This window comes from Rosa chinensis, chromosome 4, assembly GCF_002994745.2.
Source record: "Rosa chinensis cultivar Old Blush chromosome 4, RchiOBHm-V2, whole genome shotgun sequence".
NCBI classification, from domain to species: domain Eukaryota; kingdom Viridiplantae; phylum Streptophyta; class Magnoliopsida; order Rosales; family Rosaceae; genus Rosa; species Rosa chinensis.
In genome coordinates, this window is record NC_037091.1 from 14,686,304 (window position 1) to 14,829,164 (window position 142,861).

Here is a 142,861-nt window from a genome sequence, read left to right on the forward strand (position 1 = left end):
CGTTCTCAGGGATAGGTTCTGACATTGAGGCGTCCCCCAATGATGTCTCTTAGACATAACCATAATTCGTAACATTCTCATGGGATGGATTTTGAGTATCGATGATCAAATGATTTATTTGTGCCTCATTCGCTCTCTTTCTAAGGCGAATATCCTTCGAACCAATCGGTCTACCGCGCTTCCTTGCAAGACCTACGGCCATAGACGCCACATCATTGCCATACTAGGCAATAGTGCCATCTCCTGGTGTCACAGGAGTAGCGCGATGTCTAGTATTCGAGACATCGATCTTTGCAGGCACGTTTGCAGCAGGTATGTGTAATCTCGTCACTTTGGCAACATCAGAAAACGCATCAGGCAGAGTATCTGCTACTTTCTGGAGCTCGATTATTCATCGCACTTCAAGTTCAGACTGTGTGGTACGGGGATCGAGATGAGACATAGTGGGGACAGACAACGACAATTCCTGTCATTCCTGTTGAACATCTGTGTTCTTATCTCCCCCAAACGACGGGAAGACTGTCTCATCAAAGTGACAATCCGCAAATCTAGCGGTAAAGAGATCGCCTGTCAAGGGTTCAAGGTAGAGGACGATAGTTGGAGGTTCATAGCCAACATAGATGCTCATTCGTCGTTGTGGACCCATCTTGGTACACTGTGGCGGCATAATAGGCACATAAATAGCACACCCAAAAATGCGTAAGTACGAGATATCAGGCTCGTACCCAGTCACTAGCTGTAACATAGAGTAAAATTGGGTTGCAGTGGGTCGTAGACGAATTAGCGTCGCTGCATGCAATATTGCATATCCCCACGCAGAAACAGGGAGATTGGTGTGCATAACCAATGTCCTTGCTATCATCTGTAGTCGTTTGATAGCAGCTTCTGCAAGACCATTTTGGGTATGAACATGGGGAATTAGATGCTCTACATCAATCCCCAGCGACATGCAATAGTCGTCGAACGTTTTCGAAATAAACTCCCCAGCATTATCAAGTCAAATTGACTTAATATGATCGTCAGGGTAGTGAGCCCGTAGACGGATAATCTGGGCAAGGAGTTTAGCATAAGCAGCATTTCGAGTAGACAACAGCACGACATGTGACCAGAGTGTCGACGCATCAACCAATACCATAAAGTATTTAAAAGGTCTGCATGATGGTTGAATCGGTCCACAGATATCCCCTTGGATTCTCTGTAAGAACGGAATGAGTATTTTAGGATCCTTTGCATAGGACGGTCTCGATCCTAATTTCCCGAAGGAACAGGCTTTGGAAAATGAGCGAGAGGCCTTAGAAATAACTAATGAGGATTTTGATTGGGTCTAAGCGTCTATAGCGCTATTAGAAGCAAAGTGTGTGACTACATCTCCCATCATGGTGTTGGAACCATGGGAATTAGGATATATGGCGTCATGGCTATTGGGAAGAACAACCATGGCGTCATGCTCATGGTTGGCGCCATTTATGGAGTCATCACAAAAGACTTGGGCGGCCCTATGGCGTCCCAAGACCGGTGCAGCTCCAGATGCTACGGTGGCTGCTGTCCTACTGAGTCCTAGAATCAATTTTCGATTCTTGCTCCTTCTCACTCTGAAGAATGGACGTCCATGTAAAGTCTTTAGTATACGGAGCATCATATCATTATGCGTTAGGAGCGTAGAGAAGATCTCTTCGATTCTTGCTTCTTCTCACTCTAAAGAATAGATGTCCATGTGAAGTCTTTAGTATACGGAGCATCATATCACGACCAGGATGTCCTAGTTGGTCATGCCAAAGCTAGTATGTGTCAGAATCAAAGAGATCTTCTCTTATTACATTATTGGATTCAATTGGTCGAATTGTAGTGACATAAAGTCCACTAGATTGACACATAAGTTTCTCTAAGATGCGCTTTTGTCGGCAATCATTAGAGGTAATGCAAAGGAACTCTTTTCCGTTTTCATTATGCGTTTCCGCATAGAATTCGTTGGCTCTTATATCTTTAAAGCTCAATAAGGTTTGATTTGCCTTAGGAGCGTAGAGAGCTTCTACGACTTTGATCAAGGTGCCATTTGGCGATAGGAATTGGGCCATTCCATGTCCTTGAACTAAACCTGATGGCCCAACCATCGTAGTCACAGAGGAATATGTAGGCAACATCTCCAAGAATAATTGCCTATGTCGTAGAATGGTATGCGTAGTCGCACTATCGGCGAGACATTGTAGTTCATCCATTCCTAAAAGAAAAGCTCGTAATTAAAAGGAGTCATAAAGAAAAGAACTCGACTTTTATTAATAAGCCAAACGGAATTACATCATTGTTTCTTTTGACCAAAGAAAATCTAATCCAAGAAACGAGCTAATGCGAAACAATGGTAGTCTTCTAACTCCTTTCAGTAATTCTAATGCAAATGTGACCAGGTGAGTAGAGAGAAGTCGGTGGAGCAAGGCTCGCTCAAGTACCACTTATCTCAAAACCTTCCTAGACATCACACTTACATTGAGTACGCCTACTTTGAAGAAAGACTAATACCATTGGCATCTACTACAAAAATAATATGGTAATTGCCTACATCTCTTGGAAAATAAAAAGACTTAATCAAAATCGACAGTTTCTGGGTCTTGATTCTTGAAGTCTTCCATCCTTAGATCGAGCTCGCCATCTTGATCTTCTTGTTCCATGTAGTTTGCCTCCCTTCATTTGCGATACCTCTTGTATGCGTCTGCAACATTCTAGGATGCTTTACATGCTTTGGCCCAATGTCCAGTTGATCCACATCTGAGACAAGCATCATTATAGTCAGGTTCCCTTGATCGAGGCGCTTTGGGAGCGCTTTAAGGACTGTTATTGCCTTTGGTGGAGTCACCACCGTAACTGGAGGCTTGGCCTCTCTCTCTCTTCACACGTTTTCCTCCACGGTTCCGTGTACTCCTATCTTGGTGGTTTCCTTCCTCTTTGGGGCGAGAATATGGAGCAGAACATCCAGAATTATCCCTATGTTTAGGGTTTCGCTCCTTGCGTCCTCCCTTGGAGGCGCGACTATAATTAGACTCCGGAATTGACTTGGCTCCCACGGGTCTAGAGTTATAGTTCTTCACAAGTATATTATCGTAATTTTCAGCTACGTTCATGGCACCAATTAGCTCATGAAATCTTGTGATGTGTTTAGCATTGACATCAATCCGATAGTTTTGGGCTACCATCAATGCAGAGACGGGGAAGGTGGAGAAATTTTTCTCGATCAACATCATATCAGTGATTTTCTGTCCACAGAATTCCATCAAAGACTTGATACGAAGTGCTTCTAAATTGTAGTAAAGTACAAACTTGAAATCACAGAAGCGAAGGCTATGCCATCTCACTTCTAAGTCTGGAAGCAAGGAATCACGGACATTGCCAAAACGCTGCTCGAGTTCTACCCATAGTTTTCTTGGGTCTTCCTCATTGAGGTACTCATTTTGGAGTGCGTCATTCATGTGCCTTGTCATGAGAATGATAGATTTAGCTTCATTAGCCTCTCTCGTAGCTCTATTTGCTTCAAAAGCAGCAGCTTGTTGAGGAGTAAGCATGTCCTGACTTGGCTCTTGGATCGTATTCAGGATCCCATCAAACTTAAGATGCTGGCGCATATCACAGACCCACTTGTGGTATCCTGCGCCTTTTGTCTCTAGTGCAACGAAGCTCAACTTGTTCAGGTTACTCAACCTGAAAAACAACAAGAAAATAGGGTTAGTTTCGGAGCGAAAAGGGTTATCACGAAAAACTATTAAATTTCTGAGCGTAGTCGCTTCCAAGAAACTAGGGATTTTGTGAGCGTAGTCGCTTCCAAGAGAATCCATTTCCAAGAGAGGTTTTGGATTAGATCGAAACAATGACGTACGTGGTCGATCTTTTTTCTTCTCAACAAACTCTAAGTTTGGAGGACTCTACAAGCTCTAAGCTTGGAGTGAGCCTGAACCCCCACAGTTCAGCTTTTGGTCTCCCCTATAAAGAAGAAAGAAGGGGGAGGGGTAGAAGAAGGGAGGTTGCAAGTCCCCGAGAAAAGAAGAAAAAGAATGAAAATCTTCAAAGACAAGAACTTTTAGAAAAGTTTACCTTGAAAGTTGCCGGAATCTGGTGGCCAAAGGTGGTGACTGGGCTGTGCGGGGATGCTGCTAGGTTGCTGCAGGAGCCGTTGCGAGATCAATGCAAGGATGTCGCGAGGCAGCGAGAACGCTACAGGGAAAACGAGCCAGCGCAGGGCTGCGGAGGTAGATGCAGGACGCGCTCACGGGGTCAAAGTGTCACGGGGTGGTGTGGTCAAAGTGTCGCGGTGTCGCGGGGTCGTGAGGTCACGAGCGTGAAAGCAGGAGAGCATTAGCGGGCGCTGCAGGGGCAGCGAGGCTAACCAGGTAGGGTTAGCGTTGAGTTGCGACGTGGGGGCTGCTGCAGGGTTTTGAATTCTATGAATTTAGGGTTTCAGGGTTAGAGCTTCGTGCTGATAACGTGTTTTAGAGAAACGAGAATTAAGGGAAAATCGCTGTGTATTCTCATTGATAATAGGAGCCTCTTTATATAGAGGATTACAAGGCATAGAGTCTGAATCATACAAGGAAAGATAATCTATAGATTCTTCTAAATTAAACCCTATTACCACTAGGTCAAGTAATCTAGAGTTTAGGCCAAACACAAATTAGGGTTTTACTAGAACATATAGAACAATATTAAATAAATAGTTTCGGTTTTGGTGAAGTTATCCAAGCTAAGCTTGGTGTACCTTTCCTTGTTTGCAGCTTGTTTAGGCCACCTTCAATCCTCGTTGAGGAATATTTGCAATTGCAGCCCCCAAATTCAAGTTTCCCCTCCCAATTGAAGGCTCTGTTAAACCGAAAATGTTTTTGACAAGCTTAAAGGCTAAGAGCTGGGTTACTTATAGCCCTTTGTATAGCCCCCAAGTAATTTAGTGGAGTCCACAAATGTTTTGGGCACCAAAACAAATTTGATTAAATGAAATTAGATAAAAGGGTGAGATTAAACAACCAACAACTAGCTGATGTCTGGTGTCTGATGTTATCTAACTGCTTTCTGCCGCTGTTTGAGACTTTGAGTTTGGTTATTATTATTATTTTTAAATGTAAACGGTTTATCTGGAAAAAAAAAAAAGGAAAAAAAAAACGGCATTCCTATGAATGACCATATCGCCTCATTTTCTCATATATATAAATATATATATTTTTTCTATCTCCTCACTCTTATATTTGGTACTTTTTTTTTTTTTTGAAACAAAGGTTCATTGCATTAGATGACCAGCTAAAAAGCAAGAGTCTAACATACACTTAAAGACAGAAAGATGGCGGTGCAACAACCATGCTCCTATCTTTAAGTCAATTTTGAGCCCGCTTTGGAAGCGAACTCATAAACAAAGAACAATTCCATGTCTTCTAGGGCAAAATCATTAACTAGCATCCCCATTAGCCAGGCGCGCAATTGTGGTATCAACAGAGAGCCACTTCCTAGCAAACAAATAGAAGCAATTCCTTATCCATAAGCCGCTCGAACACCAATCTTATTCCAGATAAATACCAACTCCCGCAGCAGTCTTGATCCGAAACGATTGGTTCTGGACCATAAGTTGACCTGAAAACCCAAGAAGGTCCACATCTCAGGTTAAGCCCACCTTCATCACTAAGTGACAAATGAGGGTGGTAAAACACCCTCCCTACTGGCCCATAACAGAAAGCCCAACAACTCAAACTTGAGCCCAGGCCCAATGACCCAAACCAAACTCTGAGTAAAGTGAGCAGCAACCCAATTCTGCTGCCGCCCCATCACCGCCGTCTCCAATCTCTCCAGCGGCAGGCCTCTCCAGCACTGCATCACCATTCCTAGGTCCGCTGCATCTCTGCTACGCATGAATCCAAGCCAGCAATCAGACCCAGTCGAAGAGGATCCGATCCCCTGCAATACCCACTGGAATCTGGTACCCCGACCTATCTCGCCGATCAACTCCCGCTCTGGAAACATCACTGCCGCAGTTCTCCCACTCAGGAATTTTCCTTCACAGTGCTATGTTCAAACCACAGCCCTACACCAGACCCACCATGATCGACTACAGATCTTGATCTATACCAACCCAGAAACTAATCCGCCATCGCCGAACCCACCACGATCCAGACCAAAGTCCGCACCGCCGCCACACCATCGTCGCACCCAAGAACGCGCTGCAGTCTTGCCTGGTCTGGGGAGCGAAGCTACACCGCCGCCAGCAACACGAAACCTAGGTTTCGTACTCCGAGATCGCTCCAAGAAAATCGGAGGCCTGTGAAAAACTTCTTATATTTGGTACTTGCTTGTCATTAATGTGTAATATTTAATTTTATCATCTCTTAAAAAAAAAAAAGAAAAAAAAAAGAATAGGCTCCAGCGCTCCACCAGAAAAAAAAGCTAGGAAATTGGATGCCAAATATTCATGCGAAGAAGATTTCCACACCTACTTCTTATGATTGGAGTAGGAGTGAAAGCTTTGCTATCAAGAAATTCATTTGTTGTCTTTAAAATTGAATCTTGTGTTTGACGAATCAAGCTTCCGAAAGAAAATGAGGGGTACCTACATAAGGTACTACGATCCTAAGTTAGTAATAACTTGAGTTATAAGTGTGTATGATGGTTGATTGCTTACCTCGAAAGTTCACTTCACCAAGTATTTATAGCAGAGCTCGAACGGATATTTCGACTAGTGCGCATAATGGTGTGATTGGTCTGCAAATCATGTGTGAGTGGATCCATGACACCACTCTTAAGACAACGTGGGAAAGTGTTTCCGCTTACAACAAATTTAAATGAGAGGCTAAGCTGGTTGACCGATTAGGCCACATTAGGATTTACCTCGAGAGGATTCTTCTCTGAAGGGATTGCGCCTTGAAGAGATTGCGCCTTACTCGAATCTTTCCTAGAGCAAATCTCTCCTCACTCAAAACTTCCTTCAAAGGTTTTGCCCTAACAAGATCCTCCTTGACAAGATTTTGCCACCTAGACAAGATATATACTCATTGATAAAACAAAATATTTTTTCCTCGACAAGATATCTCTTCCTAGACTAGATAGCTCCTCCTCAACCAAATACTCACTCGTTGTATTTCAAAAATTATTTTCAAAATTTTACGCCCGCAGCGTCCTTTTTTTTTTTTTTCCCCGCATGAGCCTCGAGTGGGGAAAGAAAAAACTTTTAAATTCTCGCCAACGATCTTCGCAACTTCAGTTATTTTAACTTTTTAAGGCATTATACGAGTAGAATTTTTTTTAACCGTGATCTGATCCTCCTACCACAATCTGAGGATTCAATGAATTCTTTTCTTTTCACAGCATCAACAAGTCTCCTCTTGAATGTAGACTTCAACGCGTACAACCTCGTTGACCAAGAACATTTTAAAAAAGAAGAGGGCAAGAAAAGAAGTGTCTCCACGTAGAGTACTTTAAAATGACTGAAGTTGATCTTCGGCGAGACTTCAAAAGTTTTTCCTTTCCCCATTGAAAGCTCTTGCGGAAAGAGAAAACTAAAAATGAGAGCATTGTAGGGTAAAATTATGAGAATGATTTTAGAAATACAATCAGGGGTATTTTGTTGAGGTGGACATATCTTGTCGAGGAGCAGATATCTTGTCGATGAGAAAATATCTTCTCGATGAGCTTATATATTGTCTAGGAGGAAATATCTCGTCAAGGAGGATCTTATTAGTGTGAAACCTTTTGAGGAATATTTAAGTGAGGAGAGATTTACTCAAGGAGATATTCGATTGAGGTGCAACCTCTGGAGGTGCAATCCCTTCGGATAAGAATCCTCTAGAGGTGGATTCAGATGAGATGGAATCGGTCCAATGGGCTTAAACAGCTCATCTGAATCCGTTGTAAGTGGAAACACTTTCTCACGTTATCATAAGAGTGGCGTTATGGATCCATTCACACGACTTGCGAACCAAGCACCCAGTTACGCGCACTAGTCAAAATATTCATTTGAGCTCGCCTATAAATACTGGGCAAAGTGAACTTTTCGAGGTAAGCAATCAACTCTCATACACACTTACTACAACTCAAATACACACTTACTACAACTCAAGCTATTACTAACTTAGACATTGGATTACCTTTTGCAGATGCCTCATTTTCTTTCGGAAGCTTGGTTCATCAAACATAAGACCCAATTTCGAATACCATAAATCAATTCTTTGATCGTGAAGCCTTCACTCCCGCTCCAGTAAGATGAAGTAGGTGAGGAAATCTTCTATTGAATTTTTCCGCACCAAGACCAAAAGAAGATAAAGTTCTTACCATTTTTTATGTCAAAGTCTCAGAAAATATGGTGAAGGGTAACAACCAATCAAAGGAAGGGCTTTGGGCACAAATTCAACATACATGCTTAGATTATTACGATGGCACTACACTTCCGAAGGGAAGATCAAACTAGAGTTGTAACTTTTGATGAAAAGAACATATATTTCCAAACATGAAGAAATGACACCAATATCTCAAGCGTTTCCTAAATGAGGGATCAAAGCAGAGCAAATCTGTAAGACATAATGAGTTTTTATTGCAGAATTTAATTAAAATCTCTATGAAAGAAATTGATTGAAGAGGAAGTAGATGAGATGGTGAAGATTAGAACCCAAAACACATTTTATTGAGGGAGAGTGAAATCTACACTTCCCAAATTACATTCTACACCCTCTATTTTTCAGTCACACTAGTTCAGTCCCAAGAGTAGATACATGATCATAAATTAACCTTTAATCCCAAACTCTCAGGTCAATAATAGACCCCTACCTTTAACTTGGTGAGGGGAGTAAGGCGAAGAGAATGGAACAAGTAGCACTCCGATTGGTGACCGGAGAAGGAAGATATCACCACCGAAATTTGGCTGCTCAATTCTACCGCGAAGAGAGAGAGAAAGGAGCTCGGGTTTCCGTTTTTGGAAACCTAAATATTTTCTGATTTTTCTTCCAATTTTTCCTATATATATATATATATATATCCCAAAATAGAAGCCTTTTCCAATGACCATAACTTCTTCATACGAACTTCGATCTTCGCGTTCCGCATATGCATGTACTCGTATCGACGTGCTCTACAACTTTTGTGAAGGAGGTTTTCACAGAGTCTTAACGTATAAAAAGTCAACCCTTGAATCGAAGCATTTCGAGAGAATAATTGTCTGAATACTTCCACCTCATCCTCGAACTACATACTCATACCAACAACTTCGGAAAATCCTCAGAAAATAATAACGAATTTTCGGGGTATTACAATTATTGTGTCAAGGATGTGAGAATATCTGTGTGATGACCGGTAAAATTAGTGTGATGATTGCTCTGTAAAGGAGATTGAATCGTTATTAAGTTAACAACGATCGACAGGGTTGCTGTGATGAATTCTCTATGAAGGAGGTATGTTTGTTATTAAGTTAACAACTTTTTTTTTTTTTTTGGAGAATTATTAAGTTAACAACTAATGAGATGGTAACTGTGAAGATTGGAGCTACCTACATATGTGAGAGTATGGAGTTTGTGATGATTACTATGATTTGAATTGATTGTCTTAATGTGATCTCCTGAACTAAAACTATATGCAGGGATTAATATGATTTGAATTAATTATTTTCATGTAACCTCCTGAACTAAACTATACGCAGGGGCTACTATGAATTGATTTACCTTTGTTTTCGATTGGGATTGCCTTGTTTTCTTCTTGGAATTACTGTTGAGGGTTTAAATAATTTGAAGGATCATAGTGGTGACGATTGTTCTCTGTGGAGAGGATCGGAAAGTGATTCATTGATTTTCACCTTTGATGTCACGTGGATGACAAAGGCTTCCGATCGAGAGCAAATAAGTGTGATTTTGTAATTCGCCATTGTGCGTTAAAATGATTTCCAAACATTATTTGAGGTGGTTTTGTTTAACTGAAATTTGTGTAATTGGATGTTAGGTTGAGAATCAGAGCATTTAGTTTTAGTCACGAGTTGACTTATATAAGCATGATGTGGAAGGTTATGAAACCAAAGGTTGTAGCTGTGATATATGCTTACCGTTTGTTTAGGTTGAGATGACTTAAGCAAGTGTTTTCATTTTCTTGTTTCAAGTTTATTCATACAAGCTTTCTTAAGCTTACTCGGTCTGTCTGTTGCAACCCGGTGCACTATTCAATGGTGTAGGGGTTAATCCTGCAAGTCAGAGTCATCGTGACTGAAGTTGAAGTCTTGCGGTCGCAATGGTAGGAGTTGGAAGCTAATTTTGTGTACTTTGATTTTATTAGACTTCGATTTTGTGGTAAGCTCATAAGGAGCGTTTACTTATTATTTTGTTAACTCAACTTAATTCATAAACTTTGTGTAATGTGATATGTGACTCTAAAGAACGAATTTGTATTTACATTGGGGGTTCAGGACATCGTTGGTTGCCTTGTTTAAAGAAAAATTTTATGATATTTAGTGTTGATGTCCGGACCATTCACGCCCAAAGTACTTGTGATTGATTGATATTGTATTATTATTTGTGACCGAAAATCGGGGCGTGATAATTTTAGCTTTTAATTCCTTCCACTTGATGAGAAACTAAAAGTAAGGCATGAGCATCTCCTCTGTTTTTGCATAGCTTGCACTCTCTTTATTCGCCAATGAGCAGAATCTGCCCCATAAATAAATAAAGAAAGAGTGGAAAAAAAAAAGTGAACAACAAAGAGAGCTGCCACAAACACCTATGTTGAGAGAAATGATCGGAAAATGCCACCAACTCTCAAAATGACCACTCAATAGAAGAGAAAATTCTATAATTTCCCTCTCCAGAATCTGTCTTTTATTTTTCATTTTTAGAACTAGGCATTTGAATATTGTACAAAAACTTAAGGATGGTTAACCTGCGCTTAATATAGAGAGATTCTTAGATAGGGCATATGTGTCACGTGGCGGTACACCCAGCCAATCAGTGTCTATATAAGAGGTGTTTTGAATATTTCATTTTAATTAACATAAATAGTTTCGGAATACAATTAAAAAACAAAGAAACATGATTCATCAGACTAATATCTATTAAGTCTATCAAATTGATTGAAAAAAGAACGCGCTCCACGCGCCCTAACCCTAGAAAACTTTGTCTAGGTTTTTCCTTGTTCTCGTCCGGCTGCGCAGCGACATGGGTGTAGGCTACTGGCCTCGCCGGCGTGCGTCGAGTGCGGCCGGATGGGATGATGATGTAGTTGAGTGGTACTGTATGAAGCCCAGTCAGATTGAAGGCGGTGCGGTGGTGGCTTTGCTGTTCCGAGTGCTTGCAGGCCTTGTCGGGGTAAGACAGCAGCGGCTTGAGGGATGGATGGTGACGTCGGGATCGCTCCGCCTTAGATCGAAGCTTGGTCGGCGAGTAGGGTGGTCATCTGATGGTAAGGAGTGGTTGACGGCAAGATTTGGATTGGTTGTGAGCAGATCAGATCTGATTTTTCTGATCCGATTTGGTTTGTTTGACGCCTTTCTGAGGAGGGGGAGGGTCTGGAGGGGTTGCGTTACTTGTTGCGGTAACAGGGATGATGGAGGGCAGGAGAGATGGTCGGCGATCGAAATAGGGGGCGACGGAGCTGTAGTTGGTGGTAGGACGGCAAGAGTCAGGCTTGCTCGACGGTGGAGGTGCTGCATCTGCAGCTTTCAATTGCGGGCTGGGTTTGGTGTTTATTGGGCCGGGCCTTTGGCCTTGGACCCATATTATGTTATTTTTATGGTTTTTAGGTTATTTTGTTAGTTGGGGTAATAAGTTTCTACCTTTAGGGCTTGGTTGTTACTAGTGCTTTAGGGTTTGGTTTTATTTTAAGGCTTTGTTAGAAATAAGCCACTGCAGGTTGTGGCAGAGACAATCTTCTCTTCGGCCTCCTAGTGGGACATTCTTGTTCTGGAGTTGGGTCAGCAGCGATGGCGAAAATGTCTGGCTATGGCATAGACAATCATCCTTGGCCTTCTAGTGGGTCCTTCCTATCTGGGATCGGGTCGAAGGCAATGGCGATTTGGAGCAGTGGTGGATGGATGGTGTTGATGATAGGGTGGTGATGGTGCTTTCGTTAGTCCCAGGTCTGAATATCCGGCAATCCTTTTGGTCAAGTTTAGGTCACAATGAGTGTTGGCTTGGTCGATCCAAAGCTGGTTAGGAGGACTCTGGTTGGTGAGTTTAGTGTCGACACGAGTGAGTTATCTAGTTTTAGAAGTTCTTACCGGCTGGACGAGAGATGATATGTCAAGGATTCACTGCTCCTGCGCTTTTGTCTTTGTCATACAGTTGTAGTGCAAGTTTAGAGTCAGTCAGTATAGAGTTCCAGTGTGAAGTCTAGAGGCAATTTCTGATTCAAAGATGTCGCTTAAAACTCGTTGTAAGCAGTTCATTATTAATGAAGTTCTTCTTTAATAAAAAAAAGAAAAAAAGAAACATGATTCACTAGATTTATCAGCTACGTGGCAAGCGTATGCTACCTAATAATTTCTCCCTAAGATAAAGCAAGATCAAGGCATGAAGCATGAATTAAATGCCGTTGGTTTTCGATTCCAAATGTACGGTGGGTTTTGGTGTGAGGGCCGAAAACCGTCGGAGTCCCAGTCATGAAATTGTTTAAAACGGTAAACAGACACCTGCGGGACCCACCAGATATTGCGATTCGCGAACGAAAATGCAGCTGAGGACCGAGATTTAACTGATCAAAATCCAAAAACATGGCTCCAAAATCTCTCAACCATTTCCAACAAGAATTCCCACACTCTTCTCTTTCCAGATGATGAGATAGAATCACTCCCACTCTCTCTCTCTCTCTTCTCCAGAATCCTCCATTCATGAACCAATGGAGCACCTAACCACTTGGTCCAGTGCTCCCAGACTCCACTCTCACCACCACCGCCTCTTTGCTTCCAATGCAAGGCTCCGGAGCCGAAGCCCCAACCGTCTCAATTGGCGAATGCTAGGGCTTCGGAGAGGCGGTGCTCCGTCGGCGGTGAAGGCAAGCGACGGAGGCGCGGCGGTGGATACCGCGGTGGCCGAGAGGCCGAAACTGCGTCGTTTTCAGGTCTCCGAAGGTCATCCGACTCCCTTTGGCGCCACGCTCCGCGACGGTGGGGTTAACTTCGCTGTCTACGCCGGCAATGCCGTTTCCGCCACTCTCTGTTTGATCACTCTCGCCGATTTAGAGCAGGTCTGTCATTTTCGCTCCCTCAATAGTCTCAATTTTCTCTGTAGCAGTTTGTGTTATAGAAACCTACTGCTAACACTGAGAGTTGGAGTGTGGCTGTATTTTTTTTTTTTGAATTTATCAAATTGCCTTGCTAGTCTTGAATCTTGCACTTAAAATTGAACATTGCACTTGGCTTTTGATTCTTGAGTTTCTTTAACGTGATTAGTCAATGGTATTCATTTGAGATGCAGGATAAAGTTACTGAGCAGATCCCTCTTGATCCTGTGAACAATAAGACTGGTAATGTGTGGCATGTATTTCTAACTGGAGATGTCAAAGATATCCTGTATGGATACAAATTCGACGGCAAGTTTTCTCCGCAAGAGGGACACTACTATGATTCGTCAAAGATTGTATTGGATCCTTATGCAAAGGTGATTGATCTCAATCACTGAATCTTTTATTTACTATTTCATTTTTCTTGACTGGTTTTTTCTTCTGTTATACTTCATGAGTACGAATTTTTTTTGCTTTTTATGAATTAGTCGTATGATTCATGCATGGAACTTATTAACTTGTGTGGAAGTACTCATTTGTTATTGTTTTTCTAAATTTTGTCTAGGCAGTTATACGCCGAGGTGAATTTGGGAGTCTAGGTCCTGATGGTAATTGCTGGCCTCAAATGGCCTGCACGGTACCTTCTTTTGATGATAAGGTACTTTATTCATACAATTGTTTACCAAACAATTCTGTTTGTAAGTAAATATGTTTACTTAATTATATTGTAACACATACATGACCAACATTGACACCATCTGCATCACTACTAAATAATAACTCTAATTGTGATATTTCTGTCTCAGTACTCCACTGTATATAAAACATGTTCCTTATAATGCATAAATATCTTTACTTTTTTATGAAGTAATATTTTCTAGTTCACTCCATTATAACTTCTGTAGTAGATGGTACAAAATGACTCAAGAAGCATCTCTTTGACTCTGAACTTTCTCCTTTTATTTTATTTGATCCTTCTCTTCTTCCCTAAAGTCTTACTTATCATCATGATTCAAACTGTGTGCACTTGCAACAATCTAAAATGTGAATCAAATCTCGTTGCTTAGAGTAAAGAAGTTCGAAAATTTGACTATTACGGGGCATGTTAACATAGACTTTCAATGCCTGGTAATGCTCTGTTCAAGATACATTACATTTACGAGCATTAATAGATTCGAGTTTAATTTCTGGGGTTTGCACATTAGGTGGTGCTAGTTTATGAGAGGTTTATTCATTCTTGGCTCCTTTAACTTCTAAGGATATTTCTAGTAATCTGGATCAATGTTGTTTTGTTTCTCTGGGTAGGGGTTACGATGGGAATACAATTTGTTAAATAAATGTAAATTGCATTCTTACCTTGCTGACCTTTGTGAGATTCCTCTCCTTGTAAGAGTCATTTGATGTATTTTTTCAGTTAAAACACGTAAGTTATTATTCCCGGGAATTATATTGAAAGTAACCATATAACTGTCCTGTGATTGTTTCCCCTCTTCTTCCTTTTTTTATTTTTATTTTTATTTTTAAAGAAATTTATTCGATATAAATCTATAACTTGAATTTTCATCCCACTGTAATATTTACAGGAAACTCAGCTCAAGAGCTTAGTTCTTAAACAACAGAGAAGTTTGGCAATTAATCACATTTTCTATGATTTGGAATATCTTTCCAACACTCTTCCATTTGATTTCAGTTCAACTGGGAAGGAGATTTACCTCTGAAGTATCCACAAAAAGATCTTATCATATATGAAATGCATGTGCGAGGTTTTACAAGGCATGAATCGAGCATGACTGAATTGCCTGGTACATACTGTGGTTTGGTGGAGAAGCTTGATCACTTAAAGGTACTCTTCCGAGATCTTGAAGAGAAAAATGCCCTCCTTCCTTGAGATGGTATAATTTCCAGATTATATTTTTACAACAATTCTGCATGTGCAAGCATAGTGCATTGGAAGACAATTGGACATATGAATGATAAATGTTCTACTTTTAATGAATATAAACTTTGTCTTCTGAAGCATGCACCGAACAAACAAATATTTGTACATTCGTGTTAGAATTCACAGAACATAAAATATTCTATTTTTTATAGACGTGCTAAAGTTTACACCGTGGAAGCCCTTTAATAACTTTTTAGTGCAGTATCCCAAAGTAAAGAGAAACCACCATTTCATGTATACGAGGATAAGAGGAGTAATAGGCACAACGGTTGTTTTAAGAGTCAAATATATTACCACCGTGAACAGTTTACTGCGATGATAAAAAACTAACATGGTCATGCATGTTAGTTTCTGGATGTTCTTATTAGGTTCTGTTCATCTTGCAGGAACTTGGGATCAACTGTATAGAGTTAATGCCATGTCATGAGTTCAATGAACTGGAGTACTTTGGCTACAATTCTGTCTTGGGTGACTACAAGTACTATACTTTTACCTCCTATCTACATAGTTTTCTTTCCTTTCCTTTTTATGAATAATAGAGAATCTTCGTACAAAATTAAAAGAAAGCTAATAGCTCAGATCCCATAGAACTTAACTTCCTAGAGTAGAATAATCCCATTGGTGATTTTAAGAAAAACCGTACAGGTACTCTGCTATAAAGCAGTCCAAATTGCAGACCAACTTTTTCAGTATTTTAATATCTTATAAACTGCAACACAACATTCCAGCATCTTGTATAAACTTGTTTTCATTTGTTCCCAGGGTAAATTTTTGGGGATATTCAACTGTCAGTTACTTTTCACCAATGATAAGATATTCATCCGCTGGCACACGTAATTGTGGCCGTGATGCAATAAATGAAGTCAAGTTTCTTGTTAAAGAAGCACATAGACGTGGAATTGAGGTGACAGCTAATACTACTATGATTCCAAAATTCTTTATTGCTATATTCTGTCTTCAAGATTTTCAAAATCAGTTTTATTAAACCAGGTGATCATGGATGTTGTTTTCAATCACACAGCTGAAGGGAATGAAAATGGTCCCATTTTGTCTTTTAGAGGTGCTGACAACAGTGTCTATTACATGCTCGCCCCTAAGGTATAGCTCTGAACTATATTTCACTATTTCACTAAATTTGAAGAAAAGATGAGAAGAGTGCAGTTTAAGTTGTGAATTGTTAAAGATTCTATATAACCTTTCCTGTTTGATCTTATCTGGTTCAATTGTCTTTGTACATATATGCAAACTGAACCCTGTCCTTTTTTTTTTTCCCTTTGCAGGGAGAGTTTTATAATTATTCAGGGTGTGGTAACACATTCAATTGCAACCATCCTGTTGTGCGACAATTCATAGTAGATTGCTTGAGGTAGACATGGCCCAAACTTCCAATCTAAATTTCTGTCCGAGAATCCCATCTCTAGAGTACATGCTGTAGTGAATTTGATATTGGCTGAGATTTCTATATATAGTTCCACATGATAATCTGTGACCCAAGTCACCCAACCAATACCTTATTGGTGGTCAAGCTTCATCAAGTATGTTGCATGTATTACTTTGGTTATGCAGGCATAAACAACTTTCACTATTGGCATAAATAATTTGTAACCTTGGAGATCTACATATGTGTGAATAATCGCAAGTGTAGAAAGAAAAGAAGTATAAAAAGAGCAGTTCATACTCATTAGTATAAAAGTAACGATCATGTGTAAACTACTCATGAATCTGTTAGTCTTTGAACTTAAACCTAAATGATGTTGCTACCAGATAACAAGGATAATTTATCAGTGTTTTTTTTTTTTTTTTTTTTTTAACTATTCAGCTATTTATTTGTTTTTATGGCAATCATCTTATTCAATTGTCCGAGGTTAAAATGTCACTGTTTTTCTTTTCTTCACAACAGATATTGGGTAACAGAGATGCACGTGGATGGGTTCCGCTTTGATCTTGCTTCTATTATGACCAGGGGTACCAGGTTATCTGCTAGATGCGAAGTTCAGAATTAGTTAAAACAGGAGATTGGTGTTTATTTCTGTCCTTTATCTTCCTTTCCTTTGTCCACAGTCTCTGGGATTCAACTAATGTATACGGGAGTCTGATAGAAGGTGACTTGTTGACAACTGGAACCCCTCTTGCTAGCCCTCCATTGATTGACATGATTAGTAATGACCCAATACTTCATGGAGTGAAGGTTCTAACTTCACACCTTTCATAAATACAACTAGTAATTATTTTTATCAATATTTTTAAGTTCCAGGGGCCATGCAGAATGGAAGTAGCCTGTCAGGTTACAATAAATTTACACACTCCAAAAACTTTCTAAAGCTGCATTGACTTTTATATGTCTATTATACAAACACAGTGTAGTTGATATAGTCGGCTAACGATATAAATATTTCTTTAGAAGCGACCATTTGTTAGAACTGATGCTCTGATTGGTTTATTTTGATCAGCTTCTGCTCTCCAGTTTTTCAAAATACCAGATAGTAGACATGTATAGATCCATTTTAATCATTTTGGCTTGGTTATTTCGATCACTTGTTTCCTCCATTGATAATTTCTTTATTCTTGTTAAGCATAATATGGTATAGATGGTAGACATCTATAGATCTGGTTAAAGTTTTCTGCTGACTGATGACTAGCAGACTAGAAAAAATGCTAGCCAAACTGGAACACCCAAAGAAAGCGCTGTTTTCACATCTTATTTTTCTCTGTCTCAGTGCTTACATGCAAAATCCCTTTTTTATTCATAAAAGTTATTTTTATTTTTTCATGAAAAAATTCTCTATTCATCACTTTTGCTTCCTGTTTCTGGAATTTTGCTGAGCCATGGTGATTTTTGCAGAAGAATTTAGCTTACTCTTTTCAATTATCTAATCCTGCATAAGAAGTTAGCTTTTGTTCATTTCTAAAGCTTATTGGTGATTACTATTATTAGTGTAGCTGCTAGAAGGATTACTGATTGGGCGTTCTTTGCCATTTCCCAAACAGCTGATAGCTGAAGCTTGGGATGCAGGAGGCCTGTACCAACTTGGCATGTTTCCTCACTGGGGTATTTGGTCAGAATGGAACGGGAAGGTCTGTTCATACGTTTCACTTTTATACTCACCATCTCAATTAATCAATTGGAGATAAGGAATTAATGCCAGAATAAATCACACAATATCCAAATGTCTGGAGTTTTGCCAGCTATTATAGAGATAGCTAAGCAATGAAAGTAAAGGTTATGCCTTAAAACGTTGGAACTTAATTTGTAGCATGAGCCTTTTTCCAATCTAATTTGTTATTGCTTGTTTATCAATTTCAAACCAACTTCCGTGGCAGTTTTTTTGTTCAGATTGAGCAATTAAATAGAATCTCTTATAGTTTATCCTCTTATCACCTCTTCTAGTAATCTAGTATACTTGGTTGTTAACTATTTCTTTATGCTAAACCTATATTTTATTAATATCCTGGTTTAAGTTTCACCAAGTGGCTCTTAAACAATCGATCAATGTTATACATATATATGTGTGTGTGTGTAAATTTCTTTTAATCATCATAATTATGCCTAATTATTCAATATATTGGTTTTAGCCTCTTGCACTTCTGCAGTGATCTACTTCTCCAAATTAGTACCCGATATAATAGTGCACTGACATGTTCAAAAGGGAAATTTCGCTTTACTTTAAGGCCTCTTCCACTTGTCAGATGTAATAACCTTATTCCCCAGTCCTGAAACCTGCTAGCAGTTCTCCATGGTGCTCTCTGCTTGATTCATTTATGTATGTTGTTTCTTCCATAATATGCTATTGTGATGTAAATTTTAATTCTTGTAACTTTCAGTATCGTGACACAGTGCGGCAGTTTATCAAGGGTACAGATGGCTTTTCTGGGGCTTTGGCCGAATGCCTTTGTGGGAGCCCTAATTTGTACCAGGTAGTTCGAGCAGAAAACCTTATTATTAGTTCTAGTCAGTTGGGGTCGGCTATGTCAATTTCACTCTCCGACTCTGCCCCATTTTCCTTCTATTAAAAACATTTCATTTTTATCTTCATAATGTTCAAATCAAGAATCTGGTGACCAGCTTCTGGCGAAGTATTGATAGACGACTGATTAGGATCTGAAGCTGACATTTATGCATCCTGAATTTAATATTTGAGAAGTCTTGGCTGGAATATATATAGAATTTATGTCTCCTGAATTTAGTGCACTGGAGTATAGGAAATTGTATCTGCTCATGTTCTCAGATATATGCCTCATAAATTCTTCTTCTCTCTCTGTCGCTCACCCTCTATAATATCATTATATCTTTGTTTCAGGAAGGGGGAGGGAGACCATGGAACAGTATCAATTTTATTTGTGCACACGATGGTTTTACTTTAGCTGATTTAGTAACCTATAACAACAAACATAACCTGGCAAACGGAGAAGACAACAATGACGGAGAGAATCATAATAATAGCTGGAACTGCGGACAGGTAAGTGTGTTAAAGATATATTCTTTGATGCTTAGATTTAGGACAATTTGATGCTGATGTTAGTCTGTGTGTAATTATCATCAAAGGTATAGGCACTGTGAATCTAATTGAAAATTCAATTAGATGTGTAGATACTTCTAGACACAAGTAATAATTCTTTTGTGAACTTGATAATTAGGAGGGAGAATTCACAAGCATTTCAGTGAAAAAACTGAGGAAGCGACAAATGCGGAATTTTTTTGTCTGCCTCATGGTTTCCCAAGTAAGACTCTACTGGTCCTGTTCTTGTTATTATTAATGTTTTATTAGAGTAAGGTTTGATATAGTTCCTTTTTATACGTCGCTCTCCATTTGGGCCGCAAGGACCTCTGTTTCTATTTATTGTCTTTGCAGATTTTGATTTATTGGATCTCAAAAGAAATTTGACAAGTGACTTTTTGAAGTGAAATATAGTCGTTTTTTTTTTTTTAATGTCTTCGTACATTCTCAGTTAACTGGGAAGGGGCTTGGGCAACTATAGGGTTCATGGCACCAAAATAGTATCATTAGAGTTGGTGTGTTAGCAGTGTAAGGAAAGAGGAGAAAAAGAAAACTTGATCTATCCTATAGCGTCAAGTTGGTTAACTATTAGTGTTTTATAGTCTCTCCTGTTAAATTGAACAGGATTTCAAGAACAGAATCCAACTACTAAAGTAACATCATGAAGAATTTTTTACAACCACACTAGTGCACATGGAACTTTGTACATAGATTGTACTGACATGGCTTCATACTTTCTCTTTTATCAGGGTGTTCCAATGATATATATGGGTGATGAGTATGGTCATACAAAAGGGGGGAACAACAACACATATTGCCATGATAATTATGTAATTCTCTAGACCCTGTCAAAACTCTTTCTTTCACAACCGTTTCTTCTTATTTCATGGTCATTGCTGTGCTCCTCAGATTAATTACTTCCGGTGGGATAAGAAGGAAGAGTCTTCATCAGATTTTTTCAGATTTTGCTGTCTTATGACCAAATTCCGCCAGTGAGTATCTATATCATTATTTCAGTTGTTTTGCTTTCTGATTGATCCTTTATATCTCCTCATTTATTGTGAATTCTACAGGGAATGTGAGTCACTTGGTTTGAATGACTTCCCAACAGCAGAGAGACTGCAGTGGCATGGTCTTTCTCCTGGGCAGCCAGACTGGTCTAAAACAAGCCGCTTTGTGGCCTTTACTCTGGTATGCTTTCATGACGCACTTCCCAAGTTTTTGGAGTCATTGGTTCCATGATTAGGCTCACAATTTTAAAGAATCCTTATTAAAAAAACCTGACTAATGCATTTTAAATTCAAGTTTTAATAGATATTGAAATAGATAGAGATTGAAGATGATCCTGTTCTGTCTTATGTTTTAAGCATGTCTTAAAGAAGGCTTAGTGGCCAAATTTGACCCTATTCACTGAACTGTCAATTTGCACCAACAAAATAATTTGGAAAAGTAGGATTGATCACCTTTGAAGAACTTGTCAATCCCTACCTAACCATCAAGGTTTTATGTTTCCTTCAAACTTTCATAAAAAACAACCCAAATGCCAAAAACGAGATCATAAAATCGCCATTTCCCATATCTCTCTCTTCTTTGCTCATTTTTCCCCTTTTCTGTATGATGCTTCTCCTTTCTCTTGCTCTCCTCCTTTTACACATCAAACTAAATCCACCCTCTTCTCTCAAGCTCACTTTCTTAACAGATATTAAAACTAAATCAGCATCTTATAATCTTGACTAAACCTGCAAAAGAATTTACCATGTCATTCCCACAATGTCTTAGGTTGGATGATACACTTGTTTGTCCTCACATGCACTCTGTCTGAGAAAATTGACAGCAGTATGTGCATTATATAACAAAATGAGGTTTATATTCACAAACTTGCTACTGTCCTAATTGGTTTGTGACTGTGCGTGTTAATCCAGGTTGACTCAGTGAAGAGAGAGATCTACATTGCCTTCAATGCCAGTCATTTACCCGTGAACATTTCACTGCCAGAGAGGCCTGGATACAGATGGGAACCCTTGGTAGACACTAGCAAGTCTTCACCCTTTGACTTCCTATCTAGTGGCCTCCCACAAAGAGATATTGCAGTTAAACAGTATGCTCACTTTCTTGATGCCAATTTATACCCGATGCTAAGTTATTCTTCAATCATCCTATTGCTCGCTCCAGTCGAAGATGCTTAGCTCAGCACAGGTGCCACTGTCTGATATCACCTCAAAATAAATTACTGCACCCCCTCTAAAAGAATAAGTGCGTCTTTGTATTTTTGACTCGGAGTCTGAATAAAATTACAAAGAGGCGGTACATAATAGGGTTGCAGGTAACAGAGATTTTATGGAAATAGGTCAGTCCATTGTTGAAAAAGGGAAACGGAAATCATCTTCAGGTTCTGCACTCTAGAACAATAAAGATGAATAAATCTTGTTCACATCTTGTAAATTCTCATGTAGAAGCTCAAGTAGCAAGACAATGTATACTCTTCTTACAATCCATCCTTATTCTAGTTGCCTCCACCATATATGTTCCAGTTTGTACTCTCCTTCATTTTACTTTGTGAATAAATATAGGGGTTTTGTCTATTTACCCCATTTCTAAGGAATTCTTTCCCACTTACCCCATTAAGTTTTTTTAATTCTCTCTTACCCAATACACTCTAAGGGAGTCTTCCCTAATACCCCATTAAGATTTTTTTTTTGTTTTTAATTTTTTTTTAATACTATTTTACCCCTCACCTCTTTGTTACTTAGAGAGAGAGATAGAGAAAATGGAAGAGAGAGAAACCATAGGAGACTTCGCCGGAGCCCGTCACCGGCCGCCGGAATCCGGTCACCGGCCGCCGGAATCCGGTCACCGGCCGCCGGAATCCGGTCACCGGCCGCCGCCCACCGGAATTTGCTGAAAATCTCACCGGAAAAGTTTTTTTTGCCCCCAATAGGCGTCTATTGCCCCCCAATAGACGCCTATTGCCCCTTAATAGACGTCTACTGCCCTCCAATAGACAACTATCAACCATGTATTGCCCCCCAATAGACGACTATCAGCTATGTATTGCCCCCAATAGACGATTATCAGCCATGTATTGCCCCCAATAGACGTTTCAATTACCGAAATGGGAACTAATTTTCCTAAAATTACACAAATAAAACTTTGATTAAAGAAAAAAAGAGGAGATTACGTCAATTCAAAACGTCTATTGTCCCCAATAGACATCTATTGCCCCCCAATAGACCTGTATTTCCCTTGGCATAACACCATTTTGTAGCTTGTTACTCCAATAATTTACATTTTATATCATCAAAATTTCTCATTAAAAGGCCAAAAAGAAGAATAGAGAAAAAAAAAAAAAAAAAAAAGAAGAAGAAGGACCGGGAGTTGTTTAGAGGTGCTTGTCGCCGGGGAAGATGATGAAATTGATTTGGGCACCCTTCTCCCTTCTGTGAAGCCGTGCTCAATCTCACCGGAAAACCGCCTCAGGTGCTCACTGGTGAACTTTCGCCGGGGAGGGAGAGATTGATGTCGCCATCGACCCCGTCGGAGCTCCACCACCACCCCCGCCACATCTTCACTTATTCTCAGCAGATCAGCCGGAGATGCTACTCCTCCGAAACAGAGACAGAAATCCATTTCGTCGCCGATGAAGCTGAGTCAACCAAAAGCAATCTCCAGTGTTCGTCGACCTCAACCACCGAGAACGACGAGTTTGCGCTACGACGGGCCGGGTTGGGCGAGTTCCAATCGGATTTATCCTCCAGCTTCGGAGCTTCGACGGCACAGAGAGAGAGAAACCGGAGGCCAAGGACCCAGGGGAGGAAGAAGCCTTCGTCGCCGATGAGGTCGTTATGGACCGCTGAGGAGGTCGATCTCGACCATCACTCACATCCTCGCCTCCGACGACATCTTTCTGGAGAATCTCGCCGGCGTTGAAAAACCAAAGGTATTTTTTGCCGGCGTGCTGGAGAGAGAGAGGAGAGAGAACCGGCGAGTTGGACAGAGAGAGAGGACAATGGCTGTAGTTGTAATTCTTTAATTGAGTTGAGGGCAAATTGGTCATTTAGATTTAGATTGGGTAAGTGGGAACAAAAATCTGTTGCTGGGGTAAGTGGGATAATTTTTACTCATTTTGGGGCTTTGGGTCAAGGACCCAAAAATATATTAGAAATTTGGCTCATATTTGGTGTTATGAGTGGATGTCTCAAGACATGAAAGTTAATAGAAATGCCAGATGCGTTTTTATCCCATGTGATTGTAATCAGGTTGCGCATTTAATGGCCAACACATTCGCTTGGATTTCTAACTTTCATATTTGGATGTAAACCATAATACATTAATATACTTTCTTCTGAGGGTTATTATCACAAATGGTACATGAACTTATCCTCTATTTTATCGATGGTACCTGAACTTCAATTTTGATCACAACTAGTACCCGAACTTTTCGATTTCATTTTAAATGGTACCTAGAACCACTTTCGGTCACTATTCCAGCCAAAAAAGCCAAATCCAAAAACAAATTAAAAAAATAAAAATAAAAGTTCAAGGAAAGCCTATTACCAAAAAGATCATCATTATGATCGCAACCCTTGAAATCAGTGGCGGAACTGTGTTTCGATCCGACGGGGTCCGAACCCCCCAACCTTACTGTCAGATATATACTTATATCAGTTAATATCAGTTATATGTGCATTGCTGTTAACCAATCTAAGAAAAACCTTCCATTCATGAAGAGGACATCCCCCCTCCTCCCAAATCCATGTGATAATCAATTCATATATATATATATATGAAAGTTTAATAAAACAATCACTAACAGTAATATTAATTAAAAACCAGATATTTTTGAAACCAGAGTTATCTATCGATTTGTTTCGAATTTATTGTTTACTTATGGATTATATTGAATATCATTATTAATTTATTTCGGTGTAGGTTTTTTTTTTTTTTTTTTTTAATTTATGTCTTGGACCCCTCCAATGTTTAAATCCTGGTTCCACCCCTACTTGAAATCACCAAAGATTATCATTATGATCGCCTCACATGCCTTTTTTAGTCGGAATAGTGACCTAAGGTGGCTCTAAGTACCATTTAAAATGAAATCGAAAAGTTCGGGTACTAGTTATGATCAAAATTGAAGTTCAGGTACCATCGATAAAATTGAGGTATAGTTCAGATACTATTTGTGATTTTTACCCTTCTTCTGAGGGTTAACCTTTAGTATAAAAAGTTGAAAAGAAGTGTTCAGAGGGATGGAAGAGGGTGGGGATCAGCGGCATTTCTTCGTCTGATATCTCGAGATCTCCTATGCATCCCTGCATTTTCCAATCATTTTGTTTCTTTAGCTCCCACAGACTGAAACAAGCAAAGACTAACGAGTAACAGACCACTATATATATTTTGTTTGTGTTATAGGCCTCTGGGCTTGCATTGGTCCACTTTCTGTTCCATCCAAAAGGCCCTAGGCCCATAATATAAAACATGAACACAGAGACAACAAATTAACTCTTTTTTTTTTTTTTTTTTTTTTTTTATGGAAAAAGAAAATTATAAACTAAAGCCCCCGATATAACATACTCCTTGAAAGTCAAAATTAAAGGCATTGAGAGCATGAAGAGGACGACCCTGATTCTAGCTTGCAATATCAACTGAGTGGCCCAAATTGGCTAGAACATCCCCCACAAAATTAGTGATATATATTTTAAGGTTTGGTGATATATATTTTAAGGTTTACAGTGGAGGAGAAAGTTTTCTTCAAATTGAAGACTATTACTGTTCGTAGAGATAAGAAAAGATTTTTCTTTTCCTTATTAATGTCTTTATTGGTAATTTGACATGAGTTGACAAAGTCAACTATTACTTAGAAAAAGAAAGAGATCCAAATACCAATTTTGGAGGAATGAATAGAAGCTCTCAAATAAAGATAGTCTTCTTTTTTTGATACTTCATATCAAAAAGAGGTAAAATCGTCAAATGTACCTGAACTATCATGAAATGCACTTTTTGAAAGCTAAAAATTTTTAGGGGTACCACACACTCCCTAAAAATTTTAAGCTTTCAAAAAGTGCATTTCATGATAGTTAAGATACATTTGACGATTTTACCTCTTTTGGATATGAAGTATCAAAAAAAGAAGACTATCTTTATTTTGAATGTAGTCCTATGAACCGGACACAATTAAATAAATATATACCATAAAACATAGAAAAAATATATATAACTAGCCATATAAAGTTATATACTTCTCTTGGATGTTATTAGCACATCCAAATTTATTAGGTAATGATCATCACAAATTAAGGATTCATTCCGAAAGAACATGAAAGAGTCGATTTATCAACAAAAATTAAACTTTTATAAGCCAATTATAAATGCCAAGCATCATTATATTTACATAAATGTGAATTTTAAATATTCTATACCATAAAAAGGAAGATAGTATACCCTCAATAAAAACCACATTACTTAAAAAGTATTTTATGGTTTCTCTAAGAATCACATTTTGTACATAAAAACCAGTATAAATAGAGTTGCTTGAGTTATGCTGAGAATAGGCATTCACCATCCAAACAACACAATGAAGTTTTATGGGACTTACTTGTTTGTCTTATTCAGTCTTCTCCTACTATCCACCTATGTTAATGGTGACCATGTTTTTTCTGATAGTTCATCAAATTATGATGATGTCTTAAGGCTTGTGCCTAAGGGTCCTCCTCGAGATGAACCACCGGTGCAAGAGTTCGAGCATGAGGCCTTTGATAGTTCATCCAACCATGTTGATGTCTTAAGGCTTGTCCCCAAAGGTCCAAATCCTCAGCAGCCTCCACCACTGAATGTCTTAAACCGTGTGCCGACTTCAGGACCGAATCCTCTAGAGTCACCACCGTTGGATGTCTTAAGGCGTGTGCCTACGGGTCCCAACCCTCGACAGTCACCACCGGTGAAGGATTTCGGGCATGAGGCATTTGATAGTTCATCCAACTATGATGATGTCTTAAGGCTTGTGCCTAAAGGTCCGAATCCTCAGCAGCCTCCACCACTGAATGTCTTAAACCGTGTGCCGCCTTCAGGACTGAATCCTCGAGAGTCACCACCGTTGGATGTCTTAAGGCGTGTGCCTACGGGTCCCAACCCTCGACAGTCACCACCGGTGAAGGATTTCGAGCATGAGGCATTTGATAGTTCATCCAACTATGATGATGTCTTAAGGCTTGAGCCTAAAGGTCCGAATCCTCAGCAGCCTCCACCACTGAATGTCTTAAACCGTGTGCAACCTTTAGGCCCAAATCCTCGAGAGTCTCCACCGTTGGATGTCTTAAGGCGTGTGCCTACGGGTCCCAACCCTCGACAGTCACCACCGGTGAAGGATTTCGAGCATGAGGCATTTGATAGTTCATCCAACTATGATGATGTCTTAAGGCTTGTGCCGAAAGGTCCGAATCCTCAGCAGCCTCCACCACTGAATGTCTTAAACCGTGTGCCGCCTTCAGGACCGAATCCTCGAGAGTCACCACCGTTGGATGTCTTAAGGCGTGTGCCTACGGGTCCCAACCCTCGACAGTCACCACCAGTGAAGGATTTCGAGCATGAGGCATTTGATAGTTCATCCAACTATGATGATGTCTTAAGGCTTGTGCCTAAAGGTCCGAATCCTCAGCAGCCTCCACCACTGAATGTCTTAAAGCGTGTGCAACCTTTAGGCCCAAATCCTCGAGAGTCTCCACCGTTGGATGTCTTAAGGCGTGTGCCTACGGGTCCCAACCCTCGACAGTCACCACCGGTGAAGGATTTCGAGCATGAGGCATTTGATAGTTCATCCAACTATGATGATGTCTTAAGGCTTGTGCCTAAAGGTCCGAATCCTCAGCAGCCTCCACCACTGAAAGATTTCGAGTATAAGACATCAAATAGTTTATACAATTTTGCTGATATCTCAAGGCGTGTACCTAAGGGACCTAATCCCTGAGAGTCTCCACCATTGAGTCAGTAATCTTATTCGCCTCCGCTATCTTTAAAATAATCTTGCGAAAACATCGTTTTCAATATGATATTGTACTATTGATCATTCAAAGGGCATTTTCTTATGAAAATAAAGGCTAATCTGCCTTAGGTATACGTTTGTGTTATGTAGTACTTTTAAATATGTTACGTACTAGTCAATAACTTTTATCAAAAAAGTTCAATTAAGGTATATCACCCAAACATCACTACTACAAAAATCAAAAAACAAGAGACTAGGTACACGATGCTAAACACTTTTCCATAGTCTGAATGATTTTGATTTATTGGGACACCGCATTTAAACTATCCGTCTTTTGATATGAATTCAACCAATAGCTATTTCTGAGGCTGGACTTATGAATTAGTTGAGAAGACGTTTATAGATAGCACGCGTTGTGTGACTGTGAATAATATTATGCGCCAATTTTCCTACCACTTAAGAGATGCCAAACTTTCCCTTTGTAATATGTTGCTTCCAGATTTTGTATATGAGACCTATATGTGGAGTTATGTTTTGCATCTTATGGCGTGGAATGAATCTGTAGCTATTTTTGGCCTAGATCATGGTATAACTTCTCATGAATCCTAGGGATTGTGGGTGATGGACGACTTTGGTGGAGTTACGGGTTCTTGGATAATGCAATTTTTATTTTTATTTTGAAAACGAGGGAAGTCAAATTCTGGAAATTTTGACTACAACGTTAAATAACGTTTGGCGATATATATTTTAAGGTTTACAGTGGAGGAGAAAGTTTTCTCCAAATTGAAGACTATTACTGTTCGTAGAGATGAGAAAAGATTTTTCTTTTCCTTATTAATGTCTTTATTGGTAATTTCACATGAGTTGACAAAGTCAACTATTACTTAGAAAAAGAAAGAGGTCCAAATACCAATTTTGGAGGTATGAATAGAAGCTCCCAAATAAAGATAGTCTTCTTTTTTTGATACTTCATATCAAAAAGAGGTAAAATCGTCAAATGTACCTGAACTATCATTAAATGCACGTTTTGAAAGCTAAAAATTTTTACGGGTACCACACACTCCCTAAAAATTTTTAGCTTTCAAAAAGTGCATTTCATGATAGTTAAGGTACATTTGACGATTTTACCTCTTTTTGATATGAAGTATAAAAAAAAAAGACTATCTTTATTTTGAATGTAGTCCTATGAACCGGACCCAATTAAATAAATATATACCATAAAACATAGAAAAATATATATAACTAGCCATATAAAGTTATATACTTCTCATGGATGTTATTAGCACATCCAAATTTATTAGGTAATGATCATCACAAATTAAGGATTCATTATGAAAGAACATGAAAGAGTCGATTTATCAACAAAAATTAAACTTTTATAAGCCAATTATAAATGCCAAGCATCATTATATTTACATAAATGTGAATTTTAAATATTCTATACCATAAAAAGGAAGATAGTATACCCTCAATAAAAACCACATTACTTAAAAAGTATTTTATGGTTTCTCTAAGAATCACATTTTGTACATAAAAACCAGTATAAATAGAGTTGCTTGAGTTATGCTGAGAATAGGCATTCACCATCCAAACAACACAATGAAGTTTTATGGGACTTACTTGTTTGTCTTATTCAGTCTTCTCCTACTATCCACCTATGTTAATGGTGACCATGTTTTTTCTGATAGTTCATCAAATTATGATGATGTCTTAAGGCTTGTGCCTAAGGGTCCTCCTCGAGATGAACCACCGGTGCAAGAGTTCGAGCATGAGGCCTTTGATAGTTCATCCAACCATGTTGATGTCTTAAGGCTTGTCCCCAAAGGTCCAAATCCTCAGCAGCCTCCACCACTGAATGTCTTAAACCGTGTGCCACCTTCAGGACCGAATCCTCGAGAGTCACCACCGTTGGATGTCTTAAGGCGTGTGCCTACGGGTCCCAACCCTCGACAGTCACCACCGGTGAAGGATTTCGGGCATGAGGCATTTGATAGTTCATCCAACTATGATGATGTCTTAAGGCTTGTGCCTAAAGGTCCGAATCCTCAGCAGCCTCCACCACTGAATGTCTTAAACCGTGTGCCGCCTTCAGGACTGAATCCTCGAGAGTCACCACCGTTGGATGTCTTAAGGCGTGTGCCTACGGGTCCCAACCCTCGACAGTCACCACCGGTGAAGGATTTCGAGCATGAGGCATTTGATAGTTCATCCAACTATGATGATGTCTTAAGGCTTGAGCCTAAAGGTCCGAATCCTCAGCAGCCTCCACCACTGAATGTCTTAAACCGTGTGCAACCTTTAGGCCCAAATCCTCGAGAGTCTCCACCGTTGGATGTCTTAAGGCGTGTGCCTACGGGTCCCAACCCTCGACAGTCACCACCGGTGAAGGATTTCGAGCATGAGGCATTTGATAGTTCATCCAACTATGATGATGTCTTAAGGCTTGTGCCGAAAGGTCCGAATCCTCAGCAGCCTCCACCACTGAATGTCTTAAACCGTGTGCCGCCTTCAGGACCGAATCCTCGAGAGTCACCACCGTTGGATGTCTTAAGGCGTGTGCCTACGGGTCCCAACCCTCGACAGTCACCACCAGTGAAGGATTTCGAGCATGAGGCATTTGATAGTTCATCCAACTATGATGATGTCTTAAGGCTTGTGCCTAAAGGTCCGAATCCTCAGCAGCCTCCACCACTGAATGTCTTAAAGCGTGTGCAACCTTTAGGCCCAAATCCTCGAGAGTCTCCACCGTTGGATGTCTTAAGGCGTGTGCCTACGGGTCCCAACCCTCGACAGTCACCACCGGTGAAGGATTTCGAGCATGAGGCATTTGATAGTTCATCCAACTATGATGATGTCTTAAGGCTTGTGCCTAAAGGTCCGAATCCTCAGCAGCCTCCACCACTGAAAGATTTCGAGTATAAGACATCAAATAGTTTATACAATTTTGCTGATATCTCAAGGCGTGTACCTAAGGGACCTAATCCCTGAGAGTCTCCACCATTGAGTCAGTAATCTTATTCGCCTCCGCTATCTTTAAAATAATCTTGCGAAAACATCGTTTTCAATATGATATTGTACTATTGATCATTCAAAGGGCATTTTCTTATGAAAATAAAGGCTAATCTGCCTTAGGTATACGTTTGTGTTATGTAGTACTTTTAAATATGTTACGTACTAGTCAATAACTTTTATCAAAAAAGTTCAATTAAGGTATATCACCCAAACATCACTACTACAAAAATCAAAAAACAAGAGACTAGGTACACGATGCTAAACACTTTTCCATAGTCTGAATGATTTTGATTTATTGGGACACCGCATTTAAACTATCCGTCTTTTGATATGAATTCAACCAATAGCTATTTCTGAGGCTGGACTTATGAATTAGTTGAGAAGACGTTTATAGATAGCACGCGTTGTGTGACTGTGAATAATATTATGCGCCAATTTTCCTACCACTTAAGAGATGCCAAACTTTCCCTTTGTAATATGTTGCTTCCAGATTTTGTATATGAGACCTATATGTGGAGTTATGTTTTGCATCTTATGGCGTGGAATGAATCTGTAGCTATTTTTGGCCTAGATCATGGTATAACTTCTCATGAATCCTAGGGATTGTGGGTGATGGACGACTTTGGTGGAGTTACGGGTTCTTGGATAATGCAATTTTTATTTTTATTTTGAAAACGAGGGAAGTCAAATTCTGGAAATTTTGACTACAACGTTAAATAACGTTTGGCGATATATATTTTAAGGTTTACAGTGGAGGAGAAAGTTTTCTCCAAATTGAAGACTATTACTGTTCGTAGAGATGAGAAAAGATTTTTCTTTTCCTTATTAATGTCTTTATTGGTAATTTCACATGAGTTGACAAAGTCAACTATTACTTAGAAAAAGAAAGAGGTCCAAATACCAATTTTGGAGGTATGAATAGAAGCTCCCAAATAAAGATAGTCTTCTTTTTTTGATACTTCATATCAAAAAGAGGTAAAATCGTCAAATGTACCTGAACTATCATTAAATGCACGTTTTGAAAGCTAAAAATTTTTACGGGTACCACACACTCCCTAAAAATTTTTAGCTTTCAAAAAGTGCATTTCATGATAGTTAAGGTACATTTGACGATTTTACCTCTTTTTGATATGAAGTATAAAAAAAAAAGACTATCTTTATTTTGAATGTAGTCCTATGAACCGGACCCAATTAAATAAATATATACCATAAAACATAGAAAAAATATATATAACTAGCCATATAAAGTTATATACTTCTCATGGATGTTATTAGCACATCCAAATTTATTAGGTAATGATCATCACAAATTAAGGATTCATTATGAAAGAACATGAAAGAGTCGATTTATCAACAAAAATTAAACTTTTATAAGCCAATTATAAATGCCAAGCATCATTATATTTACATAAATGTGAATTTTAAATATTCTATACCATAAAAAGGAAGATAGTATACCCTCAATAAAAACCACATTACTTAAAAAGTATTTTATGGTTTCTCTAAGAATCACATTTTGTACATAAAAACCAGTATAAATAGAGTTGCTTGAGTTATGCTGAGAATAGGCATTCACCATCCAAACAACACAATGAAGTTTTATGGGACTTACTTGTTTGTCTTATTCAGTCTTCTCCTACTATCCACCTATGTTAATGGTGACCATGTTTTTTCTGATAGTTCATCAAATTATGATGATGTCTTAAGGCTTGTGCCTAAGGGTCCTCCTCGAGATGAACCACCGGTGCAAGAGTTCGAGCATGAGGCCTTTGATAGTTCATCCAACCATGTTGATGTCTTAAGGCTTGTCCCCAAAGGTCCAAATCCTCAGCAGCCTCCACCACTGAATGTCTTAAACCGTGTGCCACCTTCAGGACCGAATCCTCGAGAGTCACCACCGTTGGATGTCTTAAGGCGTGTGCCTACGGGTCCCAACCCTCGACAGTCACCACCGGTGAAGGATTTCGGGCATGAGGCATTTGATAGTTCATCCAACTATGATGATGTCTTAAGGCTTGTGCCTAAAGGTCCGAATCCTCAGCAGCCTCCACCACTGAATGTCTTAAACCGTGTGCCGCCTTCAGGACTGAATCCTCGAGAGTCACCACCGTTGGATGTCTTAAGGCGTGTGCCTACGGGTCCCAACCCTCGACAGTCACCACCGGTGAAGGATTTCGAGCATGAGGCATTTGATAGTTCATCCAACTATGATGATGTCTTAAGGCTTGAGCCTAAAGGTCCGAATCCTCAGCAGCCTCCACCACTGAATGTCTTAAACCGTGTGCAACCTTTAGGCCCAAATCCTCGAGAGTCTCCACCGTTGGATGTCTTAAGGCGTGTGCCTACGGGTCCCAACCCTCGACAGTCACCACCGGTGAAGGATTTCGAGCATGAGGCATTTGATAGTTCATCCAACTATGATGATGTCTTAAGGCTTGTGCCGAAAGGTCCGAATCCTCAGCAGCCTCCACCACTGAATGTCTTAAACCGTGTGCCGCCTTCAGGACCGAATCCTCGAGAGTCACCACCGTTGGATGTCTTAAGGCGTGTGCCTACGGGTCCCAACCCTCGACAGTCACCACCAGTGAAGGATTTCGAGCATGAGGCATTTGATAGTTCATCCAACTATGATGATGTCTTAAGGCTTGTGCCTAAAGGTCCGAATCCTCAGCAGCCTCCACCACTGAATGTCTTAAAGCGTGTGCAACCTTTAGGCCCAAATCCTCGAGAGTCTCCACCGTTGGATGTCTTAAGGCGTGTGCCTACGGGTCCCAACCCTCGACAGTCACCACCGGTGAAGGATTTCGAGCATGAGGCATTTGATAGTTCATCCAACTATGATGATGTCTTAAGGCTTGTGCCTAAAGGTCCGAATCCTCAGCAGCCTCCACCACTGAAAGATTTCGAGTATAAGACATCAAATAGTTTATACAATTTTGCTGATATCTCAAGGCGTGTACCTAAGGGACCTAATCCCTGAGAGTCTCCACCATTGAGTCAGTAATCTTATTCGCCTCCGCTATCTTTAAAATAATCTTGCGAAAACATCGTTTTCAATATGATATTGTACTATTGATCATTCAAAGGGCATTTTCTTATGAAAATAAAGGCTAATCTGCCTTAGGTATACGTTTGTGTTATGTAGTACTTTTAAATATGTTACGTACTAGTCAATAACTTTTATCAAAAAAGTTCAATTAAGGTATATCACCCAAACATCACTACTACAAAAATCAAAAAACAAGAGACTAGGTACACGATGCTAAACACTTTTCCATAGTCTGAATGATTTTGATTTATTGGGACACCGCATTTAAACTATCCGTCTTTTGATATGAATTCAACCAATAGCTATTTCTGAGGCTGGACTTATGAATTAGTTGAGAAGACGTTTATAGATAGCACGCGTTGTGTGACTGTGAATAATATTATGCGCCAATTTTCCTACCACTTAAGAGATGCCAAACTTTCCCTTTGTAATATGTTGCTTCCAGATTTTGTATATGAGACCTATATGTGGAGTTATGTTTTGCATCTTATGGCGTGGAATGAATCTGTAGCTATTTTTGGCCTAGATCATGGTATAACTTCTCATGAATCCTAGGGATTGTGGGTGATGGACGACTTTGGTGGAGTTACGGGTTCTTGGATAATGCAATTTTTATTTTTATTTTGAAAACGAGGGAAGTCAAATTCTGGAAATTTTGACTACAACGTTAAATAACGTTTGGCGATATATATTTTAAGGTTTACAGTGGAGGAGAAAGTTTTCTCCAAATTGAAGACTATTACTGTTCGTAGAGATGAGAAAAGATTTTTCTTTTCCTTATTAATGTCTTTATTGGTAATTTCACATGAGTTGACAAAGTCAACTATTACTTAGAAAAAGAAAGAGGTCCAAATACCAATTTTGGAGGTATGAATAGAAGCTCCCAAATAAAGATAGTCTTCTTTTTTTGATACTTCATATCAAAAAGAGGTAAAATCGTCAAATGTACCTGAACTATCATTAAATGCACGTTTTGAAAGCTAAAAATTTTTACGGGTACCACACACTCCCTAAAAATTTTTAGCTTTCAAAAAGTGCATTTCATGATAGTTAAGGTACATTTGACGATTTTACCTCTTTTTGATATGAAGTATAAAAAAAAAAGACTATCTTTATTTTGAATGTAGTCCTATGAACCGGACCCAATTAAATAAATATATACCATAAAACATAGAAAAAATATATATAACTAGCCATATAAAGTTATATACTTCTCATGGATGTTATTAGCACATCCAAATTTATTAGGTAATGATCATCACAAATTAAGGATTCATTATGAAAGAACATGAAAGAGTCGATTTATCAACAAAAATTAAACTTTTATAAGCCAATTATAAATGCCAAGCATCATTATATTTACATAAATGTGAATTTTAAATATTCTATACCATAAAAAGGAAGATAGTATACCCTCAATAAAAACCACATTACTTAAAAAGTATTTTATGGTTTCTCTAAGAATCACATTTTGTACATAAAAACCAGTATAAATAGAGTTGCTTGAGTTATGCTGAGAATAGGCATTCACCATCCAAACAACACAATGAAGTTTTATGGGACTTACTTGTTTGTCTTATTCAGTCTTCTCCTACTATCCACCTATGTTAATGGTGACCATGTTTTTTCTGATAGTTCATCAAATTATGATGATGTCTTAAGGCTTGTGCCTAAGGGTCCTCCTCGAGATGAACCACCGGTGCAAGAGTTCGAGCATGAGGCCTTTGATAGTTCATCCAACCATGTTGATGTCTTAAGGCTTGTCCCCAAAGGTCCAAATCCTCAGCAGCCTCCACCACTGAATGTCTTAAACCGTGTGCCACCTTCAGGACCGAATCCTCGAGAGTCACCACCGTTGGATGTCTTAAGGCGTGTGCCTACGGGTCCCAACCCTCGACAGTCACCACCGGTGAAGGATTTCGGGCATGAGGCATTTGATAGTTCATCCAACTATGATGATGTCTTAAGGCTTGTGCCTAAAGGTCCGAATCCTCAGCAGCCTCCACCACTGAATGTCTTAAACCGTGTGCCGCCTTCAGGACCGAATCCTCGAGAGTCACCACCGTTGGATGTCTTAAGGCGTGTGCCTACGGGTCCCAACCCTCGACAGTCACCACCGGTGAAGGATTTCGAGCATGAGGCATTTGATAGTTCATCCAACTATGATGATGTCTTAAGGCTTGTGCCTAAAGGTCCGAATCCTCAGCAGCCTCCACCACTGAATATCTTAAACCGTGTGCCGCCTTCAGGACCGAATCCTCGAGAGTCACCACCGTTGGATGTCTTAAGGCGTGTGCCTACGCGTCCCAACCCTCGACAGTCACCACCGGTGAAGGATTTCGAGCATGAGGCATTTGATAGTTCATCCAACTATGATGATGTCTTAAGGCTTGTGCCTAAAGGTCCGAATCCTCAGCAGCCTCCACCACTGAATGTCTTAAAGCGTGTGCAACCTTTAGGCCCAAATCCTCGAGAGTCTCCACCGTTGGATGTCTTAAGGCGTGTGCCTACGGGTCCCAACCCTCGACAGTCACCACCGGTGAAGGATTTCGGGCATGAGCCATTTGATAGTTCATCCAACTATGATGATGTCTTAAGGCTTGTGCCTAAAGGTCCGAATCCTCAGCAGCCTCCACCACTGAATGTCTTAAACCGTGTGCCGCCTTCAGGACCGAATCCTCGAGAGTCACCACCGTTGGATGTCTTAAGGCGTGTGCCTACGGGTCCCAACCCTCGACAGTCACCACCAGTGAAGGATTTCGAGCATGAGGCATTTGATAGTTCATCCAACTATGATGATGTCTTAAGGCTTGTGCCTAAAGGTCCGAATCCTCAGCAGCCTCCACCATTGAATGTCTTAAAGCGTGTGCAACCTTTAGGCCCAAATCCTCGAGAGTCTCCACCGTTGGATGTCTTAAGGCGTGTGCCTACGGGTCCCAACCCTCGACAGTCACCACCGGTGAAGGATTTCGAGCATGAGGCATTTGATAGTTCATCCAACTATGATGATGTCTTAAGGCTTGTGCCTAAAGGTCCGAATCCTCAGCAGCCTCCACCACTGAATGTCTTAAACCGTGTGCCGCCTTCAGGACCGAATCCTCGAGAGTCACCACCATTGGATGTCTTAAGGCGTGTGCCTACGGGTCCCAACCCTCGACAGTCACCACCGGTGAAGGATTTCGAGCATGAGGCATTTGATAGTTCATCCAACTATGATGATGCCTTAAGGCTTGTGCCTAAAGGTCCGAATCCTCAGCAGCCTCCACCACTGAAAGATTTCGGGTATAAGACATCAAATAGTTTATACAATTTTGCTGATATCTCAAGGCGTGTACCTAAGGGACCTAATCCCTGGGAGTCTCCACCATTGAGTCAGTAATCTTATTCGCCTCCGCTATCTTTAAAATAATCTTGCGAAAACATCGTTTTCAATATGATATTGTACTATTGATCATTCAAAGGGCATTTTCTTATGAAAATAAAGGCTAATCTGCCTTAGGTATACGTTTGTGTTATGTAGTACTTTTAAATATGTTACGTACTAGTCAATAACTTTTATCAAAAAAGTTCAATTAAGGTATATCACCCAAACATCACTACTACAAAAATCAAAAAACAAGAGACTAGGTACACGATGCTAAACACTTTTCCATAGTCTGAATGATTTTGATTTATTGGGACACCGCATTTAAACTATCCATCTTTTGATATGAATTCAACCAATAGCTATTTCTGAGGCTGGACTTATGAATTAGTTGAGAAGACGTTTATAGATAGCACGCGTTGTGTGACTGTGAATAATATTATGCGCCAATTTTCCTACCGCTTAAGAGATGCCAAACTTTCCCTTTGTAATATGTTGCTTCCAGATTTTGTATATGAGACCTATATGTGGAGTTATGTTTTGCATCTTATGGCGTGGAACGAATCTGTAGCTATTTTTGGCCTAGATCATGGTATAACTTCTCATGAATCCTAGGGATTGTGGGTGATGGACGACTTTGGTGGAGTTACGGGTTCTTGGATAATGCAATTTTTATTTTTATTTTGAAAACGAGGGAAGTCAAATTCTGGAAATTTTGACTACAACGTTAAATAACGTTTGGCGATATATATTTTAAGGTTTACAGTGGAGGAGAAAGTTTTCTCCAAATTGAAGACTATTACTGTTCGTAGAGATGAGCAAAGATTTTTCTTTTCCTTATTAATGTCTTTATAGGTAATTTGACATGAGTTGACAAAGTCAACTATTACTTAGAAAAAGAAAGAGGTCCAAATACCAATTTTGGAGGTATTAATAGAAGCTCCCAAATAAAGATAGTCTTCTTTTTTTGATACTTCATATCAAAAAGAGGTAAAATCGTCAAATGTACCTGAACTATCATGAAATGCACGTTTTGAAAGCTAAAAATTTTTACCGGTACCACACACTCCCTAAAAACTTTTAGCTTTCAAAAAGTGCATTTCATGATAGTTAAGGTACATTTGACAATTTTACCTCTTTTTGATATGAAGTATAAAAAAAAGAAGACTATCTTTATTTTGAATGTAGTCCTATGAACCGGACCCAATTAAATAAATATATACCATAAAACATAGAAAAATTATATATAACTAGCCATATAAAGTTATATACTTCTCTTGGATGTTATTAGCACATCCAAATTTATTAGGTAATGATCATCACAAATTAAGGATTCATTCCGAAAGAACATGAAAGAGTCGATTTATCAACAAAAATTAAACTTTTATAAGCCAATTATAAATGCCAAGCATCATTATATTTACATAAATGTGAATTTTAAATATTCTATACCATAAAAAGGAAGATAGTATACCCTCAATAAAAACCACATTACTTAAAAAGTATTTTATGGTTTCTCTAAGAATCACATTTTGTACATAAAAACCAGTATAAATAGAGTTGCTTGAGTGATGCTGAGAATAGGCATTCACCATCCAAACAACACAATGAAGTTTTATGGGACATACTTGTTTGTCTTATTCAGTCTTCTCCTACTATCCACCTATGTTAATGGTGACCATGTTTTTTCTGATAGTTCATCAAATTATGATGATGTCTTAAGGCTTGTGCCTAAGGGTCCTCCTCGAGATGAACCACCGGTGCAAGAGTTCGAGCATGAGGCCTTTGATAGTTCATCCAACCATGTTGATGTCTTAAGGCTTGTCCCCAAAGGTCCAAATCCTCAGCAGCCTCCACCACTGAATGTCTTAAACCGTGTGCCGCCTTCAGGACCGAATCCTCGAGAGTCACCACCGTTGGATGTCTTAAGGCGTGTGCCTACGGGTCCCAACCCTCGACAGTCACCACCGGTGAAGGATTTCGGGCATGAGGCATTTGATAGTTCATCCAACTATGATGATGTCTTAAGGCTTGTGCCTAAAGGTCCGAATCCTCAGCAGCCTCCACCACTGAATGTCTTAAACCGTGTGCCGCCTTCAGGACCGAATCCTCGAGAGTCACCACCGTTGGATGTCTTAAGGCGTGTGCCTACGGGTCCCAACCCTCGACAGTCACCACCGGTGAAGGATTTCGAGCATGAGGCATTTGATAGTTCATCCAACTATGATGATGTCTTAAGGCTTGTGCCTAAAGGTCCGAATCCTCAGCAGCCTCCACCACTGAATGTCTTAAAGAGTGTGCAACCTTTAGGCCCAAATCCTCGAGAGTCTCCACCGTTGGATGTCTTAAGGCGTGTGCCTACGGGTCCCAACCCTCGACAGTCACCACCGGTGAAGGATTTCGAGCATGAGGCATTTGATAGTTCATCCAACTATGATGATGTCTTAAGGCTTGTGCCTAAAGGTCCGAATCCTCAGCAGCCTCCACCACTGAATGTCTTAAACCGTGTGCCGCCTTCAGGACCGAATCCTCGAGAGTCACCACCGTTGGATGTCTTAAGGCGTGTGCCTACGGGTCCCAACCCTCGACAGTCACCACCGGTGAAGGATTTCGAGCATGAGGCATTTGATAGTTCATCCAACTATGATGATGTCTTAAGGCTTGTGCCTAAAGGTCCGAATCCTCAGCAGCCTCCACCACTGAATGTCTTAAAGCGTGTGCAACCTTTAGGCCCAAATCCTCGAGAGTCTCCACTGTTGGATGTCTTAAGGCGTGTGCCTACGGGTCCCAACCCTCGACAGTCACCACCGGTGAAGGATTTCGAGCATTAGGCATTTGATAGTTCATCCAACTATGATGATGCCTTAAGGCTTGTGCCTAAAGGTCCGAATCCTCAGCAACCTCCACCACTGAAAGATTTCGAGTATAAGACATCAAATAGTTTATACAATTTTGCTGATATCTCAAGGCGTGTACCTAAGGGACCTAATCCCTGAGAGTCTCCACCATTGAGTCAGTAATCTTATTCGCCTCCGCTATCTTTAAAATAATCTTGCGAAAACATCATTTTCAATATGATATTGTACTATTGATCATTCAAAGGGCATTTTCTTATGAAAATAAAGGCTAATCTGCCTTAGGTATACGTTTGTGTTATGTAGTACTTTTAAATATGTTACGTACTAGTCAATAACTTTTATCAAAAAAGTTCAATTAAGGTATATCACCCAAACATCACTACTACAAAAATCAATAAACAAGAGACTAGGTACACGATGCTAAACACTTTTCCATAGTCTGAATGATTTTGATTTATTGGGACACCGCATTTAAACTATCCGTCTTTTGATATGAATTCAACCAATAGCTATTTCTGAGGCTGGACTTATGAATTAGTTGAGAAGACGTTTATAGATAGCACGCGTTGTGTGACTGTGAATAATATTATGCGCCAATTTTCCTACCGCTTAAGAGATGCCAAACTTTCCCTTTGTAATATGTTGCTTCCAGATTTTGTATATGAGACCTATATGTGGAGTTATGTTTTGCATCTTATGGCATGGAATGAATCTGTAGCTATTTTTGGCCTAGGTCATGGTATAACTTCTCATGAATCCTAGGGATTGTGGGTGATGGATGACTTTGGTGGAGTTACGGGTTCTTGGATAATGCAATTTTTATTTTTATTTTGAAAACGAGGGAAGTCAAATTCTGGAAATTTTGACTACAACGTTAAATAACGTTTGGCGATATATATTTTAAGGTTTACAGTGGAGGAGAAAGTTTTCTTCAAATTAAAGACTATTACTGTTCGTAGAGATGAGAAAAGATTTTTCTTTTCCTTATTAATGTCTTTATTGGTAATTTGACATGAGTTGACAAAGTCAACTATTACTTAGAAAAAGAAAGAGGTCCAAATACCAATTTTGGAGGTATGAATAGAAGCTCCCAAATAAAGATAGTCTTCTCTTTTTGATACTTCAGATCAAAAAGAGGTAAAATCGTCAAATGTACCTGAACTATCATGAAATGCACTTTTTGAAAGCTAAAAATTTTTAGGGGTACCACACACTCCCTAAAAATTTTTAGCTTTCAAAAAGTGCATTTCATGATAGTTAAGGTACATTTGACGATTTTACCTCTTTTTGATATGAAGTATCAAAAAAAGAAGACTATCTTTATTTTGAATGTAGTCCTATGAACCGGACCCAATTAAATAAATATATACCATCAAACGTAGAAAAAATATTTATACTAGTCAATAACTTTTAAGTCTGTAATGTTATTCGCCTCCGCAATCTTTAAAATAATCTTGCAAAAACATCATTTTCAATATGATATTGTACTATTGATCATTCAAAGGGCATTTTCTCATGAAAATAAATGCTAATCTGCCTTAGGTATACGTTTGTGTTATGTAGTACTTTTAAATATGTTATGTACTAGTCAATAACTTGTAACAAAAAAGTTCAATTAAGGTATATCACCCAAACATCACTACTACAAAAATCAAAAAACAAGAGACTAGGTATACGGTGCTAAACACTTTTCCGTAGTCTGAATGATTTTGATTTATTGGGACACCGCTTTTAAACTATCCGTCTTTTGATATGAATTCAACCAATAGCTATTTCTGAGGCTGGACTTATGAATTTGTTGAGAAGACGTTTATAGATAGCATGCGTTGTGTGACTGTGAATAATATGAAGCGCCAATTTTGCTACCGCTTAAGAGATGCCAAACTCCCCCCCCCCCCATTGAGAGCTTTAGCTTCATTTGATGGTATCAGTTTTGCCTTAAGTTGAAACATGTATTGGTTGGTAGGACAGATAAGTCCAGAACTATGGTAGGAATGAATATGTTGGCAAGAGAGAAACATGTTCCAATGAGGGCTAACCATTTTCCCCCAAAATTTGCTTCCAACCAGTTTAAGAGGGAAGTCAGTCTACTTAAGAGGCAAACCCAAGATTCAAAATTGGGGAATTTAGACAATATGAATATGATAAACATTGGCTGATGGCTTGCCTAAACGACTAATGAGGGTTGTTGTCCAAATGAGCCAATCTCCAAATGAAATTAAACCATCAGAGCCTAGAAAAAAAAAATACAATTAGACCAAAATATAGCCCTAGCCTATACACTTAGATAAAAAAGAAAAATTACCATCAGTGCCTTTCTCCGAGCATCATCGCTTTTCTTTGACCGTGAGCCTTTCTCTCTCGACACAACATTTCTTTCATAAACTTGACCTCAACAAACCAAAACCAACTCTCCTGATTAATGAGGGTACTAATCGGATGATTTTTCACTCTCGACAAACCCCGATCGCAATAAACCAAAACCAAAACATTTCTCTCTTTGCCTCACATCTCTTACCATCCCATTGCTTTAGGGTTGTTCGTTTCTCCTCGCTTTAGGGTTGTTCAAATTTATTGGCTTTGATTGTGAAGGACTAATCAATTATGTCAAAACTCTAGCTTCGGTGGTCGGAAGGCTCAATTTTGAGCCATTTCTCTAAGTCGGGTTTCTAACAATAAATTGATTTGGTATTCCAAATCGGGTATTGTGTACAATGAATAAAGGATTGTGAAGGAAAAATAATTTGTGTTATAGAACCCATTTATTAAGAAAAAAAGGAAATTATTATTTAATCTCATCCATCAGCTCTTATGAGAGTATAATTTTAACTGTAATTTTGGTGGCTATTGGTCCACCCCCAACTTTTTGATCACTTATTAACATTCCACCGTTCTGTTGTTAGGTCTATATGAGTAGATCAATTCTGACAAATTTTTAGCCAAATTGATAATCGTTAAAACATTAAAAACTGTAATTTATAATTTTAAACATGAACGGTTTTCAGATTTGACGGATTTAGCTTTTCCGTTGATTTAGTCTAGTTTGATATCTCAACGGTCACCAATTTGGCTGAAAATTTGCATAACTGATCTATTCATCGAGTCCTAAGAAGTGAACGGTCGAGATGCCAATATATGATCGAAAAGTGAGTCCCACAAAGGATATCTTAAAACTTCAATTCTTTGGGTTACTTAATGGGATAATTCTTTTGTTGGAACAATTGAAGGGTTTAATCAGTGGAGGCGGTAGGTGAATCTATATATTTACCAAACTTGAATTCTACTTATTTCTTTTTAAAACTTGGTTTAGTATTTTAATTTAGTTTAATTAATTTTTTTTTCAAAAAAAAAAGAAAAAGAAAAAAGAATCAGCAGTTGTCCAATTTTTATCCTTATTTTAACAGAACCATGGACGAAAGTAATAAAGAGACTAACAAAGGGATAGTAGGGGTACCACACACTCCCTAAAAATTTGTAGCTTTCAAAAAGTGCATTTCATGATAGTTCAGGTACATTTGACTATTTCACCTCTTTTTGATATAAGTATCAAAAAAAGAAGACTATCTTTATTTTAAATGTAGTCCTATGAACCGCACCCAATTAAATAAATATATACCATAAAACAAAGAAAAAAAAAAAATATATATATATATATATATATATATATATATATAACTAGCCTTATAAAATTTATATACTTCTCTTGCTTATTAGCACAAATCCAAATTTATTAGGTAATGATCATTGCAAATTGAGGATTCATTCCGAAAGAACATGAAAGAGTCGATTTATCAACAAAAATTAAACTTTTATAAGCCAATTATAAACGCCAGGCATCATTATATATATCATAGGACTAAGCTTCAATAATTCAAGGTGGTTACATTATGTTTGAGTACTCTAGGGCTTGCTTTAGATTATTCATTCATGGCTCCTCTTTTGTCGTTGCCCGCAGTCCGGGTGAGTCATATTTGTAATGTTTCCTACTTTACTATAATGGACTGACACCCCTTGCATTAAAAAAAGAAGAAGTTACTAACTAGGACTCTAAGAGTCAGAATATATATAGCATTACGTATCCCTCTAAATTTCTAACGCAATTTTTACCATCTTTGTTTTATTTCAAGCAGTATGTAGTCTAGGTTATCCACAACTCCACATCGTCCAGGTAGTCTTGGTACGAACTGTTATATGAATGTACGACACTAATAGGCAATCTAAGCAATATTGTTTACTTTTAAGACCTCTACCAACACTTTTTGGACCTCTAGTCCTCTAGTGAGCAAATTAGTTTATGAATAATGAATCAATGTCTTTTTTTTGGTAACAAAAAGAGGCCAAGAAGGCCTAAACAAGAGAAAAGGAAAGAAAACTAGCCCATAGGACTATCCCTAACTCTCCTAGCTTTGGAAAAATTACATAGATTATCTTGAAAAGCGCTAAAAGCATGAGGGGGAAAACTAGAGAACAAAACAATGCTAGGATCATGGTTCAAGGTGCCCTTAGCAAGAACATCAACAATGTAGTTGCATTCTCTGAAAATGTGTTTGACACTTACTTCATCAAACATATTAAGGAAATGTGACAGCTATTTATAATAGCCCCCAAGGATGAGAATCAGAGCAACCTTCAAGGATGAGTTTAATGAGAATGGCTGAATCAGATTCAACTTCAACTCTTTTGATGTTGAGATCATTGGCAAGTTTAAGCCTAGAAAGCATACCTCTAGCTTCAGCATTGATAATTTGACCAATTCCAAGACTAATACTAAAACCAGAGATCCAATCTCCATTATGATCTGATGTAGGATGAGAATGGACCTGGTTTAACAGGAAAACCATAAAAGTAAAGAAGCGGCATAGAATCAAGAAGAGTGATTGGAAAATAGGTAACTCAAGCGAAATGAGGTTACTAGCCGCTGGAATATTCAAGAAGATTTGGTTTTGGACTTTTCAAGTTACTAGTGCAAAAAGTCAGGTATTAATTGTTAATCAGATTGGGATAAACTTTTGGTCAGACTGTCCATTTAAGACGCATGATACCTTTCTAGAATTGGAATGACGAGATCTTCAAGACTCACTTTGGTGAGTCCTAACAGATTTAGGCCAAAATATATCGTCTTAATTATCCGATTCGGGGTTTAATATTTTTAGGCTAGTTTTACATTTGTTTTAGAATTGTTTTATTTTTAGGTTCTTAGTTTTCTTTTAAATTTGATTCTTTATGATTTCTTGTTAGATTATGATTTTAGGTTTTGGATGCCTATATAAGCATCATCATGTTTTATATTAGAATCAGTTTATCGGGGGGCGGATCCGTGGCATCATAAATTATAGTTAAAATTAGGACTAAATACTGTTTAGTCCTTGAGCTTTTGACCATAAAACACTTCAGTCCCTGACCTTCTAATTTCACATGTTTAGTCCCTGTAATTCAAAATTTCAGACCAATAGGTCATTGCCATCTAAAAGTCACGGTGAAATGTCTATTATGCCCTCAGTTCTTTTTTTTTCTAATAAATTTATTCCTTTCTCTCTTTTTTATTCATTCTTTTTTCTTTATTTTATTTATTCTTTTTTTTTTTCAAACAGAAAGAAAGAAAGGGAAAAAAAATCTTTTTCCAAAAAAAATAAAATAATTAATTAATTAAAAAAAATTGAGGGCACAATAGACATTTTGCCGCGACTTTTAGACAACAAGGACCTATTGGTTTGAAATTTTGAAGTACAGGAACTAAACGTGTGAAATTAAAAGGTCAGGGACTGAAGTGTTTTATGGTTAAAAGCTCAAGGACTAAACAGTATTTAGTCCTTAAAATTATACTTCAATTACCAACTATTACATTAAATGACTATCAATGGATGAGATTAGTCATAAAAAATAATATATCATTACCTATTACTTTTCTTTTCTTTTCTTTTTAATTAATTAATCAAATCCATTTATTATGATTTAATAAAAATCAATAATTGCTATTCTTATTTGGAGTACAATTAAGGAATCAAATCTTTCAATTGTTTTCCTATTGAAACTCATCTACTCCTCAAAAAAGAAAAAGAAATCGATCAGATGAGGCCTTTGATGAACTAAATGAAAACTTTAACAAACTAAATGAACATGAAAGAATTTTACACAATGTCAACTAGATATCATGAGACCTGATGTTTATCATCAACAAATGGCATGAACTTTACAATATTTAGAGCAAACAGAAAGAAAAAGAAAAGAATTAAGGGTAACCTACTGGAGATATGCAATGAAAATATGATGAATCTTGATTTTGCTCTGTCATCTTGATGAAGAAAAGGTGAGAAAGAGGTCGAGAATTCAATCAGTTTTCATCATGCTTCGTTAAACGCCTTGTCAGTTCTTTTCTGAGCAGTAGATGAGTTTCAATAGGAAAACAATTGAAAGATTTGATTCTTAATTGTATTCCAAATCAAAATAGCAATTATTGATTTTTATTAAGTCATAATAAATAGATTTGATTAATTAATTAAAAAGAAAAGAAAAAAAAAACAAAAATAATAGGTAATGATATATTCTTTATGACTAATCTCATCCATTGATAATCTTTTAATCTAATGGTTGGTAATTGAAGAATAATTTTAACTATAATTTGTGACGCCACGGATCCGCCCCCAGTTTATCATATCGAATTTATTAAAAATAAGAGTTTTTTTTTTCTCAAATTCTCTGGTGGACTCTAAATTTATCTTTTTATGATTTATTGCTTGTAAACTCAAGTTACTTCCGCTCTTGTAACTGAAGCACGTTCATTAACCATTGCTACAACGGTAAATAAAAGAGAAAGGGAAGACCTGCTCTGATACCTTACGTAACCTAACTTTACAAGCAATAAATCCTAAAAAGATAAATCTAGAGTCCTAAAAATCATAATCTAACAAGAAATTCTAAAGAATCCAAATTTAAAAAGAAACTAAGAACCTAAAAATAATGAAATCCTAAAACAAATGTAAAACTAGCCTAAAAATATTAAATCTAGAATAAGATAATTAAGACGATATATTTTGGTCTAAAACTATTAGGGCGCACTAAAGTGAGTCTTGAAGATCTTGTCATTCCCATTCTAGAAACGTATCATGCGTCTCAAACGGACATTCTAGCCAAAAGTTGATCCAACCTGATTCACAATCAAAGACCTGACTTTTTGTACTAGAAACCTGAAAAGTCCAAAACTAAATTTTCTGGAATATTGCAGAGGCTAGTAACTTCATTATGCGTGAATTGCCTATTTTCCAATCACTCTTCTTGATTCTACACCGCTTCTTTATTTTTCTAGTTTTCCGGCTAAACTAGACCCATTCTCGTCCTACATCATATTCTCTTATTAAACCACCAACTCCAATAAACCCAGATTGGTTAGACCTTGTTTAATCAATTTCATAACACCAACAAGGGCTTCAACCAAGAAAACATATTAATGAATGAATATCTTTTCATCTATGAAAAGTTGAATAACTTTTTGTTTTGTTTTGCTTTCGAACCAAAAAATTCATAATCTAAAGAGTGATTTTATTGGCTTATGAATTGCACTAAAACATTATTATTGTGTCAATTATAATTCTCAATATTTTAGTTTTATGTGCCAGTGAATTTTTTTTAAAGTTGAAGTTGAATGCATTAGATCAACAACCAAAAAGTTAGAGACTACAAACACTTGAAAAATAGAAAAGTTGACGGGGAAACAATCAAATCCCTATCTAAGCATTGCACCTCATTACAAACCATTTGAGCTTACTTTTAGAGCGAACCTATATACAAAGAACAACTTCGTGCCTTCTAGGAAAACATCATAAACTAACCTTCCATTCACCTTCACGCAATTATGGTACAAACAAAAAGCTACTTCCCAGCAAACAAATAGGAGCCAATTCCTTATCCATAAGCCGCTTGAGATACACCAGTCCAACTCGAGATAATTACCCATTTCACCAGAATCAAGATTTGAATTAAACTGGCACTTTAGAGACCATAAAAAGCTCAAACCATCAAAGTAGGTAACATTCTCAGGCCAGGCCAGCCCAAAACACTAAGTAATGGATGAGGGTGTCAAGGCACCCTCCAACCTGTCCTAATTCTGAATAGAATCAGACCTACTCATATGGGCTTAGAAACTGAACCCTCATGGCCCAGGAGACCCAAAGGCCCAAACCCAAACAACAAGGCTGGTAGGAGCACCCTCATGTCGTCGTTGCCAACCTACTGTCAATGACATCACTGTACCGTAATCTCTACCAGCCGCTCTTTCCAACATGACATGATTCAACAACCCAAGCCGAAAACCAGGAACATATTCACCCGAAATGTCACCCTTACAGTCTGACCCGGATGCATTGACAAGAAACAACACCAATAAACTCCCCGACGACCCTACCCGCCTCTCCTCGCCTTTGCCTTCACTGCATATCGTTGCTCACTCAAGCCATCATCGCAGCCCGCCGACCGAAATCTGCTCAGCTCGTTTCTGCCACCACCGATCAACCCAACAAGCTGACTAGTGTTTTCCATGACGAGGTGCTTTGCCATACTAGGACATACAACAAATAGGAAAAAAAAATCCGCTATCGCGTTGCTCTCAAAAATCTAGAGACTGGCTTTGCTCTTCTCCTACCTCATTTTTTATGTGCTCTCAATTGTTGTTTCTTCAGTAGTAATAATATGGAAAAAAACTTCGGTAACCAGCTCTGGTCAGCAAGGGCTGCTCATGATTCCCTAGTAACCAATCAGGACTTTACACATAGGATACCTCTTGTCTCTTCCTCTACCAAAAAATCCCCTATTACTTTCATGTTTTACTTACAGTGAATTGAAAATTGACAGAGCATAGTGGGCCCATAGTTATGAATTTGTTTATTCATTACATATTATGACTATAAATCTATCCTCTATACCTGTTAGGTTAAAAATTACACAAAGTGTAAAATGTCACCCAACGTAATTTCACTCATATTCATTAACAGAACAGAGTTTTAATTATTTCGGGTTCGACCCATTCAAGACAGAATATGTCTCTTAATTACAATCTCTTGTTACAAGGGAAACACCTTTTGATTCCATTTATAAAGAAACCAGTGTGTGGTTGTTTGTTTTTGCAGCTTCACCTGAATTTTGAAATGGGTTGCCTACGTACCCAGGAGGAGATCAAGCCACTCGTAGTTCAAGAGTTCCAATGAGTGAATGACCCATTGGAAGGCTTGGATTTTTGGGATAGGAATAGTGTTTAGGATGCGGTTGCATCTAGATTATTTGATTCCAGATTGCCTACATACCCTTGCGGGATCAAACCACATGTAGTTCCAGGCATTTGAGAATTAAATGGGTAGATGACCCATTCATTTTTGGATTTGTGTTTGAGATATTTGTGAGGGTTTAAAGCCCTTGAACTTGTTTTTGGGTAATTTGGGAATGAGTTGATTTTTCTGGTGTTTAGGTGAATTTGACTGATGGAGTCAGGGATCCGATTTGAATTTGTGGTTGCATCTAGTGGGTCGCTAGATTGCCTACATACCCTGTGAAGGGATCAAACCATTGTAGTTCATAACTTGGGTATTTAGGATTTTTCTTGGTTTTGTACCAAAAGGGATAGTTTTCAGGCTCCGAAGTAATTTAACGAAACCAAAGCTCGGGTATTCCGAAAAGGACACCCGCAACATCATGCTTTGCCAAATTCTTCAAATGGGCCCAAATTTGGACATGTGCTTCTTTTGTGTCCTCGCGAATCATGCTCCTCGATCCATGAAGCTTTCTCGGCCCCAAATTTATCACGGGGACCGACAGTGTACCGAGTGAACTCCGAGTCACAATTTTCTTGTCTAGAATTCAAAGAGATGCATCAAACTTTTATTTTGGACATCAAATTTTGCTATGGACACCCGTAAACTTCTCAGAAACCTAAAGCTTCTCCGAGGCCCAAACTGCTTAGGAGCTTGTTTGTTCACATTTGGTGTTCAACTTGGCTGCCGCGTTTTATCGAACAGGTGCTGTGTTATAATTCTTCAATAGCAGAGCCAATCATCCTTCATCGTAGCTTCGTAGAGATTAGCTTTATTGCATGCTTTAAATGTATTTTGCCTTGAAACTTTATACATCAAACGTGTTAGCTCCCCTTTGATTTAATTAAATCTTCTTCTTTTGTCTCTATTTCATGGTGGTGCCATCATGTTCCAGCACACTTTGTATAATAAGAAGACATGTTTAAATAAGCCTTCCTCTTAATTATTTTGGAAGACCACCGCCAAACTTCACTCTTGTCTTCTTATTATGCTTTTTTGTTTGTTTGTTTTGTCCTTGGTGTGTTGGAGAAAGCTTGATCATGTGATTATGCTCCATTAATTGACTTTCCAAGAGGTGGCTCTGTCATCTTTACTGATGGAGAACGATAGGCCACACATCCTTTTTCTTTTATTTTTTATGAACTGCACTCTTGTAGCTCTTTGGTTTTCTTCTTTGACTTTTTGAGAGAAACCACCGAGCTCATTTTGATTTGAAGAGCAGCGGAGCCAAAGTTTCAAGGACCCTTTGCTCATATTTTTTTTCTTGGACAGTTTGACAGGGAAGCCTTTAATTTGCTTATTTTTTTCGTTGTCAATGAGGATGAAAGTGATGAGCTCATCTCTTTCTTTTCTTTTTTTTTTTGACATTCCTGCTTGCAGATTGTTGCATGTTTCAATCAAAGCTTTGTGGCGCTGCTGGAACTTGAGAGCAGCGCTTGCTACTGGAACATGGGAGAGCCAGGGGGCTGCTACTGGGATTTTATGAACCAATAGCCGTCACCCGGATTTTGAGGGCAAAAATGGTGCCCAAAGATATCGCCGGGGCTCAACGACAATACGGCATCCCAATGCACACCGTGTCGAAGCTTGAGGATGATACGGCACCCGAAGGCACGCCGTGCTGGAGCTCGACGATAATATCGGCACCCTAAGGCACGCCGTGTCGGAGCTTGAGGATGATACGGCACCCGAAGGCACGCCGTGCTGGAGCTCGACGACAATATCGGCACCCTAAGGCACGCCGTGTCAGAGCATGATATTGATACCCTACGGTATCACTTCGTTGGAGGCCTGCATCATTTGAGGACAGCAAAGGAAAAGGTGCAGATCGGTGAAAGGCTCACCTCCTCTTTCTTGCTTTCTTCCTCTCCTTGGCTGCTGTAACTCTTCCTCTTCACGCTGCTCTGCTCCTCCTATTTGTCCTCCCCACCATTTTTTCTTTTCATGTAGTGCTTTTATACTGCATCGATCATGAGTTTGATTTGTATAAGACATGGAGTTTTAGAGTTCAACTCGGAGTGAACTAGCTGGGCACCTTATCTGCTTTTTCTTTTGACGTCAAGGTTGTAACTTCTTTTTTTTTAACTGCTTGTCTAGACTTTCAAACAAGCTAGAAGTCAGATGCAAACCCAATACAAGTAGCTTAAAAACTCTACAGTTTTTCTTTTCTTTTTGTTTAGAGTTTTATTAGCTATCCAACTTGTCCGTCCTTTTTCTTAATTAGAGGCTTTTAAACTTGTTTAAATAAAGCACTCATATTTCTTCCCATGAACGAAATTCATTGCAATTGGGTCTGCATTTTTTTCCATTTCAACAATACCCAAAGGTGAACAGTTAATTTTCACTATTCATAATTTCAATCATTTTCAGATTAGATTTAATTGCTATTTGTAAAAGAACTAGCAAAGAATTAGCAGAAGAAAGAGAAAAGTTGAGAAAATTAGAGCCAGACTTAAAAGAGAGACTCCCGACTACTGGGATTTTATCTTTATAGTCCAAACAAGAATTTATAAAGTTGAGAAATTGAGATATAAAATATACTCTTAAAGAGGAACAAAAACCTCTTCTTCTTCTTTTTTCTTATAAAAAAAAAAAAAAAAAAAAAAAAAAAAAAAAAAAAAAGAGGACCAAAGGGTTTCAATCCTGCCCCCATGGTGACTCGAACTCATGACTTTGTACATAGGTAGTGGGTGCTCTAACCACTGAGCTAACAAAAACCTCTTGATTATTTGAGCATCGGTTAGATCCGCATTTCACTGGTATTAGAGCTTGCTGAAAAAGCTGAAAAGGGAATCCCCAATGGGAACAATGTCTGAATTGATATTAGAGAAGTTGAATTCTCTGTTAAAATCCTCTGATGAGAAACATCAGAATCTGATAAAAGAATTATCTAGATGTCAAGATCATTTCGAAAAAGTACCAGATATAGATGAAGAACAACTAACAAGTGTTGGCAGAAAAATCAGTGAGCACCAAGAAATGCTGGATTCTATGAAAAATTTACTGAAGGATAAGAAAAACTCTCTAGTCAAACCCAAGAAATCTAGTGGATTTAAACCATTAGAAAAATCTGAGAAAAATCCTACTTCAAGTAAAGGTGGCAAACGGGTCTCTAAGCACGAGCACGGCAAGGGCCCAGCACCCTTAAAAGCGGCCCGGCACGACCCGAGCACGTTAGAATAACGGGCCGGGTTGGGCCTAGGAATATTGGCACATTGGCCCGGCCGGGCCAAAGTCAATAATGGGCTCGGCACAGCCCGACCACGACATATTGTGGGCCGGCCCGTTACAAACACAAAATTTCATTTTGTTTTTAAAAATATTAAAAAACTACAATGATGAGATTTGAATATTAGACCTCTTTATTTAAAATCTCATGACAATTCCACCAATGATATTTCTTAATTTTATGTCGTCAAAATAGTGAAATAAAACATTATATCCTTATTTTAACATAAGTATTTTTTCTAAATATTAAATATATGTTTATTAGTAAAGACTAATCTCATCATAATAGAACTATAGAATGAAGGAAAGAATAATATGATACTAAATCTTCATTATATTAATAAAGATTAATCTCACAATAATACACTAAAAATATATATTTTGAGTTATTTTTTTCTTTCTTTCTTTCTTATAGTGGAATATAAAAAATTATTAGAAAACTAATCTTAAAAAGCTAAGATTAAGAAAAACGTTGTAAAACTTAATTTATTTTAATTTTCTATATAGTTAAATAAAATTAATTTTTATTTGTTCAAATTAAGATTTTAAAATCGTGCTTTATAGTGAGTAGGCACGAGCACGGCCCGTTTATTGACCCGACACGAGCACGGCCAGGCACGATACGGGCTCGGGCCATTGGCTGGACCGGGCTTAATGTTTAAGTAAATGGGCCAGCACAAGCCCGGCACGATAATAAATGGGCCGGCCTAAGCACAGCACGAAGTACGACTAGAGGCTTTGGGTGTGTGTGTTTGGTGGGGTGGTAAGGGTTTGGTCTCATATATAAGAGGTCAGGAGTTGGAGCCCCATCACGGGTGGGACTGGGGTGGGGTTTTTATAAATAAAAAAAAAAGAATTTCAGAAAATCCTTACTCTTGATAAAATCAAGAAAATGCTTAAACAGAATATAGATGTCGACCCTCAGAAATTTTGAGAAAAAACTCAGTGGTCTGTGAATTAAGATTACATGATATGAATGCTATATGTCATGTCAAAGCCATTCCTTAATACAAAGAGGAAGATCAAAACGAATTCAAAAAAGATATAGAAGATCTCCTAAAAAAGAGATTAGTTCGACCATCTACTAGCCCTCATCATGCTCCAGCTTTCTACGTGAGAAACTATACAGAAAATGTTAGAGGAAAAGCTAGATTGGTGATTAACTACAGAGATGTCAATAAAAAGACCGTTAAAAACGGTTATCAAATAGCTCAAGCAAGAGTCTTGATCAATCAGCTTAAAGAAGCTAAAGTCTTTTCAAAATTCGATCTGTGTCGTTTATATCGATGACATTCTTATCTTCTCCAAAAACAGAGAAAAACACATGAAACACCTTTGCGAGGTTGTTAAGTTGATAATTCAGCATGGAATCATCCTAGGAGAAAAGAAGGTCTTTTTTTTGGCAAGTTAAGATGCATCCATAAATTGTTCCTCTCACTGCATTTGAAAAACCGCAAGGTCATTACGAATGGTTAGTAATGCCCTTTGGCCTTAAACAAGCCCCTTCAATCTTCCAGAAAAATATGGATGACATCTTCAAACATGTTGCTGAAGTCTGTGTCGTTTATATCGATGACATTCTTGTCTTCTCCAAAAACAGAGAAAAACACATGAAACACCTTTGCGAGGTTGTTAAGTTGATAATTCAGCATGGAATCATCTTAGGAGAAAAGAAGGTCTTTTTTTTTATCTTAGATGAAGTTGATTTTCTTGGTATAAATATCAAGAATGGGGTAATGAAGCTTCAACCTCACATCCTTGAGAAAATCTGGAAATTCTCATATAAAATACCTGATGCTAAGAGTCTAGAAAGATTCTTTGGAGTCATCAACTATGAAAGAGATTTTATTCCTAAAATCTCAGGTCTAACATCAATTTTATCTCCTAAAACAAGTTCCAAAAGAAAATAGAACTTCACAGAAGATGATAAAAAAATTGTGAAGCAAGTAAAATCCCTCTATAAGAATCTCCCTCCCCTACAACAACCAGAAGAGAATGATGAAATCATACTCCAAACTGATACGAGTGATAATTACTGGTCCGGAGTTGTTCTGGTAAAAATGCCTAGAACTTACATTGAAAAGATCTGTAAATTTTGTAGTGACAAGTTCAGCCCTGCAGAACAAAATTATCCGACAGGAGAAAAAGAAATCTTGGCTGTCGAGAAAACAATATTAAATTCTCCAGCTTTTCTAGGAAAACCCTTTAATGTACGCACCAATTGTGCTAGAGTAAAGAATTTTAAAAATTTTAAACTTGATAAAGCTACTGATAGAGGAAGATTAGCAAATTGGCAATTATTTCTTAACCAATATGATTATAATGTTGAATTAACTGCAAGAAACAAGAACTATCTTCCAAACGCTCTAACCAGAGAAATGGCCATGTTCAGCCGAAGAGAAGGCGATGAAGGGTGCAATCCTAGAAACAGAAGAACAGGGAAAGAGCCTGAAAATGCTGAGAAATCCAAAGAAAAAAAAATCCTCAAAAGATTTTTAGTAAGTCCAAAAGGACTAACCACAATTGATCAATCGCAGGGTAAAGGATTGGCTAGCCCGTCTCAAACGGCAGACGGTAAAGCCTCATCAAGAACGTATAAGGCTGTTGCTATGCCAAAAAGCAAAATGGCTCCATCTGGAGTTATAAATGTCTTAAATTATGAATTAAAAACCTTTGAAGAACTTATGTTTAGAACTGGCAGAAGATTAGCATACTACCAGAAGACTATTTTAGATAATCTTTTATATGCCTTTCAGGAAGAAACAGTGGACTCATGTTCCCAGCTTTGTTTGCCCTAGCTGAAGAACTCCATGAAAATGTCATACCACAGTTTGAAGAACTTTATGAAAATACACAGCAGAGTGCTGTCTAGAACGAAAAAATCCAGTATCTTGAAGATCCTAAAAGTGCTAAAGTTCCTGTTTTAGCACTAAAGGAATTAGATTGGTTCGACTTTCATAATCTTATTGGAAGTCATAATTCAGATTCCTGTCTTCCTCCAACCATCTTCATTGTCCCTGGACCTTATGTTGGAAGATATGTGGTCAATGTTCAGAGTGAACATCCTCAAGAACACAAGTTTTGGCTTGTTGAAAATGGTTTCGTCCATAACGTCTGGACTAAAACCAATGATGATCTCAAAGGACTACTACCCATCATTGTCAACACAGTCAAGAATGTTAGAAAAAATGACTGCATTCTTAGGTTGAAGCTCAGATCCACCCCACCAGAATGGATTCAAAAGAAAAATGGTGAGGTTGAGTACATTTCTCCATATCATTATGTGAGGATTATTCAAGGAAGATATCTTCAGCCTGCTTGTGTAGGATATAGTGGCCAACCAAATTCTAGCATTCCTTGGATGAAGGCTATGTCCTTAGAATATATCAAAAATATCATCGAATAAGACCCTGAAAATACATTCCTGGCAACAGGAGAGAAAATCATAATCACTACCTGTGATCACCCTGAAGTTGTAAGCAATGACCTTTTTTTAATCCCTCAAAAGAAAGGAAATCGACTCCACGTTGGCATGTTTACAGTGGATCAAGAAGCTTGAAACTGACAACCACTACAAAATGTATGCAGATACAAATGTAAAGGAAAAGGAACCAAAGTCAGGATGGAAAGCAACTCTTTTGTCCTTGACCATAATTCTGAAACAGATGAAAACATGTGAAGCAGCGGGTGTAGAAAGCACCGAAAGCAACTCTGGCTTTTTCTAAAGATGCTTTTGCTTTATAAAAAAAAAAAAAAAAAGATGATGGTGAAAAATATTTCACCTAAAAGAATATGCTTTTCGTCAATCAACCTCAATCATCAGGAGCACTCATGAGAGCAGAAAATAATAGAGTTGTTCTGTACATTTTGATGTTTTGAATTCCAGTTTGAGTTCCGCTCTCTATATAAAGAGCCTTAGTTTCAGTTTGTAAGACATCAGAAAGTTGAGAAAAAGAATTTTCTCTCAAGAAATAAGACAGCCATAGTAACAGTGTGTTCTTTCTTTCTGGAAAATCTGTATGGGTAGTGGTGTATCTAAGTAAGTACATGTATTTCAGATATGAGTAACTAAAACAACTTTTAGCTATTTACCCGAGAGTGAGGCTCTGGGTTTTTAGTTTGTATTCATATTTGCATAAATAAATTCTATTGTGAGCCCAGTACACTGTCACAAAAAATTGTTTGTTTTAAATTTCTGCTAAAACATCTGTTTATCCTACCCTTTATCAAGCTAAGATTAACATCCTAAGCTCAGAACAACAGTGATTCCGCTCTGTTAAGTAACCATTTAGACAGGATGTCGTTAGGTGAATTTGTGGCATGTTGAAGGCTAGCTCTTTGTTATAGGAAATTAATGTTTGCTTGATATCAAAAGAAAGATAAAAGTAGAAAAAGAAGGAGCACATGTAAACTTCCTAGAGAAACGTCCCAAAACCTGGTCAGGAAGTGCTAACCACATCTGGTCAGATGTGTATATTTATTTATGTGAGTATGATTCCCCACCTGTATTATTTATGCAAGTATGATTCCTAGCCTGTCTTTCCTTTCCGACCAAAACATTAATAATTTCTATCTACAGAGCAAAAGAATTGGGAGATGAGTTCCCTCTTTTTTGGAAGGAAAAAACTAAGCAAAAGAACTATAAAAAGTATAACTATAATCTCAATGAACAATGAACACCCCCTAACCATGGGCCAAGTATTTCATCCTAGCCCACAGACTAATACCTAGAGTAGAAATTCCTGCACATGGATTCTGGTTTGCCTTCTGGAGACGTCTAGAGGCACACAGAAACCTCTCCCTCTTTCTTTCCCAATTTGCCTCTCTTGTTACACACTCTCACACTCACCAGCTACGAACCCCTCCCTAGTTTCACTCTGAAGTTTTGTCTCCCACCACCCAACCTTCAAAAACTGTCAACACCCCCATCTGAAGATCTTCACAGTTTGAGCAACTCAGTCAACAATGGCAGGCTACTTCGTCTCCGAAGCAATGCAAAGGAACATGACCACCAAGAAGCGTAAGGAAGTGGGGCAGCTCGACCAAGTCAACGATCACTTCTCCGACTTCTCCCTCTCTTCTCCGGCCAGAAAGATTCGCCGTCTGGTATGTAACCCCCCACATCCTTTGCTTTCTCTTTGGATTTCAGCTCATTGTTCTCATCCAATGTCGGAAATTCAACTTACAGGATGCGCAATTACCACCCATCTTGGAGGAAGAGGAGGTTGAATTCGACCTGGGTCAGATGAACTGTAATGGTCTAGTGATTGAGGAGCTCGAAAATCAAGAAAGGGCCATTGTGCCCTTCAACCCTGTAAATAACCCAATTCTCCATAACCCTTCTAATGTCTCTGTCTCTCTTAGTCCTGACTTAATCTCTGGATTCAAGGGTAAGTGTTCAAACCCAAATACCCTTTTGGATTTTCTTATGATTTTTTGGGTGTTCGGTTTTATTGATAATTTTGGTGTTTTGTGTTGTGTTGTGTTTTTGACAGACCAATTTGTTCGGTCCAGCTATCATTATGGCATGAAATCCGACAAGAGTGAGGAGGAAGAGCAAGTGAACAAGGACCAATGTAAAGCGGTTGTTCCGTGGGTGCCATCTCAGCAGCTCCCACCTATGTCAGCTGTGGAGGTTTCGCAATCCGAGGATCGAGGAGAGCCAATGGAGGATGAAGAGATGGGCGCAGCGGCAATGGACATCGAAGAGAGCAGCACGAGCAGCACATCAGCAGCCGCAGGAGGAGCACAAGGAACAAGCAATGGCTATGGTGGAGGGATTTGGGCGCAGTGGCAGCAACAGCACTGTATGATACCACAGCCTCCACAGAACACATCTACACCCATCACATGGCTTCAATGAGACCCAACAAATGCGTGATAGGGTTACTAGGTTTGCTTCTGAAGAAATGAGACCTCCATCTCTTACTAGGAGGTCTCTGTTGCTAACACTAGTCTTTTAAGAAATGTAGTTAGTATGTAATGTTAATAGCGGTGTAGGAATTTTCCCCAAGAATGATTTGCTTGTTTGGTATGGCTATAATGAACAAGTAGTAGGGCTTCTTAATCTGATTTTGAAGTTCCTTTCATCACCACTCCCAAAATGTTGGGATGCAGATTCTCTGGATTTTTGCCAGAATAGTATTTGATGCCAACCAAATGACGTGAACTTGGGGGTTGTAAATTAGACTAGTTACAATCTACCATTGTATTGCACCGAGTTTATTTTATGTATCAGTAATTCGAACTTCCATTGAACTTGGAACTTGAGCAAACCAAAGAGCTTTAAAAGCCAACAAAGGATCCGGAAAAGGTTTTGGCGTTTCCTTGGTACAGGCATCATTTTCCTCTTTTGGCTTTCATTGGACCAATGAAGGATGCGGACAAGTTTTGGCTTTTGGGGTAATTGGTCATCACTGCAAGAATGTGAAGAGCAAAAAGGAACCAAATTTTGATTAATCAAAACAATGAACAATGACAATAATTGGGAGAAGTGTAAGCACCCAAATACTTTTGATTACAAAAATATGCACAGGGAGCCTGACTGAGGTTAATACATTATTAAGATTCTCATCTATAGATACTGTTACAGAGAGACCGCAACGGGAAAAAGAAGAGCTACATAGAAGTCTAATGAGCAATCTTCCATGCCGTTCCTTCTATACTCTTCCAGACCTTTTAGCAAAACACAAATGGCATTTTCAGTAGCCTCAACAATGTGCACCCTTCTATGGGTGCGGTGGATGGACGAACTTCACTATTTTAACCCATGAGAACTATACAAAAGCTAGTCCCCTGAAACATATTTCTTCTGTTCATAGTATTTTTTTTCACTTGCTGTTTTCCTGGCGTTGCGTTTCTGCATCAAAGGGAAACGGGATCAATACTCCCCAAAGAAGAAATGCAGAGGTCATACATATGCAATGATCATGAGAAGATAACGAACCACCAGAGGGTGAAATGAAATTAAGACATGAGAAGACAGATCAAATTGAAAAAGACAACCATACCTAAAAGCAATTTTAAAATAAGCTATTCAGGTGTAACTACTCAGTCTAAATAAATATTATGCCAGAACTAAATTTCTACAAACAATCATGGTATAGCATATTCCAGATGAAAAGAAAAAGATATCCAAATTTTCATCTATAAAAGTCATTAGATTTGATTTTGTATCCATCCGCATTTGTAGTGCATCAATTAAACAGACAGACAAGGACTTGATGGATACCAAGTAAGCATCATGATTTGCAATTATCCTCTGAGATACTGATGTTGTTGTTATATCTTTTGGGCTTTCAAGTACTTGGAAAATCCCCATGCTCTTGGGAACAGAATAAGGATCACTTTCACCCTGCACAACATGAATCATCACATTAATTTACCCATTCCTCAGCTGTATACAATTAGTGATCAACTCTGATGAAATCCATCAACTTACAGTAAACGAGGAGTTGTACTCAGAAACTGTCCCACGCACTACCAATGAAATGTTGAAAGTTGTTATCTGTAAATGCAAGAACGCAGATCTCAGACGCAATGATTAACAGATCTAAATCAGACAGCACATTCAGAATGATTATCCTTATTCCTACCAAGATGCAATGAATGAAATATGTGCAAGACAATCGAGCAAGGGAGGGAGTGAAGGTAAAGTTAGAGAGGGGGGTACCTGGATGCAATGAATGACACCATTAGCAATTGAAACAAATAACAATTTGTATGGTTAAGTTCCTTACTCTATCAAGGACTCATCACAAGAATAACATTATTTCTGATTAGACACCTATTGACTGGAGCATTATGCCTATATCATTAATCCACCAACTCCGACATTGGATTCAAACCAACTAGGCCACTTTCCTCAATATCTGTGTGAAGTTAAGTGTTCTAATGCAAATAGAAATAATATTCTGGTTCAGAAATTGGCATACATGTGAGATCGTCTTAATCGTGTATATCTAGTACAATATTTGGTTGGTTGCTGTTCCAATTACTTGGCTTGTGCAAGTATGGAAGAGGAAATCCTTGCGTATAACATATGTCATACACACGCTTAGTGGAGAAAATCCAGTATTCCAACACACTTCTTAGGTATGCTTATCTAAGGGAAACAAGTAGAGTGGAAAGCATGTGATGAGGTGCAGCAGCAATACTAGACATGTATGGTTCAAGATAGAATCACCATTAAGCTACAATGAAAAGACATGGGAAAAAAACTTGCAAAATATGTGAATGAAGAAATAGTAGCTCAAAATGAAGATGAAGACAAGCACTACTATGAATAGTGCAAAACAGGTAGCTAATGGTTGTACATGCAATGAAATGACAAGACACAAAATACAATAAAAACATATATTGATAATCTCTTACCATATCCATGGTAATTTCCCAAGGAGCACCAATGATGACCTCATCAACATAGCGGCAACCCAACACACCAAGACTACGTTCATGTAAATGCATTATTGGATGCTTGCCTCTGTGTTCACTGCAAGTAACAACATGTTAATACTTTTGGTATGTCTACCTTCAAAGTTCACAATTAGAAAGAGTAGGAAAAGCTTTAAGGGGTAAACACAACAATGCTTTAATTACTGATGTCAACTCAAGAAAACTAAAATACCTCACAGTGTGATCATTGTGGATGCCAACTAGTAAAAAGTCTCCAAGCTGCCTAGCATTCTTCAGAATCTAGCAAGCACCCATAGAAACAAAAAGGCCATCAGATATGAGTCTAATACAATAAAGTAATGAAAAGCAGAGTAGACATGTCCTACAAAAAGGGGAGATGCTGCAAAAACTCTCCCCAGCATGGATTACCAAAAAGCAGTGGTCATGCAGGCCACCTGACAACATGCACCTGTTTGCATTCAGCATGGCCCTGTTGTGTTGCCCAAAAGGTCAATCTTGAGTTAAAAAGGGTACCCATAGAAGGGGTACCCTTTTCTCAACAAATTGTCAGCAGACCTTTTTTTATCATTAACAGTCACAGGCTCACATTTCATATATTTATGAAGAGGTTGGAATATATGTCTCTTAAAACGATAGACTAAGTCATGAAAGACTGTGGGTACGAGAGCAATACTGTATTGAGAATAAGACTGTTTCATGTTGACATGCACTATGACAAAAGACCATCATGAAGGTTAACTAGGAAGTAGATCAAGTTGACAGGTAGAAAATTGCCACCTCTTTATATAGAACTAAACTGGAATATGGACTACAACAATCCAATTTTAATTAGATGGTCTAGAAGACAAATTTTAGGCAGAGAATCAGTAAAAGAAATAATAGGTTTGCAGGAGTACTCAGAGTTATAGTTGTACCTCAACATGTCCAGCATGGAAGAGATCAAATGCCCCATCAATGTACACAATACGAGCATTTGGTCCAGGAGCCTAAAAAAATGAAATTGTTACTTTGTTAGCAAGGACTGTGATATCTATGAAATGCGAATTACTTCTCTTTCCCTGATTTTTCCTTGTCAGTGTTTCATTATAGTATGAAAATTTCCACAGTATCTGTTAGGAAGTGATATATATTCATTTCAAAGAAACTATTCTCTTATCTCACTGATGATTTAGGAGTTAAAGTTGGTCTAAATTAAGCAAGACATGACTGCAAAAAAAGTGTTATTCGAGTCTCCCCTAACAATATTGAGAACATAAAAGAAGACATACCTTTCCATTGGAGAATTGCACAATTCGTCGGGATGTTGGCAGAAATTGAGATAATTGGGCGCTCTTGGATTGACTTTCTTCACAAGGGTCTCCATGTGAAGACGTATTATTTGTCTCCTTTAAAGAAGAAAGTATCCTCCCTACATTAATATGATTATCATTAGAGCAATTAAAAACAAAAGATATTTTAGTAATCACATTTAGCTAGGTAGCTTTTGTCAAAAAAAAAGACCCTCACGTCTAGCAAGCTTCACAAAGTCACAAGATCAGCAAACGAAAGAATCAGTTTTGGTTGGGGGGAAATCTAAATACAAAATGAATCTTGCTTTTCCCTGTCCTAATACTAGATAACTTTAAACTAAATTTATTGATTGCATAAAAAGTACTTGGAAATTTTAATGAAGCAAGAACTGCTGAGGTAGATCAAGAGAATAATAGTACCTACAATATCGGTGCTGGAGACACCTTCAGTGCGTTTGATCTGTTTGTAGCGGCCAGCTTTCTTTGCCAAGGCATAGGCATCAGTTCCATCTGGAAGCAGGCAAGGATCATCACCATGTATGATATAGTCAATTCTATGCTCATTGAAGAGTCTGTTCATGAATTGTTCAGTGATTTCATAAGGAGCACTGGCTATGACTTCATCCACCCACTTCAACCCGCTAACAAGAGCCAGTCTGGAAAGAACTTCAAATTAGATGATAATAATAATAATAATAATAATCAATCAAAAAACTGCTTGCACATACTGCAAAATAATCTGAACACCTATTGAAGACCAGCTAAACTATACAACAAGACATTATAGAACAGCTGCAAGAGCTTCTGACTTAAACAATAAAAGGTAGGGGTGGCAAATACCACAATCCACTTCCAAATATTGCTGAATACCTACCGAGAAACATAACTCTACAAGCTCTGTGCATAGGAATTTTATATGAATGTATATCATGATACAATTTATAGTAGTAAAGGAATATCAAATGATTAAACCGAAAATCATATAGGCATGTTTTGGCATTAGAACAGAAACCTTCTTGAGAAAGGAATGTCTGAACAGTAAAGGTGTTTGTATGTCTGCATGAACATTAAGTGACACTAACCTCTCTTCCATGGATAAAACAGGGGGACCTTTATTGGCAATGATCTCTTCGTCACTAACAACCCCAACCACTAACTCATCCCCCAGAGCCTTGGCTTGCCTCAGAGCATTGGCATGGCCGTAGTGCATGAGATCAAAGCACCCATCCATGTACACCCGAATGCGCTTCTTCTCAGATTTCTTCTTATGGAAAATCCCCGAATCAGACCATAGGTAAGGCAACTGAGGAACCGAAATTCCACCAAAATAGCTGGTGGACAAGCCGAGCAAGGCAGCCGTGAGCATTAGACCACCAAAGACATGTGGGTGGTTATACACTCCATCCCAAATCCAGTTGTTAGTCTCATACTCCATGTTGCCTAATTTATCAAATAACTTACTTAGAGGAGACACAAAACCTGAAAATATAAAGGCTGAAATCAAATCAGTTTCTACTGTTTCTTCCTTCAGATTGAGGTTCAAGCATTATAGACACAACAACAGAATAAAAATACAAAAACGAATCCAGAGCATGAAAAAAAAAAAAAAAACACCAAAAAAGATTTCAAACCATTGAAAATTTACTTGACTTCATTCAGCAACAAAGCACAATCCTTTGAAATCAACACAATTTCAAATCCCATCTACAATTCCAAAGTTGTTTGTTCAACAAATTCAAAATGCAAAAATTCAACCTTGAATCTAGAAACCAAAAACCCACCTGCAATTCACAACCAAAAACGCAATTCCAAACAGAAAGCAACAATGAAAGAGAAAAAGAAAAGAAAAAAAAAGAAACAAGATGGGGAAGAGAACCTGGGCAAAATGGAATCAAAATCAGAAAGATTTTTGAGGATGGAATGAATGAATGTGGTGAGCCAGATCTAAAAAAGATTTGATTTTTTGAGATGATACCAATAAAAAGGTTATACCTTTGTGTAATAGAAGCTTTGTGCCTCCTCTTCTCTCCTCTCTTTTTGTGGTCTGTGAAACAACCCGAAGGTTCTTGCAAGCTTTTTTTGCTTCTTCTTCTAATACATCTCATATTTTTTGTTTATTAAATTTCATGCTAAATAGTGGGCCCTGGGCCTACGCTATTCCTGCTCTTCTGCTATTTCGTCCTACCATGTGTACACCCAGAGACGAAGGTGCTGAAGTGTGTGTGTGCGCGCTTGGCCACCATTTCTTGCAGAGTTGTAATTCTCTTTTTTTTTTTTTTTTTTTTTTTTTTTGGGTTTTATGTCACTATTAGATGTTGCTGTCTTCCAGATTTTTGGTTCCTCTTTTTGTTTCAAAGTTTCAGATACCTTGGTTCATTCGTTGTTTTAAATTTCAGATACTTACTCATAAAAAATGTATATTAATTTCTTAACGCATGTTTTTTTTTTAAGCAGAGCGCGAATAATTATTAGATTATATCATTTTATTAGATGACTTTTTGAAGTTGAATATGAATTAAATTATTTTTGTAATATATCTTCATACTCAAGCTTCCTTTCATGAAACACGTTATGTGGTGAAAGAGTTTATCTTTGTTGACATTTCTATAGGCCTTGAGAATGCTCTCATCACTTATAGAAAGTTGTATGCATCTTTTAAATTTAAGCATCTAGGCATTTCCTTATTCACCTAAGGTCCAACCACCAATTGGGAGAGGATCAATAGATTCATTCTAAAGAGTTCTACAACCTTCAATCTCCATCCTAACGAGGAGAAAATATTGGCTTAAATTTTTAGTTTTATAACGAATTAAATAATTATTAAATTTTTGGTTTTATATTCGCAATTGCTTCATTTCCTTGAGCGTTCTGGGGTAGCTCTCTCTTCACCTTCTAAGCATCATTCCATTCCCACAACAGCATCAAATTGCAATGGAATAAGAGTTATCTTTTATCGAGAACAAAAGTCTTTTTTCTTTTGAGATAAATGTTGTAGACATTTTGTACTCAAAAGTTTCAACAGAGGACCAATATACCTGCACAGGCACAGTTAAATCGAATTACAGGTTTACATATGCTCATCATTTTTTTCTCTACCCAAAACTCATCACCCTGTTGTGGAGGGAAATAAAGTCATCTAATTGTGCGTTAACAAGAAAATTTACACATGAATACAAATATACAATCATGCATGTACAATACAACTCAAGGTACTATTCATGTATAAAGAAAGTTTTGATATGCCCGGAAAAACCAAGAGCCCTAGATTCATTCATGGCTAAAGGAAGTTTCTCTGAAAGGAGCCCGCAGAAAACCGAGACGTTAAACCTTGAGCCATGTTTTCTGAATCCAATTTTACACTTTGCCTACCGCCTGTCAAATCCTTTTCACGGTCCCAAGGCTTCCAAGGATGTTTTCCCACCCATTCTTCCTTCTTCTCCTTCTCCAACGGTTGCTTGGATTTTCTCTTCGGGCGGCTTGCAGTCTCTTGGTGTTTTTGTACCAATGATTTTGATCGTTTTTCTTTGTTGTATCTGTCCACCAAATCTGCATCTGAACTATTCATTTTCTTCTCCTCATTTGAAGCAAGTGATGCAGCCTCATTATATGCTTCTAAGTAACTGCCATGGGAATAAAATGGATTAGAAATCATATATCGAGAAATGTACAATAAAAGAAATCATATTACGATTGCATACTCCATCTTAGCTTTCTGGGCTCTGTCAGAAGGGGTATCAGTCCATGCACTAGTATCACCACGTCCTTCTTTAACGGTGCTGCTAAACTTTGTTGACTGTGTAGGCATACCACCAGGCTGAGAAAAATCAAAGGATAACCATTATTTTGTTTTGTTTTTACAACATTTATTGATAGAAAAAAGTACGAAGTTTGTAATTCAAAGTACAGCACAACAGGCAGTTCGAACCACAGATAATATATCATCTATGATTTAACTCGAGTACTTCGTTTAAAATGAGCATCTCAGGTGTTAAAATGGTACACTTTAAAATCCCCTCATACTTGCCATATTGGTAAATCTTTTATCTTATCTATTTCTGCAGGAAGTATTAATATAAAAATGCGACGGATTGAAGGGAAATGGATCTAATATTAGTAACTCAGATTCCTATGTTCCAAAGTCCAACTACTAGATCAAAAATAAAAGTCGTGCACACCAACTGAGATTGTCTTGCAGCTGTACTCCAAGCTGCACCATTAGCTCTGGATCGCTTTGGTCAATGAAGAGCCTCATTCCTTTAGAATCTCAAATGCAAGTTGCTTTTTGTTTCAACATAAACACAGAACACCCTCAACTGACCGAAACTCAATCAAATCAGATAAAGGGAGAGTCAATGACATAAGTGCAAAGATCACATTTCATGGGCAACCTAATGAACAAAAATTGCTGCAACAAGTCATTCCTCTATCATCACATAACATGTAGTTCAGGAAATTTAATGTCCATAAATTCCTCCCGCCCAAATTCCCCTATCTGGCTTGACCCCTAACTCAAAAATGCATTTTAATGGATCTCACAAGGTACATCTGACACCTAGGGGAACCCAAAAACTGTCCCAAAAAAACAGAGCAAGCAACAAGACAAACATGCCCCCCTCAGCAGTTAGAACTTGTGGAGTTTTCTGTATTCCGAAAAATCTTGATCCAAAATACCTAACGGTCATCACCTAGTCAGGACAGTATAATCTTCTTTTCTCACTCATCGTTCAAGCTACTGATCCATTGCTTTCAGTAATATGTCCACCACCCACACACATTGGCTGCACTTCTTTTTGAATGAAGATTTTTATTGTTTACTTTATTTTAATAAAAACAAAACTTTGCCAGCCACCTAACAGGGAACAGTAGTTTCCTTAAAATTACCATCAGATTCCTGTAGTTACAATTTTCCCTATACCTTAATTTTTTTTAATCAACGCCATAAAGTTCAGCATTTCTTGATGGAGTCACAATACTTGAATAAAATTGTTATGACAGAAATCAATTTTTTGTTTTTTGTTTTTTTTAATCAATGCCATAAAGTTCAGCATTTCTTGATGGAGTCACAATACTTGAATAAAATTGTTATGCCAGAAATCAATTTTTTTTTTGGACTGGAGGAGGCCAAAGGATAGATTAGCCCAGAGGTAGCTATCAACCTAGAGTAGCCACAAATATCATCAAGAACATGTGTAATAGACAGACAATAGATTTTATCATAAGGTTAGCTCCAATCCAGAGGTCAAAGAAAAAATGAAACCAAAAAAATGAAAGACTTACTCTTCTCTCAGGAGGAAGCGTTGTCATCCACTCATCTCTTTGTGGTGCCACTTTAACATCCATGTCTGCCAATAGCTCATCATCACCCTCCATGGATATTCCTGCCAACAAGCTTTCTCAATTAAAGAAAATAAACTCCAGATACATGAGAAGATTCAAGGATGTAGAATTCATGTTAAAACACTAATCTGCATAAATCAAAGAGTTAATTACCAAAAAGGCCAACACAGGATGCTCAAAACAAAAAAGGCTTAGGCAGATTTCCTTTTAACCAAAAGGTCAATTTTGTAAAAAGCTACAGGCAGATTTGCGAAAAGCTACTGCCAACCTTTGAAAGCTACTCTAAATCAACCAATAATTTTAATTAGATAGACAAAGTCATGGTAATATAACTGACTTCATTTGGCAGAGACATACAGTTGTTCGAGAAGTCAAAGTAATAGGAGCTATGCTAAGCGCACAAACAAGTGGTAGAAACATTCTGGGTGCTGATAGAAGAAGAAAAGGGAAGGCAATCACAAATCTTAAACCACATAACAGAACACTACTTTCATCCACTTTTGTAAAGTCATGATAGAGAGACAGAGCAGTTTGAGACCAAAACCAAAGCAGCAAGAATTAGCTAACCTTGTAACTTTCTCCATTGTGCAGCCTCCCGCATTGCTCGCAACTCCACCTGCAGAAGCAAAATGAAATCAAGTTTTGAACTGCATTATTCATTATAAGGAAGATTCAACTGAAAGTCAAAATACATACCTTAAATTTCTCATGCTCCTCCTTGAGTTTAATCTTCTCATCTAGCACTTTCCGCTGCAACAAACAAACAAGGCAGAGAAAGACAACCAGGATCAAAGAGTGAACTGAAACCTACAGCAAAACTCAATATACTACACTTCCAGCTTCAGAGGAATTGCACCTTGTACTACATAGAAACCACCTAATGCGGCAGCTGATAATGCTTTGCCACATTATTTGATGATTGTTTCTTATTTTCTGATTGTTAAAGTGGGTATGCTACGTTAGCTGCCACATAAGGTGGTTTCTAAGTGGTGCTTAAATTGGCGATTCACCTAGCATTACTCATGCATTTAATATAACGATAACTTATCCAAGAAGAGTTTCTATGTGGTTCAGGAGTAGATGTATAATAAAGCATGGATGCACCAAAAGAATTTGCATGCTGTATCAGCGCTACATCTATTAGATACAGCTTGGATAAGGCACGGATACATGTCAGATACACAAAATGGAGTATCAATCAACTTATCAGGAACTCTCATTGATGTCATGCCACTGTTAATTCAAAAAATAAAGAATAAACCCTTACCTTTTCTGGATCTTGTAAATCTTTAAAAGCTTTGTTCAACTTGACAAATGCTTGTTGAGCTTGAGGATGTGAGCATTTATCAGGGTGCACCAAAAGAGACATCTTCCAGTACCTGAGGGAAGGATAAGATGAGATCGTTTATTAGACAAAGAAGAATCACAGACGAAAGAATCTAGTATAAACTCAACTATACACAATCATGTAAATAGCTCAGCACCAACTTGGAGATCATATTTATGTATTTTCTCCCTCTGACCAGCTTTGGAAAAAAATTAATAAATAAATTGTATTCCCATCTCCATCTCTTGCAAATTCAGTTTTCATCCTTGGTAGTTTGTACCGATATACTTGCCTTCTCCTTTCTGCCCTCCTCCAACAGCCTCACTCCTACATTACCCACTACACCACCTTAGGCCAGAAAGACCATATTAACCCACCAATTCTTCCCAATCCCTCTCCCTGGGCCTATTCAGCCTATATACTCCTGACATCCACCAATGCATACATGGCCCCAAATTTTTTGTTGAAGATGAAATCACTCAAAAATGATTCTACTATTGTAAAACATTTTGTGTCTGATTCCTCTAGATCTCAGACACCAAATCCTTAGCTTAGGTTTCAGACTTAACATATGCAAGTACAACTTCCAGGCTCTTTCTCATCTATATCTTCACTATGACAAGTACAAACCTGGAAAGGGAACAGATTTGACCTGCTCTATTGTGAATGACAATTGATGCTAAACAAATATACTCCTAGTCTTAGTTTCCTGAGACTATTTCGTCCCATTTGGTTTACAAGATGCTGAACATATGAAAGTCAAATGTAGACCAAGTTCTGGATAAGTTGTTCAGAACATGGTTCAGTGTAGTATCTTGAAACATAATTTACTAGTCATTACATCCACATATACACAAGCAGTATCAATCATACCTTTTCTTTATGTTCTCAGGAGCCATATTTTGGTTTGCTCCTAGAACATCATATGGACTATTCTCCTCAGCATCTATGATCCTCGTGACCTGTGACGCATGTCAGTGAGTAAGTAACAAAACATGACAAGAGAATCACCCACAAGGCCGCAATACATATGCCTCCCATTCATAATCAATATATGCATGATGTGTTATGAATTTGTGAGTAAAATCACAAGAAATGAAGAACAACGAAGGAAGAGACATGACATTTGATGATTGAACAAGAACTCTTACTGAATCAAAAGCTAATACATGCTCACTATTTTTTATTCATACAAGTAAATGATAAGAAAAGCACAATACCTCTTCAAACCGTTCAGCTTCATTAGCTGATTCAACTTCAGCAACAACAGCAGGTGGTGGAGGCCCTATAAACATTCCAGCATCCTCTTCCAACTCCACTTCCCTATAATAAATGTATTAAAAATCAACACATTTCAGGTCATTTCTATCAGCAAATCCATAATTCATAGTCATGTCAACATGTACCACAATATTATATGTGCAAATAAACAAGACTTGAATGAACAAAGCATCTACTCAATAAATTGTTTAAGCTAACCTGAGCTCGGCCTGTGCCTCTGTCAGTTTGGCTGCAGCAGCAAGTAGCTCGGCCGATGGCATTGCAGGGCCAATTATCCTGCAATACAAACAATAAAGAAATCCAATTACACCTCTTTGCATGTCTTAAGAATTTGGACTTCTGAGGGGGAAAAAATAAATCTAAGTCCAATGAGAACTGTGTCACTGATGTATGGACTAAAGCAATACTCCTTGAACCTTGGAGACTCTAAACTTATTACAATCAGAACTCAAGTAAATATAATAAACAAAACATATCATGCAGGAGACCAGATAAAAATTTGTTTTGAAAACTGTCCAAATGTGTGATCTCTTCTACACAGATTACCCTTCAGCACGATATCATTGAAAATATTATGGGGTGCAAGACAATGCATGACACTCCAATATTGTGGTTTTAAGTCACTAGTCATGGAACTATATCTCTCAAGGCCTGATTTGTTTGCTTGATACTACCAGTTTGGTGTGGAAAATGAAGGAAAGGGTGAGGATTTGAGAAGAGGGCAAGCAGCTTTTTGCTCTCTTATCCTCATTTGTTTATCATAGTACCACAGTAACCCTTCTTTTCCACAGTGTTTGGATGGGTTACAATGAAATATAAATGATCATGAAGTGGGAGAACTGAAAGTATTGTAATGTGGACAATGTAATTCTTGATTCACCTAGGATATATAGGACAATTTGGAAGTTCGAACCATCCCAGGTTATCTCTTGTAAATCCTACTCAAGGCATCTATGTAGTATGTGAGCTTTGACTTATACATTTCAAATATGAGAGAAATGAATTTCTATATAATTGTACAATTAATTGAACACCTGAAGATCTTCAATGTAGTTATGGACCATCTTTCTCTTTCTCCTTTCATTCCCCTCATGCAATATGAAATGCTCGACTAAAGAGAATGGCACGATGAATAACTGCCCCATGAGGGTAGATACTTGTAATATGGTTCACAGGAGACAACCATTGGAGTATAATGTGCTATAAAGACTAAGTGTGGAACTTGTGCTGCTTCACATTTCTACTGTCAAGACAAAATAAAAGATACAGCACCTCTTTTTGGTTCATTATGAGATTAATAGATCGCCTCACTAAAGATTTCCAGAGGAACAGATGTCAAAACACAGTGAGTTTAATAGGAACAAACTATTCACAAGTGACAGGAAATTTGGGCACTTCATACGAATAATGTTTACTTCATATAATTTATTACAAAATCTACACACAAAAAAATAAAAATAAAAACAAAAAGGAATGACAGAAAGAACGAATACTAACTACTGATGAACATCATGTAAAATCTTTTATGGAGTTATCAGTAAGAGAACCCGTATTCATTTGAGGCATTCAAAAGTACTAGCAGAAAGTAGAAATTAGTTCAAAACTTGATTTTCTATGATGCTTCCAATTCATAAGAAAACAAAGATAAAGAGAGTATGAGTTGGTTACTACTGCTTAGCAGGGAAAGGGAAAATGAATCACTTGCCAAATTCAACCAGCAAGAAACTATAGAGCCGGGTAAAGTGAAAACAGAGTTATTACCTTCTGTTAGGACCAGCAACATTATCCTCCGGACATGGCGATGCCATATTATCATCACCAACCACTTGTTTGTATTCTTCATCCCGTTGTTCTGAATGCATCTCATTTAATGAAGATTTAAGATCTACAGACGTTGGAATCATGACCCCAACAACCTCCAAGGTGGGACGAACATTTGAAGGCAGTACAAAAACTCCATCACTTTCCTTCAGGTCTAATGAAAGGAATAACTTCTTTAGATGCTTAATCAAAGATCTTTCAGATATTCCCTTTATATCAACTGCTTGCCCACTATCAATCATTTGCAAAAGCTACACCAAATAAATGGTAACAAGTATCAATAATGCATCACAAAAAGAAGACAAGAAGAGAATCAAATGAGTGCTTCACATGTACTGTTCAAGGTAAGCTTACAAAGATTTTAAAAATAATTAAATAACAAAAAAACCAACATATAAGAATTTGTTAAGTAACCATATGCTAACGAGACTAATAGGAAATAAACAAACCAAAATAGGTTCATATGTCAAACTGGTCATATGTCCAATAAAGTAAAAACAAACAATAGTGACAAGATTATATGCATACCATATCACGGGTCAAGGTTTGTGATTAGCAGTGATACAGTGTCTTCTAATGTATGTTGATGAAATTAGAATAAGTTTTTCTAAAAAATAATACTGAAAGACTATGTCAAAAGACCAACTGATAAACATAAACTAGTTTTGAATAACAGTTAAGGTACTGAAGATAAGTAAACACCAACTTAATTTCATGGCTGCATAATATTGGTAGTTTCAATTTTTTTTTCTTTATGTGAAGCGCAACTTTCACTAATAAAGAGAGAGGATACAACAAGAGTGGACGAAGAGTCCACCAAAAGCGAGCGACAAACAAAAACAGAGACAAAGTAGTTCAGCATAACAAGTAACCAATACAAAAGTAAAATGACAAAACAGATGCTACAGACACCAAAAAACTATAGCAGCTGGCCCCATAAGGAAGCCCATATACTAACCGGTCTCATATAAATAATATACAAGTTAATGTACACACAAAGCTCATAAGGTTATTCTCTAATTAATATTCCAAAGAGATTACAATACCCTAATTTCTATAAAGAACAAGATAATGGTCTGGTTTTACAAGCAAGTTGCAACCACCAACCATCTCAAACTAGTAGGTTATGATTTGGCATACCCCAAACCACTCAATTAGTGAGGTTTATAACCGGTGTGTCTGAAATTCCGAGAAAATAGTTCATAAAATTTTAGACTAACCCCAAAATTACAATTTATATGCCCAGACATTTACAAGGCCCACAGAATCACGCCACCTGAAGAAGCAGAAATCCTTTAGAGCTTGAAGGCCAAGAATGCACTTTTAGAAGAGAAAGGTACTTGCGCAATTGTTGGTATTGTAAAAACAAAAGTATAATAAATATTTTTTGCAAGAATCTATTTTTGGACAACTATCCCCAAAACCTTAAGCTTTTCTAGAATTGGCTAACAATATAAGCTTACATACTCCTCAAATACAAATCTATCATGCACATGAGGCAAAAAATGGAGGGTATTGAAACATCCCAACCCTGCACCTTGCAAAGCAAAAATGAGGTGTGAAATTGGGAATTGGAGGATTCGAACCAATACGAAAGACACTTTTATTAAGAGCATTCAAAAAGTACGATCCAGGGGACAAGAAGTCCACTGAATTTGCTATAATCTTCATTCTGAACAGCAAAAGACATTGAAACAATAAACAATCAATCCAAGACATAGAAGCATTCCAATGGTAAGAATAATTAACCATTTTGATCTCGGAAGCAACTGATGCCAATCAATAAAGACACCCAAAATGAGTCTAAAGGAAAGAGATTTCAATCAACCGAATGGTGTGTATATCCTTAACTCAAGCGAACATAATATCACCCCCTCTGTCAAGGAAAACCACTTAACACCCTAATATACCTTTCCAGACACTTACTATGCTGCATGTCTTTAAGCTGATATTAGCAAGTTACCTTTAGTTGTGTCAATCATAACAAACACCAAATCTTCCTATACACCATTAGTACATTCGCAACACCCTAATGTCAATATTCCTAGATAAACAAGCCTTCCAATTCATTTACGTTTTCTACTATTTCCAACTCTCACAGTTTGGCACGTCGGAATCATACAGCTCACTAACCTAACCCACCTCCCAAGCAAATAACATGAAACAAAGATAAACAAAAACCAATAACACTATACCAAATCATGCTTAAACAATCTTAAGATTTCCTAATGAGAATTATCAAGCCATTGGTGTCAAATTCATTAGCCAAATCCTACTAGTTTCAACCATAATATCTACTCCAAAATTTTCAACACCAACATTCAAAGTAAAAAAATAAAAAAACTTTACCTGCTTCAAATCGTCGCCAACATTAGGAAATTCACTGAACAAGTCTCGCAAGACCTCTCGGGGCTCAACCCGGCTCCTCTCCGGCTCAGAATCACCGCCACCACTCGAAGACCCCGAACCGGAGTCATAGTCCCTCTTCTTCTTCTTCGTCTTCGTCTTCGATTTGCTCCGCCTCGCCTCTCTCTTACTTCGCCGTTTCTCTCTCCTCTCCCTTCTCCTTGCTTTCTCTCTTCTGGAGCCGTCGTCGCTTCTGTGACGGTGGCGACGACGCCGTTTCGAGGACCGGTCGGATTCGTCGGAGTTTGAAGGAGACGACGACGGTGAATCGTCGTCGCTCGTTTCCGGCAAATGCTTCTTCCTCTTGCTTCTACTCCCCATTTTGCAATCAAAATCAAATTCAGAGCACCATTCAAACCAGACCTCTAATAAATCCAAGTTTTGGGTTTTGGTACACGCTAAAGGCCCAATATTATCAATATTGGACAATTTGAGGCCCACTTCTTGGGTCCAACCAGCCCATCCACATTTCATGATCTGAGGCCCAATATCATCATTATCATAAATATTACGATTCCGAAAATTAGGTCACATTAAACCATCGTTTAGTCATTACACCCCCAACAACAGCTGACTGAGTGGTTGGCTGGATGAGGTTAGGTGTTTTGGATCCCAAGGCTGCCAAAACGTAACAAAGTGATGTACCGAATAAAACTGTCGCTTAGTCATGCACCCCCCAAAAAAGCTTAAAGTTACCGAAAATTGACCGAGGCAGTTCACTAGGTGAGGTTAGGTGAGGTGACAACCGTTATACGTTATCATGAAAGTTCAAGACTAACATGTAAATTTTAAAGCGCAATGATATTATCGGAAAAGTTGTCACCAAAGTTCAAGACTACATTTCACATGTTAAATTTTAAAGTGCAATGATATTATTGGAAAATGGCAATGATATGGGGCACATATCCTCAAATTCTAAGTGTCATGCCATGTAAGTAAATACAAATTTTATTTTCAATTTCATATAATATATTTTGTCACATCATACTATTGCAACACCAAATTTACCCGTTTACATTTCCTTTTAGATGTTAGGGCATAAATCAATTACATTAATGAATTTATTTAGGTGACAAAAAAAAATATCAACTATTAATTATATATTAATTTAAAAGATATGTCTACAGATTCTTTAACCAATATTTTTCTTCATTTAATTAAAATTTTCCTATAACTTTCTAAATAGCATTAATATATTGAATTAGGTGTCAAGAAATAGACATTAACTTTTCTTTCCAAATATTGATTTATTTCATTAAAAAAATAACATTAATAAATCGAATTTGAAAAATACATATGTCCAAATTAAAGGTAAGAAAAATATAAATATAAGCGGCCATTAATTTTTCACATATCTATTATATAAAGCAAATTGTTGGGAATGATGGTTAAATTTTTAAAACTCCTATTATGCCCTTTATTGATTGAATTGTTTAAAAAATAAAAATGATATTACAAGGCTAAAATAGTAAATAAACAAAATCAGTTTTTCCTTTTCAAGAAATTGCAAACAAAAAATAAGGAAAAAAAAACCCACATTTGTAATCGTCAGTGGTATTTTGCTGCATTCAAAATTTTTTTCTTTTTGTTTAATTTAAAACTTTTTTTTATATATATAAAAGCAAACTGGCAAGCACGGAGTGCATGCCAAGAGGCTAGTACAATATAAGGAAAAATATAAATATAAGCAGCCATTAATTAAAGGTAATAAAAATATAAATATAATACGTTAGTAGCAGCCATTATCATCTACAATATATATATATATAAGGAAAAAACAAAAACAAAATAATAAACTCAAATCTAATGTTTATACCCTAGCTACAGAGAAAACAATGAACAAAAGAATATTTATAATCATATAAATATGTATTTTTCACATTATATTTTCAAAATTTGCAGGAACCCAACAAAGGTTGAATTCATATACATGTGTTATGCAAATATATTGATCAAATGTACGTGCAAATCTATTGACTGAATTATATAAAAAAAAGGATTAATTTCAGTTTACCCCCCTGAGGTTTGGGGTGTCATCATTTCACCCCCTCTACTTTCAATTTTGAATTTTTACCCCCTAAACTTTTCAATTTCAATCAGTCTTGTCCAATTTTTACTGTTCCGTCCAAATTAGACGTTAAGTTTGACTTTTGAGGGCTAAAATGGTCATTTCAACATAAAAAATTTAAAAAAATTAAAAATAAATTTTTTTTTTCTGTCTTTTAGTTTTTTTTTTTTTTTTTTTTTGTCTTCAACCTATACACCACAAATTATAATAGGTTTATAAAAACAAAAAAATATTTTAGGTGGTTGAAAGCCGCTAACTGGTCTACGATATTTGTAATATATCTCCGATAAAGTGAAGAATTTTAGAATATATCCCCAATAAAGTGAAGAAATGTCTGTAAAAAATAATTTTACACTTTATCTGTAAATAAATATCTGTATATCCCCAATAAAGTGAAGAAATATCTGTGTAAAATAATTTTTGGTTTGCGATATTTGTGATATATATCCAATATTTATCTGTAAATAAATATCTGTAAAAAATGATTTTACACAGATATTTCTTCACTTTATTGGGGATATACAGATATTTACGGATAAAGTGTAAAATCATTTTTTACAGATATTTCTTCACTTTATTGGGAATATATCTTAAAATTCTTCAATTTATTGGATATATATCACAAATATCGCAGACCAAAAATGATTTTACACAGATATTTCTTCACTTTATTGGGGATATACAGATATTTATTTACAGATAAAGTGTAAAATTATTTTTTACAAATATTTCTTCACTTTATTTGGGATATTTCCTAAATTCTTCACTTTATCGGAGATATGTCACAAATATCGTAGACCAGCGAGCGGCTTTCAACTACCCAGAGTATTTTTTTTGTTTTTATAAACCTATTATAACTTGTGGTGTATAGGTTGGAGACAAAATTAAAAAAAAAAAAATGAAGAAACAGAACCAAAAAAAAAAACAGAATTTTATTTTTATTTTTATTTTTTTATGTTGAAATTACCATTTTAACCATCAAAAGTCAAACTTAACGTCCAATTTGGACGGAACAGTAAAAATTGGACACGGCTGATTGAAATTGAAAAGTTTAGGGGGTAAAAATTCAAAATTGAAAGTAGAGGGGGTGAAAATTTCACCCCCAAACCTCAGGGGGTAAACTGAAATTAATCCTAAAAAAAACATCTATTCTTGATTGAAGAAAAAAAATTGTTGTTTAAATCTAAGCATGAGTGTAATGAAAATTAAAAAAAAAAAATGAAAGAAAGCCAAAATATTTTTTTTTTTTTTTAAGAAAAAATCAAAATAATTTATAGTCATTAGATTTTGGAATGATAAGATAATCTTTTTCTTAAAAATTATATGACATAATTTGTAGTCTTATGCTTAATTAGAACAGAACCTTATGCTTAATTAGAACACGTTCTGTGTGTGTAGATACCTATATAAGTATATATAACCTATCCTTGAAGAGATGAATTAGATTATATATGGTGAACATGAAATCATATATATATGATATGTGTAATTGGAGGGCAGCAGTCTGCAGGTGGAGGGAAGCGGCGGTTTGAAGCAGTTTGTATTATTATATTTTGACTTACAGCTATTATCAGTGACCCTCGTTTGTTTGTGACTTGATACCTACTCACAGCTACTATTTTCATTCAAATCTCCTTCGTGACTTACTGGTACCAACCTAGGAAAGTTTGCTGACAGTTTATCTTCTCGGTTTCTGTGCTCTAAACTTTTAATTTCGGTGAATCGCGGTCGCTCGTTTCCGGCGAATGATTTTTCCTCTTGCTTTTTTTTTACTCTTGCTTTTACTCCCCATTTTGCAATCAAAATCAAATTCAGAGCACCATTCAAACCAGACCTCTAATGAATCCAAGTTTTGGGTTTTAGTACACGCTAAAGGCCCAACATCATGAATATAGGACAATTTGAGGCCCACTTCTAGGGTCGAACCAGCCCATTCACATTTCATGATCTGAGGCCCAATATCGTCATTTTCGTATGATTCCGAAAATTAGTTCAAATTTTCATACACACCCTGTTTGCCTCAAAATCGTCTCGGTCGAAATGAGGGCCGAGGGACCTATGGTTGAGTCGTCCTTCTGAAATTGCGCGGGCGTGCCAACTCGCTGCCTATTGGCCGAGCGAGGTTTTGATATGATTTGTGCTTGTATCTGACCGCTTTCAAGTGATTGTAGGCTGAGGAATGAACCCTCTCAGTCGTTGGGTTCTAATGCCTCTGTTGCAAGGACTTCGGTTAGGCGTCAATCCTGACCGGGATCTTCTATCACGTTCACTTCTTGGGTAAACTCAAACGTCCGGGTGACAAGCGAGAGATCTATCGGGTGAAGGTACTCGCAAATCACGGTGAAGACGAAGGTGAAGTGGACTCGGTTATCAAAGCGTTATGAGATGATGTGTGTGTGAACAGCGAATCGCATTGACCCAATCCGGACTGTGGTGCGCTAAAAGCAAGCGCATAATTTAACCCTGAGAATATCGTTAGTAGTATAAGCAAATATGAATCGTTCTATCCGGGGATTGAGGGTACACCTGTAATTGTGTAACAAATAAAGAAAAGTATTATTTACAAAAATAAAATAAAGAATAAATATATACAAGTGAATAAAAATAAGGGGGGGGGGGTTTTAAGAATTATAGAATTGAAAATTAAAATAAAGAAAATATAAAAACACATGTACAAGAATGAAACATAAGAAACAAAGATTAAACCCAAGTTTATCATTGAATTCGAATTAACCCTACATTGTTCTTCCAAGTCATGTGAAAGGAGTTGATCATGTGAAACATTCGAAAGCAAACGATTTCCCATATTTTACTTTTCAATGCTAATTAATCTAAGTGAAAGCACATAGACTAATCCTATCAAACATGTAATCAAGCCCTAGAAAGCTAGTCAATCATGACATGTTCAACGCATGAAACACATAGAAAGGCTATCAACTCAAGTGTACAACTTAGTATGAATAAGTTCACCTAATTGCAATCCTCTTCAATTGAATTCGATTTTTGTCCAAAACCTTTACTACTTTTGATTTAAGTTCATAACACAAAAAGTTGAATCATGTTCTTAAATCTAGCACCATTCATATCAAAACCCTAAGTGTTTCGAACCACATAAGATTAAAATACAAAAGATATCTATAAAGCAAATTCAATCGAACAATCACACATAAGCAACTTTGGAATCACAACATAAGAATCGAAATTCTTTATTCAATCATAAAATTTCAGAATATAAACCTTGTTCAAACATAAATGTCAACTAAAAACAATTCTCACGAAACTAAGCAAGATTACAAAGAAAGAGGTTGAATTACACCGTGAGATGGAGATGGGGATGAATGATGAAACGTTATGGATTCTTGAATCTCGAAAGCAAGCTTCAAGGTGGAGGATGGATGATGATGCTCACGGCTCCTTCTTCTTCTTCTTCTCCCTTGCTTGAAACGTTGAATGCACTAGAGGATGGAGAGAAAATGGAAAGGAAATGGAGAGACAAAGAAGATGAGATGGATGAAGGAAGATCTATTTTTGAGAGTGAGAGGAGAAGTGTATTTATAGCCCAAAAAATGATGAATGGAGGGTGGAGATGAACATAAATGAAGGGCTAGATATGTTAGACAAATTTGTTAAAAAAATCTTCCCACTTGTTTATCACTTGTTCAACTTGAATTGATTTTCCTCCTCAAGATTTTCCACTTGCTTACTTGAATTGATTTTCCTCCTCAAGATTTTCCACTTGCTTACTTGAATTGATTTTCCTCCTCAATATTTTCCACTTGCTTGCAACTTGCTTATCTTTTTCTCAATTAGGAATGATTTTCCTTTCCAAGTTTGACAAAGGTTGTTAGCAGATTTGGAGGTGAATTTCTGCCCTTTTATTTCTTCAATTATTTCTCCATCAAAACTTCATATTGGGCCTCCGATTTCTTCATATCAAATGTTCCTCTATGAGTGTAGATCATCCTGATCAATTTTCAGAGCTTCAATCCATGTGGTTGGGCCAGAAATTCTGCTGGACTCCTCACAGGTCTAGTTTTCCAGTTTTGCTTCTGCAGAAAATTGGACTGATTGTTTGAAGGCCTTCCACTTCTGTTTGGCCCTTGCACTATTCATAAGAAATGTTTCTTAGGATGTCTAGAATAGATTTGCAGAGTTTCAGCTCATTTCGAGTTCATTTGGTCAGGTGGCCGCTCCTTCTTCCTTGCTTGGCTCTGATTCTCCTAGCCGGAGTAAGAAAATATTCAAGGTTGACTTTTTAGTGCATTTTCATTCTTCTCCATCATTTCTAGGTAATTATGGACGTAACACTCATTTCTTCTTCATCTACTCTAATGTACCTAAAAATAGAAATTAAGTTAAAAATCGATTCGTTAAGGAATAACTAAGCAAAATGTGAGGAATTAACATTTAAAATATCACATTAAAATACGCGTATCAGACTGGCCGAAAGAGATCAATGAACGCGAATTTTACGTTATGAACTACTCTTAAGTGCGATAAGTAAAGTGCGTATAAAATAAATAAATAAACAAGAAAGTAAAGTGCTTGAATGAAAGTATTGAATTGAAACTAAGAAACTAGAAATGAAAACAAGTTGTAAAAGTTGAATCGAAGGCAAAGTACCTATGAGATAGTAAGAGAAAAGTTTGTGAGTAAAAGTTGTATATTGATTTGTTTGTGTGGTGCAAGACCCTTTACAATGAGTTACAAGGTGCTATATATACAAATCAGAAACCCTAGCTAACTTGTTCTCCAAGACGTGGAATTTAAGTAGGATTCCCCTTAAGTGGTGACAACTTATATTCGCTAAAGCATCAAAAACCATATTTTGTTCTCTGTATGTCCCAACAGTAGTTGTATTTGTCAAGAGCATAGAATAAACATAAACGCTTATGATTTCCAAGGTTGGGAGGAACGCGCCCCATGCGAGAGGAAAAAAGGAGGAATCCCGACGGTGTTCGTTTCTCTCCAGGCCGAGCGCTACCGGCGATCCCGCAGCTGCGTTCCAGCCTGGGAGAGGATGCTGGTGATGATTGGTGGAAGGCCCTTCGTGCAGAGATGTCGTCCAGAGGAGGAGGAGGGTGGGCTCTTGAGTTCGGGTTGGGCAGATCGTTCTCGATCTGTCCTTCTGGGTTCAGGGGTGACGACGGCTGAGGTATTGCTGCAGTTTGTTTCTTTCCGGCAGTGGGACTCGGCGTCATCGCATAGGCGGGCTGAATCGTGGTGGAGGTGGTCAAATCGGGGCAGAAAGATTCCCTGTAGGGACCTGTTTCTATCGTGCGTTTGGATCTGGGTGAGGTTGTCAACAGGATGTAGATTCTGTTTGCAACTTGGCATGGTGGAGTGGCGATGTCAGGCAACGGCGAGGCAGTGGGGTGATGACGGTGGTGGTTGTCGGCGGTGGGAATGGTTGTATGCAATGATTGGGTGTTGTTGGGGGAAGTGGAGTCTGGGCCGGGCCCCTGTCTTTGGGCTTTGGTGTTGTTTGGTTTTAATTAGGGTTTGTAGTTTGGTTTTGGTCAGGGTTTTTAGTTTGGTTTGTTTAGGTTTAATAAGTCCCTACTCTTTTGAGTTAGGGTTGGTTTCCTACTCTCTTGAGCTAGGAATTGGTCTAGGTGTTAAGCCATGTAAATGGTGTCATTCTCGAGGACGAGGGCGATTTTGTTCAACTCTGGTTTACTTTTGTTGTCGATTTGCTGATAAGCGATCCTTTACACGTGGTCTAGCACCTTCGGACACTGTGTTGAAGAGGACGCTGTCTTCTTCGTAGTTGATTACGAGGTTTTACTGGAATTTTGGGGTTTATATGCTCAACGTAGCCTTGGAAATAGGCGTTTGGTGGTTAGAGTTTGGGCCCTTTGGCCTAATGGTCTCTGTAACCGCGGTTTCTTGGGGTTTTGGTTCATGTCCCCCCAATGTAAGCTTTGTTGATTAATGGTTATTTTCTCTTCTCAAAAAAAAAAGAAAAAAAAAGTAGGATTCCCCTTCCTTTTAGGATTTATTTGTTTTGTAAAACTCTAACTTGGCTGATATCCGAAATCTTCACAATTAAAATCCTAGATTGACTCGAACTCCTTCGTTGTGAGGATTCTTCAGCCGATACTATTGCCTAGACTTGGCCGAACACCTTTAATTTTCATTTCGGCCCACATGCGTAACCACCTTTTTGAACCTGGACTAAACCAAACATATGGCCGCATGGTCCAACTCACTGATTTTCTTTAGGTCGTCTATTCCTAAAACCTCAAATCAAGCTGGGTGACCGATCGACACTTTTTCCTTGGTTGTGTGACTTCACAAACTATTTGTCTTGAATAGGTGCTAACTCAGTCCTGTTTCTTCTAGACATGGTCATACACGAGAGTAGCTAAATTCAGGTCCAAACACACCCCAAAAAACCGAACTCTGCCTTAAAGTTGCCAAAAGCTAACTGAGGTAGTTCAATGGGTGAGGTTAGGTGTTTTAGATCCCAAGGCCGCCATGGTGACAAAAAGATGTGATGTAGTGTACCAACGAGAGCTTGTATTCACTTCTTTGATGTTTAAGTTAGTGATGCAATGAGCTTTACTCCTCATTTATTTGGACTGTAGGGTCATCTGACCGATGTCCAGAAACTAGCACTACGAATTGAAGCCTTCAGCCTCACACGAAAGTGATTAGTAGATGCACAAGAGATGACAAATTGTCTTATATTGAACCGCCTCCTGTAAGACAATCCCCTATCTTCATTTATATGTAGGCAAATAACACATTATCTCTATTTTGAAGGCCAGAACTGTGTATATACACAATCGTTTTGTGCTTGTATTCTAACATCAATGGTTACGCGAGAAAGGAAAACTGGGTATTATTCACTAGTAGATTTTTTGCTCTTTGCTCAATTGATTAAGATTCTACACAATTATGACAATTCATCCCACATTAAGCCAATTAACTTGAATCTCTTTTTTTTTTTTTTTTTTGTCTGAATCTCTATTTGTTAATTTGTTAATACGCTAAATTGTGGTACTGATGAGAAGTCGAATGTCGCGGAGTTGGCTGCTGCACAAGTGCACAGACGGCTGCTAAGCACATTGAATAGTAGCAAACCTTGGAACGCGTGTATGGAGGCTAAGTGCACAGAGGTAGGGTTGAAATCACCTGTCCCTGAATTTCCTGTCCCAACCCTGTCACTTGGCTAAAATTTCGACATCTGGCCATTACCTCACACCACTTTAACACCGTTAAGTTCTATTATTTTCAGGAAAAAAAAAAAAACTGAACCTTCTTGTTTCTCTTTCTGGGTTGATCTTTTGTTCAGAACCCATTTGTTCTCTTCAGACTTGTGTTTTCCATGATGCAAGGGTCAGTTGTATGCTTCAACAAAAAACAACCAAGAACTCTGGATCAGATTACCCCCAATTTGGCTGTCTCCTCCTCCTCCCCCAGCTTCGTCTTCACCTCTGCCAACCCCATCGCCGCCGTCGCCACCACCTCCAGCTCCGGCTCTCTCCACGACTGTGACCATCAAAGCCACTTTGGACTCCGTCACGATTAATCAATCAGGTTCATTGTCAGATACCTGTAATCCAACAGTTTCATATTCCTATAGAAGCTCCAATTTGCCGAAGCCGAATCTGAATTCGACGGACGGTGCTGGAAGCTCCGACTAGGGTTGCACCGGCCCCACCCAGATGAAGCCTCACGATTTGTATTTTTCGGATTATGGGTGTGCTAGATATGGTGAGAAGAATTGAGATTTGTTTGTGTTTCTTTATTTTCCAGATGACTGAAATATGGAAACCTGGAACATTTTTCTTTTTCTTTTTTAATGTGGGTTAACAGAGTTAGAGTGTGTTAAGTTAGCAGATAGGTGGCAATCTATTATTGGAGGGACAGAATTGGGACAGGGGATTCAAGGATAGGTGATTTCCTCCCGTGTGCAGAGACGGTTGCTAAGAACATTGAACCCTTTGAAAACGTGTATGAATTCAATTCTTTCTAATTATTTGGAGGGTAGGTCTTACTAAGCGTCATACGCATTTCTAAAGTTGTGGATAGTGGATCAACTAATTTCTTAGATATGTAGAATAACCAATTATCCCAGGTTTGGACAAAAAGGCCTAGACCTCATCTCTAAGTCTAGCTCAAAGAGACCAAAAATTAAAAACTATAGGTGTTGTCCAACAGAGGCATTTGACCTATTATAGGTAATCACCGTATAAAATATTGTATGAGAATCTAAGTCTTAAGCTTAATTAAAACAAGTTCTGAGATGTGTCTAGACACCTATCCTTGAAGAATTGAAGAGATGAATTAGATTATGGTGATCATGAAATCATATATATATATATCATGAAATCATATATATATATATATATATATATATATAATTGGAGGGCAGCAGTCCGCAGGTGGAGGGAAGCGGCGGTTTGAAGCAGTCTGTATTTATATTTTGACTTACAGCTATTATCAGTGACCCTCGTTTGTTTTTGACTTGATTCCTACTCACAACTATTTCATCCAAATCTTCTTCTTGACTTGCTGGTACCAACATAGGAAAGTTTGTTCACAATTTAATTGTCTCTCGGTTAGTGTGCTCTAAATGGCAAGTTATGCACTAGCTCCCATGAATTCAAGCAAAGTTATGTATAAGAAGACACCTCGGGCTCTTTATGAACGTATATGTCTCTTCTGTAGCTATAAATAAACCGATGTATAGATGGATTTTGTTCATCATTTGGCACCCACAATGAAAATGATGGACTTTCTTCTACTGTTAATGTTGGCTTTCACTTTGATACTCACTTCAACTTCAGCTGCCAGCATTACTACAACCAACATTACGATTCTGCCGGGTTATTCCGGTGACCTTCCTTTTGCACTGGAATCCGGGTATGCTTTTTTCACTCGCTCTTACATTTGGTTTTTGAGGAGGCTCCCAGAACCTGTTTGATAAATGGCTGAGAGTTAAGTTATCATATGAATGGATTATAAAGTTTCTAGTGATGGAACCATGAGCCAAGGAGGTTTTGCATACAATGGGATTGAACTAGTTCTCCTTTTCTACCAATTACTTGTCATAAATTTAAATAACAACATGACTAGTGTTGTATAATGTATATTAGATGAAGCCATAAAGAGTTTTTTCATCTATTTTCATGGCTACTGTTGTTTTACTGATTGATGTTTTAAAGTTTTTCATCTTTTTACGTCGAATTCCTGACACCACTGTTTATATCTGTGCCTATGTTATGCTTGATAGATGGTATTGTATGCATGCGAGTTCTGATTATCTTTTGCACATAGATATATCGGTGTTGGTGACAATGAAGAAGTGCAGCTATTTTACGTTTTCGTTGAGTCTGAGAGAGCTCCTGCAGACGATCCTCTGTTGCTATGGTTCAATGGAGGCCCAGGTTGCTCTGGTCTTGCTGGATTCTTCTTTGAGAGTGGTATTTTCTCGGCCTTAATTTATTACATTAGTTTCTGAAAGCATGCAGTACTTAAAGCCTTTTCTTTTTCATTCTCCCAAAGAAATAGTCCTGGACAAGGCATTTAGAGTGGGTTGTGTCATCTTCTTTTGTATGTGTCATGCCCTCTCCTACTTGTACATTCACTAGATATCCCACCATAAATTCTTACATGGGTGACATAAAATCTCTGCTATTGTTAATTGAAGGCATATCTGTTATGCAGATATAATAACAGGATATGGTTGTCTGTGTAATGGTTTGGGTTGACTTCTGGAAACTGTGTCCCCAATTTGCTTGGTTTAGACCTATGCTGATTTTAAGTCATTTTCCAAAACCTGTCAAACTAATTACAGGACAAAAAATAGAGCACTCAGGCTAGGAATTTATTTTCATAAATGATTTGTCAGTGTTTTTGTGAACTGGTTTTTCAGTCGTTTTTGAATTTCACGTTTTTGATGCAACACTCATTAGGACTTAAGAAAATATCCTTGGTTTGGGCATTGGGATTTTCTTTGACTAGATACTTTGGACAGGTCCTGTAACTTTTAAGTTTGGAAATTACAATGGGAGCCTACCAGCAGTTCTGGACAATCCATTTCGATGGACAAAGGTATTGTATTGGAAAAGCTTGTCAATTTTATCTTATTTTAAGAAGTTTCCTTCATACATACCTCTCTGTTACATCGGGACGATTATGTGTTTTCAGGACGTCAGCATGATATACATAGATGCACCTGTTGGTGCTGGATTCTCCTACTCAAAAACTCAAAGCGGTTATGTTATGAATGACTATAAATATGTTGCACAAAGCTATGAATTTCTGCAGAAGGTATGCATATATGTTATAAAATCTATCTGTATGAAAACAAGTGTTATTTACGCTGTAGATTCAATGAGTAGTCTGCTTTGAATTTGACAGTTCTTGTTGTCATGCAGTGGCTGGAGGCACACCCTGCATATTTGGAAAATGTACTCTACATTGGTGGTGACTCCTTCTCTGGCATTATTGTGCCAATGATTGTTCAACAAATATTGGATGGTATGCTACTCTCAGTCTCAGCCAATAACTATTCTTCTTCCTTTCTTGCTTTGCATATATTTATTTTTTCAATCATAATAGTTTACGTTAATTTAATCACCAAATGATGGACCTTACTGAAATTGAAAAGAGTAGTAACTTATGGCTAGTCCTACTTCCTCATGATGTTGCAGGTAATGAAAATGGAACTTTGCCTCTAATGAATCTCAAGGTATGTGGATCTAACTACAGAAAATTGGATTAATTTAGATGGTATCGTCTTCCTTTAGTTTATCTGGAAACCAGTCATATATAGATTATTGTTTAAAGCATTGTAAATTCTAAGTTTTCGTAAATTGTTATCTATATTATGTTCTTGAACTCTTATTAGGGATATGTAATTGGGAACCCAGTCACGGATTCATTCATTGATGCAAATGCAAGAATTCCTTATGCCCATCGGCTAACTCTTATATCAGATCAACTGTATCGGGTAATATTTTCTTTACTTGTACCTTGTAGAATTTATTTGGAATGGCCAAAAATATTTTCTTTACCATGTTTTCCATGGCTATACATTATTTCAAGGCGGCGAAAACAAGTTGCAGTGGAGATTACGTAAACGTAGATTCAAGCAATGACGCATGCATTTCAGATATCGATGCTTTTGATGCAGTAAGAAATCATCTACTGGCTTGATCATCTAAATTTTTTATGATCGCTAAATTTCATAAGCATTGAGGATGAATGGACATGTCAATTTGCAGCTCATAAATGACGTAAATACCTTACACGTCTTGGAACCAGTGTGTAGTGAAGGCACTGCCCGAAGATATCTCAAAGATTTGTCCGAAGGTTTACTAAGTTCAGCAACTACTGGTCCTGCATATTGGTGTAGGGTAAGCCTCTTTCTGCTAGAGCATTCTTTTGTACAAACAGATATGTACAATGGTCCTCTCACTATAACTACTCATGCAATCAACAGGTGAGTAGGTGACTGTGAGAGGATGTTGTAAACACCCGTCTTTTCCCCATGCTGATTAAATTAACTTCTTCTGATATAAGCATGCACCTAATTGACCTTCTTTCAGAGTTATAATCATATGCTCGCCTACAATTGGGCAAACCACCAAAGTGTTCAAGATGCTCTTGGCGTCCGAAGGGTATGTTTAATGTGCAATCTATGTCATGATATCCTGTAGTAAAAATATAAGAAGAGAACATTTCCCTAAAACATTTTTCTGATGCCAATCAGGGCACAAAAAGATTTTGGCAATACTGTAATTCAACCCTGGCGTACACTCAAGAAGTCACTAGTGTTATTAGTCTTCATCAAAGTTTCACGGAGGTTGGCCTACGTGCTCTGATCTACAGGTACAGTACCACCTTATTACAACCCATTTTCTTCTCATATATGATCTCCTGCACACAATTGACGATTGTATATCATGAGAGGAAGTCATTTATGAGATATTCTAACAGAGGTCCTCCTTGCAAAGACAAAATGAGAAAAAGAAAAAAAGAGCCATGTTCATGGACTTCTTTTCAGAAGCAAACATGAGCAACATTACTAATCATGTAGCTTAAATTCTTAACATGTACAGTGGTGATCACGACATGACAATTCCTCACATTGCTACACAAAAATGGATAAACTTTCTCAATATGACTCTGAATGAGACCTGGAGGGCATGGTCAGTTGATAACCAAACTGCAGGGTAAGTTGGAAAACTCGCTGATTTCTTTACTTTTCCTTATATTTATTTATTTAGTTTTGTAAAATGAAGTTTGAAGCTAATGCAGGTACACAAAGAAGTTTGTAAATGAAGCTTTCAATTTGACGTTTGCGACTGTAAAGGCAAGCACCACATTTTACTTTGCTCTCCCTCTGGTAGGAAGCCACTTATAACAGCAACTAAATTTTTCGTGTTGTATACAGGGAGGAGGCCACATTGCTGCAGAGTACAAGGTCAAAGAATGCTCTGCAATGATTGATAGATGGATGGCTCAGTACCCTCTCTAATTCCATGTATTCACCCTCTTTAAAACGACCTAACATTCCAGGAAAGATATAAAGTTTTTTTTCCTGGTGAGAATGCAGTCTTTTTTAGTACAAGGAAAGTGACGGTAAAATAAAAACTGTTCTATTTAAATCTAATTGGCTGTTGAGGATCTCCAATAGACAGATGCAGATCTTAAAGCTCATTCTGCCTTGTGCTTAGAAGAGATCAAAAGCTTTAATATGTATAAACTACTTGGAAGTTAGAACAGAAAAAGGGAAAGAAGGCATTCTTAAGCAGTGAGACTCCCCCATGGCCATCCTGAACTGGTGTCTCGAGCGTGCAAACACACACCCACTCACTTTACTATGCCCATAAGGTCTTATTTATAGCACATAGCTATTCCAAAATTGAAACCAACCAAAAGTAAATTTGTGATGAGCAGCAAATCTAAACAAAATAGTTAGCTGTCGCTCTTGAGCACATTGTCAGCTGGTTTATATTTGACTTACAGCTACAACCGAGTTATTTGCAAATCGATTGGTAGAAGCATAACAATGTACCATACTAGAAGCATGACTTGTCAATGAAAATTAAGATTAGATAACATGTTCAACCCACTTTTTTTTTTTTTATTTATTAAAGGGATTTTGTCCATTTACCCAATTTCTAGGGATTTTTTTCCCACTTACCCCATTAAGTTTTTTTAATTCTCTCTTACCCAATACACTCTAAGGGAGTCTTCCCTAATACTTTTTTTTTTGTTTTTAATTTTTTTTTAATACCATTTTACCCTCACCCCCTTGTTACTTAGAGAGAGAGAGAGAAAAAAAATAGAAGAGAGATAAACCATGGGAGACTTCGTCGGAGCCCGTCACCGGCCGCCGGAATCCGGTCACCGGCCGCCGGATTCCGGCCAACGTTCACCGGATTCCGGCCAACTTTCGTCGGAATCCGGTCACCGGTCGCCGGATTTCGGTCACCTACTGCCGCCCACCGGAATTTGCTGAAAATCTCACCGGAAAGTTTTTTTGCCCCCAATAGACATCTATTGCCCCCTAGTAGATGGGCAATAAACCTCTATTGCCCCCCAATAGACGTCTATTGCCCCCCAATAGACGTCTATTACCCTCCAATAGACGACTATCAGCCATGTATTGCCCCCCAATAGACGACTATCAACCATGTATTGCCCCCCAATAGAAGCCTATTGCCCCCCAATAGGACTTTCAGTTGCCAAAATGGGAACTAATCTCCCTAAATTTAGACAAATAAAACTTTGATTACTGAAAAAAAACAAGGAGATTACATCAATTCAAAACGTCTATTGCGCCCCAATAGCCGTCTATTGCCCCCAATAGAACTTTCGATAGCCAAAATGAGAACTAATCTTCCTAAAATTAGATAAATAAAACTTTGATTAAGCAAAAAAACTAGTAGATTACATTAATTCAAATGTCTATTGCTCCCCAATAGATGTCTATTGGGGAGCAATAGAATATTATTTTTCCTGTTTTCTTTCCTTTCGGGCCTTCTGTTGCAAAACAGAAGTAGAACCATTTTGATTTGCCCCCAATACAACTTTTTTTCTTTTTTTTTTCCTTTCCTTCTCGGATTTCTTCCCACAGTTTACAAAAAAAAAAAAAAAATGCTCTGGGCACCCAAGACCAGAGCACCCTCAGGCGACAAACCTGCCGGCGTCGGACTTGGTGGGCACCCAATCATCTTTCTTCTCTGCCACAACCTGCGTCGAGCACTGGAGGATAATCGACGTTGATGATGTCAGTCGATCTTTGGCTGTTGAAGGCGAAACCATTTGAAACCGGAATCGGAATCTTCCGGTGAGAGATGTTGTGCTTCTGCCCGTGTTTCGACGACAACCACTAGTCCACCACCGGACTTCCGACGACGTGGACCGATCCTGCTCATCTCCTCGACCTAAATCCTGTTTCGACGCCGCGCCAGAGTTAGAGATCAGAGAGAGAGAAAGACCGGAGGTGGAGATCGGGGAAGAGAGACAGAAGAACGACGTCGTTGACAGAGGAAGAGTGTCGAACTCATAGAGAGAGCACCGAACTCCAGCTTGAACTCCGGACCCGACCCGGACTCGGACTCGAACTCCGGCTGCCGCTCTAGCATTAATCCAGTTCCTCTCCGACTCAGAAGCAAACGCCACAACCGGAGCTTCTTCGTAGTATGCAATCGACGTCGTCTTCCGCCCATGAAGGATCCGGTGAGTGGTGGATCCCTCTCCGATTCCTCGTCGTGCCGGACTTGATAACGACAGCCTGCAGCGCCATCGATGATGGAGTACTCACCGGAGCCTCCGTCGTGGAGCTCACCGGGCTCGGACGTATCGGGTTCGGAATCCGAGGGAGAGAGAGAGAGAGAGAGAGAGAGAGAGAGAGAGAGAGAGAGAGAGAGAGAGAGAGAGAGAGAGAGAGAGAGAGAGAGAGAGAGAGAGAGAGAGAGAGAGAGAGAGAGAGAGAGAGTTTTAGGAGAGCTGTGCTTATCGTGGAGACAGAGAGGAGAGGTAGTGCTGCTATTGTGTAATTTTTTAATTTTTAGTGGGTAAAATCGTCTTTTTAATCTGTTTTTGGGTTAGTGAGAACAGTTTTTTGTTGATGGTGTAAGTGGGCTAAAATTAGCCTATTTTGGGGCTGGTGGTCAAGGACCCTATATTAAATCTTGATCGAAATTTAGCATCAATGAAAATTGCAATAAATATCAACAAATATTTGTCCGCATTCAACAAAATCTCGTTTCAGAGATATCTTAGATATCAATTAAGTGTCAGTAAGATCAAATTATGAAAATGTCGAGAATTTCAATAATTTTGAAGAAATTCAAACTTTTATTTGGAGGGTTGAGGGCGTATTGGCTGCAACTCAGCCCAAAGTTAGCTATCTGTCCTTGTTAGGTCCGATTCCGCAAGTCTTAGAGCTGACCAATTGCTCGTCCCGAGACCCGAGTTGTTGACAAAGTAAATATTTTGGTTACAAATAAATGAGAATTATCAACATGGATTAATTCGATGCAATTTCTTAATTAAGTTTAAGTGTGATTGTTGTTCGTTGTGGTGGCCATTTTTTTTTTTTTGGCTTCGCTTTCTTGTTCGTTGGCAAATGAAAGCTGTGTGCAAGTTTGAGAATGCAAACCAGCAAATCTGGCATCTGTTAATTATTCACAGGTTTGTTTTAATTATGTCTTATTTGAAATTTGCATGTTGGACGTTCGGATCGATATATTTTACTGCATTCTACAGATCTAGTACACACCGACGGATGAGTTTTTAGTTGTGTGGCTTTTGACTTGCTGGTACCAAATTTTTGCCCGCTGTTGCCTGATACGGGATATGTACTACTATATACACGCCAAGAGCTTCAGGGACCATACATGTCAATCTGCAGCTCAAAGGTCCCTTTCAATCTGCGGCAAACATAATATACAAGCTATCTGCAGGTTTTAGCGTTTGATCAACCTGGTTGATCGCTATCTAGTCAGGGAATTGTACTTACAGGGTACAACCATGCCCACCATGACGAAATTGATGGGTATGCGACTACTTCTTGCATTTGTTTTCACTCTCATACTTGCTTCAACTTCTTCGGCCAATGTCACTACCACCACAATTACCACACTACCTGGTTACTCAGGCGACCTCCCTTTCTCTTTCGAAACTGGGTACGTAAGCTAGCTTCCACTAGCAAGCCTCATTTTTCCTATTTTTCATATACAGTAGTGCTGATGATATGAGTTCGTTTTGGTTGTGCGTGTATATGACATATAGGTACGTTGGTGTAGGTGACAATGAAGAAGTGCAGCTATTTTACTACTTTGTCGAGTCTCAGAGAACTCCAGCACAGGACCCTCTGCTGTTGTGGATCCCAGCAGGACCTGGTTGCTCTGGTCAGATTGTACTCTTCTTTGAGAGTGGTACTTTTCTCATCCTAGCTTGATCTCTTGTTCGTCGATCTTATCAAGGTTATCTTTGTACACCAACCAGATCTATGTCCACCCCCCACGCGCCCCACACACACACACGCACGCACGCACGCACGCATACATACTTTTCAGCTTCCTCTTGAATTATTAATATGATTTTTTGTTTGTATGGTAGTCAGTTTCGAGCTTAAGTTTGGCTTAACTAAGCTCATATTTAGAAAAACTTTGAAGAGGAAGAATGTGATTCTTTCAAGCAAACAAACACAGAGACACACGTACACATACATACTTTTGAGCTTCCAGGGCCGGTCCTGAGATTCTAACAGCCTGAGGCTAAAAATTAAAATGTGGCCTCCTATATATATATGTGTATAAATTTTTTTTTTGCGCCAAATAACAATATAAAATCATGTATTTTAAATAAAAGTAAATATGAAATTAATGTATTAAGAATCGATCTTGTTTGATGTGAGAAATTTTCTATGCATACACAATCAATATATAGGGTTTAATTGGGTTAGTTTTCCATATGGAGAAGAAAAGGAATAGTTATTCATATGAAAAAAAGAAAGGAAAGGTTTATATTGAAAAGGAAAAGGAAAAAAAAGGGCTGGGCCACGGGTCCAACAAAATTTTTGCCTTAAGTGATTTAAAAAAGAAAAAAGGTTAAAAAACTGAAAGAAATTGGGCCCCACTTAAGTCTCTTAATTGATTGAAAATTTTTTGAGAAGTGACTCAGGCGTGATTCGAACCTTGGTGAAGGTGAATGTGACCTATCTCTCCTTCCGCTAGAGCAACACACATTTTCTGGTTTATTAGAGCAAACAATACTATATATATTATCTATAACTTATATACAGAAACTCCGGAGGCCCCCGAGAGCAGGTGGCTTGAGGTGGCTGCCTCAGGTGGCAGCCCTCAGGGCCGGCCCTGAGCTTCCTCTTGGATTATCAGTATGGTATGCAGTTTCGAGCTTAACTTTTGACATGACTAAGCTCTCATTTAGAAAAATTTTGAAGAGAGAGAGAGCGTGATTCTTTCAAGCAAACATATACCAAACTCGAAAATGGCATAAAAAGAATTACTTGAAACTTTCATGATATCAACGCATATATTTAGAGAAGCGAATTTCGTTGCAGATGCAATAACAAACTTAGGCCATAATATATCTACTGGTGTAAATTGGACTAGTAGTGTCTCTACTGAAGCTTCTTCGGATTACTTTAGTTGCTTCAAATGATTTAATATTTATTAGTTATTTTATTTTCAAAAAAAAAAAAACTTTCATACACACGTACACATACATACTTTTGAAGAGGAAGAATGTGATTCTTTCAAGCAAACACACACAGAGACACACGTACACATACATACTTTTGAGCTGCCTCTTGGATTCTTAGTATGGTGTTTGTTTGTATGATATGCAGTTTCGAGTTTAACTTTTGACATGACTAATCACATTTAGAAAAACGTTGAAGAGAGAGAGCGTGATTCTTTCAAGCAAACATATACCAAACTCGAAAATGGCATAAAAAAAAAACAACTTGAAACTTTCATGATATGAATGCATATATTTGGAGAAGCGAATTTCGTTGCAGATGCAATATCAAACTTAGGCCATAATATATCTACTGATGTAAATTGAACCAGTAGTGTCTTTACTGAAGCTTCTCCGGATTAATTGTTTGACACTGTAAACTTTAGTTGCTTAAGAGGATTTAATATTTAATAGTTATTTTATTTTCAAAAAAAAAAAATTCATGATATTAACGTTTGAACGAAAAAGGAAGACTTGTGCCTAATTTGTCTCATAAAAACCGTCAGCGGGTCACGAGCTTCAATAATTGAGTTCTATGGAGCCAAAGCTATAGCCCTATCTTCACTGAGAATCTATATTGTTTCATATAATTATTGTTTTCTAGCTTATCTAAATTATGGAATTGTGTTGAAATTGACTTGACATATAATCAATATATTGCATAGGTCCACTACTTTTCGATTATGGTGAATACGATGGGAGCCTACCAACACTTCACGACAACCCTTTCACATGGACAGAGGTACCTATTAAATATAATATATTGTTTTATAAGTCTGATATGGATTATGTCATATCAACTGTGACATGAAATAATTTTCAAGTGATACATAAAAAAGATTGTCAGTAATAAAGAATATATGCAAGTATATACAATTTCGAATTAATGATGTTATTTCTTTTTAGAGCCTCAACCTCATATACGTGGATGCACCTGTTGGTGCTGGATACTCCTACTCAACAACCCAAAGTGGTTATGTAATGGACGACTATAAACATGTGGCACAACTATATGAATTTCTGCAGAAGGTTAGTTACATTTGGAATCTCTGAAATTTGGTAGCTAAACCCTAAATGCATATCACATATGAACTAGTTGATGTGACAATTGAACATTGAATGATGCTAGTAGACCAGTGGCTAACTGCCCCATCAAATCATGTCATGTTGTCTAAAACTAGTTCGATCAGATAACATTATTCTTTTGAGACCTGCACAAATTTGTCCGTTTTGAATTTGATAGTTTTGTGGTTATGCAGTGGTTAGATGCACACCCTACGTACCTGAAAAACATACTCTACATTGGTGGTGACTCCTACTCTGGAATGCCTGTTCCCATGCTTGCACAAACAATAGTCAATGGTACACATTTATAAATTTTCCTCTTTTTATGTCGAAAATAAACTTTCTTGAAAGTAAGATTTGTTGCTTCCCCCATATTCTAAATAAGTAAATATCATGCATAACCTTTAAAATCTATAAGTCCTTGCAGATATTACTAAATGATGCAATTGTACGCTTTAAATCCTAAATTAGCAAGATCATCAACCACTATGTTAACACTACAAACTTGCAAGTGCTTGAGAAGAAACAAGAACTCTACTTTTTCCTTGATGCTTTTCTTTTCATCTTATGGTTTTTACTTCCCCTTGATCATCGATGTATTGCAGGTAATGAAAATGGAAGTATCCCCATGATGAATTTCAGAGTAAGTGAATCTCAACATAAAAGCTACATTACTAATTTAGTGGCTTTCCTCTTAATTGCTCTAGCATTATAGTTTCTGACTTTCTGCATGTGGGCGATTCTTTCAACTTTAATCAGGGATATGTGATTGGGAACCCAGTAACTGATACAGCAGTCGATGGTAATGCACAAATTCCTATTGCTCACCGGCTGTCTCTTATATCAGATCAACTATATAAGGTAAATAAATCCCTCCCTGACATGCATAAGTACTTAATGGCGAATTCTACGATATATATTGGCATATGATATACATAATTACCATTTTAAAGACTTAATTACTCAAACGAAAACTTATTTTACTCTAATGAGGATCTTATTACTTTAACGAGAATTTTTTTCCTAATTACCACATAAGTTGTCGAAGTGGGTAACATAAATCCTCAAATTGGTAAATATTAGATGAAATAGGATAAGTATGAGAAATGTTAAGATACTATAGTCTTACCCACACTTAAGAACCTAGCTAGTATAGTTTAATTGGCTCTGTATACTACTAAGAGGCTGTTTAACGGAGTCGATCAGACACTGACCGATAAGACACTATAGCCTCGAGAGAAGAAGTTGGTTCTACATGCTCAAAGTATTGCTTAATTAATGATCTAACATCTTAAAATTCATATGTTATATATAAGGACTTGCTTCTAATTGAGATTGTCATTTCCATACTTTGCAGTCACTTAAAACAAGTTGCCACGGCGAATATGTAACTGTAAATTCCAGCAATCATGCATGCATTGCAGATCTTGATGCCTTTGATGCAGTAAGAGGACGTACTTCATATTATTCACTTCATTCCTTAAACTGAAATTATTGTGGTTACTGAGTTTTATTATGTGTTCAAATTTGCAGCTAACTAGTGACATAAATACATTACATGTCTTGGAACCATTATGTAGTAATGGTTTACCTACACAAAAGGAAATGGTTTTGACCCGGAGATATCTCAAGGAAACATCTAGCGGTTTACAAAGATCACGACCTAACGGCCCAGCACTTTGGTGTCGGGTAAGCATCTCTGTTTCTCTCGATATTTAAACAAATGTATACAATGTTCCTCTCATAACCACTAACTGCGCAACCAATTTTTTATCTTCTTCAAGAGTTATCGTAGCATGCTCAACACCGTTTGGGCTAACAACAAAGGTGTTCAAGATGCTCTTGGTGTCCGAAGGGTATGTTTGTTCATTGTCTAATATGCAATTTACGAGTCATTATCAACATAGCACTCACTGGACTGAATCATTTTTTCCCTACTTTGTGAACCAGGGCACGAAAAGGCTTTGGCAACACTGTAATACGACATTGGACTACACCGAAGATGTCACCAGCGTAATCATTTATCACCAAAGTCTTTCAAAAATGGCTGATCTACGTGTTCTGATATACAGGTATAATTCGAAACAACCACACACACAATTTTTTATGGTCGACTTTGAACTATCAGATATGAGAAACATTGCTAAGTAGGACAGTGTATTCCTATACAGCGGTGATCATGACATGCAAGTTCCTCATATTGGTACACAAAGATGGATAAGCACACTGAATTTGACTGAGGATGAATCCTGGAGGACATGGTCAGTTGATGGCCAAACTGCAGGGTGAGTTAATTTTCAAAGTTTCCTCGTACTTTTATTTTATTTTAACTGATATATCTAACTCTCCGATGAGCTAAAGCTGCTCTCTTTTCATTTTCGTCTACCTGGAATTAGTTCTCACAGCAATAAACAAATTTTCAATGCAGATACACGAAGAAGTTGATCAATGAATATATCACTTTGACATATGCGACTGTAAAGGCAAGTATAATCTGAATCAATATGATGTGACATAAAAGAACATAGTCCAATCGGAAAAATCCAACTCTTTTGGTAACGAGTGCAGAGACCTAAAATAAAAAATATTGCGTAAACCTTTTGATTTTATTCTCCAACAGATGATAAATTTTTGTGTTGTGTGCAGGGAGGAGGCCACATTGCTGCAGAGACAAAGGTCAAGGAATGCGCTGCCATGGTTAATAGATGGATGGCTTACTTCCCTCTCTAATTATTATGTCTTGAAGTATGAGAACGAAAATAATAACCACAATTTACCTTCTCTTATTTTCATCTTCTCCATCTCAACAACAATCAGCAATCAGCCTAAAGTAATTAAAAAATAAATAATATGTTATGAATCAGGTGTTGAAGAATGTTGAATATTAGTGTGGTTTGTCAAACTAGGATTAGTTCTATAGTTGTAATAGTAGAGATTTCCTACTCCAAATTAGAATAGGAATCATTGTGCTCTAAGGAATTGTACCTTTGTAATCCCTATATATAGGGCTCATATTATCAATAAATACAGACATAATTCTCTCATCAATCTCTCTTGCATCCTAGTATCCTAAAACACGTTATCAGCACGAGCCCTAACCACAAATAGTCAAAATCTTAAATCCGAATACAAAACCTTGAGACCTTTTCAGCCCCCGCCACACACCTTGAAGCTCTCAACACTAGGAGTCCAGAACCGGCAGCAGAACCACCAGAACTGGCCGAAAATACACCGAACCGGCCACCGGAAGCTAAAAATCATCTGCAGCAAACTTTCCACCGGTTCACCAACTTCCAGACCTTAGATTGCCGCCAAATTTTGCTAGCAGTAACGTGTCGATCTCAGGATTTAGGAACCCGAATCAAATTCTCTAGAACTGGTCTAGAAGCCCCCGAACCGACCGCTATAGCCACTGCACCTCCTCCAGAAAACCGGCATAAACTATTTTGGCCAGTTTTTCCTATTTCGGCCAGCTCCGAAGCCTCCAGCCAAGCTTAGCAGCTCCGGTCATCTTCTATTGCAAGTATCTGAATCAAGGTTTCAAGCTCCAAATCAACAAGTAAGTGTTTATATTAAAGTTCTCGCTTTCCGTACTTTAATTCCTTCTTTTTCTTCGGGGACTTGTAACCTCCCTTCTTCTTCATCTCACCTTTCTGTAACGTGGGTTCAATTCTCAAAGCAGAACCGTGGGGAGTTCACTCTATATACAAACTAAGAGTGTCCGTAAACCACGGACTAAGTGCGTTCGTGAGCATCGAAATATTACGAACTAAGAGCGTTCGTAAGCTACGGACTAAAAGCGTTCGTAAACATCAAAATTTGACTATTTAAACGTCATTGTTTAGTTCTAAATCCAAACTCTGGAAACTATTGTCAACAAAGACATTGGTTATAACTTTTTCGCAACTAGGTTCATCCACTTAAGTGTGATGTCTAGGAAATTAGTTGAGATAAGTGGTACTTAAGCGAGGTTTGCTCCACCGACATCTCCTCTTACTTTTCTGGTCATGCTTAATTGGAGTTACCGAAACGATTGAGTAATTACTACTTGTCTAAAGCTTAATTTCGATTAAAATTCTGAATTATGGTTATGTCCAAGAGACATCATTGGGGGACACTCCAATGTCAGAACCAATTCCAGAGAATAGAGAGATCTCCATGAATTACACTAGTATACATGAGACGTTGAATAGAGACGCTACTACTATTGATGATGCCTTTGCATATTTTGTTGCAAAAGGAATGATAGAGTATGATGATATCGAACATCGCTCAGTTGAAGAATGTGAACGAATAGCAGATTGACCAAAATAGAAAGATGCGATCTAGGCTGAATTAGATTCATTAGCAAAGAGACAGGTATTTGGGCCAGTAACATAGACACCCCCAAGTGTAAAGCTTGTTGGCCATAAATGGGTCTTTGTTAGAAATCGTAATGAGAAAAATAAGGTTGTTAGATATAAAGCCCGCCTTGTGGCGCAAGGTTTCTCATAACGCCCTGGAATCGACTACGAGGAGACATATTCTCCCGTAATGGACGTAATAATGTTCTGCTACCTTGTCAGTGTGGTAGTTTCTGAAAAATTTGACATGCAGCTTATGGATGTGATTACAACATATTTCTATGGGGATCTAGATTCAGAGATATATATGAAGATTCCAGATGGACTTCAATTACCCAAATCAAGTGGCTCTAAACCATGGAGTGCGTTTTCTATTAGATTAAAACGTCCACTATATGGATTGAAACAATCTGGATAGATGTGTTATAACCATCTAAGTGACTACTTGATTGGGAAGGGATATATCAACAATGAAATATGTCCATGCGTGTTCATTAAAAGAACAAGTTCCGGATTTGCAATTGTAGCAATTTATGTTGATGACATGAACCTAATTGGAACTCTAGATGAGTTAAAGGAAACTGCTAAATACTTGAAATCCAAATTTGAGATGAAAAATCTTGAGAAAACACGGTTTTGTTTCGGATTAGAACTCAAGCACCGTAGTGATGGGATTTTGATCCATCAGTCTGCATATACTCAGAAATTCTAAGGCGCTTTAATGAAGATAAAGTAAAGCCTGTGAGTACTCCCATGATCGGCTGTAGTCTTGAGCCCGAAAAAGATCCGTTTCGTCCAAAGGATGAGGATGAAGAATTACTAAAGGCCGAATTGCCCTATCTAAGTGCAATAGGCCCATTATTGTACTTAGCTCAATGCACAAGACCCGACATCTCATTCGCAGTGAACTTGTTAGGTAGACATAGCTTTGTGCCAGCATGCCCCATTGGACTAGTGTAGAGACAATCTTTCGATACTTAAAAGGTACTATTGATATAGTCTTGTTTTATCCCTACAGAGAGAAAAGGAATGACAGAAGAATGAGATCGGACCACATTGGCCCAAGTGCCACTGTCCAAAATGCCATGGCCGGCAACGTTGCCGCCGTCGCTACCAAGGGTGGCCAAACTCACCCTCCTTCATTATATCAAAATGATGGTGATGTTTTGATGGGTTTTGCTGATGCAAAGTATCTTTCTAACACTCACAAAAGTCGCTCCCAAACCGGTTATGTATTTACAATGTTCTAAAAACCGTTAGGGGCTAGTCGGGCGGTGACCCGGGGACTAGAGCCTAGGGGCCTAGGTGGGAGCCTAGGCAGGGACTAGGTGGTTTTTATTTTTTTTTATTTTTAAATTATTTTTATGACCTATAATATTATAAATAAAAATATTTAAAGTCTAAAAATCAATTATAAATATAAAAATAGTCAAAATATAGAATAAATAGGGTTTAGGGCTGCCTAGTCCCCGCCTAGCCCCCCTAGGCCGACGCCTAGTAGCCCAGCGCCTAAGGGTAACGCCTAGGCCAAAATCCGATCGGTTCCTTACCGCTTAGCGCTTAGGCTGTTTTTTAGAACATTGTGTATTTACCATAGGAAGCACTGCGATATCTTGGAGGTTTACAAAATAGACCCTTGTTGATACTTCCTCGAATCATGCGGAGATTATTGCGCTACATGAAGCCGTGCGTGAATGCATATGGCTAAGGTCTGTAATTAGACATATTCGAGGAACTTGTGATTTAAAGTCTACCACATATGAACCTACATGCATTTATGAGGATAATGTAGCTTGTATTGAACAAATGAAATTAGGTTTCATCAAAAGCTACAACACCAAGCATATATCACCTAAGTTCTTTTATAATTAGCAACAACAATCACTTCTAAAAATTGAAGTAGATCAAATCCGATTAAAGGATAATGTAGCGGACTTATTTACTAAGTCATTACCTAAATCCACTTTCGAGAAACATGTGAAGAGCATCGGATTGAGAAAGTTATCCGAACTCCCATGATTATGGCAATCGGGGGAAAGATATCGACATTAGGGGGAGACAGGATATCCACATGTTTGATTTCGAAAAGTGAATGACGTGTTGTATTGTTTTTCTCCTCCATGAGGCTGTTTTTGTCCTACAAGGTTTTTATTACTCGAGCAAGGTTTTTAACGAGGCAACATTTGAAGTGTCATCACCAAGTTTGAGCGGCACAAGGGGAAGTGTTGAAAAATGTTGAATATTAGTATGCCTTGTCAAATTAGGATTAGTTCTATAGTTGTAATAGTAGAGATTTCCTACTCCGAATTAGGATAGGAATCATTGTGCTCGAAGGAACTGTACATTTATAATTCCTATATATAGGGCTCTTATTATCTATAAATACACACATAATTCTCTCATCAATCTCTCTTACATTCTAGTATCCTAAAACATCATGTTAATTTTCATTTTACCTCTTATACTGTCAGACATGAAATTATTGGTATTCTTACACTTCCAATTTCATCACATGTGTCAATGCACTCGCTAATTTAAATATATATATATATATATATTTATAAATATTTTTGCTTGTGGCCGATTTCCCCTGTTCAATCAATTTCTTTAAGATCGATCAGATATAGAAAATAGTCTAGTTTAAACAAAAGTATAAATGCACTCACTAATTTATTCTACAGCTAACAGTTATCATTTGGACATATTACACTATTTGAATCATATATTTTGGCAAAAATTAGTTATGACAAAATATTGATAGATGTCACAAATTTAAATCTTACTTGTGTTGCCTAGTATCATTTGGTCTAGTGGCATAGTCTCCCCTTTATAAGTGGGAGGTTGTGAGTTCAACTTACGAATAATTAGTTATAGCATTTGAGTTGTTTATCTGATAAAAAAAAAAAAATCTCACTTGTGTTAGCTCATGTGGCATCATAAGATAATAAATGACATTCTTTACATATGATCGGTAGCTGTGAGTTTAGGCTGTTGACCACTTTGCCAAAACTTGACTTGCAGCTACAACCATATATAGTATGATAAATATGAAAATAATGACTGTCAGGATATCTATTCTATATCAACCAAAAGTGATGAAGATAATTCATATAATAATTCCATAAAGCTCCTTTTCTATATTTTGGTTAAACTGCCACATAAAAATAATAGTGTCAGGACATCTATTCTATATCAACCAAAAGTGATGAAGATAATTCATATAATAATTCCATAAAGCTCCTTTTCTATATTTTGGTTAAACTGCCACATAATCTTCTCGTCTTCTAGAAATTGGTACCTCATATTCCAACTGTACATTGCAGCACAATGCCTGATCACTTTGACAGCTTCGAGATTCGAACTTAGGTTGAGGAGTACACCCAACTAGGCAAGAACCACTACGCCACTTGCAGTGGTTATCCAATGTTTACTTGTAACCTTGATCAACATTAAAATTCACGAACAGCTGTTTTAAGCTTAACATTGGATGGTTTTGAGTGATAAATAACTGACCCCACATATACATGGCTGAAATTACATATTTGTTGTATGTCGACTTACACCACCGTGTATAGAAGAATTTTCGGCTTTATCCTTTGTCTTTACTCTGATATATATATATATATATATATATATATATATATATATATATCAATTATCAAGCCCCTGCCGACAGTTTTAGATGCATATCGATCAATGCTCCTCTTCCTTGCTAATTAACACTTTACGTGCTGTGACTCTGACGATGAGCTAGCTGCTTCCTCGATCAGCGGCTCGATGGGAATGAGACGGCACTTTCCCTTCTAAGTTCTAACACTTTCCCCTGTAGATTTTTTCTGTTTGCTAGCTGATGTGGCTAGATTTGTCGGGGGAGGATATAATGCAAATGAAATGTGTAACATGGCAGGGTCTGTGAACTTGACCACATAGTCAATATTTGACTTGCAGCTACAACCAAAGTTGGCGTTCTTCTAATATGAAATACGAGTTTCTGGGTACTGTAAATTACAAGTATATCAACCAAAAGTCATACTGACCATTTATATACTAATGAGTTTCAGGCACGTTTTCTACATTTTGGTTAGTTTGCCACACAAGACCTTCTCTTCTTCTGGATATTGATTTTGATAAAAATAAAAGAAGATTTGGTGGGAAAACATAGTTTATTCAAAATATATAAACAATGTAGTGTTGGAGTTTGATCAAATTTACAGGGCAGCAGCTTCTGGAGACAGTGAGAGAGAGAGAGAGAGCTTTTTGAATGTTGCCCAAAATGAATATGTTCATGGGCTTGCGTCTACTTGTGACATTATTGGGTTTAATCACTTCAGCTTCAGCTTCAAACATCACTACGAAAATCGTTACCACTCTACCCGGTTACTCTGGAGATCTTCCTTTCACATTAGAAACCGGGTAAGCTTTCGCCTCTGTTTTCACTCTGTTCTTACGTTTTAATGTTTGTTTTGGGGTGAGCACAACCTGTTCGATGAAATGACGTCTCAGAGGAGTTTCATCAAGCTTTAGGCAATACCATGTCACAAGTTGTTTAGTATATGACTTGCTACTTTTTAGATGAATGGATTATGGAGTCTCTGTTGATGAAAACCTGTTTGTTGTTGGTGTAATGTATAAGTCTATATTAGGTGAAAGCCATAAAGATTGAAGGGATGAATTTGAGTGTTATTGACATACAGTTTTTATTACTGTAAGTGTAAATAGCAGCAATTACATTATGTAAAAGTGTTCTTTGTGTGTGTATCTCTCTTAAGATGAAACTGTGGTTAATTGATGAGAAATGTACTTTCTGATTCCGGTGTATATATCTATGTAATGCATGAGAAATCTACTGTGTTTATAGGAATTTTGATAATCTTTTGTGCATTAGATATATCGGCGTAGGTGACAATGAAGAAGTGCAGCTATTTTACGTTTTTGTCGAGTCTGAGAGAAGCCCTGCACAAGATCCACTTGTGTTACGATTTGGTGCAGGTCCGGGTTGCTCTGGTCTCCACGGCTTTTTCTTTGAGAGTGGTACTTTTCTCATCCTCAATATTGTTTATTCCTTTTTCACATAGCAAGGAAAACCAAATTTTACTATTTCCTATTCTCATCTTAGACTGTAATATGGTTAGGTGACCTTAGGACTAAGGAGGCAATGTATCTCTCCACTAAAATTGGACTTGATTTTGTTTTGATTAAAATGTTCTCGGCATAAGTACTGCTTTGGATACATAGGTCCATTATCCTTCAATTCTGCACATTACAACGGGAGCCTACCAACACTTGAGGACAACCCTTATTCATGGACAAAGGTGATCCGCGTCATATATGTTTTTTGTGCTCTATGTCCTTTTGTATTGGTTTGAAAAACGTGTGTGTGTGTACATACCCTTTCGAAAGTTCTGATTGTAATTTTTCTCAGGGACTCAACATCATATTCTTGGATGCACCAGTTGGTACTGGATTCTCCTATTCAACAACCCAAGATGGTTACTATGTGGATGAATATAAATATGCGGCACAAGGCTATGAATTCCTCCAGAAGGTATATGTATTAAAACTTATCTTTTAACAGAAAGTCACATGTAGTGGCTGAATTTGACAAATTTTGTTGCTGCACAGTGGCTGGAGGCACACCCTGCATATGTGGAAAATCTACTCTACATTAGTGGTGAATCTTTCAGTGGCTTAATAGTTCCGATGGTTGTACAAAAGATAGTAGATGGTATATTTACATGTTTCAGCCAATTATAACTAGTCTTTTATCTTTCTTTCTCTATATTTACTCACCAAAATGATGAGCATTGACGTTAAAAACCATTGTCATTGGTAAAGTTATTAACTTATGGTTAATCCTACTTCCTCATGATATTGCAGGTAACGAAAATGGAAGTGTGCCTCTAATGAATATCAAGGTAGGTAAATCTAACTAATCAAACTGGTTATTTCTTGCTCTAGTTGTTCAACACATCGTAGCTTTCAGTTTTTGTGAATACTTGTTCATTCTTGTGCACTTGAACTGTTATCAGGGATATCTGCTTCAGAACCCAGTAACGGATTCAGTTATTGATGGTAATGCAGTAATCCCTTACGCCCACCGGCTGACTCTTGTATCTGATCAACTTTATAAGGTAAATTGCCATTGAAATTAACTAGTATCCTTTACTCGGATTTAGTCTTGTTTGTTGATCTGGTGGTTCTTTTGTCATATTTCATAATCTCTATACATTAACTGAAGGCGGCTAAAACAAGTTGCAATGGTGAATACGTGAATGTAAATTCAAGCAATGCCGCATGCATTGCTGATATCGATGCTATTGATCAGGTAATAACCCATCTATTTGCTTCATCGTCTAAATAGTTTTTGTTACTAGAATCATGGGCATTGAGAATGAGAAAACATGTCTATTTGCAGCTCATCAAGGATATAAATAAGAACAGTATCTTGGAACCAGACTGTACTACTTCATTGCCAAGATCAAAGAAGATAAGCACAGCTCGAAGATATCTCAAAGAGTTGTCCAAAGGTTTACTGAGTTCACCAACCAACGGTCCCGCACTTTGGTGTCGGGTATGTGTTGTATACCAGTATTATTAAGTTTTATGCAGTTACTTTTCCCTTCTATGTTCAGTAAACTTCTGCAATTAGCACCTAATTGGTTTTCATTTTGTAGGAGTATAATTACATGCTCCTATACATCTGGGCAAACACTAAAGCTGTCCGAGATGCTCTTGGTGTCCGAATGGTATGTTTGATATGCAATTTATCAGTCATTATATCGTACACCCACAATTAATAAGAAAAAAAGCATGAAGTAATGCACTAATTAATAAATCATTTTTCTGATTCTAATCAGGGCACAAAATTGTTATGGAAACCATGTAATACCACATTGACGGGTTACACTCATGAAGTCAATAGTTCTCTCAGTTATCATCTCAATCTCACAAAAAGGGCTGACCTACGTGCTTTGATATACAGGTAAAAATCCACCTTTCCACACAGGGACGCATTTATTGTCATTTTGCACATACTAGCAGATATGAGAAGCATTACTGAATAGCACAATGTTTTACCTTGTACAGTGGTGACCATGACATGTCTGTTCCTCATATTGGTACACAAGCATGGATAAATATACTGAATTTGACTGTGGATGAGTACTGGAGGACATGGTCCCTTGATGGACAAACTAAAGGGTGTGTTTCAAAGCTCTCTCTTATTTCTCTGCTAATCCAAATCCGAGATTACCTAAAGTTGCTCCTTTTCTTCTTGCTCCTTTAAATCAATTCTCATGGCAACTAAAATTTTGTTTGATGCAGATACACGAAGAAGTTAATAAATAATTTTTTCACCTTGGTATTTGCTACTGTGAAGGCAAGTATAATTTGAGTCATTCAGTTAATCGATGATGTGATAGAAGAACCGGTCCGGATCGTTTTATTCGTATCATAAGGGGTTATAACTTGAACCTTTTTTTGTGTTGAATGTGTACAGGGAGCAGGCCACCTTGCCGCAGAGTACCAGCCAAAGGAAGTTGCTATCTTGATTGATAGATGGATGGCTTACTACCCTCTTTAACTACAATGAATTGTAGAAGTTGTAATTTTGGTAATTCGACCTCGTATATGCAAGTTTGTATTAATTGACGACTTTATGGTCTTGTTCTTATATATGTAGCAGAAATAAAGGAACTTCAAAATGGAAAATTTGGAAAGTTTCAATTTCATGAACCCAGCACAAAGCAACATAACAGTCATGCAATTTTTTATCAATTTTATCAAAACGATAAAATAAGAGACATAGTATAAGGACAAAAAGTGAGAACTTTTTGAAACTAGGGTTGCCGCCTCTGTTTCTAGGGTTTTCTGCAGTGCCGATCTCCGGCTTCAGTAGGTACTCGACACCTTGCCTCCACACCATGAATTGTTTGATTTGGAATTGCCAAGGTATTGTGAACAGAGGAACTCGGCATGCCCTCAAGTTATTGATTCAGAAGCACAAGTCGTGCTTGGTGTTTCTTAGTGAAACCCATTGCACCAAACAGCAGCATAAGACACTCCTTCGATTGGTGGGACTCCCTCACATCGCTCACTTTGATCGGGTGGATAGAGCAGGAGGTCTGGCATTGATGTGGGATGATTCGATCTCTGTCCAGGTGAGAGATGTGAACAGGTATTTCATTGATGCGATGGTGAAAGGGCTAGACAACGTGGAATGGCGTTTCACTGGCTTTTACGGGCACCCGGAAACTGGTCAACGCCATGTCTCTTGGGATTTACTGCGATCCTTGGCCCGTGATCCGGTGGAGAAATGGATTGTTGTTGGAGATTTTAACGAGATCTTGGACCTGGGGGAAAAGTCAGGCGGTCGGCTTCGAAGTCAAGGCCAGATGCAGGCGTTCCGGCAAGCTTTGTCAGACTATAACTTGGAAGACATGGGAGCTGCTGGTGGTATCTACACGTGGAGCAGTCCCGGCATCAAAGAGCGTTTGGACAAAGGCACTTGTTCACCAGCATGGAGGACAGAGTTTAGTTTCTCTAGGGTGGTGAACTTGCACCCTAGTCGTTCTGATCATGTTCCCATTCTTCTGGAGGTGAGTCGTGAGCCGCCGCAGCTGGAGAGATGGAGAAGGCGGTTCCGCTTTGAGGAAATGTGGTGTGCTCATGAAGGTTTTACACAGAAGGTGGAGGAAGTATGGAGTGAGTCTTATAATGGGAACCCTATGCTTCAGTTATGTCGGAAAATAAGAGGAGTTGGAAACCAGTTGTTGACTTGGGATCGCACTATTTTCCGAAGCCGAAGGGAGGAGGTGGAGGTAGTTCGCTCACAGCTTAACACCCTCTTATAGAAGCCCTTTGATCAAGATGACCAGGAAGCTAAGCAGCAACTTTCCAGAAGATTGAATGAATTGATGTCAATAGATGAGACTTACTGGCGTCAACGTTCACGTACAATATGGCTCAAAGATGGAGATAGGAACTCCACATTTTTCCATAAGAGAGCCTCTAATCGACAACAAAAAAACAAAGTCAAGGGTCTCTTTGATGACAATGGTGTCTGGCAGGATTCACAGAATGGGATCGATAAAGTTATTTTGGATTATTTCCAATCTATTTTTAGTTCTCAGCCTTCAGATTTGGAAGCTCAGGAGATGGTACTACAAACCATTGCGCCAAGGGTCACGGAATTTGGTTGAGAAATTTACTTCGTGATTTGGGATTTAAACCCAAACGAGCCATGGATTTGTATTGTGATAATAAGGCAGCGGTCGATATTGCTCACAACCCAGTTCAACATGACAGAACTAAGCATGTTGAGGTTGACAAACATTTCATTAAAGAGAAGCTCGATGCTAAGCTTATCTCTTTTCCTTTTGTCCACTCAGAAGAACAGTTAGCTGATGTTCTCACAAAGGCAGTATCGAGTAAGGCATTTCATGACTCACTTGACAAGTTGGACATTCGTGATCTGTATGCCCCAACTTGAGTAGGAGTGTTGCCGTGAGTCATACTTACTTTATTTATGTAGATATTCTGTAATATTCCGTGATCTGTACTATTATGTAATATATGTAGTATTATTAGGTTTACTACTTACCTTAGGAGTAGTACTTGTCTTATTAGGTGCAATTGTAATTTGTATATAATTTCTTCTTGTAAGGTGAATGTTACATCTAAGCTATTCAGTCAAAATTATCTCTTGGTTTTCGTTATATTTGACTGATAGGTTTTAATAGTGTGGTGATATCACTACAAAATAAAAGTGGTGTACAAATTTGAATCCATATTGATATTTATAATTCACAAATAGATAATTTAGTACAAAATTAGTACTACAATTAATCTCAATCATGTGCAATTAATATTGAAAAATGAACCCCAACGAGAATTTTTCCCTCTATTTTCCTTCTACGAGGAATCATTTTCCCAACAAACATGAAAAGTGCAACTCTTTCCCGAACCTGAGCCTCAGATATGTGAAACAAACAAGGCCAATGTTGCACGAGGGTGGCATGAAACTTTCCTAAGAATTCCAAACAGTAAATAGAGTTGTCTATGTGCCCACTCAATCCATAATGACATCGATGTCCAAAAGCCTAATCCCCCTAGGGCTTAGAGTGACCCCAACAAAGCTCCTTGCCACTCGTTCCAACCTGCCACAGTCGATGGCAAGAGCAAGACCGCAAGACCAATTATGAAACCTCTGGAGACCGGCCAATACTCACTGGCAGCATTAAAACTAAATCCAATTGCATGTAGGGAATTTATAATGACCAGCCTTAATATGTCTCAAAGGGAAAATCAGATCTGCAACCAATAAGTCCATTGAAATAGAGGCAACCATGCATGGATGCCGTCGATTCCCAGGTAAACAAGAACGCAAAAACCCTATGCCTCAAGTCATTTTTTGTCCTATTTTTTCAAATAACAAAGTCTACCCCTACTTTCAGATTACTGGTAAATTCAAACTTAATTGATGCTATGAAGATTCAATGCACAACATGCTAAAATGATTCAAAAAGTGGTATTGGTTAATTAAAATCTATTACTGTAATAGTAAAATGGAAATTGGTCTATTCATTTCATTTAATAGTCCCTTTATATAGGGATTAATAGTCTCTTTATATAGGAGGTAATTACAACGAAAATATCAATTACAATGATGATATTAAATGCTGATTAATCTGTAATCGATGCTGATAGATTGATAATCGCTAATTCCTTGATTCCCTCTTCGTCAGTCACTTTGACGAAGGCACATAATGTGTTTTTTCTTTAACACTCCCCCTTGTGTCAAGTCAAAGACGAAATGGTGCATGAGTTATTGCCTCACTAAAAACTTGCTAAGTAACAATAAAAACTCTATGGGACAAAAAATACACCTTGGTTGAAGGAAAATAGTACAACGCACTTTTTACATTTGAGGATGACATGTGTGTGTTAGACTCCCCCTGACGTCTACACCTCCCCTTGATCCTTACATTAATCAAAGGAGCTTAGAAAGTCTTCGCATTCTTATGCTCTTCACATGTTTCTCAAATATGGTCTTAGGCAATGATTTGCTGAACAAATCTGCCACATTCTCTTCAGACCTTACTTGATTCACTTGAATCTTGAGGAGAGCCTGTTGTTGCTGATTGTAGAAAAACTTTGGCGATATGTGTTTTGTGTTATCACTCTTGATATAACCTAGCTTCATCTGTTCGATGCAAGCTGCATTGTCTTCATAAATGCAAGTAGGCTCTTCAGTGGTAGAACTCAAACCACTAGTCTCTGGAATATGTGTGATGATATCTCTTAACCATACATACTCATAAACCGCCTCATGTAGAGCAATGATCTCTGAGTGGTTCGAGGAGTTAGCCACAAGGGTTTGCTTGGTTGATCTCCAAGATATCGTCGTGTTCCGAATCATAAATACATAACCAGTTTGGGAATGATCTTTATGTGGGTCAGAGAGGTACCCAACATCAGCAAAACCAATCAAAACATCATTTGGGGTTTCGGTGTAGTGAGTGGCGCTTTCGCCATCAACATTTTCTTTAAGGATTGCAGTTCCATCTGTAGGGAAAGAACAGTCCCAAGTCAATGGTTCTATTTAGGTATCAAAAAATGTTCTTGATACCATTCCAGTGACGATGCGTTGGCGCTGAGCTAAATCTAGCTAACACTGAGAAAGCACTGTTTGGTCGAGTACATTGGGCTAAGTACAATAATGCACCTATTGCACTTAGATAGGGAATTTCAGCTCCCAACACCTCTTCGTCTTCTTCCATTGGATAAAATGGATCTTTCCTTGCATTCACACTTCGACTAATCATGGGAGTGCTAGCAGGATGAGCTTTGTCCATGTTAAATCGCCTGACTTTTGGACATACGCAGACTGGTGGATTAGTATTCCACAAACTCGGTGTTCTAGTTCAAGGCCTAAATAGAATCGAGTTTTCCCAATATCCTTCATCTCAAATTCGGATATCAAGTAGCTCGCGGTTTCTCTTAACTCATCAAGGGTACCTATTATGTTCATATCATCGACATATACTGCTACAATTGCAAATCCGGAACTTGTTTACTTTATGAATACGCAGGGGCATAATTCATCGTTCTTATATCCCTTCCCCATCAAGTAGTCACTTAGACTGGTATACCACATCCGCCTGGATTGTTTCAATCCGTAAAGTGACTGTTTCAACCTAATTGCAAACGCACTCTGTGGTTTAGAGTCACTTGATTTGGGTAATGTAAGGCCATCAGGTACTTTCATATATATATATATATATATATATATATATATTTGAATCTAGATCCCTATAGAGATATGTAGTAACCACATCCATGAGCTGCATTTCCAGTCATTCGGAAACTACCAAACTAACTAAGTAGCGAAACGTTATAACATCTATTAATTACGGGAGAGTAAGTCTCCTCGTAGTCAATTCCAAAGCGTTGTGAGAAACCTTGCGCCACAAGGCGAGCCTTGTACCTCGGGACTTTATTCTTCTCATTATGCTTTCTGACAAAGACTCATTTATGTCCTACAGGCTTTACATTTAGTGGGATTAGCACTACCGGACCAAGTACCTATCTCTTTGCCAGAGAGTCTAGTTCTACCTGGATTGCTTCTTTTCATTTGGGCCAATCTGCTCTTTGTTGACATTTTGCAACAGAGCGTGGTTTGATATCATCGAGCTCTATGATTTCTTGAGCAACAGTGTTTGCAAATACATCATCAATGTGTATGGAAGATCCCTCTATCAACTCATACGCACTCTCATAATCCATTGAGATTTCTTTGTTCTCTAGAATCATTTCAAACATCGGAGCGTCCTCTAGTATTGATTCATGGACATAAACTATAATCAGAGACAATCTCAAGAGAGAGATTCTCTATATTGATGATTAATGGATCGGTTTGTGCCTTACTCGCCCTCTTCTTCCTTGGGTGAGTGTCAATCGAACCATGAGCCACTTTGGGAAGGCCAGGGCCTCAACCACACCTCCACTGAGTGTGGTTGCAGTGCCTCTATCTGCGGCGATGTGCCCCTTGTTGGGGACTTCTAACCTTGCAGGCATATTTGCAGCTGGTATATGTGATCTCGTCACTTTTGCGATATCAATAAACGCATCAGGCATCAAATCTACTACGTTTTAAAGATCGATTATTCTTTTCACTTCACTTTCACTTTGTGAAGTGCGAGGATCAAAATGAGACAGAGTGGGGACAAACCATGACAATTCCTGTCGTTCCCTTGGAAAATCATTTTCCCTATCTCCCTCTAACGATGGGAAGTCTGTCTCATCAAAGTGACAATCCTTAAATCTAGCGGTAAAGAGATCGCCTGTCAAGGGTTCCAAGTAGCTGATAATTGTTAGAGATTCATATCCAACATAAATACTTAATCGTCTCTGAGGACCCATTTTGGTGCACTGTGAGGGCGCAATAGGCACATATACTGCGCAACCAAATATGTGTAAGTGTGAAATGTCAGGCTCATATCCAGTTACCAACTGGTACGTAGAAAATGGTTGGCTAGCAGTGGGTCTGAAACAAATAAGTAAAACTACGTGCAATATTGCATAACCCCAGGCAGATATAGGCAGGTTGGTGTGCATAACCAATGCCCTAGTCACCATCTGTAGCCTTTTGATGGTGGCATGTGCGAGACCATTTTGTGTATGCATATGAGGTACAAGATGCTCTACATCGATCCCAATAGACATGCAATAATCATCAAATACTTTTGATGTAAACTCTCCAGCGTTATCAAGCCTTATATACTTGATAGGGTGATCAGGGTGGTGATCCCTTAAGCATATAATATGTGCTAGGAGTTTTACAAATGCAGCATTTCTTGTGCACAATAAAATGACATGTGATCAGCGTGTCAAAACATCCACCAGAATCATAAAGTACTTGAATGGTCCGCATTCTGGATGGATAGGTCCACATATATCACCTTATATCCTTTGTAAGAATGGAATGCTTTGTTTTGTGTCTTTAGCATAGGAATGTCTCGATCCTATTTTTACTAAAGAGCAGGCTTTGCAAAACGAGTGATGTGCCTTTGAAATAGTCAATAAGGCATAATGGGAGGGAGGTAGTGCTTCTGGTACTTCAGAAGGCAATGGCTGCATTTGAGCAGTACTAAGACTAATACCTTGCAGTGTGCCGGTTTTTTCTCCTATTTTATTTTTCACTCGAAAGAGGGGATGTCCGTGTCAATTCTTTAAAATACAGATCATCATGTCACGACCAGGGTGCCCTAGGCGGTCATGCCAAAGGCTGTATGAGTCATTGTCCCATATTTCATTGTTGGTGACAGCATAGGATTCAATGATCCGAATCGTAGTGAGGTACAGTCCACTAGATTGACTCATAAGTTTCTCTAAAATGCGTTTCATTCCACATTCATTAGAGGTAATATAAAGGTATTCAGTTCCATTCTCACAGTATGTTTCTACATGATAACTGTTGGCACGAATCTTTGAAACTTAACAAGGTTCGATTAGCTCTTGGTGAGTATTTCTATTTGGGTAGAATGACAATCTTTTCATTCTAATAATTTTTTCTTTTTCTAGATGTATTGCTTTACATCTTTATAATGCTATTTCGAACCATGTAAATATGTGTAGTAAATAAAAGTCGAATAAATTCAGTGCTTTAGAATAAAATTTAAAATTTATTAATAAGCCAACGATAATCAAATCAAGGTCTTGTTCAGAAATCTAATTCATCAAACCATTATTGAAATAAACTTTAAGACCAAGTAATAGTCTAATTAAATTCATTTTCAAATTAAACGAATAAACTTTTCTCTCTGTGAGAAAACCATAAACCTAGCGCAGTTTAGCCGCGCGCCTTTACTCGACGTCTTCTTTAACGTCTTTTCTCTCCGCCTTCCTCCATGGCCACCATTGAAAGCATGACAGCAAGCTTTGCATCCTCTCTTGCATTGGCAGGGGATGACATGGTGGACATGACCAAACTGGTCGCAGGACTGTTGCAGCGTACCACCCAAGCTTTTCTGCTGGGACGCTTTCTGACCATAAAGATTGTGGCTCTCAAGGATGTGCGCCGCCATTTTCGGTGTGTGTGGATGCTTGAGAAGGGATTCCAGATTTAGGAGAAACCAAAGGACTGTTTTCTCTTCTCCTTCGACGAGTGTGGGGACTGCAGAAAGGTCTTGAAGGGAGGAGCATGGAACCTTAATCGGGCTACTCTGATCCTGCAAGAATATGATGGCGCTACATCCATCGACAACGTGGATCTGTAGTCGATAATATATTGGGTACGTATTACAAACATTCCACCTTTGTTTGAGACTAAGGAGAACATTATGAAAATAGCATCTATGGCTGGGAAGTACCTTGATATGGATGAGAAGCTTTTTAAGTATGAAAGGGAGATTCGAGTTAGGGTTTCACATGATATCTCTAAACCTTTTTTTCTGAAAAAAAAAAAAAAAAAACAATGAGATTGGGTCCAGGAATTGAGGAGGACATCCATTTTTTCTTTGAGAATTTGATTGGTAGGTGTCGGAACTGTGCTCTTATTTTTCATAAGGATGGGGTGTGTAATGTTCCTGCACCATCGAAAAACCAGGCAACTAGGGCTGCTTCTGTGCTCAAGTTCGCTGAAGGTAGGTTTCAATTGGGCAGGGCAACTTTTCAATTTCAATCTTCTATTCCATCTCCTGTGGCACGATCGCTGTTTACGGATGTACAGTTTGTCAGGCCTAGGAAGGAGAAGAGGTTAGTGGTCATCAAGGAGGCCCATTCTAGGTCTTCAGTGAGTGTAGATGATACCTTGGCAGTGGTATCACTGGATGATTCTATGTAGAAGAAGAGGGGCAGACCAGTTTCCCCAACTGTGTCCCCAAAGAAGATGAAGCATGGTCTGGAGGCAGTGTTGGAAGGTAGGCAGGCTTGTTTTTTGCCTCCTAAGAAAGTGAAAATGCCGGAATTCCCTACCCGTATTTCTGCCAAGTCTTTTGGTTTGATGAAAACTCCGGATGGTTTGATGGTATCCCAACCGGGGGCAGAAAAGGAAAATGTGGAGACCAAAAACAAAAGAGGCAGGCCTCTTGGACAAGAATAAGAAGTCTGATGCTGCTACAGAACCTTTAAGGTTGACTTATCCTACTATTTCTGTTTTGCTTACAAGCTATGGGTTCTTTTTACACCTAGTTAATGAATCACAATTGAGTGCATTGACGAAGAGAGATTCACGGTAATTTTCTTTGTGTTGATGGAATTTTCATAGTTTTGTAGGCTTTTAAATAAGTGAGCTTCATTGTACTAGTGGATGGTACCCGTATTCCCTTACCTGCTTGACCACTGATTTAGGGTACAAGCATATAGGGCTTATTTGTATGTGCCGTTCTGGCTTTGGGATTAAATGAAATCTCTATTACTCTGTCAAAAAAAAAAAAGTAATAGTCTAATTAAAAATGAGGCATTATGCTTTCACAACTGTTTTTGGAAAATAAAATAAATAAAGCAGATCAGTTAAAATCTGAAACATCCATTGACTGAGCAAGTTCTTTGTTGCCATTGAAGTATGCAATTGTGAGGTTGACATCTAGGTCATGGCATTCTTCTTCCATATAGTGAGCCTCTTATTCTTTAGACTCCCTATACCTCTTGTAAGTGCCTGCTACTATGTTACTTGCTTGGCAGTTCTTGTACCAATACCCAATGATTCCACACCTATAGCATGGTTCATTGCCAATTCTATCCTGTTTGACTGAAGGGTTCTTGGGTGCCCTTTTCACCTTGTTTCCATGACCACTAGGGCCAGCACCACCATCTCTGTGCCATACATTGGGAGGGCCTCCACGACCCCCACGTCCCTTGCCACGTGGTGCATTGATGCCAAGTGGGTATGGATCAGCACGTCCAACCCCCTTTACATTGGGGTTCTTTCCAGCTTTCACTTTGCCATAATTAGCCTCGGGAATTTTCTTCGTCCCAACAGTCCTGGCATTGTTGTTCAAAAGAACCTCATTCTTCCTCTCAGCCACTTGCAGTAGGTTGATCAGCTTATTGAATGTTGTGATTCTTTTATTGTCATACTCCAGCCTATATTGGTTCGCTAGAGAAAAAGTAGGAAAAGTAGAAAGAGTCTTCTGGATCATATCATCTTCTGTGAGTTCCTTTCCGCAAAAATTTAGACGTGCCTTTAGGCGCAACATGTCCTTGTTGAAGTCATTAACCCTTTTGTAGTTAAGCAAGCGGATTTCATTCCACTGAACGGTCAGTTTTGGGAGTAAGGTGTCATGAATGTTCCTAAAAAGTCCTTTAAGGGCATCCCACAGTTCTTTGGGTGTCTTCAATTGAAGGTACTCCCAGCGTAGACTATGATCAATATGTCGCCTCAGAAACATTAAGGCATTTGCTTTCACCTTGTCAGACGGTCCCTCGTCTTTGGGGTCAGTGGGGGTTTTGATGGTGGTAGTGTAGTCTTTTACCACAAAGGCAGTTTCTACATCGGAAACCCAACGATGGTATTCAAGTCCTTCTGAGTCCAAAATGTCTAATTCAGGTCGAGTTGGATCAGTCATCTACATAAATAAGAGAAAAGAAATAAATTACACAGTCATAAAGACATCCACGTGAATTACTTTCCAAAAATATGAATTAGATTTCAAGACCAAGATTTGTAATGGCCACATTTTTCGATGCTATGTGAAAATATTTTATCACTGTAAGTAAGTATTTGTAATGCGCATGAATTTTCATTATCATGGCAAAACACAATGTATATGTAGCAAAACAATTATAATATAAAGGCATGCATAATTATAAAAACGTAAAAAAATCACAAAACATGATCAAAAAATTTCATATATAACAAAATATATATGGCATGCTCAAAATAAAATTTAAACAGTAACATAATATAATGGCATGCGTAGGCATAATTATATAAACGCAGATAAAATAAAAACATGCTCAAAATTTCATAAATAATAAAAACATAAGCAATAAAATATAATACATGTTTAAAAATAGCAAGTTTAGAAAAAATGTAAACCCTATTTTACCTAGCGGCGGCATCTATGGCGGTTCCGGCCAGCCTCCAAGCCCAAAACTTTTGGGTCTGATCCTCTTTTTCCCATCAACTGTCTTCGATTTGTCAAGATGTGTCCTGTCCTCTTGGGATGGCAGCATACAGTAGTGGTGGTGGCCGGATCGTCGGAGGCTTCACTTTCAGATCTCTATTCTTGATAATGATAGCAGTGGTCTGTACCATGGAGGTGCGGCACGTAGGTGCAATCCAGAGGTTGCAGATCATCACCATGCTTCATTGACGTCGGACTGGTCTTGGCCGAAACCGCGAGTGATGCTGGAGTTTATGGCGCAGTGTAGTTGGACCTGGGTGTCCAGATCAATGCGAATAGGCCGTTTTTGGCCTCCAATCCGAACCCAGCTTGCAATGACTTCAACGAAGGACGTGGCATCAGACATGACCCTCGACGGTGGTCACTTGGCTGGCTTCGAATTCTGGCATGGAGATGTTGGCTTGAGCTATGCCGACGATGATGTTACTGCCGCTGGTTCAGAGCCGTTGGGCTTAGGCCAATCTCTAGGGCTTCGGCCTACTTGCGGCTGTGGGCCAGAGAATAACGATGAAAGAGGAGATGGGCTTGGGCCCTTCATCATTGAGGCATCCAAGGTAATGTGGGTCGTCCGAAGTTTGGGCAGCTGTGGGGCCTACTACATTCTGTTGTTGAGCCAATTCTCTATCTATGGACCGGGCAGCACTTGTGCTCGGAAAAACATCTAAGCCCTAGCTTGCAGGGCACAGGAAAAATATAGATCGGTGTGGTAGGGACCTATTTACTATGTCTTGCTATTCTCCATAGTTTATAGGCTCGCTGTTAAATAAGTGAGCAATTAGTTCGAATATAGGTGGTCTGTTTCTATGTATCACAGTAGTTCTCTTACTACAACTTCTTGATCTGTCTAGTCGAAGGCAGCAGAAGGATAGGTAATGGTCATCTTGGCATGCGTTAATGAAATCTACATTTCTTTCAAAAAAAAAATGTTTAAAAATAGTAAACATAAATAAAATTCACATGCTTTAGATTCCACAAAATTATATAACACATATAATGAGATATATGAAAAGTGGAATATAAACAAGGCAGCCAAAAAATATATATAAAATGAAAAAAAAACATACTTAATTTCGAGAAAACAAAAAAATCCTAGCGCACATGCGTGCGTTGCGATGTTTTGGACTTAAGAAAAACTTGGTTACTTCCTCTCTCTTTTTAGCAGTGGGCCTTCTTCCTTTTTTTTTTATCTTTATGGGCCGCAGGGCCTGTTTTTTTTTTTTTTTTTTTTTTTCTTTTCTTTTGGGCTTGGTCACCCTTTTTTTTTTTTTTTTTTATTTTTTTATTTTTTTTTTTTTATGGTTTGCAGACAATCTCAGTTGCTACTCACGGTGGACTGACGCGGAGGATGGGCGGGGAGGATGCTGCGCAAGGCTCATTAGCGCGGGGGGGGGGCCTAAGAGAGGCCCGGGTGGAGGCTGGAGGCTTGGAGCTGCGCTGGGCTGGGATCTGTTGCAATGACGGGATCGACGAGATCTGCTGCAGGCGACAGGTGGGAGGTGGGTGGCGCTGGATGAGGGATCGATTGTAAAAGCTGGGATGCGGGGTCTACATAGAGGTGAGGCCCGTGTGGGCTGTTGGCGAGGCTGAGGCCAGGAAAAAAAAAAATTTGTTTAGTGAAGGCAAAAAGAAGAAGAAAAGAGTTTTCTGGTAGGGTTTTTTTTTTTTTTTTTTTGAAGCTAGGGCTTTTTTTTTTTTTTCGAAGCTATGATTTTTTTCTTTTGGCTATTGGCTCTAAGCGTGCTGATAACGTGTAAAAGTAAAATGAAAATTGGAATTGGTCTACTCATTTCATTTCATAGTCCCTTTATATAGGGAGGGAATTACAACGAAAATATCAATTACAATGATGACATTAAATGCTAATTAATCAGTAATTATGCTGATTGATTGGTAATCGCTAATTCCTTGATTCCCTCTTCGTCAGTCACTTTGACGAAGGCACATAATGTGTTTTTCCTTTAACAATTACATCCGTTTTATGAAAAAAAAAAAAAAAGGATCTGCATATAGAGAGAAAAAGCTAAGGGTCAGACAAAATTGATTAAAACTGGTAAGTACATGAATACCCCTGATGAAATTAAAAATCCAGAGGCAAAAAATGATTTAGGGTGTAAAGGCTAAGGAAGTAAATGAAATTTCTCTTAAAATGGTTAATTTCATAGTGAAGGTATCTACAATGTTAAAAGTGGTTATTATGTATTAAGACAATCCATTGTGAGAGACAATTGGGCACCTACTTCTTGTACGGCCACCGGTGGTACACTGGGTGCGTATTGGTCTACCGTCTGGAAGGCAAAGGTGCGTGCAAAGGTGAAGTTATTTATCTGGAGATTGTTGTGCGGGATTGTGCCTACGCGTACTACCTTGGTTGATAGCAGAGTTCCTCTTCTTGACTCTAGGTGCTTGTTTTGTTATTCTACTCATGAAACTAGTATTTCCGTCAATTATTCCGTTAAAATAGAGATAAAATCGTAAAAAACCTATTTTTTATAATTGTTTTATAAGACTAACAGATGTACTATATGGGCTAACGGAGGGATAGTACAAGTACCATTAGACTCTCTAAAAATTTGTAGGTACCAAAAAGTGCATTTCGTAATAGTACGGATACCATATAAAGGTTTTACCTTGATGTATATTTTAGGGTTTACGTTGGAGAAGAATGTTTTCTCCAAGTTGAAGACTACATTCTTTTTTGAATCAAAGATACTAACTTTCATTGAAGGAATTATATAATTGGGTTACAATTCTTTGTAATCAAGTCAAGAATACAACTGGGAGTATTTCCTTGCCAAATCTCACTCTGGCAATCATCAAAAGCTAGACTTGCTAGTCTGTGCACCACATTGTTACAGGACCGGGGTGCAAAACTGATTTGGACACCCTGCATATCTTCTAGTGCTTGTTGTATGTCATGAACTAGGTTACTTAGTTCCGAAAAATTCACATCAGTCCGAGCTAAGTCTTGAACTGCCAAGAGACAATCAGTTTCAATGACTGCCTGCTAGACACGAAATTGCTTGAGAAATTGTAGGCCTTCTTGAATGGCTAGAAGTTCCACCTGTTGAGCTGAACATACATGGTGCACCGGCTTCATGAAGGCAGCAACAAAGCTACCAGTGGAACTTCGTAGAATGCTGCCTGTTCCTCCATGTGAAAACTGAGATGCAAATGCACCATCCACATTGAGCTTGGGGATGTTTGCAGGTTTCCATCGATGAACTGTAGCTAGGGTCCTTGCAGTCGGCATCTTTCAAGCTTGTTGGAACTCATTCAACCATGATAAACACCCCAGCATAATATCATTCAGAGACTAAGCATTATCTTTCCACAAGTTGTTATTTCTATTCTTCCATAAACCCCAGATGATCATAAGAAGCTTCTCAAAAATTTCTGGCTTCAAAGTAAGAGCTCATTCTAACATCCATTCCTTAAAAGTCCAGGTTGGGCAAAATAGAGGACTGTAACAAGAACGGTGTACCTGAAAGTAACGACGTAGCAGTAGGACATTTGCAAAATAGATGATCTGTGCTCTCCATTTTGTGATTGCAGAGTAAGCATCCCATCTTTCCATCATAACCTTTCTTCGAAAGTTGTTCCCTTGTAGGCAGCAAATTATTAACCGCCCTCCAGCAACATATTTGAACCTTACCTGGTATCTTGGCCTTGCAAATACATTTCCAAAGCATCTGAAAAGGATCCCCAGTCGAGGATGAAGCTAACCTATTTCCGAGCACCTGCTGCCTAGAGATCCAGTAGGCACTTTTTAACGTGAATAACCCTCTCTTTTCAGGGGTCTAGCATATTCTATTAGGGACAGGATGATGTCGTACTGGAATGCACAAAATATTGTCAGCCACTTGAAGGCTAAACAAAGTATGAATCAAGGTGTGAATCTAGGTTCTAAATGTAGGATCAATGAGGTCTGCTACTGTCTCAAGAGGAGTGTGCATCGGTTTCTAAAGTAGATATTGAGGACAATTTGGTACCCACTTATCATGCCAAATATTAATTTGAGTTCCATCCCCAACTCTCCAAGAAATACCAGCTTTGAGTAATGATCTGCTTTCCAATACGCTCCTCCAGGAATAAGATGGTGCATCACCTAAATTGGCATCCCAAAAGGAGCAATGGGGAAAGTACCGAGCCTTGAACACTTGAGCTATAAGCGAGTGAGGTATGGTGATGAACCTCCATCCTTGCTTGGCTAACATGGCAAGATTGTAGGCATAAATGTTCTTGAATCCCAAGCCACCTTCATGCTTAGTTAAGCAAAGTTTTTCCCAGCTCCTCCAATGGATTTTTCGCTTACCTCCATGTCACCCCAGAAGAAGGAAGCACAGAGTTTATGGATGTCATCACACAAGCTTTTTGGGAGAAGATAACAATTCATAGCATAGGTTGGCATTACCTGAGCATCAGCTTTAATGAGAATTTCCTTACCCACACTACTCATAATTTTTGACTTCCAATGCACGAGCTTTTTGGAGACTTTTTCTTTCAAGTACTAAAACAGAGCTGTCTTGGATTTGCCTACTCGTAAAGGTAGACCAAGATACCGATCATGTTCATCAACACATTTGACATTCAACACTGCAGCTAGAGCTTCCTTTAGATGAGGCTGCACATTAGTACTGAACACAACACTGCTTTTACTAAAATTTACCTTCTGTCCGGAGGCTTTTTCATAAGTATCAAGAATTCCTTTAAAGGTCATACATTCCTCCAAAGTAGCTTCACCAAAAAGAAGGCTATCATCCTCAAAGAAGAGATGATGTAATATTGATGCTTGTGGACCCATTTTCAGCCCCTGAATGGAACCAAACTGTATTGCCTGAGAAATTAAGGCAGACAGACCTTCAACACATAAGATAAATAGATAGGGAGAGAGTGGATCACCATGTCTGATACCCCTGGTAGGATGTACTTTTGCAGTAGCTTCACCATTGAACAAGATTGCATAACTGACAGAAGTCACACATCTCATCACCATGTTGATCCAGTTAGAGGCAAACCCTAATTTTGTCAGAATAGCCTGCAAGTAAGACCATTCAAGGTGATCATAAGCCTTTCTGATATCCAGTTTAAGAGAGAAGAAGTTATCTTCTTGGGATCTAAGTTTGTGCATGAACTGTGCAACCTCAGTAGCCACTAAAGTATTGTTTGAAATTAACTGACCCAGAACATATGCACTTTGGAGTGGAGAAATGATTTCAGGTAGCCATCTCTTGAGTTTTTTGGCTATGATTTTGGAGCAAATTCTATAGATGACATTGCAGAGGGCAATAGGTCAAAAGTGTGCAGCTTCCTGGGATTAGCTATTTTTGGAATAAGGCAGATGTAGGTAAAATTCGACTCGTCCCAATGCTCACCTTTTTCCAAAAAAATTCGTATAGCTAGACATACATCAAATCCAACAATATGCCAATATTTTTGGTAAAAGAAAGGGGACATACCATCTGGCCCCAGACTTTTTGAAGGATGCATTTGAAAGAGAGCAGCTTTGATTTCTTCATCCGAGTAAGGCATATTAAGATCATCATTCATAGAGGAAGTAACTTTCATTGGTACATCTAGGAAGATAGTGGATGTAGCATCATCATTGACCATTCCAGCCTTGAATACATTCTCATAATATTCAACCATCATCTGCTTAAGTACGACGGGTTCAGTTTGCCATTCCCCCGGGGCATTTAGAAGGTCCCTGATTGTATTTTTATTTCTTCTATTGGATGCCTTCCGATGGAAGTATGTAGAGTTCATATCCCCCTTTTGAAGCCATAAAGCCCTTGATCACTGTCTCCAATATTTCTCTTGGAGGGAAAGCAAGTGACTCTGTTTGACATGGAGAAGGCATTGTTCTTCATACTGTTCTGTGGAGAAAGGTTGTTTCAAGATATCGAAAAGCTTCTCTTGAACTGCCTTTAGTTCCATCTTCTACTCTTGCATATCAATCCGGTGCCACTGCATTAGTTGCTTGCCAGTAGTGTGAATTTTTGTACCAAGTTGGTGGAGAGAGTTCCCAGTTAGAGGCTGCACCTAATTTTTTTGGATAATCTCATGACATTGTGCTTTGCCAAACTAACTTTCTTCAAAATGAAATCTTCTAGGGCAACAACTTGGTGGGCTACGTTGTGCTTTAACTTCCACAAGAAGGGGATTATGGTCAGAGTCCGAAGGAGGCAAAGTAATCACACGACTGAAAGGGTACCGATCTCTCCACTGTGTTGATTGGAATCCCCGATCTAGCCTTTCCTTCATAAACTTATTTGACCATGTGAACCTGTAGCCCACAAATCCCATATCATTCAAACCTGCATTCATCATTATTGTCTGAAAAAGATGCATGCATTGCAGCAATGGCTCATGGTATGCCACCAGATTTGTCATTCCTACACCAAACTTCATTAAAGTCACCAACCATTAGCCAAGGGAGGGGATAATTTTCCCGCGCTAGGGTTTCAATAAGAGACCATGTAAGATTTCGATCCCCTCTAGCAGCAAAGCCATATATACCACTAAAGCGCCAAGAGGCCGATTCATTCTGTTCAGAGACATCTACGTCAATATGGTGGAACGAGGAGGTTCTAACATCAACCTTGAGATCTGAATTCCAAAGCAAAGCTAATCCTTGACACTTAGGCTGCTTTGCAACACATATGTTTCCAGTAAAACCAATGCGTGTAGTGATGGTGTCAATAAGTTGTTGTTGTGCTAGGGTTTCTAATAGAAAGATGAGAGACGACCTTTTAGCCTGTACCATATCTATCAACGCTCTTTGGGTTTCCTTGTTTGTAATACCACGGCAGTTCCAAACAAGAATGTTTCATTGCCACGTGGTGGGAAGGATTATGGTGCACTCAATGGCTTAGCGTCGGCGCATGAAAGGCTCGGCAATGCTTAGGGTTTAGAGCTGTCCAATCTTACAACGCTCCAATTGTTAGATTCAGTGAAATCACACCTCTTCAGTTTTATTCTATTTTGATTAATCTTAATCACCCAAGTTGAAGACTACATATTGTCTTGGAGGTAAGAAGAAACTCTTTTTTTTTTCTTTTTTTGTGTCCTTATTAGTTATTTGACATAAGTTGACAAAGTCAATTATAATTTGAAAAAAGTGAGAGGTCCAAATGCCAATTTTGGAGGTATGAATAGAAGCTCCCTAATCAAATCGTAGCTTGGTAATATAGAACAAATTGACAAAATTCTAGATATGTTTACAGATATGTTTACTCATTACTTTTATATTATGACCAAAAAACAAAGTGTAAATTACATGTTTGCTATGGTGTTTCTGTTATGCCCCGTACTTTGATTTACCGGTTTACTAGTCATTTGGACGGTGAACAACAACTTATTATTTTTTTTACTTCTGTTTCGAACTTTTAGTGGATCAAAAAGTTGACTTTTTTTTTCATTCGTCATTTGAGAAAATTTTCTTCATAGAAGTTACAGAGGACGTTAAACCGAGTTCATGGACACGTGGCACGCTTAAATCAGAGTTCTTATGAAAAAGTTACAGTAAGAAAACTAAAGTTACTATTTTAAAAAATTTACTATAAATAGAAAATCCCACTTTGAAAAGTTACTATTTCTGGAAAATCAACCAATTACCCTGTTCATTTTCTCTCCAGTTCAACCCATGGCCCGACCCGACTCGAACTGGAGACTCGACTGATTCTTCGCCATCTGGCCTCAGTTCAGCGCTGCACCAATGGTGTTCGACACGCGCCAGCTTCCTCTTATCCCTCAAGCAGTGGCGACGCTCATTTTGGAATGTAGAAAGCACAGCAACCCAGAAACCATCTCGACATCTCGCTCAGGCCGACCCGGTTAGAAATCTCAGCATCGGCCACCTCCAACAATGGGACCTACTAGGTTTTGGAGATCATTTGACCGCCACCTAGTTTTTGTGTGATTTTGATTTTCTAATTTTTTTTTCTTTTAATGAAGAAAAATTAAATTTTAGATTAGAAATATGTTATGCTATGTAATTTCCACATTATTCAAACAATTAATCTGAACCATTGAATATTTCAAAATCTAATGGCTCATAAGGTGTGTCAAAATTTGTGTAAAATACGATGTCCCATGATCCAGACCCATTACGTTATAGAAATTAAGGCTGGGCATTTTAGCCTAAAAGCTGGCACTGGCCCGTACAGTCCGGGCCTAATTTTTTTATTTTTTGCTAAACGGTTCGGGCCTGGGCCTTGGTATTCAAAAAACGGTTTGGGGCCGGGTCTTGAAGTTTAAAAAGAAAAAAGCCTGTCAGGCCCGTATTGATTAGCAAGAGCCATGTGTTTTTATATGATTGGCAGTAGTGAAGGGCTCAAAACCCTTTTCATATACTTGAGCACACTTAATCCAAGTTTCATACAACATCCATTTAGCTCCCAAATCAGAACCCATGACTCAAATTCCTAATTCCAAATTCCCAATTCACAATTAGCCCTAAATCCCTAATTCCCAAAATCGAAGACACTGACCGGAGAGACTAAGATCATCGCCGACCGGAGAGAGTTTAGTCCGAGTCCGATTTCAAAAGTGCAGAACGGGGAGACTAAGACCGTTGTTGACCGGAGAGAATTTAGTCCGAGTTCATCTTCGTTTGAGTTCGCATCATCTTTGACTCTTCGTCTTCGTCTTCATCGGAGAGAGTTCACATCGTATTTGTCTAATTTCGTCTTCATCTCAGATGGGTAAGCGACGATGTAAATTGAATTGCATCATCTTCATCTCCATACTTCATCTCAAATGAGTTCGTCTTCATTTTCAGTTCACATCTTCGTCTTCACGAAATTGTTGTAGATTGAAGTAAATTTTCAGTTCATTTGGGTGTTTCTGATATAATTTTTCTTCTCCCTGTTAAGATTGTACCATGGTTGCTGATGGGAAGGCTGACTCTGACATGTGCTCGTCCTCCTAGACTACCAAAGAGCAAGAGGAAGGCTGGAAAAGGGGTTCAGATCTGGAAAGAAAGAAAAAAAGTATTTTGGGCCCAAAAGCCCGGAAACTCGGCCCGAAATGAAATTGGCAGTCCCGGGCCGGTCCTTATTGGATGTAAAACGGGCTTTGGACCCGAACCGTAAAAAACGTGCCGGTCTCGGGCCCAGCAAATGATAAATTGAACTCGGCCCATGCCCAGCCCTAATAGAAATAGGATTACCAAACCTTGATGTTTTAGTAATCCTATATTTGTTAGATAGTAAATCCTATTTATACTATGAATCGTACTTATACAATAAATCTATGTAAATAGAGGTAAATAAAGAGAAAGAAGAAAGTTGATGTTAGTAGAGGTAATGAAAATCTATGTTAATGAAAATACGTAAGGATATTTTGGTAGAAAAATTTCATTCCGAGGGATTCATTCATAATACCTACTTCTCCATTGGTTATCAAACTCCAGGGTATTCAGGAATCGATTCCTGATATTGACGTGGGACTCACGCTCATTTCCATACCCGTTCGTATATGTTAATAAACGCAGGAGAAATCAACTATTGGAAAAAAAGGAGGAATAAAGTCATACCTATTCCAAGTAATAAACGTGCTATTGCATCTTCATGCTCATCTTCTTCGGCCAAAGTGTATCGATTTGAACAAAAAAGGCGAGAGAGCATTTTTGCCCACAATAAGGTAGCTGGTATCACTTTTACAATGTAATAAACTAAAATATATGATACAAGGTTAACTCATCAACTAAATCTGGAGTTACATTTGATATGTGGCGAGTTTTGAATGGGATGTGAGCCTCACAGTACTCTCACACTTAGCTAAGGGATGTGAGCAAAAATACTCTCAATAATAAATTAAGAATACTCTCAATTTACTTTTATTTTTTTTTGTATATAGCATAGCATGCTATTGAATATGAAATTGTGATTGTTGAGCTTTATTCTAACCCTTGGCAATGTTGGCTTACCATTGGAGATGGCCTAGAGCCTTGACATATTTTTTTTTTTCTTCATTTGGTACCTTATTGATCTAATGTCTGAAAGTTTCGTCCATGATCATAATAATTATGGAAATTACCTTCAAGGATAATTTTGCTGTTAGTCCCTTAACTGTGTTAGATGAAGCCATAAGCATTGAAGGGTTGGATGGTCTTTTTATTTTTTCTCATTCTACACCTCTAAAATTTATACTGGGCAAGGATATCCTCGTCTCCAAAGGCTCATTTGATTAAAATCAACCTCTTCTAAGATGGCAAAGCAACTGTTCTCCAACGCTCTTACCCTCTCATGTGGGTATTTCTCTCTAGCAAGTTTGAGAATCAGCGGCGTTCTCTTCACACGCTGACTGATTTTTGTTTAGGTTTTTCCCAGTTATGAGGCTTTGTGCCTTTATATTCTTCATTTTTCTTTGTTTCTTCCCTTCTTGCTTTGTTTCTCCAGATCCTCTGCAAAATTTTCACCTTTCCATTCCTTTCCTTCAATTTTAATCCTCTTCTCTTTTTCCTTATCTGAGTTTTAATATGGGCACAATTGAGATTTTGGAATCGCTTTTATCATTTTCAACCATCATCGCTGTTCTTGCTCTTTGGAGCTTTCGTTTTAACGGTTACCAACTAGTCAAACAGAGATCGTGTTTTCACCTTCTAGTGGCTCCCTCTTCAATCATTTTATAGATCTTTTTAGTTCTTGTTTGGTTCTTATTGATGGTTGTTTGCTCCATGCTATGCGGTGGCAGCACGAGAGACGTTTCTTCTTGTGCATATATGTAGCCATGTAGCTGCTCTTTGGGTTGGAGATTGCATGTTTCTTAGCGTAGGAAATCGATGGAATGGTGTTTTGTGCGGTTGCAACTCTTTCTCGGCTTACCAAGCTCTTTGGTTTGGTTTGGGCATCTGATGAGAGCTTTGATGCGGCTCCTATAACGGCGACTTGGAACGCTTCCTTCCTCTCCAGCTTAGATTGTATCGTGTCATCTGACAATGTTTTTGGTCAAGCATTTTTTTTTTTTTTGAAGGGATTTGTAACCCAAAGCTGGGAGGCTCACATAAGGCATTGACCTCTAGCATCAATACAAGAGTTCTCGTAGAGTACATCCTAAATAATAATAGAAAACTTATCTAACCAAACATCACTAATATAATTTAGACTAGTAACGTGTGCTAATTTATTAGCAACACCATTTGTTTCACGGAACATATGCCTAACCTGAGTAGAACGGAAAGCTGTCAAATATGATTTATAATCATCGATAATTATCTTGAAGTAGATCAGTAACCATAGAGACACAGTCACACTCTTAAGTCGAAATTATCCAAATCTTGATGAATAGCCAGCAGTAGCCCCGCCCGGAAAGCCTCGGCCTCTACATGATAAAGCACGGGGCACATATCGAGCCAATGTTGCCATACAAATACCCATTCATTGCTTACAATGCAGTGCTTTGGGGCCAGAAGCTTCTACAATACTATCAAGCACTCCATCCAAGTGGGAAATGAAAGCAACAAAGCTGCTACTCTTCCGAACCACATTATTGCGTTCGCACCATACAACCCAAAGAAGCATGCAAAATTGCAAAAAGCATCACGTTGATTTCCTGTGAGATTATCCAGAACATTCTTAATCCAATCCTCCAAGTAGAAGCCTGGCATACTTACCGCTTCAACCCCAAACTACTAAGTGCCCAAAAACACTTAACAATGTCACAATCTCTGAAAATATGGAGCCCATTCTCCAATCCAATACTTTGGGGGAATTCTTGCACTCCAGATGCCCTCCCAATATTTTCCATTCCAATACCAGCTTGTTTTTTGTTTTGTTAAGTTTGTGTAGTCTTTTAGGTTTTGTGTTTTTTGTTTCTCATTTGTTTTAATGAAATTTGTTTTAGGAAATCAGAAATTGAGAGAAATTCGCTGTCTATTCTCATTGATAATAGGGGTCTCTTTATATAGAGGATTACAATGCATAGAGTTAGAATCATACAAGGAAAGATAATCTCTAGATTCTTCTAATTAAACCCTATTACCACTAGATCAAGTAACCTAGAGTTTGGACCAAACACAAATAGAGATATCCTTAAACACTCCCCCTTGTGTTGTTCAAACGCGGTGCTTCTCTCGTTGCCTCGTTAAAAACCTTGCCGAGTAACAAAAACCCAGTGGGACAAAAATAACCTCGGTCGAAGGGAAAAAAGAGCACAACACACCCTTCACGTTTCGAGGTGAACATGTAGACATCTCCCCCTGAGGTCTGCGCCTCCCCCTGATGACTACGATCATGGTAGTTCAGATAATTTCCGCAAGTCAATTCTTGCCACATGTTTCTCGAACGTGGATTTGGGCAATGACTTAGTAAACAAGTCTGCCTCACTGTCCTCATATCGAACCTAGTTCACTTTGATCTCGAGGAGAGTCTGTTGTTGCTGATTATGCTTGGTGTTATCGCTTTTGATGTAGCCTTGCCTCATTTGTTCAAAACAAGCAGCATTATCCTAAATGCTCGTAGGCTCATCTGTGGTAGACTTCAAACCACAATTGTTCGAACATGCGTAATTATGGATCCAATCCATATACATTCATGAACCACTTCGTGAAGAGCAATGATCTCTGCATTGTTCGAAGATATAGCGACTAGGGTCTATTATGTAGACCTCCAAAATGTCACGGTCTTTTCCCATAGTGAACACTTAACCAGTTTGGGAATGACCTTTGTGTGGGTCAGAGAGATACCTAACATCAGCAAAACCTTCCAAAACACTTATATCGTTTTGGAATGGGGATAGAGAACGCATGCCAGTGTTGACGGCGTTCCTGGTGTGTGATGGGTCCGAAACCATCATCTCTTTGTAGGGATAAAATATGCCCATATCAATCATACATCTCAAATATCGAAAGACATCTTTTACACCAATCCAATGGCGTCGCGTTGGCGCAGAGCTGTATCTAGCTAACAAGTTCACAACATATGAGATGTCCGGTCTTGCGCATTGGGATAAGTACAATAATGAGCCTATTGTAATAAGTAAGGCACTTCTGCCTCTAGCACATCTTCGTCATCATCCTTTCAACGAAGAGGATCATTTTCAAGATCAAGACTATGGACGATCATGGGGGTGCTTGAAGGCTTGACCTTATCAAAATGCCTAAGCATCTATCGACACGATGCTCAAGTTCTAAACCGAGACATAATCGTGTTTTCCCAAAATCCTTCATCTCAAACTTCGGATTTCAAGTGTTCAGCGGTTTCCCTTAACTCTTTAAGGGTTTCTAATGAAGATTATGTCCAACATGAACCGCGATAGAATCCGAAACTTATTATGGAAACGTGTGGGCATATCCCCTCCCAATCAAGTAGTCATTTTAGCGAGCGTTTCAACCTCTTTGTAAAATCGCTCTGTGGTCTAGAGCCACTTGACTTGGGTAAATGAAGTTCACCATAAACGTTCATGTATATTCCGTATCTAGATCCCTATAGAGATACATAGTGACCACATTTGTAAGCTGCATGTTCAGTTATTCGGAAACTACCAAACTGACAGGGTAGTGGAGTACAATGACATCAATTACGAGAGAATATGACTCATCGTAGTCTATTTCAGGGCGTTTTATGAGAAGCCTTGCGCCATAAGGCGAGATTACCATCTCTTTTTCTCACTACGCTTTCTAATGAAGACCCATTAGTCAACGAGTTTTATATTAGGAGGTGTTGGCATCACTAGCTCGAAAACCTTCCTCTTCATTAGAGAATCCATCTTAACCTGGATCGCATCTTTCCATTTAGGCCAAATTTCTCTACGTTTAGCATTCAATTGTCAACGGAGTGTGGTTCGATATCATCTGACTCAACAAACTCATGCGCAACAAAATGCGCAACTACATCATCAATTATGATGGAGTTTCTATCCCACGTCTCATGTACACTAGTGTAAGTTTCATAGAGCTCTATATTCTCAGGAATAGGTTTTGACGTTGAGGTGTCCCCCAATGATAACCATAACCCGGAAGATACTCATGAGACGGATTTTGAGTGTCGATGATCAAGGATTGGTTTGTGCCAATGTATCCTTCGAACTCACGGGCCTCCCACGCATCCTAGTTGGGGCCATGGCCTATAACACCAGAGTGCCACTCTCTTTGGCGTTGGCGGCATACCCACCTCCGTGTGCGGTGGCACTATGTCCTCTCGTAGGGACGTCCTTCCTTGCAGGTTTGTTTGCAGCATATTTGTGTGATCTCGTCACTTTAACATGTATCGAGATGAGACATAGTGGGGACAGGCCACGACAATTCCTGTCGTTCCTGCTGAACATCAGTGTTCTTATCTCCCCCTAACGACCGGAAGACTGTCTCATCAAAGTGACAACCCGCAAATCTAGCGGTAAGGAGATCGCCTTGCAAGGGCATTAAGTGGCGGACGATTGTTGGAGTCTCAAATCTAACGTAGTTGCCCATTCGTTTGTAAGGACCCATCATAGAGCACTGTGGCAGCGCAATTGGCACATAAATGGCTCACTCAAATATGCGTAAGTACGATATTTTTACCCAGTCACTAGCTGTAACGCAGAGGTACATTGAGTGGCGGTGGGTCGTAGAAGAATTAGCATAGATATATGCGATATTGCATTACCCCAAGCGGATATAAGGAGATTGGTGCCCATTACCAATGTCCGGACTATCATCGTAGTCGTTTTCGCAAGACCATTTGGGTGTGTACATGGGAATGTGATATCCAACATCAAGCCCATTGCAATATCCATCGAAAGTCTTTCGATGTAAACTCTCTAGCATAGTCAAATCCAATTGACTGAATAGGATGATCTGGGGAGTGAGCCCGTTGTCATATGCTATGTGCTAGGAGTGTAGCATAAGCAACATTTATAGGTGGACAATGGCACAACACGTGACCGGCGTGTTTGCGTGTCAACCAACATCATGAAATATTTAAGCGTCCGCAAGTTGGTTGAATCAATCCACAGAATCCCTACGGATTCTTTGTAAGAACAGAATGAGTATTGTCATATCCTTTGCATAGGACGGTCTCAGTCCTAATTTCCCTAAGGAACGGGATTTGTAAAATGAGCGAGAGGCTTTAGAAGCAACCAATGAGTATTTTGGTTAGGCCTGCGTGTCTGAAACGCTATTTGAAGCAAGTTGGTGATTGCAACATCACCTGGGGTGCCATCACCATGATGGATGCTATCCATGGTGTTATGGATAGGGAATGCGCCAGCCCTAAGCTGGTGGTGGAAGGAGGCGGTGCCCTAGGCAGCTGCGTCGGTCACACTTAATCCAGAAATCAACTTTTGATTCATGCTTCGTTTCGCTCGAAGTAAATGATGTCCATGTGAAGTCTTTAGTAGACGGATCATCATATCATGACCAGGATGACCTATCCTGTCGTGACAAAGCCAATATGTGTCTAGATCCAAGAGATCTTCTCTCATAACTTTTATTAGATTAATAGCTCGAATAGTGACATAGAGTCCACAAGAGAGACACATAAACTTCTCTAAGATGCGTCTTTGTTTGCAATCATTAAAGGTATTGCAAAGGAACTCATTTCGGTTCTCTACATGCATTTTCGCATGGAATTCGTTGGCTATTCATAGGGTACGATTTGCCCTAAGAGCGTAGAGAGTCTCTGTGACAGTTGTAAGCAATGTGTCATTTGGCAAGTGGAATTTGGGCTATTCCATGTCCTTGAATTAATACTGATGGCCCAGCCATCGTAGTCACAAAGTCATATGCTCAGAATCAAAATGGAGTCATAATGAAAAAAACTCGAAATTTTATTCATAAGCCAGCGGAGTATATCATAGTCTCTTAACCATTAGGAGAATCTAATCCAAATGCTAGCTACTGCAAAACAATGGTAGTCGTTTAACTTCTTTCGGTAATTCCAAAATAAATGTGACCAAGTGAGTAGCGAGATGTCGGTGGAGTAAGGCTCGCTTAAGTACCACTAATCTCAAAACCTTTCTAGACATCACACTTACTTTGGGTGAGCCTACTTTAAAGAAAGACTAAACCATTGGTATTTACTACAAAGTATATGGCAATTGCCTATTACATCTCTTGGAAAAATAAAGACTTAAACAGAATTGGCGATCTATTGATCCCAGCCAGATTTGTAGTCTTCAACCCTTCACTCTAGATCATCTTCTTGATCTTCTTGTTCCACATAGTGAGCTTCTCTTGCTTCACAATATGTTTTGTAGGCGGTGACAAGTTCTTCACGAGCTCTACAAATGTGTGCCCAATGATCAGACACTCCACATCGAAAACATACATCTCTTTGCTCGAACTCCATTGATTGAGGCGCTTTGAAAGCGTCATTTAGATGGCTCTTAGTGTTGGTAGCGCCACCAACATGGCCAGAGGCGTTGCCTCCCTCTCTCTTTCCACGTTTACCTCTTCGGTTCTGTGTTCGCCTATTTTGGCGGTTACCTTCCCAAGTAGAGCGATTATATGGACCAGAATGTCCAGAAGTATCCCTAAGATTAGGGTTTTTCTCTTGGCGCCCTCTCTTAGAGGTGCGACTATAATTGGATTCCGGAATATGCTCTGTTTCCAAGGATCTCGAATTATAGTTCTTCACAAGGATATTGTCATGGTTTTCAGTGACATTCATAGCTCTAATGAACTCATGAAACCTCGTGATCCGTCTTGCATTTACATCGATTCGATAGTTCTTAGCAACCATCAATGCAGAGACGGGGAAGGTAAAGAGAGTCTTCTCAATTAACATCGCATCTATGATCTCTTTACCACAGAATTCCATTAAGGATTTAATGCAAAGTGCTTCCGAGTTATAGTCAAGAACTGACTTGAAATCACAGAAGCGGAGGTTATGCCATCTCACTTCTAGGTCAGGAAGCAAGGAGTCACGGACGTTGCCAAATCTTTCTTCGAGTGAGACCCACAGCCTTCTGGGGTCTTCTTCATTCATATACTCGTACTGGAGCGAATCATCCATATGACGAGTCATTAGGATGATGGCTTTCGCCTTATTTGCCTCTAAGGCTACTCTATTTGCTTCCAAAGCTTGAGCTTGCTCAACAGTTATCACGTCCTGGCTAGGCTCGAGAATCATATCCAAGATTCCTACAGCCTTGAGATGCTGGCAAATATCACGAACCCACCTGTGATCAAGGTTCTAAAAAACGCTAGGCGCTAGTCGGGCGGTAATCCAGAGCCTAGCGCCTAGGGGCCTAGGCGGGAGCCTAGGCGGGGACTAGGCGGATTTTTATTTTTTATTTTTATTTTGATAACATATATTTATATTTAGCCTAGGCGGGGACTAGGCGGATTTTTATTTTTTATTTTTATTTTGATAACATATAATTATATAAATATAAATATATATATATATATATATATATTTATTATAATTTTTATAACAAGTGACTCTCTTCCGACAAGGGATATGATTGATAACATTTGATAGCTTTTATATCCTTTACCAATTTGTATAGAAAAGTAAAAGACCAATGTCATGAGTCATGACCAAGAACGGTTGTAAAAAATGACAAAATAAAAGGGTTAAAATAATAAAAAATCTAGCCCACAAACCACTAAAGGTGAAACCACCGCCTCATATCAAAATCTCAGAAAGCTTCGAAGTAAAGGCAGTTCTGCTTCATCTTCCCAGAATCCCAGAAGCCACATCTCACTTCTTCACCCACTTCACCCACTTCTCAAAATCCAAACCCCCAACAAAGCTAAACCCATCTTCATCTCCACGCTCTTCTCCTCCCCCAAATCCTCTCTCTCAATCTCAGAGCTCATCCCATCTCGCCTCTCGAAGAGCGATACCCAACTCGAAATCCCGATCAGGAAGCTCTTCGTGCCGCCACAGATGTAATCCGATTGCGAATCGAATTGTCAAGTTTGGTTGATTGGGTTCAAGATTGAATTTGTTAGGATTTGAATTTGAGATCTTTGTTACGATGGATTTGTTGATTAGTGGAATTAATCTGTTGGGGTAGTTTGTTTTTGAATCATGGTCTTCGATTCAGGATTCGAGTTTCATGATGGAGAACTAAGCGAGTTGCTTACAGCATACACCAGAGGAGGAAAAAAAAAAATCCAGAATCCAGCGCCTAGCGCCCAGCCCCGGCGCCTAGACCGCCTAACCTCCGCCTAGACCGTCTAGGCGGCCGCCGAGAAACCAAACGCCCAATTCAATCGACTAGACTGAAATCGGATCGGACACCCGGCGCCTAGCGCCTATACGCCGCCTAGGCGGGCGCCTAGCCCGTTTTTTAGAACTATCCAGAGCCAGTTGTTTCCAATGGAGCAAAGTCCAATTTGTTCAGGTTACTCATCCTGAAAGTGAACAAGAAATTAGGGTTAGTTTCGGAGCGAAATAGGCTACCACGAAAACATATGAAATTTCTGAGCGTAATCGCTTCCCAGAAATTAGGAATTTTCGAGCGTAGTCGCTTCCAAGAAATTCGATTCCAAGAGATATTGGATTAGATCGAAACGATGATGTAAGTGGCCGATCATAACTTCTCTACAAACTCTAAGTTTGGAGATCTCAACAAGCTCTAAGCTTGAAGTGAGCACGAACCCCCACAGTTCGGCTTAATTTGGTCTCCCCTATAATGAAGAAAGGGGGGTAGAAGAAGGGAGGTTGCAAGTCCCCGAAAAGAAGAGAAAATAAATTTAAAAACTCTAAAAAAAAAGGGGAACGTTTAATAAAAAATATCTCGAAATAGGTCGCGGGAAAATTGGTAGGAAAAAATTGCCCGAAAAGTGGGAGGAAATCAGCAGAAAAAGTTGCCGGAAAATCGTTGACCAGAGTTGACCGTTGACTATGGGTCCCTGTTTCTGACGTGGCAGTGGGTCCCTGTTTGCTGACGTAGTAGTGGGTCAGGGTGCTAACGTGTCAGTGGGCCAGGGTGTTGGCGTGGCAGTGGAGTCTGCGTCAGTGGGCTTGGGGTTCTGGGCTTCTTTTGCTCTCTACCTTTTTTTTTTCTTTCTTTCTTCTTCTTTTCTGCCGGTTCAAGATGCAGCAACTCAGGTGGCTGGTTCAAGCCTTTTTAGGCCGGTTTTTGTAATTTTTCTTCGTGTTCCTGAAACTTCAGATCAATGGGCTTCTGCTACCAAAATTTGGTGGAAATTGGAGTTCCGGAAGATGGTGAACCGGTGGAATATTTTCTGCGAGTTGTATGGAGCTTCCGGTGGCTGGTTCGGTAAGTTTCCAGCCGATTCTTAGGGTGGGGCCTCCGGTTCTGGACTCCTGGGATCGAGTTCTTCAATGTGTGAGGTGGAGGCAGAAAAGAGGTCAAGGTTTTGTATTTGAATTCAAGGTTTTTAGCTTCTTGAATCAGGGTTTGGCTATTTGTTTCAGGGCTAGGGCTTCGTACTGATAACGTGTTTTAGGAAATCAGAAATTGAGAGAAATTCGCTGTCTATTCTCATTGATAGACCCTATTACCACTAGGTCAAGTAACCTAGAGTTTGGGCCAAACACAAATAGAGATATCCTTAAACAAAATTAAAGTTTTTGTTTAAATTGCCAATAAAACAGGTTTTGTGTGATTAGAAAGAACTGAAATAATAAGCAACTAAGTCGTATTAACTGAAAATCTTTTTTTTATTTTTTTTAGGGCTAAATACAAATTACTACCTATGGTTTAGGTCCAAAATCAATTCAGTCCCTGAACTTCTAATTTCATCAAAAACACCCCTGCACTTTCAATTTTGATCTAATAGGTCTAATTTGTTAGTGTTCCGACAATTGAGTTATTTAACTTGTTAATGTGGCTCATATATGGCTTATGTTTTATGATGTGGAGGTGGTCTGCATAATCAATTTAGAAGTGAATCTTACTATTAAAAATAAATAGTTTTTCAACAAATAATCCAACTATAACTTGAACTCATAACAGAATATTAACGAATTGAACCTATTAGATCAAAATTGAAAGTGCAGGGGTGTTTTTAATGAAATTAGAAATTCATGGACTGAATTGATTTTGGACCTAAACCACAGGGTACTAACTAGTATTTAGCCTTTTTTTTTTATGGCAAACTGTAACAGCAAGAGGAAAATGCATTCCAAAATAATAATAATAATACATTTAGTCAAGCGAAGGACACAAATCCTTACCCCATACAGAAGAAAAAAAATCAACATGGAAGGGACTCCCTCCAATAGAACAAAGAAAAGCAAAAAGACTGGTGAAACCTAAACTTTTGCAGCAGAGGCATGCATCAACTATCTAGGTCTCATTTATTAGTACATCAAGCTTAAATAAGAACGTTTGAATCAGCTCAACGTACATTTCTAGCAAAACACAATATGTACTTAGAGAGGGAAGTAACCCATCCATCGATCAATCATGGCAGCACATTCCTTGATTTTATACTCTGCCGCAAAGTGGCCTGCACCCTAAAGAAAACACAATTTTATTTACAACTTATAATTTCATAGCCTCTAACGAATAATATTGTGTCAAACCAACTTATGTGTAACAATAAAATTTTTGACTACTTGCCTTTATAGTGACGAACGTCAAACTGAAAACCTCATTGATTAACTTCTTTGTGTATCTGCATCAAATAAAATTGCAGTTATATGATGATCAAGAATTTTCACGTAGAGATTAGAATGAGAAAATTAGGGTGCTTACCCTGCAGTTTGGCCATCAATTGACCATGTCCTCCAGGACTCGTCCACAGTCAAATTCAGAGTCTTTATCCATTCTTGTGTACCAATATGAGGAATTGACATGTCATGGTCACCACTGTACAAGGGTAAAGTGAAACATTGTGCTACTTAAATAGTTACCAATCCCTTTCATATCTGCTTGTTGGGAAATGAACTATATAAATACCTGTATATCAGAGCACGAAGGTCAGCCCTCTTTGAGAGAATTTGATGATAACTCACTACACTTGTGGCAACTTTAGTGTAAGCCAATGTGGTATTACAGTACTGCCAAAACTGTTTGGTGCCCTGATTGATTGGCATCAAAAGGATGATTTTAGCCCGCCGGCTTGTAATTGGAATAGATCGACTCATAGATTGCATATTAAGCATTAAACGTACGTACGTACCCTTCGGACACCAAGAGCATCTTGGACACCTTTGTTGTTTGCCCAAACCGAGGCGAGCATGTGATTATAACTCTAGACCGAAGAAGTGAACTCGATTAGGTGCTGGACAAATTTATAATAAGTCTAGAAACTCTCAAGAGAATTCTGTAGTAGACGTATGAATCTCATACATACAATTATCAATAATGCAATTAGATTTTAAAAAAGAAAAGAAAGCTATAATATTTGGAGAGAGTCATTACTCGACACCAAAGTGCAGGACCGTTAGGTGGTGAACTTAGTAAACCTTTGGACAAGTCTTTGAGGTATCTACGAGCTTGACACATCTCCTTTGCTGTAGGCAATGCATTACTACAATATGGTTCCAAGATGTGTACCAAATTTATGTCATTGGTGAGCTGCAAATTTACATGTTCATTCAATGGTCTCAATACATAGTACTTAAACTCAGTCACCACATATATAAGAAATTAATTTAGATGATGAAAACATGAAGGACAAATCATTTTATGTCCTCTTACCTCAGAAATGGCATCAATATCTGCTATGCATGCATCATTGCTTGAATCTACATTTACATAATCTCCATTGCAACTTGTTTTAGCAGCCTTGAAATCAGAAAATGGGAAAATTTAGAAATATATATGCTTTCTTCAATAAGGGCCATATCCAACTATACAAGGTCTTGACTACACAAAAGAAAAATTTATATAAGATCATGGCATATAACATGAAGCGAAGGCACAATTCAATCACCTTATACAGTTGATCCGACACGAGAGACAACCTGTGAGCATAAGTAACTCTTGCATTCATATCAATGACAGAATCAGTTACTGGGTTCCCAAGCACATACCCCTGTAATAATTGAAAATAATTAAACTCTAATGATATTGCTATGCTAGGAAAATGAGATCTGACATGTGCGGCTTCAATAGTAATCCAATAATATTAATGTTTAAATCCACTCACTTTGAGATTCATCATAGGCACACTTCCATTTTCATTACCTACAGAACATCATGAGGAATTAGGAACCATAGATAAGCTATCTGTGGAGAACAAACTTTACAATTGACAATGGTTTTCAATTCAAATATAGCATCATTATGTCCAAGTTGAATAGTTTGATGTTTCTCCCAAAGCTGAGATTTAAACACCTAGGCATCATACCGAATGACAATGGGTGGACTTAATTAAGATATTTATATTATCAGTAGTCTTCCAAAAAATGTTTCGAAGAAGAATCTTGTTTTTAAGTTCATTTTTGACATTAAAAAAGAATAGAGCATTTGGGAAGTACAAATTATTAATTTTAAAAATTGTGTAGCCTTTAGGGTCATCCCATCATTCCCATGTGGTGAGGAGGGCTTGGAGGGGGATTGTGAATTTTGCTGGACTAAAAGTCTTTCGGTTATCTAAATTCCCAAATTGACGGGCTGGGCCGGGTCAATCTTACCTAGAGCTTTTTTCAGCCCTAAGTGTTAGATAGGTAGGGCATGAAAGTCAAGTCTTGCCCGTGGGTTGGGAAAGTTGGGGCATGCAAGACTACCTTTGGGTCTTGTAGTTTTCTGTATTTAGCGAGTGACTTGTGGAATAATATTCTCTTAAAAAATAAATTTTTTTTTTTGGTACATCTTAAAAAATAATTTGATTGACTGAGACATCCTACCCAGTAATAATAATAATAATGTGAATCGAATGATAAACGAAATCAAATCTAATAATATTATATGTTTTTGTATAAGCTTAGCAGAACCCCTACTCTTTAAAAAAGGAGTCGGGATAAGCCCGCCCATTATCTTGGGCCGGGTCAATGTCCATTAGCCCTTAGTTGATTTCCACGGGTCAAGTTGAGAATTAGGTTGGGGGTTAATTTCCCCTTAAATGTAATCAAAAAAATATTAAAACATTTTCAACTTTAATCTTTGTAATTAAGTGTGAGGTCATGAGTTTGACTCACAAAAGACTATTGTAGTTCTTAATTGATATTTTCTAGAAACTAGAAATAAAAATAATAAACAAAAAAAATATTTTGGACTTTAACCTACAATCCTTATAATTAATTAGTTTGGTACATTGTCAAACATATGGTATAGTATTTACTAAAGAAGGACACTGTCAACTTTTGTTATTTTATAATTAATATATTTACTAATGATTGTAGCAACCATATTTTTAATATTTTATCAAAAATTCGGTAAGTAGTAAAGATTATGTCTAAAATTTAAAAAGTTGGGGCTTCTATCTAAAAACTTGTTGAAGGAAACCCGAATTACGTGTACCTGACCCAAACATGATTACTTGTTCTAGTTGTAATAAGGTAGAATATTCTAGATCTACTAATCTATATTTGATTAGAATTCCTTGTACTTCAAGATATTGTACTTGTAACCCTCTATATAAAGAAATCTCTATTATTAACAAAAGCATCTAGGTATTCTACCCAATTATCTTATCCTAAAACAAAACCCCAAAAAAGTGTCATATACCATCAATTATTTGTTCTGCAAGCATGGGAATAGGTATGCCAGAATAAGAGTCACCACCAATATAGAGTAGATTTTCCAAATATGTCGGGTGTGCCTCTAGCCACTGCATATTAACCACATAGATTGTAAAATTCAAATAGATTGGTCGATTTTTTTAAATAAAGTGTAACAAGTCGTCTCTCTCAAATTTTCAATTCTTAAATATATATATACAACAATAATTATGGCACACCTTTTGCAGAAATTCATAAATTTGAGCCACAAATTTATAGTCATCCATAACATAACCACTTTGGGTTTCTGAGTAGGAGTATCCGGCACCAACTGGTGCATCCAAGTATATGATGTTGAGTCCCTGACAAACATTATCATTGCAACTTTCAAAACTAATTAAGGGTACATAACTACTTGTAGACTAAGGAGATTAATTTTTTATGTGATGATAAGAAAACATGCACAAGTGATGAGTTTTTGATAAGCAAAATACTCAAACCACCACTATCAAACTAATTTTAACTTTGTTAGAATATATTGTTTTAGTTAATACTCTTGTTATTATCTCATAAAATTCTCTTGATGCATATTGTAATCTAGGGTATAGGCACTATATCCCCATGTATTCTGCAGTTTCATTAATCAAAACTTAAGGGCAGCCGAAAGGACCCTTATTTAAAAATAAAAAACTAATTTTAACTTTGAGATATGAAAATTTAGTTTAGAACCCCATTCTCCACCCCCTCCTCAAACACACTTCCAGACAAGAAATCGTAGCTCCGCCGTAGCAGGAATAGCAAAATATATATATATATATATAAAGATCTTATCCAGAGTGGAGCTCCGCTTTGAAATTAAAGTGCTAATTTAGAGTCGACCAAATCCACATCTCAACTGTTCAGGTTTTAGATACTAATGTATAGATCATTTCTATAAATTTTCAGCCAAATTGATCATTATTAAGGCATTGATAATTGCCTTAAAGCTAGTATGATTCACGTTGGACAGATTCAGTTCATCCATTGGTTTAAGCAAGTTAGATACCTTAAAGATCATCAATTTAGCTGAAAATTTGCAGAGATGATTTATACATTAGTACTTAAAACCTAAACGGTTGAGATGTAGATATGCGACCGAAAAGTGACTCTAAACTCTAAAATCAACACTTTAATTTCAAAGCAGAGCTTAGCTCTAAATAATATATATGTATATATACACACACACACACACACACGGAGCAGTTCCAAAGAGGACGTCCGCACTGTTGTTAAAGTGCGGACGTCGACACTGCAGCTCGGCTCGGGGCGTGACCGAGAGGTGGGGCTTGCCGGACGGACGCTAGGGATAGGACGAAGCGGTCTGCAGTCGGTGGAGTCGCTGGCGACGGGGTTGCAGCTCGCTGCAAAAAACCTGCAGTTGCAGGTCGGGTTGCTGCCCAGAACCTGCAACCCCGACCTCCTCTGACCTCGAACGCTGCCCAGAACCGTCCAGCATGCCTCCGGCCTCCCTCTTGCAAGCCGCGCGCTGTCGTCGTCGCCTGGAACGCGTCAGCTGTGTCGACGTCCGCACTTTAGCGAAGTGCGGACATCGGCTTCAGAACGAGCCCGTGTATATATATATATATCATCTCTGTGTGTGTGTGTAAACGTCTTTGATACCTGTGTCCATGCATAAGGATTGTCCTGAAGTGTTGGTAGGCTTCCATTGTAATCTT

The 142,861-nt window shown here is 38.4% G+C and overlaps 13 protein-coding genes across 17 annotated transcripts in view; 10 read left to right on the forward strand and 3 right to left on the reverse strand.

Annotated features, from left to right (window-relative positions):
- Positions 1–12,625: 12,625 nt before the first annotated feature.
- On the forward strand, positions 12,626–22,240 carry LOC112200027 (isoamylase 1, chloroplastic). The gene is made up of 18 exons (XM_024341022.2): positions 12,626–13,167; positions 13,398–13,580; positions 13,769–13,861; positions 14,894–15,046; positions 15,529–15,620; positions 15,905–16,046; positions 16,133–16,240; positions 16,423–16,508; positions 17,043–17,114; positions 17,204–17,330; positions 18,131–18,217; positions 18,965–19,057; positions 19,441–19,599; positions 19,778–19,861; positions 20,388–20,468; positions 20,548–20,630; positions 20,712–20,829; positions 21,561–22,240. Exons 1-18 carry the CDS (start codon positions 12,820–12,822, stop codon positions 21,822–21,824), a joined length of 2,373 nt encoding a protein of 790 aa, XP_024196790.1. The 5' UTR covers positions 12,626–12,819; the 3' UTR covers positions 21,825–22,240.
- A 3,969-nt stretch (positions 22,241–26,209) lies between these two features.
- On the forward strand, positions 26,210–27,598 carry LOC112198859 (proline-rich protein 2-like). Its single transcript, XM_024339957.1, has one exon. It carries the CDS (start codon positions 26,210–26,212, stop codon positions 27,596–27,598), a length of 1,389 nt encoding a protein of 462 aa, XP_024195725.1.
- A 1,614-nt stretch (positions 27,599–29,212) lies between these two features.
- Positions 29,213–30,601, forward strand: LOC112198860 (sporozoite surface protein 2-like). The gene has a single exon (XM_024339958.1). It carries the CDS (start codon positions 29,213–29,215, stop codon positions 30,599–30,601), a length of 1,389 nt encoding a protein of 462 aa, XP_024195726.1.
- Positions 30,602–32,216: 1,615 nt separating this feature from the next.
- LOC112198861 (sporozoite surface protein 2-like) lies at positions 32,217–33,605 on the forward strand. Its single transcript, XM_024339960.1, has one exon. The coding sequence runs from the start codon at positions 32,217–32,219 to the stop codon at positions 33,603–33,605; it is 1,389 nt and encodes a 462-aa protein (XP_024195728.1).
- A 1,615-nt stretch (positions 33,606–35,220) lies between these two features.
- LOC112198862 (basic proline-rich protein-like) lies at positions 35,221–37,053 on the forward strand. The gene has a single exon (XM_024339961.1). It carries the CDS (start codon positions 35,221–35,223, stop codon positions 37,051–37,053), a length of 1,833 nt encoding a protein of 610 aa, XP_024195729.1.
- A 1,592-nt stretch (positions 37,054–38,645) lies between these two features.
- Positions 38,646–39,869, forward strand: LOC112198863 (proline-rich protein 2-like). Its single transcript, XM_024339962.1, has one exon. The coding sequence runs from the start codon at positions 38,646–38,648 to the stop codon at positions 39,867–39,869; it is 1,224 nt and encodes a 407-aa protein (XP_024195730.1).
- Positions 39,870–57,231: 17,362 nt separating this feature from the next.
- On the forward strand, positions 57,232–58,678 carry LOC112200487. The gene is made up of 3 exons (XM_024341531.2): positions 57,232–57,526; positions 57,609–57,810; positions 57,916–58,678. The coding sequence occupies exons 1-3, from the start codon at positions 57,386–57,388 to the stop codon at positions 58,281–58,283; spliced, it is 711 nt and encodes a 236-aa protein (XP_024197299.1). The 5' UTR covers positions 57,232–57,385; the 3' UTR covers positions 58,284–58,678.
- Positions 58,679–58,847: 169 nt separating this feature from the next.
- Positions 58,848–64,284, reverse strand: LOC112200486 (ethanolamine-phosphate cytidylyltransferase). Of its 4 annotated transcripts, none has more exons than XM_024341530.2 (10): positions 64,117–64,284; positions 63,207–63,564; positions 62,545–62,780; positions 62,104–62,243; positions 61,750–61,821; positions 61,047–61,114; positions 60,794–60,911; positions 59,862–59,927; positions 59,652–59,774; positions 58,848–59,279 (listed from the first exon to the last, which is right to left on the reverse strand). In XM_024341530.2, the coding sequence occupies exons 2-10, from the start codon at positions 63,557–63,559 to the stop codon at positions 59,208–59,210; spliced, it is 1,248 nt and encodes a 415-aa protein (XP_024197298.1). In that variant the 5' UTR covers positions 63,560–63,564; positions 64,117–64,284; the 3' UTR covers positions 58,848–59,207. The 4 variants fall into 4 exon arrangements, with proteins under 4 accessions (XP_024197298.1, XP_024197297.1, XP_024197296.1 ...); XM_024341529.2 differs by having other exon boundaries at positions 63,207–63,618; positions 64,117–64,282; XM_024341528.2 differs by having other exon boundaries at positions 63,207–63,603; positions 64,117–64,280.
- An 853-nt stretch (positions 64,285–65,137) lies between these two features.
- Positions 65,138–74,642, reverse strand: LOC112200485. Its single transcript, XM_024341525.2, has 11 exons — positions 74,240–74,642; positions 71,831–72,141; positions 70,268–70,345; positions 70,009–70,111; positions 69,662–69,750; positions 68,729–68,840; positions 68,158–68,211; positions 68,029–68,077; positions 67,402–67,502; positions 65,823–65,938; positions 65,138–65,744 (listed from the first exon to the last, which is right to left on the reverse strand). The coding sequence occupies exons 1-11, from the start codon at positions 74,615–74,617 to the stop codon at positions 65,402–65,404; spliced, it is 1,734 nt and encodes a 577-aa protein (XP_024197293.1). The 5' UTR covers positions 74,618–74,642; the 3' UTR covers positions 65,138–65,401.
- Positions 74,643–84,744: 10,102 nt separating this feature from the next.
- On the forward strand, positions 84,745–89,140 carry LOC112197918 (serine carboxypeptidase-like 13). The gene is made up of 14 exons (XM_024338884.2): positions 84,745–85,238; positions 85,653–85,798; positions 86,353–86,429; positions 86,526–86,648; positions 86,756–86,858; positions 87,032–87,069; positions 87,229–87,330; positions 87,426–87,512; positions 87,605–87,736; positions 87,929–88,000; positions 88,093–88,211; positions 88,442–88,555; positions 88,641–88,695; positions 88,777–89,140. The coding sequence occupies exons 1-14, from the start codon at positions 85,066–85,068 to the stop codon at positions 88,858–88,860; spliced, it is 1,425 nt and encodes a 474-aa protein (XP_024194652.1). The 5' UTR covers positions 84,745–85,065; the 3' UTR covers positions 88,861–89,140.
- Positions 89,141–92,166: 3,026 nt separating this feature from the next.
- LOC112197917 (serine carboxypeptidase-like 13) lies at positions 92,167–98,213 on the forward strand. The gene is made up of 14 exons (XM_024338883.2): positions 92,167–92,521; positions 92,628–92,773; positions 94,766–94,842; positions 95,007–95,129; positions 95,360–95,462; positions 95,771–95,808; positions 95,925–96,026; positions 96,523–96,609; positions 96,699–96,854; positions 96,950–97,021; positions 97,116–97,237; positions 97,337–97,450; positions 97,594–97,648; positions 97,812–98,213. Exons 1-14 carry the CDS (start codon positions 92,367–92,369, stop codon positions 97,893–97,895), a joined length of 1,434 nt encoding a protein of 477 aa, XP_024194651.1. The 5' UTR covers positions 92,167–92,366; the 3' UTR covers positions 97,896–98,213.
- Positions 98,214–103,604: 5,391 nt separating this feature from the next.
- LOC112197916 (serine carboxypeptidase-like 13) lies at positions 103,605–107,238 on the forward strand. Its single transcript, XM_024338882.2, has 14 exons — positions 103,605–103,921; positions 104,394–104,539; positions 104,744–104,820; positions 104,931–105,053; positions 105,131–105,233; positions 105,386–105,423; positions 105,538–105,639; positions 105,747–105,833; positions 105,924–106,079; positions 106,183–106,254; positions 106,366–106,490; positions 106,595–106,708; positions 106,832–106,886; positions 107,007–107,238. Exons 1-14 carry the CDS (start codon positions 103,770–103,772, stop codon positions 107,088–107,090), a joined length of 1,434 nt encoding a protein of 477 aa, XP_024194650.1. The 5' UTR covers positions 103,605–103,769; the 3' UTR covers positions 107,091–107,238.
- Positions 107,239–137,632: 30,394 nt separating this feature from the next.
- LOC112199975 (serine carboxypeptidase-like 13) overlaps positions 137,633–142,861 on the reverse strand; it is a 6,050-nt gene continuing 821 nt past the window's right edge. The window contains exons 3-14 of one of the 2 annotated variants that reach the window (XM_024340974.2): positions 142,806–142,861; positions 141,386–141,508; positions 141,154–141,256; positions 139,634–139,671; positions 139,418–139,519; positions 139,183–139,269; positions 138,904–139,059; positions 138,662–138,733; positions 138,439–138,560; positions 138,235–138,348; positions 138,100–138,154; positions 137,633–137,986 (exon numbers count right to left, since the gene is read on the reverse strand). The exon at positions 142,806–142,861 is cut by the window's right edge and continues 21 nt beyond it. In XM_024340974.2, coding sequence (XP_024196742.1) covers positions 137,942–137,986; positions 138,100–138,154; positions 138,235–138,348; positions 138,439–138,560; positions 138,662–138,733; positions 138,904–139,059; positions 139,183–139,269; positions 139,418–139,519; positions 139,634–139,671; positions 141,154–141,256; positions 141,386–141,508; positions 142,806–142,861 — 1,073 coding nt within the window. In that variant the 3' untranslated portion in view covers positions 137,633–137,941. Of the gene's footprint in view, positions 137,994–138,099; positions 138,155–138,234; positions 138,349–138,438; positions 138,561–138,661; positions 138,734–138,903; positions 139,060–139,182; positions 139,270–139,417; positions 139,520–139,633; positions 139,672–141,153; positions 141,257–141,385; positions 141,509–142,805 lie in introns of both variants that reach the window. The other variant, XM_024340973.2, reaches the window with a different exon arrangement.

Bases quoted from the DNA above. Each gene is read 5' to 3' on its own strand.
- LOC112200027 (XM_024341022.2), top strand. From the start codon at position 12,820: ATGGAGCACCTAACCACTTGGTCCAGTGCTCCCAGACTCCACTCTCAC. The intron at 19,862-20,387 runs GTAAGACTCTAC...CTCTTTTATCAG, and splicing joins TCTGCCTCATGGTTTCCCAA to GGTGTTCCAATGATATATAT. The intron at 20,830-21,560 runs GTATGCTTTCAT...GTGTTAATCCAG, and splicing joins GCTTTGTGGCCTTTACTCTG to GTTGACTCAGTGAAGAGAGA.
- LOC112198859 (XM_024339957.1), top strand. From the start codon at position 26,210: ATGAAGTTTTATGGGACTTACTTGTTTGTCTTATTCAGTCTTCTCCTA.
- LOC112198860 (XM_024339958.1), top strand. From the start codon at position 29,213: ATGAAGTTTTATGGGACTTACTTGTTTGTCTTATTCAGTCTTCTCCTA.
- LOC112198861 (XM_024339960.1), top strand. From the start codon at position 32,217: ATGAAGTTTTATGGGACTTACTTGTTTGTCTTATTCAGTCTTCTCCTA.
- LOC112198862 (XM_024339961.1), top strand. From the start codon at position 35,221: ATGAAGTTTTATGGGACTTACTTGTTTGTCTTATTCAGTCTTCTCCTA.
- LOC112198863 (XM_024339962.1), top strand. From the start codon at position 38,646: ATGAAGTTTTATGGGACATACTTGTTTGTCTTATTCAGTCTTCTCCTA.
- LOC112200487 (XM_024341531.2), top strand. From the start codon at position 57,386: ATGGCAGGCTACTTCGTCTCCGAAGCAATGCAAAGGAACATGACCACC. The intron at 57,527-57,608 runs GTATGTAACCCC...TTCAACTTACAG, and splicing joins CCAGAAAGATTCGCCGTCTG to GATGCGCAATTACCACCCAT. The intron at 57,811-57,915 runs GTAAGTGTTCAA...TGTTTTTGACAG, and splicing joins CTTAATCTCTGGATTCAAGG to ACCAATTTGTTCGGTCCAGC.
- LOC112200486 (XM_024341530.2), bottom strand. From the start codon at position 63,559: ATGGAGTATGAGACTAACAACTGGATTTGGGATGGAGTGTATAACCAC. The intron at 61,115-61,749 runs GTACAACTATAA...GGTGCTTGCTAG, and splicing joins TCCATGCTGGACATGTTGAG to ATTCTGAAGAATGCTAGGCA. The intron at 59,280-59,651 runs GTATCCATCAAG...CCTTTGATGCAG, and splicing joins CAAATCATGATGCTTACTTG to AAACGCAACGCCAGGAAAAC.
- LOC112200485 (XM_024341525.2), bottom strand. From the start codon at position 74,617: ATGGGGAGTAGAAGCAAGAGGAAGAAGCATTTGCCGGAAACGAGCGAC. The intron at 67,503-68,028 runs GTTAGCTAATTC...GCTTGTTGGCAG, and splicing joins ACAATGGAGAAAGTTACAAG to GAATATCCATGGAGGGTGAT. The intron at 65,745-65,822 runs GTATGCAATCGT...TTCCCATGGCAG, and splicing joins GCCCAGAAAGCTAAGATGGA to TTACTTAGAAGCATATAATG.
- LOC112197918 (XM_024338884.2), top strand. From the start codon at position 85,066: ATGGATTTTGTTCATCATTTGGCACCCACAATGAAAATGATGGACTTT. The intron at 87,513-87,604 runs GTAAGAAATCAT...GTCAATTTGCAG, and splicing joins ATATCGATGCTTTTGATGCA to CTCATAAATGACGTAAATAC. The intron at 88,696-88,776 runs GCAAGCACCACA...TGTTGTATACAG, and splicing joins TGACGTTTGCGACTGTAAAG to GGAGGAGGCCACATTGCTGC.
- LOC112197917 (XM_024338883.2), top strand. From the start codon at position 92,367: ATGCCCACCATGACGAAATTGATGGGTATGCGACTACTTCTTGCATTT. The intron at 97,022-97,115 runs GTATGTTTGTTC...TTTGTGAACCAG, and splicing joins ATGCTCTTGGTGTCCGAAGG to GGCACGAAAAGGCTTTGGCA. The intron at 97,238-97,336 runs GTATAATTCGAA...ATTCCTATACAG, and splicing joins CTACGTGTTCTGATATACAG to CGGTGATCATGACATGCAAG.
- LOC112197916 (XM_024338882.2), top strand. From the start codon at position 103,770: ATGTTGCCCAAAATGAATATGTTCATGGGCTTGCGTCTACTTGTGACA. The intron at 105,640-105,746 runs GTAAATTGCCAT...CATTAACTGAAG, and splicing joins TATCTGATCAACTTTATAAG to GCGGCTAAAACAAGTTGCAA. The intron at 106,255-106,365 runs GTATGTTTGATA...GATTCTAATCAG, and splicing joins ATGCTCTTGGTGTCCGAATG to GGCACAAAATTGTTATGGAA.